Raw genomic sequence first — 144,179 nt, 5'->3', positions numbered from 1 at the left:
GGAAGGTCGAATTTATGCAAATGTAATGGCTGACCGGAAGGAATACAGACAGGAGAGCCGAAGAAAGGTTGTTTGTTTTTTTGTTTTTTGTTTTTGCAACGTGTTATAATGAGAGACTATGGACTTGTTGGTATAATTGGAAAGAACATTGATGTCATCACGCTGGAACGAAGCGTCGTGTTTTGTTTAAATATGGAAAGAGTTGTAGCTCCTTTCAAAACTGTCCACTGAAGGCTTTAAGGAAAGCTTGCTTTGTTGATGCTTTCCTTTGCGGAGAAAGATACAGAAGAACGCATCTGAATTCACTGCAGATTAGAAGCAATATGTTTGAACAGTTACATTTAATGTCAGAGCAATGTATACAACATATATCTTGAAATTCTTCGCAAACATCAAGGAAAATAGAAAAGTGCCCCAAAGAATGTTAATGTTAGAACTTGGAAGTACCCCTCTCCCTAGCCCCGCTCTCCCATTCAACAGCAAAGTAACCACCCCAACTGACAAAAAAAGCATCGTCACCCACCACCAGGCACTCAGGCCTGCAGCAAAGCATCAAGAAAGACACAACCTTGCAGTACCCCTAACACAACTAGTTCACCCACTATTCAACATACCAGAAAAGTGTCTTGCGTCGCTTCTTCCGAGAACTGTGTCCAAAGGACTTGGGTCTGTGGGCACGCAGTCTGCAGCCAGCTCGCTACGTATGATCTTGCGTCTCCAACGACCCATCAGGCGGCGGCGGCACCTGCCTTTCATCGGCTCAGCTCCAGGGCCAGGAAAGTCCGGAACTCTGAATGTACGCTACTCTTACAGGCCACATCTCTTGGTTATCGAAAAGTGGCCGGTCGTGAGGCCACGAGGGTGGATCCCAGTTCCGCCAAGAACCGAAGTCAGCTTGTAACTCCAGGTCAGGGTCCTCAAAAGAACCTTGAAATGGGAAAAAGGGAGACTTAAAAAATAGAAATAAAGCTGTTTACGAAAATGCAGCAAAACATTCTCCGTTGGGGCCAATGGTCTTCCTTAGATTCAGCCATGGATGTGAGCTGAAACCGCGAGCGGTCCGGTGTTGATGTTTGACGAATTTCACACTTGATCAATGCCCCGCAAGGAGATGTAGTCAGGACATTTGGTCCGTTATCCAGCAAGCTATGGAACCTGAGTCATTGTGCTAAATGTCTGTTACGCTCTTACCGAATTGTGGAGAGTTCTGCTTGTGCGTGTGAGGGGCGAATAGCGGAATGAGCTCGGGTTTCTAAATTTTCTTCTGCTTCTCATCCTTTGGCGTACGATTCTGTTACCGTGGTTGTCTGCGAAGAACAAGAATTTGATGCTCATTTCCTTTCGATTTTGCTAGTTGATTTTTTTCCTGTTACATTAAACTCAGAATAATCACTCGATGCAATACATAGATTGTGCAATTAATCACCTTCTTTCGATGTCACTCCTCTTGTCTCAGTAACAATCGGAATTCCTGATAGAATGCTGCAAGCTGTAACAGAGTCATGAAATGGAACCATACACATACCAAAGACACGACGACCTGGTGTGAATTACATTTTTCATGGTCAATGTCAGAATAATCCTGCATGGAGACATTATCATGGTATTTGGCTCTTCTCTGAATTTAATGTGGGTAAACGCCGATGTAACGAAGTTTACAAAGGAAATGATGTGCGTGAGCATGTTTCCGATTTGTTCAATAATATCTGCGGGGGAATAACGGTCGAGCTCTGAATTCCTGGGGAAGAAGGGATAACATGTTTCTCAGATGCTTTCAGATTAAGTAACATGACGGTGCCCGATAGAGTGAAGAGTAATATTATGTATTGTTTTCTGCTCACAATGTCCAGGTCACGGGAAGCCACATTCCGGTAATTCCGCAATTCTTTTTTGCGATGTTCTGGCCTAAACTTCATCCTTTACAAGGAAATATTAAAACAAATGCACAAACATACCAAAGATAACTTTTAGACGCGTAAACGCGGCAAATTCTGTTCAGTATATGAAACCCAGATTAATTTCAAAACCCCATGAAATATTCCAAATTATTGACAGAGTTTGAAATACATCAGAGAAGGAATGTTCTCCAAGGATATCAACGTCTGACTTTCTGTTGTAAGGATCGTCACATTTCTTGCTGTGGTAAGTAAAAGATTAATGAGCCTTTAGTAATCAATGTCTTCTTTCGTACAGGATCTTGAATCAATTATTCATGAATAAGTTCTAACGGACCCATCTCAACCACAATCTTTGTTCACTCATCAGACCAATCCGCATCAACCAGTGTTTTTCGGCTTTTGCATACGTTTTCCTTGTTGCAAAAGGCTTTTAATTCCACTTGTCCGTTTTGCTGTGGCTTCCGGTGTTATACTGTTGTATTATTTTGTGATCTGTTATGGAAGTTATTGTTCCCCGCTGAATTCCCCGCTCCGCTGCTGTGATTTTGGTTCAGGCCTCCTCTACATTTCCTGACAGATTAAACGGCAATCATGTTAAATAGAGAAGACATCTTTCTGTTTATATTACAGCCACTCTTGAAATGACGTTCATTATATTCCATGAAATGACAAGAAATTTTAACCCTTGATTTGAACAGTAGCGGAGCCAAATCTGTAAGGATAAATGCTCCTGATATTAGATATTTTTGAATGACACACAAAACATCACAAAACATGTATGAAAGCGTATCATGACAGATGTGATCACGCCGAGGAAAATTGTAATTAAAGGAAGACCGCTATATGTCGTTTTTTTTTCCTATTACGATCTTTTAAAGGAAAGAGGAAATTTGTCAAAAATCACATTCGTGTTTACCTGTTATGTCTAAAAATGGGTAACAAAAGCTTGTGGCAGGAACACATACTGGCGTTAGCATAAATTTAGCTGTTGCGTTTAGCTGTTGGCAAGAGATTCCCCACCAGTATTCAATTGGTCAGATCACGGAATGGCCGATAGGTATTCTTTAAAATCTATCTTTCCCTGATTTACCTTCTGTGGATAATGAGTAAATTGCATGCCATCCTGATAAATTTGCAATTTACGGAGTTCAACACTTCCGCGTTGAGTTAATTCATGCAGCTGTTGAATCACAAATCACTCTCTCAACTAGATGGGGTCAGTTGTGCTGTAAGGATTACATTCCTTGACTTCTCTAGTGCCTTTAACACCATTCAGCCCAAGATCTTAAGGCACAAACTAACGGAGATGGGAGTAGACTCTCACATGGTGGATTGGATAGTGGACTACTTGACAGATAGACCTCAGTATGTGCGGTTGGGAGACTGTAGGTCTGACACGGTGGTCAGCAGCACAGGAGCGCCGCAGGGAACCGTACTCTCTCCGGTCCTGTTCACCCTGTATACATCAGACTTCCAATATAACTCGGAGTCCTGCCATGTGCAGAAGTTCGCTGATGACACGGCCATAGTGGGGTGTGTCAGGAATGGACAGGAGGAGGAGTATAGGAAACTGATACAGGACTTTGTGATATGGTGCAACTCAAACTACCTGCGTCTCAATATCACCAAGACCAAGGAGATGGTGGTGGACTTTAGGAGATCTAGGCCTCATATGGAGCCAGTGATCATTAATGGAGAATGTGTGGAGCAGGTTAAGACCTACAAGTATCTGGGAGTACAGTTAGACGAGAAGCTAGACTGGACTGCCAACACAGATGCCTTGTGCAGGAAGGCACAGAGTCGACTGCACTTCCTTAGAAGGTTGGCGTCATTCAATGTCTGTAGTGAGATGCTGAAGATGTTCTATAGGTCAGTTGTGGAGAGCGCCCTCTTCTTTGTGGTGGAGTGTTGGGGAGGAAGCATTAAGAAGAGGGACGCCTCACGTCTTAATAAGCTGGTAAGGAAGGCGGGCTCTGTCGTGGGCAAAGTACTGGAGAGTTTAACATCGGTAGCTGAGCGAAGGGCGCTGAGTAGGCTACGGTCAATCATGGAAAACTCTGAACATCCTCTACATAGCACCATCCAGAGACAGAGAAGCAGTTTCAGCGACAGGTTACTATCGATGCAATGCTCCTCAGACAGGATGAAGAGGTCAATACTCCCCAATGCCATTAGGCTTTACAATTCTACCGCCAGGACTTAAGAACTTTTTAAAAGCTATTATTAATGCTTTTTGAGATAGTGATTTAGATGCATATCATATTTTTTACTGAGTTAAGTATTGTATGTAATTAGTTTTGCTACAACAAGTGTATGGGACATTGGAAAAAAAGTTGAATTTCCCCATGGGGATGAATAATGTATCTATCTATCTATATATCTATCTATCTATCATATACGCTGAGCCGTTAGTTGGAGTTGATGATATTTAATAAATATTTGCGATTTTTAGTGGAACAGTACAAATAAAGCATTTTCAAGTTGAGAATGGCAGGAGAGACGCCATCTGGAATATTGTAGCTTGGTTGGCAGAACTACACTTTCTGTCAAGTAAATAGACCTGTGTCCTTAGACAACTCCAATTGAACATCCAAATCTACCATCCTCACAAGCTTGAAATTTCGTGCAGTTTCCTGCATTCTCAGTGAATTAAGATAGTAATTATCATTATTTTGCCGTTTTCATTGTTTGATTTTGCAACCATTTGCCTCTCCTTTGATCGACTAAACGATATTATCACCCTGAAATAATTATCATCGGATGAATATTTCTTGATATCAATGTCTCACTTTCTGGAGAATTTACCTTCCTCCAGCGTCATAGAAACATAGAAAACCTACAGGACAATACAAAGTCTTCGTCCTACAATGCTGTGCCGAAAATGTCCTTACCTTGGAAATTGCCTGGAGTTACTTATAACTCTATATTTTTCTAAGCTCCACGTACCTGTCCAGGAATCTCTGAAAACACCCTGCCGTATCTGCCTCCACCACCGTTGCCGGCAGCCCATTCCATGCAATCGCCATCACGGTGGAAAAGGAAAACTTACCGCTGACATCTCCTCTGTACCTACTGCCAAGCACCTTAAAACTGGGCCCTCTCGTGCTAGCCAATTCAGTCCTGGGAAAAAGCATCTGGCTATCCACATGATCACTATTCCATACACCTCGATCAGATCACCGCTATTCCGCAGCCGCTCCACAGAAAAAAGACCGCGTTCATTCAACCTGTTCTCTTCAGGCATGCTCCCTAATCCAGGTAACATCTTTGTAAATCTCTTCTGCACATTTTCTATGGTTTCCACATCCTTCTTATAGCTGGAGGAAAAAAAAAAATGCATGTTGTTACCGAACACACCTTCAGCACTCCTCCTTCGCAACTTCCTCCGTCTCCAACGGGATATAACTCCCTGCAAGGCCCCCAGCCCGTTCTGCAGGTTCTGCGGGTATCACGTCACTCCCTTGTCCACTATTCTTCCCGACTAATCTCTTCCCTGGCACATATCGGTGCGTTACATGTACCGTACCTGCATCTACACGTTCTCCCTCATTCCAGATTGTTTAGACCCAATATACAGTAGATTCCGGTTCAGCATTGTGGAGCACTATCGCTTCACATTCACCCTCTAAAATCCATGCTTATTGACATTGGCGAATGAATGTGTAAACATTCCCCAGGGGTCCTATCCAGACGGATCTGCGGCTCGTCTATAAGAATGGAGGCCGGTGAATCCCAGGTAGATTGGCAAAATGAGTTTCAAACTGCCTTGCAGCAGGATTAATAGATTAACATTGGAGTGTTGCTCTGTGACTCGCCTTCTAACATGTCCTACTTTGAGTCCACGGATGACACGGAACAAGAGTATGATGGAATATTCCACACTTAAATCTTCAGCCAATCAATAGGAATGTTGATGCCATCCAGTCAATAGGAATGTTGACGCACCTCCAGCGTCTGAGCATTGACCACATTTGCCGGGAAACATCACCACCTCAGAGTCCCCGTGAGAGTCAGAAACCTGCTTTGCCAAGAAATACATCTTGGTCCGTCACTGTTCTTCACCCCGTCTTCCCATTCGCTACTTGAAAGGCTGCAATCCTAAAAACCATTGCCATCGGAGGCACAACTGGAGACGGATAACAAATGACGCCTTGGGAAGAACACAAATATCGCAGAAATCAACAAATCAAAACGTGATACGAGCGTTGATGTATTTATGAATGAAACGGATGTATTGATTACTGGCGCAGTTGACAATGAAATGGCGGATTTGGAATTGAAGTGAATTGCTGTCGCAACAAATGGCAGCTGTTTCCGAACTACTGATAAAAAAACAATTTAAAAGAAAAGGTGAATCACACGGTGAGGATAGCGCAGTCAGCGCAATCGTATTCAAAGTGTGAAAGTGGAAAAGCTTTTGATCAGCGCTCAGATCGTTTAAAATAAGCCGAGAGCCACACATCAGTACGAGTTCCACAATGGATACAGAGTGGTGAGTCAGCCCACGGTGATAATAACAGTCCCGCACATCGCACATCAATACCAGTTCCACAATGGGTACAGAGTGGTGAGTCAGCCCACGGTGATAATAACAGTCCCGCACATCGCACATCAATACCAGTTCCACGATAGATACAGAGAGGCGAGTCATCCTCCAGTGAGCCGTGGGCCGCACATAGACACCAGTCACACGATCGATACACACGTGAGGCTTTCTCCAGGCAACCGAGGGCTACACATTGGTACAAGTTCCACACTGGATGCAGAATGGTGAGACTTTGTTCTTCCAATAAGCCGCGGACGCCCATCGGTCCGAGTTCCACAAATGACACGGAGAGGTTTGTTCCACAAAAGCAGAAGAAAATTAGTTGAAAGGTGAGTTTGAACACACTTCTGTTCTGCACATACGAAATTGGTGTCGAGGTGCAGAATGAGAAGGAACAGAGATAGTCATGGTCACCGATTATTACTGCAGAGAAATAGGCTCTTCTGTGCATCTAGCTCATCCCTCTATGATCTTCCGCTGTGCCCTATTTATCTGCATCCTCCGCTCTCTCTCATCCACGTACCGACACAACCTGATCTGAAATGAAACAATTGAATCCGAATCTACCAGTTAGGCTTGCAGTTCCTTCCACACGCGCTCGACCCTCGGAGTGAGTAACTACATAGACTTCTTGCATATTTTAACGTTCTCCCCAGGCCCATGAGCTCTAGTTGTTGATTCACTCAGAGGATAGAATAGGGCACATAGAAATTTACAGCATATTAACGGCCCTACGGCAATTCTGTGCCGTATATGTAACCCACTCTAGAATCTCCCTAGACTTTCCAGAGCGCCTCTCTCTCTATTTTTGTAAGCTCCTTGTACCTGTTTAAAAGGCTTTTTAAAGACCCAATTTTATCCGTTTTCAGCACCTCCGCCGGCAGAACATTCCTTGCACACACCACTCTCTTTGTGAAAAACTTACCCTTGGTAGGGTCTCTGTACGTAAGTCCAAGCACCTTAAAACTCTACCCCCTTGTGTTAGCCATTTCAGCCCTGACGAAATAAAAAGAATGTCTGCTTATGCACATGATCAATGTCTCTCATCATCCTATACACCTTTTTCAGGTCACCTCTCATCCTCCGTTACTACATGGAGAAAAGGCCAAGTATACACAGCCTGTTCAGCTAACGTACGCCCTCCACTCCAGGAAACATCCTTGTAAATCTCCTCTGCACTGTATATCTAGTATCCACACACCCTCTCTATAGTGTTTGTATTATTGACCTTGGATGGGGAAAATCTGCCTGCATTCACCATATTTATCTCCCGAACTCTTCCTTGCAAATTGTTGAAGCTTGTTGATATTTCAAAACTGTTAGTAGGTGGCCAGAGAAGCCCACGATATTCTGTCTGTGGCCTCACCACAGGATGAAGAGGTCAATACTCCCCAATGCCATTAAGCTTTACAATTCAACCGCCAGGAGTAAGATATGTTAAAGTGCCGGGGTTGATTGTAGTTAATGTATTTAAGTAAACTACTTAAGAACTTTTTAAAAGCTATTATTAATGCTTTTTGAGAGAGTGATTTAGATGCATATCATATTTTTACTGAGTTAAGCATTGTATGTAATTAGTTTTGCTACAACTGCCCGTGACGCCGATTTGCTACAATTATCGATCTCTACCGCCAGGTCTCTTTTTTAAATGCAGCGCACTACAGTCTACATATTCAATATGTGCTTCGAAATCTGTTGTACCTTTCTGCACAACGCAGATCATCTCACACTTTTGTGCGTTAAATGCCACCTGCTTTTTTCTGCCCATTTCCTAGTCAGACACATCAAGCTACAATCTTGGATAGAGTTCCTGGCTGGAACAATGCTCCCAACCTAGGAGTTGTCATAAAATTATTCTGATTCTGATATCTACATCGACATCTCAGTCATTAGCATACATGATAAATAACAACTGGCCTAACACCAATCCGTGCTGCAGACTTGTCAGAATCAAAGGATCAACCATCGACTCTCTGCTATTCCAGAAAAGAACCTTCATCAAACCGTCATGAAGCCGTATTTAAATTCGCGTGGGTGTATAACTTCTTCTTAGAAAGGGCCCTGGAATATTACTCTCGATCTCTTTGATGATTGTTACAGGATGATTGTCTACGTTAGAACCAACACTTATCAGAAAATCTCCCATTTCAGCAGCTGACGTCAGATGTCTTGAAAAGTACATTGGCAACGTTCATATTATCTTTTGTTTAAAAGTTAACAACTTGTAACATCCCTTGAGGATACGAATTCATGTCAGGGTAATAGAGTCAGAAAAACACTTTTATTAACTGTTTTTCTAGCTGCTTGTCCCTCATGCGACAGATATCATAACCACACTAATTGCCTCAGTGGGATTGCTCTCACTTGTATATAACTCTGTAACACCAGTGAGCAGTTGGGTCGTTCCGTACAACTGAACGTTGCCTCTAACGGAATATGGGATATCCAGCGATTTACTACATCGCCAGCGTTTTCTATCCTGCAATTGTAGCGATCGGTATCCCTGGTAAGGTTCTGGAGCTGGTCACTCAGCTGGTCAATATGTTCTCGTCGTCATTTTGCTTTTGTTCCGCTGCACCGTTTGGACTTTTACTGAGCAGAGGTGCTATTTTCGTCTGAAATTTGTTTCCAGAATTGAAGACTCAAGTACATGATAGTTTCTTATTCAGATTCCATATCTTTTCTGCTTTATGCTTATTATTTCGTTTTGTCAATTGTGTTGGTGCTGATATTGCCATAGTTCTATAGTTTCACTTGCTCGGCTTTCTGAGCTGACAGGGGTCGCTTTTCCTGATCCAAAGTTGTTTCAAATGACCGGCCCGTCGATTAAACATAGCCACTAAATTTTAAATTATGCATTAAATCTCATGATTTAACTACAATTATTCCCATCAGTTACTTCACCTCAAATAATGGAAATGGTGTTGCATATGGAACGATCCACCTTCACTGGTACGTGAGACGTGAAAATCAGAAGCCCGGCTCCAATCTATCGGAAAGTCGCCAACCCACTGCCAATTCTGTCTATTATTGTCCAGCCAGAGTGCGCGGGCACAATCCGCACAAATTAGATTTCTTGTTTTCACTGCCAAAAATAAAACATACCATTGGAAAAAAATGGTGGGACTTTAGACAAATGCGCTAACGATAATTCTGTATTGTTATTTTTATCATTCTCCAAATTTCTTGCAGTTAATTTAATAGCGATTGTGATCCTACCACGGGGAAAATGCGGACTGTCCAAATGCATCACCCGTTACCTGGTTGGAATGGCAACAGCGGATCTGATGGTGATTATCGTTCATGCTTTACTGGAACAGAGCAACAATATCTACATTTATTCCAGATCTCTGCTCATCACTCCTGTATGCGCCCTGATACTTACATTATTTGCTATCACGAGGGACTGGTCTGTTTGGTTTACGGTCAGTTTTACCTTCGATCGTTTCATCGCAATATCTTGTCGAAAGCTCGGGGAACGATACTGCACTGAGAGAACAGCAACGGTGGTTATGGTGACCGTGGTTATACTGAGTTGCGGAAAATGTATCCCGTATTACTTTGCCCTTGAACCTTACGTCATTATTGACAACATAGGCTGGCGTTGCGCCTTCTCACAAGAATACGCTACTTTACCCGTGTGGAAAGGATACGAAATGTTGGATAGCATTGTTACACCTGTGCTACCAATCGGCATAATTCTTGTCTTCAATGGGTTAACAGTCAGACATATAATTGCGGCAAATAGAGTCCGCAGAGGGCTTCGGAAGAGCAGCAATAGTACGAAAGATACCGAGGTAGAAAACCGCAGAAAATCGATGATGTTATTGTTTGTAATTTCTACTAATTTCATATTACTTTGGATGCCCTATGTAGTCCATTCTCTGAAATGGCAAGCAAAAAATTACTTTTACCAGGACAGATATTTGAGTTCCCCGGTATATGTGCTACAGCAATGTGGGTTCATGTTGCAAACTCTCAGTGTGTGCACCAACACTTGTATCTATACACTGACCCAGAGGAAATTCAGACAAGAGCTGAGGAATGGAATGAAGTTTGTGTTCACGTTAAATGGCCATCTGTGTAGAAAATTGTGTCATAATTGTTATTCAGCGGAGTTTTAGATTACATCAGTAGGTTTGGCAAAATGTCATAAAATCAAACAATCATTTATCTGGTCATCCTGAAATGAATGATTTCCAAACTATCGCAGAGACTTCACAATCATCCTGGAAACGGTACCGCAGAATAAAAGGCAGGACCAGCAGGCTGCAGGACAACTCCATCAACCAGGCTACCAAACTGATTAACTCACGCTGATTTGTGTGTTTTTTTTCTATGTTACATTGACTGTTATATTTATTATAAATTATTATAAATTACTGTGAGAGTAAATTACACATTTAGACGGCGACATAACCTAAAGGTTTTTATTCCTCATGTATGCGAAGAATGTAGGATATTAAGTCAATTTAATTACAAGGGGCGGAATGACCTCCGGACATCTCGGGCTTCCGATGTTTCAAAATGCTCATAGTCCGGTAAAAGAGAATAAAGGGAAAACGTTTTAAATACAGAGACAGTGCGATAGTATCACAACTGCAGAAAGGGAGGACATTGTGATGGGATTGTATGTTAATAGACTGTGAGCAGAACTCAGAAATAGGAAGTGAACTGTTACGTTCCCCAGTAACCGGGTGGTTTTCCAGCAAAGATAGATGGATGTACCGAAGTCTGATGCTACTATTTTCAAACGTCTTTATTTATAAAGGGGCACAAATGTATGGTTAATACAAAACATTCAGATCATATACGTCGTCAGCACTCAATCTAAAGCACAGGTATAGTAATAATCAATCAGAAATAAGCTCTACAGTTGTCTAGGGGTAATGGAGATATATATTGTTTACTGGATATTTGCGGTCTTTTTGCGGTCACTGCAGTTCCACCAGCCGCCGTCGGTTGTGGTGTCGCGTTGGTGCACTTTTGTTAGAAAGAGAGAGAGAGCATGAAGCATTTACCCGACAGGTTTTCCAACCTGTAGGAGGTAGTCGGAAGTCTCGTTGGGGGAATGGACTCTCATCTGTGGCTTCCCCTGTAGCTAGGCCGTCTTCCGTGGTGAAGTCGCCAATCCCAGGCAAGGGAAGGATGCACACGAACCCCACCACCGGCTGTCACTCTCCAAAACGCAGTCGCAGCAATTCTCGCGTATCTTCTGGTGCGTCTGAGGCCCCGCCTCGGCAGCCCACCTTTTTATCTGGACTGGCAGGGTTGTAGATGTCCATCAGGGTAGGGGGGCGAGGCAATCCTTCCCCCATCACCCATCTCACATTGCCCTGAGATTTTGCACGTAGGCCAATTCCTTATCCCACAAAGGTGTCTCCCAAGACAATGGCTATGTCCGAGGCTTTTGTCTTGTTGAGCGGCCAAACCACATTCCAGACCGTAAGGCTCTCTCTCTCTGGCGATTCTCCCAAAGGAGGGGGCTGAGGACATAACAGAACAAAGACTCGTTTGAGAGTATTCTGTACAGAGATCTCATCACAAAACGAAAACAACACACAGAGACAGTGACAGATCGGGAGATAGATTTTGCACAGATGTAACACGGCTGTTGTCACAGGCAACCTCAGGGGAACTTCCTCTGGTTAATAGATTTAGACGTGACAAAGTTTGTCAGTTGTGTCCAGGAAGGAGTCCTGGCACAATAAACGGGCAGGCGGTCGAGCGAACAATCCATCCTAGAACTATTACTGGAAAGTGAAATGTGTCCGTTAACAGATCTCTCCGCGGGTCAGTATTTCAGAACGATAGAGCACAGCTATTCCACATTTACTAATACCTTCCACAAGGATAGTATATTTCCCAGTGAGTGCAACATTGATGAAAGTGGATACAGCGAGAGAGGGCAGTTGCACTGGGACATGCAGACGCTTAGAATTAAGAGCTGCATATTGGGATATATTTGATTTGTGCTTAATGTGCTCCTACAGAACTACAAATAAAGGAGCCCTTCGACACATCAGACCGTTTGAAGGGCTTCGGACGACTTTACAGATATATTATATTAGTCCCATACCGCCCACTCAAGGAGGTTACAGATATACTCTGGTACTAATAGATACTCTTACGAAGTTTCCCTGGTTTCCCAGTTACCACAAACACAGCAAAGCCCTCTGCAAAAATACATTTAGTAAAGTAATTGCTCTTGCTGGGGACTATCCCGGAGTATCAATTCCACTTGCTGGGGTCTATCCCGGAGTATCAATTCCACTTGCTGGGGACTATCCTAGTGTATCGATTCCACTTGCTGGGGACTATCCCGGAGTATCAATTCCACTTGCTGGGGTCTATCCCGGAGAATCAATTCCACTTGCTGGGGACTAGACCGGAGTATCAATTCCACTTGCTGGGGTCTATCCCGGAGTATCAATTCCACTTGCTGGGGACTATCCCGGAGTATCAATTCCACCTGCTGGGGTCTATCCCGGAGTATCAATTCCACTTGCTGGGGACTATCCCGGAGTATCAATTCCACTTGCTGGGGACTATCCCGGAGTATCAATTCCACTTGCTGGGGTCTATCTCGGAGTATCAATTCCACTTGCTGGGGACTAGACCGAAGCAACGAAACGGATTAAGGCACATATATCACAACTCACATAATGGAGGATGTCATGGTTCTTTTAGGGATCTAACAGAGATTTCATAAACACTGTTAACCACAGTCAAGAGAAAGTGTGGAAGGATGAACCAAACATTGAAAAAATATGATTGCAAAAGTGGTGGAACATCATGGAACAACGTGGCTTGTAGCTTTGCCTTTTGCCTTGATGATAATATGGAATACATTAGCCTATTCAACAGGTTACTCACCTTATAAACTTATGACTGAAAGGGACATAAAATGTTTGTGGATTAAATTTGTTAGACAGGAAATCGATGGGATTTTGTCAGGAAAGTGGTTACAAAAATGAGAGAAATTGTGAAAGAGGCCAATTATGTGGCAATTTGTCCTAAATTCTTCAGGACAAAGTGTGATGATTAGAATACAGCAACCTTCTCTTTTTTTAAATCGAAGCTTTTGCGGGGTCTAGGAAATTATAGGCAAAACAAGTACATCAGTGGAGAAAGTACAAACCGTGGGTGGTACCATATCAACGAGCTGAAATTTCTGGTGGAGATGTACATGATAGCACTGATCTGGGTGAGTTGAGGATGGGAAAAGTGTTCCAAGAAGACTGGGGCAGGTCCTATCAATGGCGTAATTGTCAGTTCCCTCGCCCTGAGAGCAGGGCCGTTCGTCAAAAAAACGAAGGGAAAGGAAATTATCCGAGAGCCTGTTCCCCCTTTTCCGAAACAGAATTGGGTGAGTAGAAAAGAATGCCTTGAGTCCAAAGTGAGTCCGTATTCGATGGTCTAGAAAGAAAAATAGAAATAATTTAAGATTTTCACTGAAAATAAGAACAGATATCACCCTTGTATTTTACTGGTTTCATTCAATATGATGAGAATGTTGTATTTTGTTGTGATGTCATTAACCATGATTGGGCCAGAGTCAGTTTGTTCTAGGAATAGTATGGCGGACATTTATGTTAATAGTGATAACATTGTTTGGAAAACACTCAGTAAACCCAAAAGAAATCCTCACAACAGACACGGGTGATACGAATTAACAAAAGAGAAACAGAGGATTGAAATATGTTTTATACAAATGTAATGTAGGAGAACTTCGACACCCAACGCACTGATACCGATGAATACCTGTGGGAATATGTGGCCACCAATCCCTCACTTGGTGCAGACTGGACACCTGTTGTGGAGTCGGCCACAGAAATAATCCATCACTGGACGGAACACACTAAACTAATAAATACACATTTGCTTTCTGGTAAAGCGAACAAAGTGTTCAGCTGCCCAGGGTTTTAAGGTACGTTTAGTAATTGTAGGACAGATGCTCAAAAGTATCCGTGGATAAGAACAGTAACACACGCTGTTGTAATACTATTTTATGTACCGTCATAGATGATTGCTCAATGCATATCAAACGAGAAGATGGAAGGCAGAATTAATGGAAAATAAAAGCGGATAATTATTTCAGGAAATACAGAGAATGCGGTCAGTATAAATTCAGTGAATTTAGTTCGTAAACGTTAATATTTCATACAGAATGTAACCACTCCACACCTACTGGGGTTCCGTAGGAGTCCTCTGGGCATCCAACCGCATGAATGGGGGATAGTGATTCCAAGATAAATATCTTTGGATGAAGAAGAGGCAGATGTTGGCCAGATGAAACTACAGTGTAATCAAGGACGGAGGAAGCAAACAAACAGGTTGTCTTTGCTTTCCAAAGATTTGGTTGTCTCTGAATTGATTCTTGCTCTGGGATTATGCAAATTGAGCAATTTAACGTGGACACAAGAAGCTTCGTATAATGACTTGCTAATCCCAAGACCATTCTCAGACAAGTAGTTATTTAATCAAAGCAACTGCGTGAGTTCACAAGGAATTTAAGTTAATGTCTGCTAAATCTGAGACCGTTCTCACAGGAATAGCTGCTTACTATGTAAACTGCCAGACCTACTAAAGAGGCAACCTGTAATCTCATTAGACTCTGTCTGTTGCCCCCACTTAGCTGGTTTAGACCAGTCAGAGTTAAACCAATTATAAATTGGAAAGGCAGGAGTGGGCAGAGTCATGACACAGTGTTGGCTTTAGCCCTGTACAATGACCAGTGAGAAGCTGATCTAAATAGCTCAGGTGACCGGGAGTCAATGGGCTGGAGATCCACATGATGAGAAACACTATAAGAGCCAGGAACTCCAAATACACCTGGACGATAACCCTTCAGCAACGAGAGTCCAAACATCTCCGAAGCGGAGAAGCCCACGGACACTTGGAGATTGGGAGCACAAGGAATGTCTGGCCAGCGTAGAGTGCTTTTCCCAGTAGGGAAAACTGCTGGGGACTCGGTTCAATCCTTCTGTAACCCCACTGGTTATGCCTTCTGACATTGAAAAGGGCCCATTAATTCCGTCTCTCTGCCTTTAACCAGCTAATTAGTTTTGACTCCACAAAAGTGCATTACCCACAATCCAATGTGCTTATCAGAAAATATTTTACATATCACCCACACCACATTCATCTTCCCAATTTTCCATCTGTTTATCCTTTACAGAACCTAGCTTATTCTGCCAACGCTATTGTTGCTGCTCATCCAGCCCCGTGGGTGGGGATGTGGGGTCTGGGTCTGTGTGTCTGCCTGTAGCACCCTGTGTACAGAAAGCAATGAACGATTCACTGTCTGTCTTTCAGTGTATTGAAAATGTGTGTCTGCATCTTGGGCTCAGTGTGGGACAGAATAAGTCTGCTGTCTGTGAGTATGGAAATGATGAGCTGCCGGTCATCTTCTGCTCTGTGACACAACTTGTGTGTGAGAGAGCAGCGGCTGCCCTCAACCTTGTCCCTTGACAGGAGGGGAAATCGGATTTGAATGAACTCTTTCTCTGTGGGTAGGAGAGAAAAACTGGGTCGATGAGGGAGAGGTAAAATTCAGATGGCCGGTACGCGCGCGCTCGCACTCACACACACACACACAGAGTCACATATCGATAGTCACTTATCTGTCAGTGCGTCTGACGCTTGTCATTCATTTCCAGCCATTCTACATGTATTCATATTACAATTTATAGTACTGTTTTTATTACTCTCCGGTCTGCAATTCGATCGTGGACTGAAACATTTATTCTCTATTTTAATGTGACCTCTGGCAGATTGGAAATGCTGAAAATATTGCAGGATTTCAGTAGAGATTTTCCAGCACGATCTATGTGTAGCTTGGATTTCCAGTATCTGCAGAGTTTTTTTTTGTGTGTGTGTGTGTGTGTGTGTGTGTGTGTGTGTGTGTGTGTGTGTGTGTGTGTGTGTGTGTGTGTGTGTGTGTGTGTGTGTGTGTGTGTGTGTGTGTGTGTGTTCCCCACATGGGCTCGTGTGTGGCCAGGAGGGAGTTGAAGTACAGAAGGACAGTTAAAATGGGAAACCGCGGGGCAGATATGTAGGATCGGTCTGTCGGTGTTGGTGAACACTGTTTATAGCTGTATAATTAGTGAACAAACAAACTGAAATATGTAAATGCGGCCGCTCCTTGACAAAGCTTTGTCTTTGTGTTTGGAGCCCTGCCGTTATTTCCAGCAGATGAATCACTGCTGCTTCGTGCCCAAGCATTGTGATGCATTTGCCTTTAATCAGCCCAATATTTACATCGGAGCTAATAGTGCTGAACTAAAGTGCTTGGTCAAGTAACTGTAACCAAGCAAATTATTCAGAGGTGCAACCATATCTCTGGAACTTTTGAATAAATCAAAGACGGTTGATTGCATCAGCTGAGAGTGTCTGCTGGATCTGTGAATTCAGGAGTAACAAAATTCATATATTCTCACTGTAATGGCATATCCGGTCATATTGCTAATACAGGAAGTTTGCTATTCTTTTATTTTAGTCTTTGGAATTCTCGGTTAAGCCACAGTGTCAGCTGCCCTTGGTGGGAATTTATGTTAAACCAATGTTGTGATAGCTTCTGTTGCTGATTTCCACTGTTACCTGTCCAGCCCCCACCGGGGATGTTGATTCAGGGATCTGCATCGAAATCAAACTGATGCAGTAATTTAGCGAAACAACCTGGGCCTGCGTGTTGGTCTGTCCGTCTGCGTGTGCCTGTGTGTTAGTGTTCGCGAACATGTGTGCATGGTTGTGTGTGGCCAGCAGTGGTTTAAGGCCTGAAGGAGAGTTCAAAATGGGAAACCGCAGGTGCAGAATGTCAGATAAGTTGGTGCCGGTGATGTTGGTTTAGAGATGAATAATTAGTCAACAAAAATCTGGAATCTGTAAATATGGCTGCTCCGTGACAAAGCTCATTCGCTGTCATTAGAGCTCCGGCATTGTTTGCACCAGATGAGTTACTGCTGTGGTAATGTCCAAGAATTTTGATGCATTTGTCTTCAGTCGGCCCAATATGTACATCGGAGGCAATGGTGTCGAACTAAAGCGCTTTTTCAACTAACTGTAGCTTTGTCAGGCGTACAATCACGTCTCTGGAGACTTATCCTCTGTATAACTCAAGGTCATTTTGAACGCATCAGCTTAGAGTGTCTGCCGGAGCTGTGAATTCAGGAGGCACAGAAGTTACAGATTCTCACTGAAATGAAGTATTCAGTCATTTAGTGGATACAAAAAGTTTACTATCCTTTTATTTCAGGCTTTATAATTCCTTGTAAGCCACGGTGTCAGCTGCCCCTGATGGGAATTGAAATTTAGTTCCAATGTTGTGATTGCTTCTGCCGCTGCTATCCACTGTCACCTGGTCAGTCCCAGTGTTCTGCATTTCAGGAATGGAATGGAAACACCATTCAAAGTGGATTATGGTATCTGTATCGGAAACAAACTGCTGCAGGAATTTAGCGATTCGGCTAACCTCTGTGGAATTCAGTGGTTTAGGCAGCGTTCCTCCAGATGTTTGTGATCAATCATGGGATGTTCGGGGATCCGTGCTTTTGGTCCTGTAGCAGCTGCACTATATTTATGATTATTCTGTTAGCACAGCTCGCCGAGTTTGTACCAATTGTTTGTCTGTGTTTGTATGTCAGCGGTTCTCTGAGTTGGGTGTCACAATGAAACCATCGATTGGTAGTAACAAGTTAGCAAATGTGAGCAGTTCCATGTTTTAGCATGAAATTTGTGGATTTCAATGGAAGTGTCTGTTGTGACTAAATGTGAACCAGTTGATGGGCAGCACAATGAAGCTGTTGCAGAGCCACGTGCTGCTTCATATTTATCAATACTGGGAATTGCATTATGTTACATCTACATCTGACACGGTTACAGACATCTGACTACCGAGCTTGCTGCTGGCGGTAGAATTCCTCTCCTCTGCTTTCCTGAAATGAATTCAGTGGCAGGCGTCATGTCTGTCTTATGGTTCTACATTTTGCAGGTGTTACCAGTATAGCTGGTAGTGCGCGCAGTAAGGCTGAATTTGTACTAGTCTGTTCCATTTCCTGCGCCCGCTCTCTGCAAAGTCCTTCCCATGTGTGCCGCTGCTGCAGAGAATGGCAGTTCACACTGAAGGCGTTATGTTGACGGGACATATGTAAACCGTTGGAATAACCTGTGCCTATAGAATCGATAAATGGATGAAAATACAAATAGTCTGTCGTTAGAGAAACAAGATTTATTCCAGTTTGACCCTCTCTCCTAATTTAATTCACATTACTGCCGATCCAGTTGCCCTTACAGCCGCTTGCTGTCACTGTCCGGTGCGTTACCTTCCAAAGCTTCCCAAAGAATGCATCTCTTCAACTGTTTTTAAATAATGTTATTGCACCTGCCTACACCTTTCCTGACTGTCCATTCCCTATGAATGCCATTTTTATTGAATGATATATAAATCTAGGGGGAAAAAAACTGTGTGCATTCTCCGCGTTATTTTAGACAGATCCATATGTTGACCGTTCATTCAGCTCCGCTTCAAACAATAATATTCTTGCTGTCCAACTTCTCTCACACTGGAATTACTTATCCCCTAGTAACATGTTAATAGATCACTCCTGCACTGCATTCAGTGTAATACCATTTTATTCTATGGCTGGCCGGGTATTACTGAACACACCAGTCCAAGTACAGCCTTACTTGATGTTGCACCGCCGCTTTTAGGGAACAATAGACTTTTACTTCCTCTGTTCTACTGCAATCGCCAGTTTATAGTGGATATTCCTCATTGATTGACTCTCCCAACTGCATCTCCACCTCATCCGAATTGAGCCGCATTCCACACTCCTCGGCCCACTTACAGAGCCGATCCACATTTCTATGGAATTCGGTATCACTATATAACCTGTCCACTATATACCCTGTATTGATAACAGCCATACCTGTAAAACGTCGAACAATGTCTTGTATTTTGTTTTCCGACCACCGATTCAGAAGACAGTAAACAATAAACCAAGTATAAATACCTGAGTCATATCATTAGTCAGTCCTTTTAGTCCGAAAAAAAAATCCTTCCATCACTTTCTCCCCTGTACCTTGAAGCCAATTATATATCAATTCAGCCAATTTGCATGCCAGCTAACTATTGAGAATAACATACCCTCTGGAAGGTCTCCACATGTATTGAACACGCCCACCGATCTGCCCTCGTTGAACGGTAGACCGCGACGACTAGTCCTGAGCAGCTCTGGTGAATTCCAACGCAGCGGCAGCGTGTCTGTATGGACTCCAGGCGTGCAACTTGTGCTCCATACTGAGCCTCTCTCTCACGCTTCAACATCAAGGCATTTGCCAGATTTCCCTGAGAGTATGGTTCGGTCAGGGCACACATACGACCTGTGCACATGAGCATCATTGATTACCGCTAATCCATCCTTTTGTATCTGATAGGCTCACGGAACAGCCCTCCGATTTCGAGTTACTCCGGCCTCTCCACCCCCGTCTCTCCCGTCACCTGGTGATCAGCCTCACTGCTCAGTTGTTGACCGACTTGCCAGACCACCGGCCCACAATCTCAGCTGAGTTCATCTGCTAAAACCTTAGAGACGAATTAAACCCTGGAGCTCAGCCAGTTCCCAGAGGAAAATCAGGACTAAGCCAATGCCTTCAGTAAATGGAAACCCAGTACCTTGCCTCCTCCCTGACAATACGCTGCGCGATGGACTGCTCAGCCAACGCGCTACTGCACAGCTTTATTCGCCCATAACTCTCAGAATGGTCCTCCCTTCATTAGACCGGATCTACGGAGTGTGTAACAGTGGATCTCCATCACAGCTTTATTCGCCCATACTACTCCGCAGCGGGCACCGGAGCGGGTGTAAAACACCTCAGAATGGTCCACCCTTCACTAGACCGGATCTACAGGCTGTGTACAATGGGTCTGCATCTGCCAGTTGATGTGTGGAAGAGGGTGACCATAACGCCGGTGGTCACTACGAATGCCTGGAGATGACCTTCCGACTTCCCAACAATCCAGCTGTTTTCAAAACCTCCATGAACGAGATGCCTCTCGCCACAGGTAGTTTCCCGTTTGATTATAATCTGCAAACCAACGGTCGGTCATTAAGAACAAATCAGCACATGAACAAGATTGTGCGCTGTTTTGCCGACGAACTAACATTAAAGTTGTACTTTCTCTGACCCGGGCTAGCTCACGGTGTACACAGCTCCTCTGCAACGGGTATGTGGCCTTTTGCTATCTTCATGGTTACCAATCCCGGCATCCCCTGCGAAGGTGTCTAAGGTGGAAGATCCGGTGGTCAAAGATCTGCTGCTCCAACTGCCTGAAGAGGGCACGGTGGACTGTCCGGACTTCCAACCGCACCTACTGCCACCATGCCAACCCTCTTCGGCGCCCAGCCAGACTACTGAAAACTGGGGAACATGTATGAATGTCCACAGCTGAATTTTGTTCATACATGGTAATTTCAAAATATGGATGTCTTAGGAATATATTTCAATGAATGGCGAAGCTAGCCGGGACGTCATCACTTTGATCGGTTGAAGCTGTAGAAGCAAGAATATTATCACTATGGTTAACGATAGTCAGTAGGATTAGTAATGGTGCTATTCGACTGGGTAACGGTGATATCATTTAGCTCAGTGATAGTTTAAGGGAAGTAGTGAAAACATCAACGTGGTCAGTGACATTTTAGTAAAGCACTGACAACTCTGCTTATAGAACGGAAGTGTCTCTACGAACTATACAACAATTGTGTAATCGTTCTGAAGTTTCAGCATTACAGTCAATGTGTCTGCTATCGTACAATCCAATTCTGGGCAGTGTCTCTCCTGTAGCTCAGACAGATGACCGTGTGTGCGCGGAATGGAACATTCGTGCACATTCAATCGGCTGTGTTTCACATTACTGCCCATCTAAGTTTGTATAAAGACCTCTTTATTCTGTTCCTTGCAATGTTTTGTCTCATTCTAGCAAAATGCAGACTTTATTTCAAATATTTTTTTTGGAAACAGAAGCTCCTCATGTTATTTTGCATACATTTATAATTGAAAATATCCCGTAGTTCTGAAACTGCCGAAATATAACGGGTTAACTGCATCTCATTTTGACAGTAATTAATCAGATCAGTGAAGTGCAATAATTATCCCTTGTTTTTATCACACAGTCCAAATGAAAGTAAAAAAAAACGCCGGCACATTTATTTGCAGCATTCAGCACATTTTATATTCAAGAGTTATGTATGTTAAACGTAGGTTTACGTGTGCACAGGGTATTTTAACAGTTATATTCATTATTTTATTCCTGGCATGAGATATCAGAGGGAAAAAAAGCACATGGCAGTTCTGTAAAGCTGTAAATAATGATGGATCTCCTTTCTTATGTTCCCCGATGGGTTCCATTATCTGAACCTAGGGAACACAAGCTGCATCTATTTTCGCCATTAAGGTTCTTATCCTGATCCACTGAACGATGTCTGGATTTATTTTCGTGCAAATGGCTAAATAAAAGAGTGTATAAACACAGGCATATAAGTATCGCCGAAATTCATTTAGATGTACGAAAATAAAAATCTGCCCGTGCCTCGAAATATAAACACGACCCAATGTGATGATAAAAGATGGGTTTATATTTCTCCTTAACCAGTGGGTCACTTCTGACATCAATGTGAAATCATCAATAATAGCCGAGGTTCCACTCGTCTCTCTTCCACTGCTGTTTCGGTCAGTCGCTCGTACATTGTCCGATAATCTGAGACTTTCTCTGCTGTATGCTTTTCTCCAAAAGCATACATCCTCACATTTGCCTGTGTTCTATTCAATCAGGCATTTCTGAACGCGTTGCCCAAGCAATAACCTATCTGGCTGTATAGGACGCCCCCATTTTTGAAGCCGCCCGGATATTTTTTTCTGATCCAGCTGTCTACATTGACAACCAATCACTGTTATAGATTATAAATAACAACGGGACTGAACCTAGTCCCTCCGGCACACTAGTCACAGTCAAAAAATCCATCATCCTCTCTCTGCTAATCCGGTGTTGGATCCAAATCAGCAGCTTTGGATTTTCAACACACAGTTTTCGTCCTGTACCGTGGCAACCAGAACAGCGAACAATAACCTAAGTGTGACATAACCAATGATATGCAAAATTGCGATATAACATCCCAGCTCTTAAATTCTATGGAGTCTCTCCAATGACAAAACATTGTTAATGAGATATGGGGCCCAGAACTGTTGACAATACTCCCAGTGTGGCCTGACTTGTGTCTTATTGAAGTCTCAGCATTATCTCCTTGTTTTTCTATTCCATTTCCCTTGAAATAAATGCCATCATTGCATTTGCCTTCTGTACCACAGACTCTATCTGTAAAGTAACCTTTTGGGAGTGTCATACAAGGATTCTCTGCACCTCTAATGTATGAACCTTCTCCTCATTTAGATAATTGTCTGCACTATTGTTCCTTTTGTCAAAATGCATTATCCTACACTTCCCAATATTGTATTCCATCTGCCACCTTTTTGCCCATTCTTCCAATTTGTCTAAGTCCTGCTGCAATCGCATTGCTTCCTCAGCACTACCCACCCCTCCACCTATTTTCGTAACATCAGGAAATTTTGTCACAAAACAATAAATTCCATTATCTAAATTATTGACAAACAATGTGAAAAGTACTGACCCCTGAGGAACACCACTAGTCACCGATAGCCAACAAGAAAAGCTCCCTTTTATTTCCACTCGATGCCTTCTGCCTGTCAGCCATTCAGCTATCCATGCTCCATGCCAGTATCCTTCCATGGGATTTTGTCTTCTTTAGCATCCTCATGTAAGACACCTTATCAAATGCCTTCTGAAATCGTTCTAAACATCAAATCATCGAGCTGACTCGAAGAAGAAGAATAAAATCTTCAGTAGGATATTGATTGTGTGAACAACCGATGACAGAAATGCTGGGAAGATCTAAATTGGGAGAACACAGAAACAGGGCCTGACGGGTGAGTGTGCGGAGAGCAGAGCCAAATCATAATAATTCTCATGCCAGTGGAAATGCAGTAGACATTCATGCCAATGGAAGTGCAGTAGAATAATCGTTTATTCTGTAAACACATTCTAAGCACGGGAGTCGGGAATGTGCAAGATTTGTGTTGTTCACGTACGAGGCTGGAAAAACGTGACACTTCCTGCATTGGGAGTAAGAACAGTTAATTTATAGAAATTTTTATAAAAACATCCAGGATAATTTAGATAAAATTAGCAAGGCGTTTATCGGATTCTCACATGACCGGTCAGTGAGAAAAGTTCAGAGGCTTGGCATTTTGGATGAGGTGGCAAATTGCCATCGATATCTTATTCGCGGGATAAACCAGCAAGTTGTATAAGATGGATTGACCCTCTGACTGGAGATCAGTGACTAGCGGGGGTGCAGGGTGCATTGTTGCCTATTACCAATATCAATATTTGGGTAATTGTTAATCAAATAGTTAATCAATATATTGTTTTGTTTCATCAACAGGTTATTTACAAATGCTTTGGTCTGTAGTCATTAAATTGGGTTAGTAACTCTGAAGTCAGAGGCTTTCGGCTGAACACACTGCGCAAACTTGGCCACTCAGCCAATCGACCTTCATGGATTCATGGCTCTTGCTCTGCAATGCCGCCTGCCGCTTTCTGTAACTAGTCACACCTCAGCCTCCCTCTGTTCGTTACTGAAAACATCAAAGTATGTGTTTCTACACGACAATTAGGAGATCAGTTCGAAAAGCCCACAATGAACCCTGTCAGAAAGAGAAAACAACTTGCATTCCTGGGCAATAACAGGTTGTGGAGACAGAACACATGTTGGATCAACAGCTGGTTGCACCGGTGCTTTAAAACCGTAACCACTGGTTAGAGATCATTTTTTAATCTTGACATAAATTGTGGAAAATTTCAATCGTGCGGGAAGGAAACTATGGAAACACAAACGCCTCCACCACCAGAAGTGGGTTTCAAAAGAGTGAATTACATCTTAATCACTGATCCGAAACACATACCATAGATTGATTGGAAATAAATGCCCGAAATACTGTAAATATCTGATGCTGAACAGTTATCCTGTTATCACTTTAATTCACCAAGAATGCTTTATCTCCGTGTGGATATATTTTCAAGCGTTTATTAATTCCAAACGGCAGCGTGGGATATTCAGTAGATATGAGGGAGGGGGCAGTTTCGCTGTTCTCTGAGACTCACAGAACACTATCTGTGTGCAAGCTGCTGCCTGTCGGCAGGGCCGATTCCGACGTGCAGACATTCCTCAGAGCGGCGAGCAGCTTCTCTGCTGAAGACAAATCCAAACAGCTCGACATTCCGCGCTCAACTTCAACCGTGAAAGAAGCTTGCTTAATATTGCATCTAAATAGTTCCTTTACAGAAAAAAATGACACACAGAAATCACGAAGATATAAACATAAAGTTGTCCGCGTCTGCAATCCCGGTGTCCACGTTTGACAAGTGTTATCAGACTCTGCGAGTTTCCAGTATTTTATTTTGCATCGAACAACCTCATCTGAAGTCTTAATATATATTTATTTGGGATTTAATTAAATAATTCGAACAGCGGAATTCTCAACTGTGACGTTATGAACACTAAAATATCACAGTCATTCTGTCTTTTGAGTGGTCAGTTATTGTGTGTTTGTGTGTGTGTGTGTGTGTGTGTGTGTGTGTGTGTGTGTGTGTGTGTGTGTGTGTGTGTGTGTGTGTGTGTGTGTGTGTGTGTGAGAGAGAGAGAGAGAGAGAGAGAGAGAGAGAGAGAGAGAGAGAGAGAGAGAGAGAGAGAGGGGGGGGGAGAAGACGAGAGAGAGAGAGAGAGAGAGAGAGGGGGGGGGAGAAGACGAGAGAGAGATCGGAGAGATTCCCTTCCGACATTTCCGATATCACTATTATTGTGAAAGGTTCTTCAGCACGGACTTGGTAGATAGAAACAACAGAATGTCTGTGATTGAAGTTAACGAATTCGTGTTGTTTAAAATCCATTTGTCAATAATTAATATGTTAACGAACATTTCAGAGCTCTTTTAACCCATGGACTCTCCTCCCAATTGCCCCAACCCCCACCAAATAAGAGTCGAACCCCGCTGTATACGTTCACTATTCTGGAGAATTAGAGACAACACCTGACTCGGATGTTGAACCGGACCAAATGACCGGTTTGCTCCTTCCACTCAGAGATAACTGCCTGAGCTGCGGCTCTCAAGACTATTCGGTGATAAACTCTCCGTCACTCATTCGAGATACAGTAGTCCGAATGAGCCGTGTAAATATAGATGGCCGCAGTTCATGACTAATAAACTCTCACCGGAACATGTCTGGCAGCAAAAGGAGAGTGGACTAGGGTAAGTAAATGAAGGAAACACAAACAGGAACATCAACTCTGCGTTAACCTTCCCTCGAGGTTCCAAGTAGGTTATGTCTGGATTTCCGTGTAGACCTCACAATTTTCCCTTCTCGCTCTTCCATCACAAACCAAGGATGTTCTCCTTTTAATTCAGCGAATCACCGTCTGCTGATTTAATCCAGCTTGGGTTCTGGAAGTTTCTGGGCTCCACACTGTGTCGGAACGGGGTCCTCCGGCACAGCACGATTTTCAGCTGAAGCATCGCGCCCCTGTCCCAGTTCAGGGAGTCCTTTTTCTACTGAAATCTAAGCAAACACGTTCACAATTTACCCCCACAGCAGCATTAAGAGGTTATTGACATTCCCTCTGGGCAGCTGTTGACACAAGAAGCCCCCGACGGCTGTGGTTAACAGTGGGCTTCATGTTACAAGCAGCTTTTCTTGATACACACCCCACCGGAAAAAGTCGTCTATTCCATTTTGCCAGAAGTTTTCGCGAGGGGATTGGTGGCCTGATTGAAAATTGGCACCATTGATGGACAGACGCAAGTACTTAAGGTGTTAGAGTGGCTCTAAGTGAACGAGAGATGAACTGACTGAAAATTGTCACTGAAATGAAATTGGCCGACAGGGCGGTAATGACGTTCCGTTTGATATTGATCACTAGGGCGTAAGTAGGATGCTGATAAAAAATGGGAGCCGGGGATGGATTGATTTCCCGTTTCAAATTGATCACCAAAGAGAGAGCGTCAAATTGATTGAAAATTGTTATCAGGGAGGGAGTGTCACCTTATTGGAAATGGACAGCCGGTATGAAATGATGTACTCACTAAAATGAATGATTATCCACAACGTTTTGATCTATCGGACTCCTCATGGTCCTATAGTTCACGGTGTAAGACCTACCGAAGAGCAACAGCTTGACCTGTCTGATATTAAATTCCACCACGTATTCTCAGCCCACCTTTCCAGCTGGTCCAGATCCCACTGCAATCTCTGAAAGTCCTCTTCTCTTTCCTCTACACGCTTTAAGTTCGTGTAATCCGCAAGAGTGGCGATCCAGTCAACCTGGTCTCGTATCCAATTCACTGTCTCACTTTAAATGCCAAGCGACTGAACTTCCTTGACCGACTTCCCATGGGACAAAATCTCATCCAGAATCTTGTGGATTGTCCGCTGTCTTGCCATCAAACTTTCTGAATAACATTGTAGAATTATTCTGTAAGAATGGTTAAACACGACCTGCCCCGCTCAAAGCTATGCGACTATTCCTGATCAATCGTTCACTATACAAATACTATATATCCGGCCTCTCAGAATACCTTGCAATGAAGTTCATTGCAATTATTTTTGTTAATTTCAGGTTCGCTGGCCTATCGCTTCCTGGTTTATTTTGAAAGATCATCTTACACACCAGACCAACATATTTCAAATTGTCTGATGGGATATGGTTTGTTGAAAGTTTTGTGTAAAGTTGTCTTAATTAGTACATAGATGTTCCAACGAGAGAATGTGCAGTACTTGGTCTGCCATTAGGAAAAGAGACAGAGCAGGTAACAGAAGTTTGTGCAAAGGAAAACTGTGGTAACAGTGCCTTTAGTTTCAAAAGAAATACGTATGCATAAATTTAGGTCTGCTCCGCGGTTTTGAATTCTAAATTGGAGGAAGTCCGATGCCGTTGGTATCAGAAAAGAACATGCAAGTAGGAATTGTGACAGCCTGTTTTCTGGCAAAAGTCTATTTGGCAGCTGGCAGGCCTTCAAAAGTAAAATTCGGAGAGTACAAAGATCATAGGTGCCTGCCAGAATATGAGGTAATGTTAACCGGTGTAAGGCACTTTGTTCTTAAGAGATATTGAGACCTATGCGAAGAAGCAAAAGGAGATGCTGAGCAGATCCAAACAAGAAGGACCAAATGAGGTATTTATGGACCATGGGAAATTCAGGAGAATACTTAAAACATAAATCAGGCTGCTAAAAGAAGTCATGAGGTTACCTTAGAAAACGTGGTTTAAAAAAAATCCGAAGGTATTCTACGGATATAATAAGAGCAAGAGGTCAGCCCGGGAAAAAATTGGTTCTTTGGAATATTAGATGGCATTACCTGTGGGAAACTGAATGGAATGAGGAAGAACTCATTCTATACATTACATGCTGTGTGAGCCCTGGCTGGGTGGGGACCTGTTTTGTTTTCTCCCTCCCTCCTCTCAATTCTGATGTTCTGCCGACACCAAACGCAGAGCTGAGCCAGCAGTGTGCGTGAGAACAGCACCTTCCCTCCCTCTGCATTGTTCCTGATGCGATAAACATAGTGGCCTCCAGGTATTTTCTTTATAAAATGTATAAGTATATATAAATATATAAATATAAATATATATATAAATATATAAATATATAAAAGGTATAAATGTATAAATCTATACATTTAGATTCTGTAATTACGCAGGAGACAGGCACGGATTATTAAAGTGAGGCAAAGCGACATCAACCTCGTGGACTGTGTACCTCATATTCTGGAGGAGATGTAGGCAGCCTGAAGCAAAATAGTGTGCATTGCGATTGACAGCCTGTTACTATGGACCTGAAGGAAGGAGGCGTCCCAGCAGCGATATTTACATCATCCTTAGTGACAGATCAGGTAGGAGAGGATTGGAGGACAGCCGATGTTGCTCTTGTGTTCAACCAAGGCTCTAAAAATACCTGGGATATTATAGGCCAGTGAGCCTGATATCAGTAGTGCGAAATCTTTGAGTGTATTATGAGCGACCCGACATGTAACGATTTCATTAGTCATAGACAGATTACGGATCCAGGCATGGTCAACTGAGTAGTAGGACATGTCCTATTAATCAGTCCTGCGCCTGCAGTTATTTGTCATCTATATGACCGACCTGGTTCACAATGTGGTCAACTGGATCAGCAGAGTTGCGGATATCTCCAATACGGGGTGTAGTAGATAATGAGGAAGACTATCATGATTGCAATGGGATCTGGATCGAGGAGAGCAAACGGTTAAAAAAGGTAGATGAAATTTAGTGCAGATATGTGCGAGGTGGTGCACATAGTTAGGACCAAGCTATATCTTAAACAATGAACTGTTGGGAGTGTATTAGAACAAATGGAAATAGAGTTCCGGAATTCATGGTAGGGAGTCGTCACAAGAAGATGAGAATGCATTTGGCACATTGACCTTCATAAGACATGCTAGTGAATAGAGATGGAATATTATGTTTAGGTTCTGTAGATATTGGTACGATACTGGTGAGGCGTAATTTGGAGTTTCGTGCACAATTTTCTTCACCTACCTACCTGGGATAGATGAAAATAACACTGAGCGATTAAAGATAAAATTTGCAAGGATGTTGCCGGGCCTGAAGGATCAGAGTTATAAAGGAATTTGGAACAGATGAAGACTTTATTCCTTGAAAGGGCGAGCACTGAGGGGATCTGATCGTGGTATACCAAATTATTAGCTCAAATGCAAACAGTGTTCCAGGAATGTAGGGGGGAACTACAAAAAGCGGTCATGGGTTAAGGCTGAAAGGTAAGTAGTTTAAGTGAATGACGAAGGTAAATATCTTTACTTAGAGGGTTGTGAGCGTGTGGTACGAGTTGCTAGCACAGCTGATGCAACCTTTAAGAGAATGTTGTATGGCCTAATGGATGGTTGGGATATAGAGAGCAATGGTGCCGTTCCAGTTCGATGGAGAAGTCATTGTAAATGGTTCGGCACGGACTGCATGGGCCGCTCAATCTGTTCCTGTGTCGTACTTTTCTATATCTCTGACTCTGTGAATCTATTTGCTATCCTCCAATCTTCAGATGCATCATCTATCGCAAAGCACTTAATTTTCTCTGCTAAGGACCGCAGAAATTCTGCATTTGCCATCCACAGAGTCCATGGGATATCTTGCCAGGAACTGGACATTTATCCACCCTCAGAAATGGCCTACTTCTCTGTAAACTAGAAGGACTTATGGATTCACTTCTGCATTTTCCCACTTTAAATTTTATGACCGCCTCCCGTGATCTTCCCCATTTCTTTTGTGTCCACATATAGATTACTACTCGGAACTTCCACAGGACCAATCTTGTAACTTGAAGCCCTTTTACCCTGATCATATTTATAGAATCCCCGTGGAATATCCTTTATACTGTCTGCTAGGAAAATAATATATTTATTTTTCTGCTCTCTAGATACATTGCTCTTGAATAACTTAAACTACATAAGTACCTCAACTGCTCCTTCCTCCCTTCCTTCCCATACAACTTTTGTTCCTTAAACAGTGCTTTAATATTTCTTGAGAATGAAGGCTCGCTAAATCTCATACAATTTCCTTTTATTCTGTCAGTGACATACTGGCTTTGCACTCTCTATATTTCTCTTTTGAAGACCTCCCACTTTCCAAGTATACCTTTGCCAGAAAACAATCTGTTCAAATCCACACTTGCCGGTTCTTTTGTTCATTATACAAATTGCCTTTTCTGCAGTTCAGAATATCATCCTGGGGGCCACAATGTCTTTTCCCATAGATACTGTGAAATTAAAATGAATTATGTACAGTGGATCCAAAGTATTGCGCTAAAGAAATTTATTTCACCAAACCTGTCTTACTCCCTAATAGGAGATCTAGTATAACACAGTCTCTGGATGGGACTTCTCTGCACTGACGAAGGAAATCTTCCTGAACGCAGTCGACTAACTGTATGCCTTTTGTGGTCTGGGAGTCCCAGTCAATATATAGAGATTAAATTACCAACTATAACCTCATGTGTCTCACAACATGCTCCGATTTTTCTTCAAATGCGTTCCATCTAAACCTCATGGACTTCTCTATACAGCCTCTCCCACCTCTCCCATTTCTATCCCTCCTCTCTCTATCTCCACACCCCCTTCGGTCCCAGCTTTTTCCCCCTTTCTCCACCTCTATCGCACCGTCTGCGACCTTTTGTCTCATACTCTCTCTTCTCTTCTCTCTTCGCTCTACCTCGTCGACTTTGCCTATGTCTACACCTCTCTCACTGTCCTCCATCCCTTACAAACTCTCCCTCCCTCTTCCTCTCCATAATCTTACCGTCTCGCTCTCCATTCCTCACCCTCCACCCTCAATGTTCAACTTCTTCTGATACACAGCACTCCAACGCATTCCCTACCCACCACTACCCTGGACCCTCGCCATCACCATCACTTTCCAGCTCGACCACTCCCTCACACTCAAAGTCACATGCATCCTCGTGCGTCCGTATACCCATCATCTCTTCCCCAGTTCACACTGACTCTCAATCATATTGGTCCTTCTGCATTGCACTACAGCACACTCTCACCGTGTCAGTCAGCCTCCCCCTCCCAGCCACTTCCATGCCCTCAGACTCGTTTTACATTCGACCTCCACATCCTCGTGCGCCCTCTTCCCCTCACTCTCCCCTTTCACATCTCCTCGCCATCAACCTCACTCTCCACTTTCCCTAAACCTCAACTTCAGAATTTCTCTCACCCTCATTCTCTCCATCATCCCTCACACTGACGCTCCCTTATATCAACAACATTTTAAAGGTAAATGGCGATTGTATCTGGGAAAAGTTGGAGCTTGAATACCATGAGCAATCTTATTTATTTTGAGAAGTGTCTTTGCTGAGAAGGCAATGAGCTGGTTTATTTAGAAGAGTCGGGAAAATTCTCTTTAAAGCCCCTCCAGATGTTTCGAGTCTGATTTAAATATAAATTGACCCTTGGTTATGTTCTTCATTACAGGTTCAAGTGGTCATTGCTGCAGCAGAAATGGTTAAATACAAGATTAAAGCGACTATGTTCACATCTGAACGTCAGTGTTTTCTCGAACCGATTAGACTTGACTTTTTACAGGACGGCCGCTCCCTGTTCTGTGGAATTTGTCGGGGCAGGCAGCCAGTTACACACAAACCCTGAGCTCCGACTATCACAGAAAAACAACAACCCGCAGCTTCGAAATCAGTCAACAATCTGGCAGCTTCACCCTTCATTTCCAGCCCATGAAAGCTATCGGCCTCCAACATCGGCTGTTCATTTTCCATGAACGAATGCAGCCTGATCAAATGAATTCTTGCAGCTTTTTGTGTATTTTCATGTTTATGAAATGTTCGAGAAGGCGCGTATGAGGCAGTGAGTGGGCAAAGAAACGACTTGACCACATCGACAATGTCAGAAATTTGTGGGGGATTGAGATGAGAATAACTCAGCTACTGATACTTATTTCATATCTTTGTTTCAAAGCACCCAATATCACTGTTTTGTCTCAGTGATCAATAAGTTGTCAACAAATAGGTTTCAATGGGTACATTTACTGTCAGAGATTTGTTTACAATATACTTCCTGAATTTATATTTTTTCTTCGCAAACATTCACCGACACAGATTACTGTCTCAAAGAATGACAGTAAAATGTTAGAAACCAGCTCCCCACTCCCACGCATAAGCGGCAGCAATCCTCACGAGCAAAAACGCATCTGCAACTTCTACCGAGCATTCAAGCGTTTAGCAAATTATTAATAAAGCTACATACTTGCAGTATCCCGAAAACTACTCGTTCGCAGAGTATTTCTATATAACACAGGAAGGATGGAACGCTGTTTCGCAGCGGGAGGGGAAACGTAGCAAAACAACTCGTCGATTGATGGTGTTAAAATCTGTTGCGTCGTGAAATAAGTATATATATAAAATTCTGTGAGTATTTGCAATTTCTCACAATGGCCAACTGAAGCAAATGTTCCATTACGTTCAAGGACCATTTGCTGATTGCAATTGGGGTGAAGAGCTATAAGGAGATAGACGTGCCGAATGCGGGATGAAAGCGCACATATTTCAAGCTAAGTTTAAATCAGCTTATTGTATGGAGTAGCAGGTATGAGGGGCCGAGTGGCTTATTACGCAGTAACATGTTCAGAAATGTCCAGGACAATTGAATTAATGTAAATCGATCAGATGAACGCTCGCGAAGGCACACGAGTATCTTTCTTTGATTGAACGTAGCAGGCTCTGGGTGCAAACATTTCCTTCATCTTCCCCATTAAACTGTTTCTCCCGCTTTACAAATACAAATAAATTGTCCTGAATCGTGAAGCTCTTGGAAAATCTTTGAACAAAGTTTTTCACATGTGCTGTGGGGGTAAATTGCGTGACGTGTTTGTTTTGATTTCAGCAGAAAGACGAATTTGAGGTGGATCTCTTCCAGCGCCGGGAAGTCCCGTTCCCACACCGGGCGGAGCTTAGAACCTGCAGAACCAATCAAATCAGCAACCTGGGATCCGCTGAGCCAGAGTCCCCGCCCTGTTGGTTCTGTTTGATCAGCAAGGAGGAAAAGTGTGAGATCGACACGGAAATACAGACAGACACTACGCGAACGCGGGGGAAGGTTAACGCAGCTGCTGACATTCCTGTCTGTGATTCCTCCATTTACTCCAGTTCCCTCTCCTTCCGCTGTCGGTGAGGGTGTGTTGTACCTGAATTGACACGGGTCCGCACTGCACTCCGACCTGCTTCAACAACGTGGTAAGTGTTGTCTCCGATTCTCCCTAATCAGATGACCGTTTACAGCTTATTCCACGATCGGGAGAATTCAATAAAGACGGGAGCTCTGAACTGTTCATTACCGAATTTATTATTGATCAAATAGACTGAAAGAAACGACGTCCTTACCTTCACTCGCACTCTGCAGTTGGTTTCTACAGTCAGTGAAGAAGAACTTCCCTAAACCATAGTAATATTCGAAATGTCCCATGTTTTACGGTCCGGTCTCCCATTTCTCTCTCTCTCTCTCTCTCTCTCTCTCTCTCTCTCTCTCTCTCTCTCTCTCTCTCTCTCTCTCATCCCCTTTCTCTCTCTCTCTTTAATTCTCTCTCTTGTCTCAATCACTCATTCTCGCGCACACACAGTCGCATGAATTGACTTCAAACTGACTACAAACTGACCACAGAATTACAGCGACCATGATATTTTACTGTTGGAACTTCGCAGTTGAAAGTGCCGTCGATTGAGTTTTTTTTTAACTAAACCCCAATACATGGATAGAGAGATTCAGATTGCACATATCGTGTTTTTTGTATGTAACAGTGATATTTAATACAATACTAAACTAGCTTTGTTCACGGTTGAAGGTGAGTGCGGAATCTCGAACCATTTGGATTTCCTTTCAGCAGAGAAGCTGCTCGCTGCTCCGAGGAATGTCTGCATGTCGGGATCCGCCTTGCAGATAGGCAGCAGTTTGCACAGAGATAGTGTTCTGTGAGTCTGACAAAACAGCGGAACTGCCCGCTCCCTCATATCTATTAAATATCCCTCGCCTGTTTGTATGGTAGGAATTTAGTTTAAACGCTTGAAAATATATCCACACGTTGGTAATACATTCTTGGTGAATTAAGGTGATAATAGGTCTGGTATTTATAGCATTTCGGGTCTTTATTTCCGATAACCCCCATGGTATGTATTTCGGGTCAGTAATCAAGAAGTCATTGCTCTCCTGTTACCCACTTCGGGCGGTGCTGGCCGTTGCTTTACTGTAGTTTCCTACCTGCACGGTCAATAGTTTCCACAATGTATGTCAGGATTAAAAACAATCTTCCAACCACTGGTTACGGTTTAAAGCCATCGTGCGACAAGCTGTGCAGCCAACATGTGTTCCGTCTCCGAAACTTGTCATTGCCCAGGAATGCATGTTGTTTGCTCTTTGTGCCAGTGTTTATTGCGGGTGTTTCGAACTGATCTCCTCAATGTCTTGTAGAATACTGGGATTCTGTTCAGGATCTCAATACACAACAAACAGCGATGGTGGGATTGACCAGTTACAGAAAGTGGTAGGCGGCATTGCAGAGCGAATCCACTTTCTTGGCAATATATAAACACGAAAGACTTTGACTACAGAGCACCTGTAAACCAATTTAATGAGTCCAGATCAAAGCATTTGTCAATAACCTGTCGATGACAAAAAGTATTGTACTAAGCAAATCATCCTGATTTGTTGATATAGGTTATAAGCAACAATGGACCTTACACTGACCCCGCTCTGCTCTCCTTGTCCACCCCCATCCACGCACTGTTGTCTGTATGTTCCTAATTTACGTTTTCTCTTCGTTTCCCTCACTGGCTGTTCACAAAATCGAAATACAACTTATGATTTTTATTCTTCTTCTGAGTATCAGCTGGATGTTTTGCAGAAATTTGTCCAAGTTCTTCCAGCTTTCCATATGGAAGCTTCAATTTTCTTTTCTTTATTCCGGATGAAACATATTTGAGTCTTCCCGAATAGCGGTTACGGAAGCGAGAATGCAAAATGACAGGATGCATGGGCACAGAAGAGGAAGAGTCCATCATGAAACGAACACCTAAGATCCGACTTCCCTCTATAGTGGGGACTATGGGTTCAGAAGCACTAGCCAGATGCTGGGAAGTGACGGTGGGTCAACGATTTCCGGGGACGGGGGTAAGAGGTAATATAGGTTAGATGTTCACCCTTATTTTTCCCGGTTATTCTTAGACGTTGCAGTGAAGGTCATCTCTGGACGTTTTCCGTCTGTCAGGACATAAATCTGTAGGAAGGTTGTAACATCTTAAATTATATGCAAAAATATTTGAAAACAAATGTATAGACAACCATGAAAGGATTTTATTTGCACTGCCGTAGGCTGAAACTGACCATGAAAGTTATGAAAGGGGAAGGAAATAGTGGAGTTGTGCTGTTGGCCAGTGGCAATTGACTGAGCTCAGAGGCTCATGTCTCCGGGACATGAGCAGCGTCTCAAGGAGAGCAGAGCGGGATCAGTACAGGGTCCATTTTTGCTTGTAACCTATATCAACAATCAGGATGATTTGCGGTTATCTGCAGCAGCGTCCGCAATTCAAGTGTCCTTTCCGAGCAGTAGGAGCGAGTATGCTTCGAAAAGCCTGAGATGTCATTTTGAACAGATCCCCAAACCGGCAGTGTCCTGATCCGGCTGTGTGCAGAGTGAAATGAAGGAGATGTCTTACCATCACTGACGAGCGGAGCAGTGCCTCCCGGTGGCATTCTTCTCTAAATCTGTCTGGGCGATGGGGATGCGGTCTTTGTCATTGGGGAAAACAGAAGAACAAAACCATATCGTCTTTATCCCACCCAAACGACGACAGGATCAGGCAGAGTACTATATTGGACATCTTGATGAGGTTAAACGCTGAGACTCGGTTGACAATCACACAACAAACAGTGCGGTTAAGTTAATCTCTGGTGGGTTGGCAGACTACGTGTGGTCGTAAGTCACGCCCAGTTGTGCTCAGGTCGCAGAGGGTCGTCGTAATGTGGTCACATGTAAAATTTCCGAGATTTCTGCTCACACTAACAACAAGGTGTAGCTGTGAGTGAGTGGTTGAAAACATGAAAGATGTATAACTGTTAGCATGTCTACTTTGGTGCCGAATGCAGAATCATTGCTAACTGAAGAGAGATCTGCGGATGGTGATGTCCAGATTGCGGAGCTGTGCCACCACACCAGAGACTGAAGACCATCCTGGGGTGACAAATCACGAACTCACTGCCAAAATGTTTTTTTTTTTATTCCCAGGCAGCCTGATTACTGAAGTGAGAAAGGTTCGTTCCAATTTGGCTCGGCGTTTTTTTTTTGCCGATACAACCGGAACCTTATATACAGTATGAGGTGAAGTGTGTGTTTTTGTGGCAGCAGTTCAGAACAAAGACAGAAGAATCGCAATGAATAAAAAGCGATGGGTGGGTGGATACACGAGGAAATCTGCAGATGCTGGAAATTCAAACAACACACACAAAATGCTGGTGGAACACAGCAGGACAGGCAGCTTCTCCTTATAAATGCTGCCTGGTCTGCTGTGTTCCACTAGCATTTTGTGTGTGTAGGGTGGGTGGATAGATTGATTGATAGATAGAAGGATAGATGTATAGATAGATGCATACATACATAGATGAATGGATAGATAGATAGATGGAAAGATGTATAGATAGATGCATACATACATAGATGAATGGATAGGTAGATAGATGGATAGATGTATAGATAGATGCATACATACATAGATGAATGGATAGGTAGATAGATGGATAGATGTATAGATAGATGCATACATACATAGATGAATGGATAGATAGATAGATGGAAAGTACTCCAGTTGCCAGGGACACAGCAGGCTGGACAAAGTGTTTCAGATCATGCTTCTGCTCTGTCATCTGGAGGTGATGTTGTCCAGCTGACTCCGGGTGAGCTATATTACCACTGACATCTCAAGCAACGCGGTTTGCTTTGTTGCAACGGTATTGTGTGAAGACAGGAACTCTGTAAATTGGAATAAATAAATATTTCGGCCAGACTCCAGATGTGTAAAGAGGAAGTGGTGACATTTTCATTCCAGTAACCTTCACTGGTCCTGAGGCAAGATGGAAAAATAATTAGTTCGGGCACTGTAGAATGTGGGTCAACATTGTAGGAAGATACTGAATTTCTCTTTTCAGGTCAAAGTCGATTACCGCATTGTTTTATCTCATATACAGTGATTTTGTGAAAAGCGTGTTATGAACACCACACAAAGACTCTCTCCCTCCCGCAATTTTCTCCCCTCCCGTTTCCTCGCCCATCCTTTTCCTCTTCTTCTAGGCCTTCTCTCTCGCCGTTCTTCCTTCGCTTTCCCCACTGAACAGTTTGGATTTATTTTCCTAGTACGGAGGAGATTGTATAAGGTATTCTACCTGATGGAGAGAATGGATAACGCAGACAGAGGGAATCGATTGCGATGTATCAGATTTTTCAATAGAACACACTATAGATTTAAGGTGGGGAGTGAGAGTTTCAGCAGAATTGTGGAGTGTTCATCTTCAACCAGTTGTGTTGCTGGAAGAAGGGCTGACGGCTGCACAACTCTGTAAATGGTCCTAAGCCACCGGCAAGTGCTAAATAGTGACTGATCCTGTTTCCTGCAGGGTGAAGATGCTGCCTGTCTACTTACTGATTGCCTCGCTTGTCATTGGGGCTGACTCGAGTGAAAGGTAAGGACTGAGCGAAGTTCCATTTGATCCGCAACCCTACATCCGTCAGTCTGTCCCAATAACCTGCCCAGCTCCACTTCCTATCGCAGCTGTACCTAGACCCGCATCTTATCCTTGCCCTGCTTTGCTCTCCAACACGGCATCGGTCATCAAACCAGCCTCCTTGCAAACAACCTGCCCCCCATATACCAGGTTCACCCCACTGTATCCCTGTTACACTTGTGTTTTATTTTTTGTTCACCGAGACCATGACCTGCGCTGCCTCACTTCTGATGATCCACGGTACACTGAAGTGTGAGGGATGTCTGATTCAGGTGTTGGAACTGAGCTGTTTATTTCTCTCAATGTGTTTCTGCTTTCAGTCATTGTCTGGGGTCTGATGTCCTGCGTACCACTGCGGATTATCAGGTAATGAGATCACGAATATCACTGCCCCCCCCCCTCCTACAGACAGAGCCACCCTCTCTCCATCAGTCGCATCAGTTCGTCTATCCCATAACCCGTTTCCAGTCGTGCATCACAACTCAGCGTCTTCATTTGTGCCTCCAATTACCAGTCAGTGCCTGGCACAAATCACAGTCTTCAGGAACAGCCATGAGCAGCTTCCTTCTCGTCACGCAGCATCAGGAACTAGGGTGAATAGCATCGATCCTTTGCCACTGGGTCTGAACCCAAATGCACCTTACCCCTCATACTGGGGTTTCAGCAGCAACTGAAGGACTACAGGCAATTATCTCCAACATTAGCCTGGGAGGGAAGGTGTGAAGAGCAAAGTAAAAAGTATAGGTAGTTTGTCCAGTCTTTGGAAAGGGTACAGAGGAGCTATAGTAGAATGTTCTCTGGATAACATGAGAATAGGAGGATATATAAGTTGTTTAGTGAGTGGGACTTAATTCACTTCCCAATTAATAACGGATTAACCTTGTTCCACCCTCTCCGCCCGGCTCTGAGCCTCACATCACCGTCCCCCTCTTCCAACTCAGCAGAATAACAACACCATCGTCTATCAACAGCTCCGTCGTTACAAAGAATCGGTCTGGGTTGGAACACACGTGGATGTCAGCATCAGCCCCAAGGTTGACACTTTCATGCAGCCCCTAATCAGCTACACAAGAGGGGAAAACTCTGCAGGTAGGTGGGGAGCGGGCGTGGGGTGGGATATCAAGAAAGAAGCGGTGAGTGTCACGGCCCTATTGTAGGGGAGCTGCCCGTTCTGCGACTTCAACATTTCAGAGCCACACAGTCTGTGTCTCTGCATGCGCCTTCCCCTCGCGAAGAGCCCAGCCGGTCCTGTCGAAATGCAGATGAACAGAATGGTTACAGACAGTTCATCAATCAGTTGAAAACAGCGGCGGGATTACCAGAAGGAACAGAGTGTTTGCAGTCCAGAGGGCTGATCCACAAACCCTGGTGAATTCAGGTTTAGTAGTAGCATCACATTCCAAGGTAGGGTTTGTGAATGTGGAAAGCATATGGGAATCGGATAATTAGACTGGATCGAAAACACAGCCGAGCGTAGCTGTCAGTTTAATGAAGAGAAAATTACAGTATCGTCAACCTGAAAAATACAGAAAGGTACAGACCCTCCGGCGCACGACGTTGTGCCGAAATTTTAACGACACTGAGATCAATGTAATCCTTTCCTCCTACACAGCCCTTCATTTAAGCTGTCGTCCCTCTGCCCATCCCGGAGTTTGTTCAATGTCCCTAAAGAATCTGACACTTTCTACGCCATAGGACGCGCGTTCCACGTACCCACCACCCTCTGTATGTAACTCTGCATCCAAAGTATGTGTTCCTCCAATCTCACTCCAGTTCTGCTTCCTTGTGTTGGTCCTTTCTAAGATGGATAAAAGTTCAAGTGTCTTTCTTCTTCTTGAGCCCACTGTCCCATTCTGGGACACAGGCAACTGACAGGAGCACGGAGAGTTCATTATCCTTGAGTAGACATTCAAACTGTCCCGATGAGAGGGATGATTTATTATACATGCCTAACTCATTCTCCTGCTTTTACCACACTGACTATTCAAAAATCTACCAACCTCCGCTTTCAATATACTCAATGACTTGGATTCCTAGTACGGGAAACATAATCGTTTCGTCCACTCTATCAAGTCCTTTCAATATTCGATATCGTTCAATGAGATAACCCCTTATTCTTCTGAACTCCAACGAGTACAGGAGTAGATCAATCAGATTCTGGTCATTCGTTAAGCCCTTCATTCCCTGTGTCATTATAGTGAAGCTCTCCTGTATCGACTCCAATACCAGCACACCATTCCCGAGATAACTGGCTCCGCACTGCTCACAGTACCCCAGGTGAGGCCAGACCAATGTCTTCTCCTGCCTGGAACACTGTTTTCTCGTCCCGTCGAAATGAATGCTCTAGGACACTACCTATTGGGGACGTTCTCCCCTCTCTGAATTTTGAAAATGCACCGTTTTTTGAAAATATACTTTGGATTTATTCTTTCTTCTAAAGTGCATGTACACGCATTCCCTATGCAACATTCCAAATGTCAATTGTTTACTCATTTTCCCAAACTGCATCAGTCCTCCGGTCGTTCAGCTTTTGAGTAGCTTCTTGCAATAGCAACTGTACTCATTTATTTTCTCCCAAAGTCATTCTTCACCCAGAAAAAAATTCAGTGATCCATGAACCTGAAGCCCCTGCACCAGCTTCTCAGCCACACAAATATCTGCCAAATCGTCTTTCATCGATCCGCACTGGCGCTTTAGACAGATGGCAATACAGAAATTGCTATCCTGCGTCCCAGCATTCTGCCTAGCTCTCTAAATTCTCTCTTCAGCACCTCTTTGCTTTGCCTTCTACGTCATTGGCATATATAAGTGCCAAGGTAGTTCGCTGCTCTCCTTCCTTCTCCAAAATAACACCGAAGCGATCCCATACTTCTCTTACCCTTGTACCCGAGAGGCAACGATCCATTCGGGTGTCTCGTTCACGTCCAGTGAATCTCCTGACTGTCCCTCCGACTATTGAATCCTGATCCACAGCCTTTTCTCCATCTTTCCCTTCTGCACACGGACACATGCTTAGTGCCAGTAACCACGTGTCCGTGCATTCTCCTGGGAGGTAATCTCCCATAAGGTGCGATGCGTCACTATAACTCAAAATTAATAGGGATGAAAAGGGAAATGCGCCATAAGTTCAATAATCCAATTCAGTGGAGTATAACGCAAAAAGAAACGATCATAACATAGTTCTAACTGGAACACCACCAGGTATCGGTAGCCAACAAGAAATGGCTCCCTTTATTCCCTTTCATTTCGCCTTAGCAAACAGTCACTGTTTTATCCATGCTAGAATCATTCCTGTAATACTACGGGATCGAAGCTTGAAAACCAGCCTTGTGAGTGGCAACTTGATAAAGAGCTTCCGAAAATCCAGGTACACTGGATCATCAGATTCACTTTTTTCTATCCAGGTTATTATCTTTTTAATTATTTATGCAAATTAACATAGTGTCAAGAATAATAGATGGTTAAATTCGTAGCTCAAGGATTAGAGTGGAAGAAGTGGTTTGAAATCATGGGAAATTATCACAACAATTGGGAATGGAAGTAGCCATAGCAGTGGGAGGGGCTGAACCTGGACCGGAGTGAATCACATAACAGGATGTGGACAGGACCTTAAATTAATTTGTAGAGAAGTGATTCGAGAAATGTGGATAAAGTAAAAAGAAAAAGGACCTTCGTGACAAAACACATTGATGAAGTCAGAGCAGTAGATGTAGTGTATACGGATCTCAGCAAGGCATTTGACAAGATACCTCATGCAAAGCTTATTGTGAAAATAAGGAGGCATGGGATACAAGGGGACATTGCCTTCTGTATCCAGAACTGGCTTGCCCATAGAAAGCAAAGTGTGGTTGTAGACTGGTCATATTCTACATAGAGATCGGTGACCAGTGGTGTCCCTCAGGGCTCTGCTCTGCGACCCCTACTCTTCGTTCTTTTTATAAATGAATTGGAAGAGGAAGGGGAGGGATAGCTTAGACAACTTGCTGATGACACAGACGTTAATGGTGTGGGATAGTGTGGAGGGTTGTCAGAGGTTATAGCGGGACACTGATAGGATGCAAAACTTGGCTGAAAAGTGGCAGATTGAGTTCAACCCATAGGACATTCAAAGCTACTACGAAGATTAAATCTGGTTAATAAAGCATACGATGCATTGGCATTCATCAATCGTGGGCAGAGCGGTAATCTTGCACACGGATGATAAATTAAACGTAGGGCTGTGTAGGATGAAAGGGTTAAATGGATCTCAGTGTCGGTAAAATGTCGGCACAACATCTTGCGCCGGAGTGTCAGTACCGTTCTGTACTTTTCAGGTCGACGATAGTGTAACTTTCCCTTCAGGAAACTTATATCGAGCCCTGTCGATAGAGGAGAACAGATGGGCATTATTTTCCATGCGTTGCAGAAGGCGTTTGATAAGGTGCATCATAAAAATTATACATGTGAGAGGGGTGCACATAGTTGGGTGTGATATATTAGGAAGGATAGAGGATTGGTTAACTCAGAGAAAGCAGAGTCATGATACATAGGTGTTATATAGGCGAGATTCTCCTTTGTGTATCCTGCTTAATAATTTTTTAAAATACTTATGCAAATTGGCAGACCGTCAAGAACATTAGAGAGTAAAATACGTAGGTCAATTTTCAGTGTGGGAGTAGTAGGGTTGAATTCATGGGAATTTGACAACAGTTCTTGGGAAGTAGGGAGCTGTACCTGAACCGTGATCGGCCCTGAATCCTAGGGGATCACATAACTAGGGCTGTAGAAATGGTTTTAAAATAAATTGTAGGAGAATGGTTTCGTTAGTTTGAATAAGCATGGATAAAGTGAAAAAATGTGGATAAAAATAATGACATGTAAATGATATAAAACAGAAATTTAAGAGTTGAGTGAGGAAAAGCCAAGCACAGAAGTGTAAAAGTTTGCAAGATTATAAAAGCACAATGAGCGTAAGGGCATTTCATTTGAATGTGGCTATAGGTTCATCGAAATTTCTGCAGAACTCACCACGTTTGGTAAGAACGTCTGTGGTGTGTTGGTCTTCCTTGTCTGGCGTTGTCGCAGAAACAACAGGAATTTTTTTGTGAAATTATTGGAAAAGACACCTGAATGGTATATAATGCGGTGGTCTACGTGGGAGTGGATAGTTCGGTTGATCTTAAAGTAGGTCATAATTTCATCAGAACATGGTAGGATGGAGTTCCTCCTCCGTTTTATATTGAAACTCCTGTTTCTGTTTCCCGTGAGAAGTATAAATCTTTTCAACTTTCTTGATCACCCCCAGGATTGTGGATCAAAAGCAATGGACAATTTCTCATTTCATTCACCGGAGATGCAGAGATGACAATGTATTTGTTGGTTCCCGAAGAACTTTGGGGAAACCCTCCAACACCAACAAGCCCACAAGTGAGTACCAGCTGGAACCTGAGCGGTCATTATATTTTGACTGACCCGCAGGCCGAGGGCGAAATGCGGTCGGGAACCAGTTGGGGAGGCCTGCTCAATGGGGTGATGGTTACATTTTTGTCTGCCTTTCAGCTATTGAAGCTGGAGACATGCTCAGGAGAGAGGAATGCTGGCTTCGGCCAAAATGTGGGATATTTAGGACCAGAGTATGTCGATGTTTTTCAGGAAGTGGGAAACACTGTTCCTCGTGATGCTTTTGATGTTCATTATTAAGGGAGAGGGTTTTGGTCTACTTAAATGCAAACAATAAAGTACGTGGAATTCAGCACATTTTCCTCAAGGGGAAATTACAACCTACAAATTAGTTGGGATTCCTTGAGGACACAACAGACAGGATTGACAAAGGTGAGTCAGTCGTTGATAAATAAATGTATCTGAATCAGAACCTGAGACCGCACTAGGGTCAGTGGATGTGGCCAATCAGAAAGTCGGATGTCCGGGATAAAGGTGAAAGCAAGTTTCATTTGGGATGTCTCGGGATCAAGAAGGGAATGCAAGGGAACGTGTCGCCAATCAGGAGAGTAAGGTGAATGCAAGCAAAACCGGGAGGTCATCTCAGATAGACCTTACACCTGAGTGAATAGTCGGACAGGACCGATAAATGGTCGTGAATCGTATTTTTCCTGTTTCAGTTTCTACGGTGTTTGTTTCCTGCAGGCGTTTATAACTCGTTTCCCGTCAATGGACGTGCTCTCCTGGAGGATTCTTTGGAATGCCATGACCCAGGCAAATGACTTCAATCGCACGCTCACTGAGCAGAATGCCAAATTCAACAACTCCTTCTTCTTCATGTCTTTCTGCAAAGGGTAGGTAACACACCGAGGCGTGTAGTTGAGTCTGCTGTGCAGCCAGTGCCTACCGGGGCATAGAAATGTCTCTCCTCGCCGTTTGCCAGGAGGGAGAGTACCTGCATTCTGGTCGCAGCCTACGACTCTGATGGCGAATCCTTGTGGATTTGTTATAGTCATGGAGAATTGAATTCCATCCTTCTGCTTCTGACATTTTCCTTGCAGACTTCTGAAAAAAAGTGTGCTGACTTCAATCCTTTTTATTCGATGCGTCAAAATAATTCTAAATGTCAGCCTCAGAAAGATTTTGCCAGCAACTTAGTTAGACGAAATGACACTGAAATATTGTTCATAAAACGAGATGATAAAGGAGGTTTTGGGCCAAGTGGCCCATCAGGTCTGTCGACAGTTAATAATGTCTGATTCATTATCTCCCTCAACCCCATTCCACTGTCTTCGCCTTGTAGACTTTGATACCTTTGCTAATCGAGATCGTATCAACATTCAGTTTAAATGTCCACAAGAACATGGAGTCCACGTCCATGTATAGCAGTGTATTCCTTGGATTCACCATCCTCTGGCTGAAGGAATGTTTCATCATCTCGATACTAGTGGAATGTCCCTCTATTCTTAAGTTTGCACTCTGGTCCACTCTATGTCGGCAGTTCAGCAGATCCCTGCTCATTGTTCTAACCTCCTGCGATTACAGGGGCAGTCCCATCCAACGCTCCTCTGAGGATAACGCTTGCATTTCCGATAGCATTCTTGTGATTGTCCTCCTGAACATCGCCAACGCCAACGCTCACTATGCTGTGTAAGGAGTCTACCGCTGCTAGCAGTACACTGAATGTATTGTGATCAGTGATACATAAATCTTCAGCATTACCTCTTTGCGTTGGCATTTTAATCCTCTCGAATTGAATGCTGACACTGCATTTGCCATTGACACTGAAATTTGTTGGTGTCGGATCGCAAGTGATGACATTTGTTGAATGCCTATGAGAGGGCTTCTTAGGGCGGCTTGTTCTCTAGGCAATTAGGCGAAGGCTATCTCAGATTGGATGTTGTGTTTTAACGAACATCTTATTCGACAGCTTAACGTATAGGAATCCTTATGTGATCAGAACATGATTGAATTCGGACTGAAATTTGAAAGGGAGAAGCATAACTCACATGTATCAGTATCGCAAAGGAATAAAGCGAGTTACGGAGGCATGATGCACAAGCTTGCTCAGGTGGATCGGAGGGGCATACGGGAGGTGATGACGGTAGAGCAGAGATAGCTGAAGTTTCTTGGAGTAATGTATAAGGAACAGGATAGTCATGTTCCACAGAGGAAGATGGTCACAAGTGGCAGAGGAAGGCAATCTCTTATTGTCACCGTATCTTAAAACTTTTCTTCCAATTTCCATTTCTTGCCCGTCTTAATCGCACAAAGTGCATTGCTGAGATCTCAGGTGATCGTTCACTGCTCGGTCTTTAATCCAGTCCATGTGCTCAGCATTTTTCCATGTTTCATCGCTCACCCGAGATCTGGCCCCGCTCTGAACTCCCCTCTCTGACCCCTCCCATCGCAGTTCTGCGTCGCTCAGCATCCCGCTTTGCTGGCAGGTCCACTACTTCTTTGTTACCTTCCCATTCTTCAAACTCTTCCCTTTTCAAGCTGAACCGATTTAACGTTCTGACAACGAGTCAGAACAGAGGGACGCTGTGTCAGGATCGGGAAATGGTTCAAAGGATAGAATAATGGGCCGGGTAGCAGATGTGTTACAGATAACGGAGATATAATTATTTATACTTTTCCCCACAGGATGGTCAGACGCAGCGTGCGTGCACCTGAAAAGGGGTAAGTGAGTCTGTGCGCGGGGTGATAAGTTAACCAAAAGTGTTGCTGTACGCGTTGGGTGCTCAATCTGACGAACAGGTCGGATGCGTTCAGTTAACACCATGTGACCGTAGCTCGTTAAACTGCCTCATGTGCGGCGCCGTTCTGAAAATCTAAGGACTCAGCAACAATTGATTTTACTTTCCTTCAGCTGAGGATGAGCCGGCGTTTTCACAGGTAGATGATGTGTGTGAAAAATGCCTCTAAGGGATCATAGATCAATGATTGAGAACAAATACAGACAGAGCATAAAGGGAAATTCTACTGCAAAATTCAAAGTGGCGAAGAATACAATGCTAAAGAAGTTGTATTTAAATGCGCGCAGCATTCTGAATAAGGTGGACGAACTCCTGTTGCTATGACGTCATGGGAAGCCCAACTCTTACGTCAGAATGCTGTTCATTGACTTTAGTTTGGCTTTCAATGCTGTGATCCCCTCGAAGCTGATCGCCAAATATCGTCAGCTAGTATCAGCTCCTCCCTCTGCATTTGGACCTTGGACTTTCTGAATAACAGACCCCAATCTGTTAAGTTAGACTACCTCTCCTCCTCCATTCTCATCCTGAATACTGGCTTTCCTTAAGGCTGTGTGCTGAGCCATCTTCTGTACGCCCTATTCACCTATGCCTGCGTTCCTGTACGTTGCTATGATTCCATAATCAAGTTCTCAGACGTCACCACGGTGGTTGTCTTGAGCACAAGGGATGACCAGATGACCAACAGGGACGAGGTCCAACACCTGGCTACGTGCTGTGGCGACAGCAACCTGTCCCTTAACACAGAGAAGACCAAGGAGATCCTTGTGGTCTTCAGGCATGCTAGGAGCCACACTCATGTCCCCATCTGCATTAACGGAGCTGTAGTGGAGTGTGTATCAAGCTTCAAATTCCTTGGTGTCCACATTTCCGATGATCTTACCTGGTCCCTGAACTCCTCCATCCTGATCAAAAAGGAGCAACAACTTCTTTATTTCCTGAGGAGCAACAAAAATTTCACCTCTGTCCCAGGATACGGACTAACTTTTACCGCTGTACTATTGAGAGCACCAACTGCATCTCAGTGTGGTATGGCAGTTGTCCCGTATCGGATTGCAAAGCACTCCAGCGTGTGGTTAAAACAGCCCACCTGATCAACGGCACCAAATTGCCCACCATTGAGAACATCTACATTCAACGCTGCCTGGTCAGGGCATAAATATTTATTAAGGATGCATCTCACAATAACCATGGACTTTTTACTTTCCTCCCACCCGGTAGGCGCTACAGGACCCTCCACTCCCCAACCAGCAGGTTCAGGAAGCGCTTCTTCCCTGAGGCTGTGACACTGCTGAACCTCACATCACAGCGCTAAACAGTTTTGCATCCATATTGTCCTATCTCAATACTTTTATATTTTTGTGCTGTAGTACTTACTTTTTATTCACAGTTGTTCTTTTTTTTTTAATAACTGTAGTGTGGCTTTGCTGGCAACAGATGGAATAACATCTTCAGAAAGAGGCGACAACAAAGGTGGAATCTTTGTTGGTGTAGTTAGGAAATTGTAAGAGAAAAATACACATTGTGGGAACCATATATAGGCCTCAAAATAGTAGACAAGATGTGTGGTTTAGATTGCAAAGGGAGCTAGAAGAGGCATATAGGAAGGAAAATGACACAATCTAACGGGAAGTTAAATCTACAAGGCTATTAGGAAAATCTGTTCGCCAACGCATTGCAAGTGAGGAATTTGGTGAATCGCTGTAAGATGGCTTTTTAGAGCAGCTTGTTCTCGAGCCCATTCGTGGAAAAACATTTTAGACTGTTTGTTCTGTAATAATTCAGGAAGGGTGACGTATATGAGCTCTTAGGAGTCGGTGATCATAATCTGATTCAATTCATACTGCACTTTGATCGGAAGAAGAAGTATAATTCACATCTAATAGTATTGCAATGGAATAAAGGGAATTACAAGGGCTTGTGTGATGTGCTTGCCCAGGTGGAGTGATGAAGAATATCGGGGAGGATGATGGCAGACCAGAGATGACGGAAAATTCTGGGAATAACTCAGAAGGAACAGGATAGATATGTAACACAGGAGAAGAATTTGACAAGTGAACGGGGTACGCAGCCGTGTCAGCTAATGGACGATAAGGACTGCATATACACCATAGAAATTGATTTTGATTCAGCAAAAGTGAGTAGGAAGCTTTTCAATTAGAAAAAAAGGGCATCCAAAATGGTATAAGAGTAGAAAAGATGACATATGAGAGCAGACTAGCGAATACGATAAACCCAGGACACAAGAAGTTGTTTTTCTTTTAAGTTATATAAAGCGAAAAAAGGAATTGAGAGTTGATATTGAAACATTGGAAAATGATGCTGATGCAGTGGTATTGGGGGCAAGAAATCGCCAATGAACAACAGATACGTTGCATCTGCCTTCACCGTTGAACACTCTAGCGTTGCACCAGAGGGTCGTGAATATCAGGAAGCAGGTATGAGTGCCGTTGCTATCAGAAAGGAACAGGTGCCAGGCAACTCTGGCCATTTCTACAACCATAAGACCATAAGACAAAGGAGCAGAAGACGGCCATTCGGCCCATCGAGTCTGCTCCGCCATTTCATCATGAGCTGATTCAATCTCCCTTTTAGCCTGGGATACTCAATGTCATTGCCTGTACACATGCAATTGAATTTTCCGCCTTATCTGACGACTCCCTCTCTGTAGATTGGTTGCCGCACACCTCATCGCCCTTGAATGTTGGCCAAATTACTGGTGTCTTCCGCAGTGATGGTCAATGTAAATACTAATGGCGCTCATCCACCATGTCCATGAATCCTATTCAAACCGATCCAGCATCATGTTCAATTTCTAATTATTCCTTCTAGACTATTGCTAATAGTTGTTCAATTTATATTTGTTCCTTCTAGACTCTTGCATATTGTTTCCTTATCTAAAAATCTGTTCTTCGAGGATCCTTGTGTTGTCCGTCTTAATTGTACAAAGTGCGCTCATGACGTCTCACGTCGTTATCCACGGCCAGATCTTCAACTCATTTCAGGTGCTCGGCCTTATGCCCTGTTTAATAATTCACCCGAGCTTTGGCCCAGCTCTCGGCTCCCCTCGCTACTCGCTGACCGTCACAGTTCCGCATCGCTAGGCATTCCGCTTTGCTGGCAGGTCCTCTAAACCTCTGTTTACTTCAGATTCTTCAAACAGATCCTTTTTCAAACTAACCTGCTCGAATGTCTTGACAGCGAATGAGAAATGTGGTACGCTCTGACAGGACTGGGAAATGGACCAAAGGGTGGTTTAAGAAGCCGGGAGGTGATTACGTGTTACTGAGAAAGATTTTTCTAATTTTTTCCCCACAGGAAACGCAGATGCAGAACATCTTCATCTCAGCGACGTTGTAAAAAGCCCTTGTAAGTAGAACTCGAATACTAGGTCTGTGCACGGGGCGATTAAAGTGTTGACGTATCGGGTGGCTGCTCCATCTGACGGACGGGTCGGGAACGCTTCGGTAACACTATGCTTTCCTAGCTTGTTAACCAGCTTCGTGCGGCACGTTATGTTCCTTAATAAGTTCCCTCATAAGCTGCAGGTCGGTGCACCTGGTGCAGATTTGTTTATCCGAGAGGGTGGACGACGTCTAGACCTCCCGCATTGCAAAAACACCGCCGCTGTACCAATTCTCGCTAACAGTCGAGAAATGGAGAAATAAGATCAAGTGATAAAGTTGCCAATATTTTTCCACCGCCTACGCTTGAAGATCTTGGACTGGCGCACTCTAAAGCCTAACACACAAAAGTGCATTGCCGCGACGCACGCGCTTGAATTTTCCGCTTTCCCATTGAATCCCTCTCTGTCTATGGGTGTCCGCACAACACGTTTCCCTTGAGATGTTGATCAGATCACTGGTGTCTTCCACAGTGAAGATAGATTCAAATAACCTGTTGGGCTTATCCATCATTTCCCTGAGTCTCATTCAAACCTCTCCAGCGTCACGTTCAATTTGTAACTGTGCCTTAAACCTATCGCTTATTCTTTCCATATCTTCAAATGTGTTTTTCCAGGGCCCCTTTGTTGTCCACCATAATTGTACAAAGTGCGCCGTTGAGATCTCACGTGATCATCTATTGCCAGCTCTTCAACCCACTTCATGTGCTCAGCCTTTAACCCTGTCTAGTATCTCAGCCGAGATGTGGTCCAGCCTTGAGCTCCCTCTCTGCACCGGGGCGGTCGTAGTTCTGCGTCGCTATACATCCAACTATGCTGACAGGCCCAGTCATTCGTTGTTCTCATCACATTCTTCAAACTCATTCCTTTTCGAAATGACCTGTTGGAACGTTCTGATTAAAGTTAAAAACAGTGCACAGTGAGAGGACCGGGAACAAGTTCAAAGGTTGGGTTAATGAGCCGCGAAGCAGATAGGCTCCAGATTACATAGAGATAATTGTTTCTATTTTGCTCACAGGTTTCACCACGGCAGTCCACTTGCAGGGGTGGCAATTTTTCAACTTGAGGGGTAAGTGGAAATTGAAGACTGACTGTTTTGCTGTATCGAGTGGGTGTTCAAACTAATGGTAGGGTCGGGTGTGCTCCGTTAACACTATGTCATCTTAGCTTGTTAAGCCGCCGCTTCTGTGGAACTTTGTGAAAGCCTTTCAGAAAATCTGATAAAACAATAATTGATTTTTCTATGCGTCCGATTTACTAGAGCAGTCGGGCGTGGTTAATATAATATCGCAGAGATAGGGATCCAATATGATACATTTGATGAAGAGCCAGCAAGTTTATAAGTAGATGATGTGAGTAAGATGCCTGTAGCGAAGGACAAGGGCAGACAGAGCAAAGAGATCAGTTCTACCGCAGAGGTGAATTTCAAATGGTGAGGAATGCAGGACTGACCCTGCCGCATTTAGATGCGTGCAGCATTTAGAATGGAATGGACCAACAATTAGACACTGACGCCATGGGCATCACTGAGTACCGGCTGAAAGACGGTCGAATGTGGGAGCTTAACATCTGAGGATATCCTTTTTTGTCAACAGCACATGCAGGAAGGCACATGCGTTGGGATGACTCTGTTGGTAACAGATGATATAACAGCTGTAGAAAGATGTTAGGGTCAGAGAATGTGGAATCTTTGTAGGTGGAGTGGGAAATTCTACGAATAAATACACATGTGAATAATATATAGAAGTCAGAATAATAGAGAACATGTGTATATTACTTTGCAAAGGGAGCTCAGAAAGGGCATGTAGGAAGGAAATCGTGAGTTAAATAGGAGGTCAGATTCAGGCAGAAAAGGGAGGCTGCCAAGCGGAGCAGTCATCAAAGGAGCGTTCATCGACCGAAGTGATCTCAGGCAGAACGGTGGGGCATTGGTTCATCCGGGATTCGTGGACAACGGGTCCAAGTGAGGTATGTAAAGTCTGAGGAAGAGAAACAGGATATATGTCTGTGAGGCTGGTGTTCTGTACTGGGTGTGAGATGTGGGAAATCCGGGAGACACCCAGCCTGCTGGACGACTACATGCACATCAGGTGCGTCGAGCTGCTGCTCTTTAGGGACGAATTAGGGTACTAGACAGGTAGCTCGGTGACCTTCGTCCTGTCAAGAAAGGTGAGGAGGTGTAGTCAGGAATTATAGGCAAACCAGGATATGACTAGCTCCCTACAGCTCTTATCTATCACCTCCTCATTCTCCCTTATGAGTTGAAGATAATCAACTGCTTCTCCAGATCGTTCAAACGTTCTCACAGAAGCGGCAGCACGGTGCAGCAGGTGCAGATTTGATTCTCCATAAAGGTGGACGCCATGTAGACCTCCCGCATCGCAAACTCAGTAGAAAACACTGCCTCCGGAGCAATTGGCACTGCCAGATGAGAAATGGAGAAGTACGAACACAATGATAAAGTTGTTACCTCCCTTAAGTCTGAGGATCTGAGACAGGCGCACTCTAAAACTTAGCACACTAAAAGGCACTGCCGCGAAGCTGCACCTGAACTATCCGCCTTTTCTGCTGAATCCCTCTCCGTTGACTGGACCCGTCACGACAAGCATGCCTCTGCATGTTGGTCAAATTACTGGTATCTTCCACAATGAAGACAGATGCAAACTACCTATTCCGCTCATCCATCTATCAATCATTTCCCTGAACTCCATTCAAAGCTCGCCAGCACAATTTGCAATAGCCCAAGGTTTTTGTATACATATTTTCAATTCTGTTCTTTTGATGTCCGGCTGAATCGCACAAAGTGCGCTGCTGAGATCTCACGTGACCTCCACATCCAGCTCTTCAACCCAGTTCAGGTGCTCAGCCTTTCGGCCCGTTTAATAACTCACACGAGATCGGCCCCCGCTCTGATCTCCCCTCCCTGCACCGTGCCCGTCCCAGTTCAGCGTCGCTCAGCATCCCGCTTTGCTGGCACGTCCGCTGATTCTTTGCCTTTTGTTCACATTGTTCAAAGTCATTCACTTTGGCACTAACGTTCTGACGTCAGAACAATGTGACGCTCTCTTAGGATCGTGAAATGGTTCAAATTGTGGTTTAATGAGACGGGAAGCAGATGAGTTCTGGATTACGGAGATATAAGTATTTATATTTTACCCACAGGGCCGACGAAAATAACACAACTGCAGCTCCGGTGCCTACTCGCCTTGACAGGTAAATGGAAATCGAAGACAGTGACTATGCGCGGGACGAAAAATGAACCAGAAGTGCTGCTGTATCGCGCGGGTGCTCAAACTGACGGTAGTGTCAGGAGCGCTCTCGTAATACCATGTAATTTAGCTCGTTAAGCAATCACATATGTGTCAACTTGTTAAAGGGTTTCCGAAAGCCGAACAAAACAACAATTGACTTTTATTTTTGGTCAGAATTACTGGAGCTGTTGGGGGTGGTTAAATGAATATGGCAGGTCTCAGGGATTGAGTATGATACGATTGATGTCGAGCCCTCATATTTACAAGTAGAGGATGTGTGCAATGTGCATGTAAGGGAGGACAAGTCAATGATTGATTACAAATGCCGACAAAGCTCAGAGTTAAATTCTACCACTGAGACAAAGTTCAATGGGCGAAGAATTCAGGATTGAAGATTCCCCATGTAGATCCAGGCAGCCTTCAGAATGAAGAAGAGGAACTCGTCGTGCAACCAGAATCTGGTCGCTATAACGTCGTGGGCGTCTTTGAGTAGCGGCTGAAAGAAGGCCACAGTAGAGAGCTCAGCATCTGTGGATATACTTTGTATTTAAAGGACAGACGGGAAGGCGTATGCAGTGGCGTGGCCCTGTTGATATCAGAGGACATTAATTCTTTAGAAAGAGGTGAGAGAGAAAGTGGATACTTTGTAGGTGGAGTTAGGAATCTGTAAGATAAAAAATATATTTGTGCTCGAGCTTACTCAGGGAAAGTTATCTTGGACTGGATTTTCTGTAATAACTCAGGTTTTACTCGAAAGCATAAGAAAAATGAACCCCCAGGAGACAGTGATTGTAATATGATTGTATTATACTTCAATTTCAGAGGGAAATGTATAACTCACATGTAGCAGTATTGCAATGGAATAAAGGGATGTCGAGGGGCATGAGAGAGGTGCTTGCCCAGGTGGATTGGAGGGGAATATCGGAGCGGTTAATGGCAGACCTGAAATTAATAAAAATTATAGTAGTATCTCAGAAGACGCAGGATACATCTGAACCACAAAAGGAGAGATTCACAAGTGGCCAGGATCGCAGCTAATGGACGATAAGGGCTGCATGAAAGCTAAAGAAAGGGCTGTTAAGGTAGCAAAAGTGAGAAGACAGTTGGAGGATTAGGATGCTATTAAAATGATTTTTTTAAAACATCCAAAATGCTATGTGAAGGGATATGTTGACATATAAGAGTAAACTAGCAAATACGATATAGCCAGGATAGTAAAAGTCGTTTTTATTTTTTTTAAAGTTATATAAAGAAAAAATGGAATTTAGAGTTGATATTGGTACACTGGAAAATGATGCGGGTGCGGAAGTATAGGGACAAGGAAATCGCCGACGTCCAAAAGGTATACTGCATCTTTCTTTATCGTGGACAATTCCTATACATTGTACAAGGCATTGGTAAGGACGAATTTGGAGTACTGTGTATAGTTCTGGTCACCGAATTATCGGAAAGATGTCAACAAAATAGAGAGAGTACAGAGAAGATTTACTAGAATGTTACCTTGGTTTCAGCACCTAAGTTACAGAGAAAGGTTGACAAGTTAGGACTTTATTCTTTGAAGAATGGAAGGTTGAGAGGGACGTGGATAGTTTTTTTTTCCCCATTGAGTGTAGAGGAAATTCAAAGAAAGCTTTGAGTTGAGAGTTGGGGGACAAAAGTTTAGGGGTAACACGAGGGGGAATTTCTTTACTCAGTGAGTGGCAGCTGTATGGAACGAGCTCCTGGCGGAAGTGGTAGAGGCTGGTTCCATTTTGACATTTAAAAAAATGGATTAGTATATGGACAGGAAAGGATTGGAGGGTTATGGGCTGAGTGCAGGTAAATGGGACGAGGTGACTGTAATCGTTCGGCACGGAATAGGAGGGCCGAGATGGCCTGTTTACGTGCTGTAAATGTTATATGGTTATATTATTATATGGTGGGCTTCAGGATTGGGTAGACTCGGAGCGAGGGACCGAAGGATAGTGACGATTGGTGGTGGTCGATTTTGAACGGTTGTCCTATGAGCGAGCTGTAACTTGGCTCACAGGCTGTTTAATAAGATTGGGCTTTTTTTCCCCTTTTATTTCGTTTCTCTACTAACCAGATAATCGAAGGAAGATTTATAAAAAATTAATTTTTTAGACGCATATTGTGTATTGTTTGTTATTTCGGGGTACTGATTGGTAACAGGGGACAGATCCCGCAGCATCCACCCAAAGGAGAGTTCTTAAGTTTGTGAAGGCCGGGGGTTATCAGCCCCTCTATTAAACCGCTAGGCGAAGCGAGATTTACAAGTGTGGGGGCTCGTCTTGGATTGAATTCGTTGGATGCGTGTGATTATCCTGAGCAATGAACGAGTGGCGCAGGTATTTGTACTCCGGATGAATTGTTAACTCCACTGTTAATACCCTTAAGGTTGCGATTCTGAGTAGAGGTTTGATGAAAAGGCGGGCGCAGGTCTTGTTTTAATGCAGACCAGCGCTGAGGCAGCTGGGGGCGGGTTCCATCATTTCTGAGGAGTGCGGGGAAAGAGTGGTCGGATTTGAAATGTCTATATAGACCACGTCCCACGTGAAGAGTAAGAATTACTGGTAATATCCGCTCTTAATTCTCTGAAGAATAACTGGAGAAATCAGATTCAAAGTCCCAGCAATGGCAGGCTCCGCCTCTGCACTGGAATAACTAAAGGAGCGGAGGAGTATGAGATGAGGGCGGAAGGGACTCTCAGTTGTTAGATGAGTGGCAGTGCAGAATGATGAATGGTTGAATGATTGAATGGGAGGGACGCTGACGTTGTGAGAGCCGTCAGGTTAAATTATGCCGTAGTGACAGCTGTCAATTGTCTGCAAGCACTGGACAATGATTTTAGTCCGACTGGAGCCCCAGTGGAGCTCATGGTGTGGTTTCAAAACGTGTCAGGAGAAGGGAGAGAAGCTAAATTTTATGTTTTTAGATTTTATTTTTCGTCTAGAGAGGCGGCTAAATTGCTAGCAGCGCAGAGGGGACATTCGGGAGGCTGAGTGCGATGAGTTAAGGATGGACCAGATAACCAGGGCACCCAGCCCCATGACCTGATTTTGTGGGGTCTCCGAAAGTATCAAAAGTCGCGCCCCCTCCATCTTTTGTTGAGCTGATCTGAGAGGTACGGAAAGAGGAAAACGCGGCGGAGGCGCGGGAGGACTCAGTCAGCAGGGAACAGTCCTCGGTAGTAGTCCCCTGCGGTGAAGTGGCTACAGATACCCTATCCCGGGAAGCCGTTGAGGTGATTGTGGGAGAGTTGAGGACAGAAAGGTCGGCTGTAATCAGCAGGTGTGACCCCGCCCTCATATGATGGAGCTGACGGGGGGTGGGGGGAGGTATCCCCAAGGGGACGAACAATGCAGGTGTTACGCCAGAAGGAGAGTGAGCCCACGGGTACCTCAGCAGGGAGAGTCGTTTGAAAAACTTAGAGGAGACACTGAGAGGGAACGGCCTGATGTCTTTTGGGGAACACCTTCCCGGAAAAGTATCAAGAACTCCCGGAAGCAAAAGACCCTATTCCTGAAGGCTTAGTGGTTCCATGCTCCAGTGTGTCACTGTGGACAGAGGGTAATTACGATAAAGCCATACTCGACACAATGTCGCAGGTCACGTTACTGCACCGTTCGATTTACAACCGGTATCTGACGCATTTACCCTTGACACCATTGGACGCACTGGAGATTTGAGGACTCAGGTGCTGGTGATTATCCATACGACGGTTATTTGTCAGTGAAACTGGAGTTCTCGGAGGCTGATGTGGGAGCGTCTGGGGTTCTTGATACAGTGGTGCTGTTTTGTCCGGAACCTGCTGAGAAGGGCGGCGTTTCAATACTTGTATGGTCCTCTGGTGGACCCAGTGTTTCGAGCTGCTTTTGAGGAAGTGTGTGGCAGCATTGGTCTGGATACCTAATTTAAGCAAGGGACTGTGTGGTTCAGCCAGTCGAAGCTAATAGTTGTACCGCTCGGGGAAGTACGGAGGGTGATGGGGACCCCCAAATTTCCCGGAGTGCCTGAGAGCGAAACCCTCTTTGTGGATGTTCCGGAAGATCACGAGGGGAAGTCCAGATTTCCTGCTTGGGCACTGGTGAGGTCCGAACTACAGAAGCCCTCGTTTGTACAGGCAAGCAGGATGGCAGTGATTTTCAGGAACACTACGAATAGGGAGGTCAGCTTTCAGCTGGTGATGTCCCTGGCTCATTTTATTCCCGGTGACGGTAATGTCTAGTGTCACTGTCAGGCACGCCGGGGAGGGTCTATTGGAAAAGGGGTGGGGGGAGCTGATCGCTGAGTCAATCAACTCGGGGGAATGCCCGGTACCGCCGGGTTAAGGAAAGGAGTCTGGTAGAGAAGATGTTGAAGATGAAAGGTTTCTTTTCCATTGGCGAGTGTGATGTGGGTCGTTCCAAGAGCATTGCACACACTCTCCGGGTGACCGAGGACACCCCGTTTAGAGAGAGGTCGCGGCGACTGGACCCTGCAGACGTGGAAGACGTGCGGCAGCATTTGTGTAAGCTGAAGGAAGCTGGGATCATCACTGATTCCCGAATCCCCAAGGCGCCCCAGTAGCAGTGGCCCGGAAGATGAACGGGAAGGTACGCATGTGTGTGAACTATAGGACTCTGAACACCGCACCGTCCGTGACCAGTATACAGTCCCGAGTGTCGAAGACGCGCTGGCCTGTCTGAGAGGTGCGAAGTGGTTTACTGTGCTGGATTTGAGTAGTGGATATTACCAGATCCCGATGACTGATGACGTCATTTATATGTCCCCTGGGATTCTTCCAGTTCGAAATGATGCCCCAGGGCATATTGGAGCACTTGTATACTTCCAGCGGTTCATGGAGAAGACTGCGGGGGACCTGAACTGGCTTGAGGTGTTGCTGTATTTGGATGACCTCATAGTATTTGGATTCAGCTTGGAAGAACATGAAGCGAGGCTACTGAAGGTGCTCGGCCGCCTGAAAGCTGAAGGGTTAAAACTTTACCTGGACAAGTGCCGGTTCTGCTAAACGTCTGGTAACTATGTCTGAAACAACCTCACGGAATGGAGCAGCGACAGACCCGGCAAAGATAGAAGCGGTGACCATTTGGGCAAGGGCTCAGACTGTGAACGTTCTGCGCTCGTTCTTCGGGTTCTGTGGAAAAATATCGGAGATTCGTGATGGGAGACGCCAAAGTGAGTCACACATTGACTCAGCTTCTGTGTGGTTACCCTCCCGTGGGGAGAGCGAAAAATTGAAAGCAGCCCTTTGCACAGAGGTGGGATGTAAACTGTGAGGAGCCCTTTCTGTCGCTGAAGGAGCTGCTGACACAGGCGCCGGTGCTGGCTTTTGCGGAACCCCGATTGCCGTATGTACTGCACACATATGATGGTCAAGAGGTTTTTTTAGGGTGCATGAGGGAGTGGACAGTGACGGAGAGTGGGCGAGCATTCCTGACCCTGGGGTGAAGGCCGCGTGTCAGTTTGCCATCACCATGAAGGCAGAGGGAACAGAAAGACAGGATCGTGCGGTGAATCATCTGGCAGCTTCTGATAACGCCATTCCCCAGGTTTACTGTAATCTGACTGCTCTGAAGACAAATCAGCTGCCGGAATTGAGTTCTGCTGAGCGAAATGTACCGGGCATTTGCACTATTTGGTCAGTGGTCGAAAAGAGAGACATGGCTCAGGCAGTGAAGACGAAACACGCTTCGGTGCCTCCATGACTGAAAGAACGCCCTCATTTGGAGTTGAAGAAAACATACCAGTTCAGGTCATCCCCGGGCCGACTGAATGAAATCAAGCCGTGCATTCGCAGCAGACGAATTTTTCTTTACGTCCGATTTACTAAAGCAGTCGGGCGTGGTTAAGATAAAATGGCAGAGATAAGAGATCCAGTATGATACAGTTGATGAAGAGCCAGCAAGTTTAGAAGCAGATGATGTGGGTAAGATGCCTGTAGCGAAGGACAAGGGCAGACAGAGCAAAGAGATCAGTTCTACCGCAGAGGTGAATTTCAAATGGCGAGGATTGCAGGACTGACCCTGCCGCATTTAGATGCGTGCAGCATTTAGAATGGAATGGACCGACAATTAGACGCTGACGTCATGGGCGTCACTGTGTACCGGCTGAAAGACGGCCGAATGTGCGAGCTTAACATCTAAGGATATCCTTTTTTGTCAACAGCACATGCAGGAAGGCACATGCGTTGGGATGGCTCTGCTGGTAACAGATGATATAACATTTGTAGAAATATGTTAGGGTCAGAGAATGTGGAATCTTTGTAGGTGGAGTGGGAAATTCTACGAATAAATACACATGTGAATAATATATAGAAGTCAGAATAATAGAGAACATGTGTATATTACTTTGCAAAGGGAGCTCAGAAAGGGCATGTAGGAAGGAAATCGTGAGTTAAATAGGAGGTCAGATTCAGGCAGAAAAGGGAGGCTGCCAAGCGGAGCAGTCATCAAAGGAGCGTTCATCGACCGAAGTGATCTCAGGCAGAACGGTGGGGCATTGGTTCATCCGGGATTCGTGGACAACGGGTCCAAGTGAGGTATGTAAAGTCTGAGGAAGAGAAACAGGATATATGTCTGTGAGGCTGGTGTTCTGTACTGGGTGTGAGATGTGGGAAATCCGGGAGGCACCCAGCCTGCTGGACGACTACATGCACATCAGGTGCGTCGAGCTGCTGCTCTTTAGGGACGAATTAGGGTACTAGACAGGTAGCTCGGTGACCTTCGTCCTGTCAAGAAAGGTGAGGAGGTGTAGTCAGGAATTATAGGCAAACCAGGATATGACTAGCTCCCTACAGCTCTTATCTATCACCTCCTCATTCTCCCTTATGAGTTGAAGATAATCAACTGCTTCTCCAGATCGTTCAAACGTTCTCACAGAAGCGGCAGCACGGTGCAGCAGGTGCAGATTTGATTCTCCATAAAGGTGGACGCCATGTAGACCTCCCGCATCGCAAACTCAGTAGAAAACACTGCCTCCGGAGCAATTGGCACTGCCAGATGAGAAATGGAGAAGTACGAACACAATGATAAAGTTGTTACCTCCCTTAAGTCTGAGGATCTGAGACAGGCGCACTCTAAAACTTAGCACACTAAAAGGCACTGCCGCGAAGCTGCACCTGAACTATCCGCCTTTTCTGCTGAATCCCTCTCCGTTGACTGGACCCGTCACGACAAGCATGCCTCTGCATGTTGGTCAAATTACTGGTATCTTCCACAATGAAGACAGATGCAAACTACCTATTCCGCTCATCCATCTATCAATCATTTCCCTGAACTCCATTCAAAGCTCGCCAGCACAATTTGCAATAGCCCAAGGTTTTTGTATACATATTTTCAATTCTGTTCTTTTGATGTCCGGCTGAATCGCACAAAGTGCGCTGCTGAGATCTCACGTGACCTCCACATCCAGCTCTTCAACCCAGTTCAGGTGCTCAGCCTTTCGGCCCGTTTAATAACTCACACGAGATCGGCCCCCGCTCTGATCTCCCCTCCCTGCACCGTGCCCGTCCCAGTTCAGCGTCGCTCAGCATCCCGCTTTGCTGGCACGTCCGCTGATTCTTTGCCTTTTGTTCACATTGTTCAAAGTCATTCACTTTGGCACTAACGTTCTGACGTCAGAACAATGTGACGCTCTCTTAGGATCGTGAAATGGTTCAAATTGTGGTTTAATGAGACGGGAAGCAGATGAGTTCTGGATTACGGAGATATAAGTATTTATATTTTACCCACAGGGCCGACGAAAATAACACAACTGCAGCTCCGGTGCCTACTCGCCTTGACAGGTAAATGGAAATCGAAGACAGTGACTATGCGCGGGACGAAAAATGAACCAGAAGTGCTGCTGTATCGCGCGGGTGCTCAAACTGACGGTAGTGTCAGGAGCGCTCTCGTAATACCATGTAATTTAGCTCGTTAAGCAATCACATATGTGTCAACTTGTTAAAGGGTTTCCGAAAGCCGAACAAAACAACAATTGACTTTTATTTTTGGTCAGAATTACTGGAGCTGTTGGGGGTGGTTAAATGAATATGGCAGGTCTCAGGGATTGAGTATGATACGATTGATGTCGAGCCCTCATATTTACAAGTAGAGGATGTGTGCAATGTGCATGTAAGGGAGGACAAGTCAATGATTGATTACAAATGCCGACAAAGCTCAGAGTTAAATTCTACCACTGAGACAAAGTTCAATGGGCGAAGAATTCAGGATTGAAGATTCCCCATGTAGATCCAGGCAGCCTTCAGAATGAAGAAGAGGAACTCGTCGTGCAACCAGAATCTGGTCGCTATAACGTCGTGGGCGTCTTTGAGTAGCGGCTGAAAGAAGGCCACAGTAGAGAGCTCAGCATCTGTGGATATACTTTGTATTTAAAGGACAGACGGGAAGGCGTATGCAGTGGCGTGGCCCTGTTGATATCAGAGGACATTAATTCTTTAGAAAGAGGTGAGAGAGAAAGTGGATACTTTGTAGGTGGAGTTAGGAATCTGTAAGATAAAAAATATATTTGTGCTCGAGCTTACTCAGGGAAAGTTATCTTGGACTGGATTTTCTGTAATAACTCAGGTTTTACTCGAAAGCATAAGAAAAATGAACCCCCAGGAGACAGTGATTGTAATATGATTGTATTATACTTCAATTTCAGAGGGAAATGTATAACTCACATGTAGCAGTATTGCAATGGAATAAAGGGATGTCGAGGGGCATGAGAGAGGTGCTTGCCCAGGTGGATTGGAGGGGAATATCGGAGCGGTTAATGGCAGACCTGAAATTAATAAAAATTATAGTAGTATCTCAGAAGACGCAGGATACATCTGAACCACAAAAGGAGAGATTCACAAGTGGCCAGGATCGCAGCTAATGGACGATAAGGGCTGCATGAAAGCTAAAGAAAGGGCTGTTAAGGTAGCAAAAGTGAGAAGACAGTTGGAGGATTAGGATGCTATTAAAATGATTTTTTTAAAACATCCAAAATGCTATGTGAAGGGATATGTTGACATATAAGAGTAAACTAGCAAATACGATATAGCCAGGATAGTAAAAGTCGTTTTTATTTTTTTTAAAGTTATATAAAGAAAAAATGGAATTTAGAGTTGATATTGGTACACTGGAAAATGATGCGGGTGCGGAAGTATAGGGACAAGGAAATCGCCGACGTCCAAAAGGTATACTGCATCTTTCTTTATCGTGGACAATTCCTATACATTGTACAAGGCATTGGTAAGGACGAATTTGGAGTACTGTGTATAGTTCTGGTCACCGAATTATCGGAAAGATGTCAACAAAATAGAGAGAGTACAGAGAAGATTTACTAGAATATTACCTTGGTTTCAGCACCTAAGTTACAGAGAAAGGTTGACAAGTTAGGACTTTATTCTTTGAAGAATGGAAGGTTGAGAGGGACGTGGATAGTTTTTTTTTCCCCATTGAGTGTAGAGGAAATTCAAAGAAAGCTTTGAGTTGAGAGTTAGGGGACAAAAGTTTAGGGGTAACACGAGGGGGAATTTCTTTACTCAGTGAGTGGCAGCTGTATGGAACGAGCTCCTGGCGGAAGTGGTAGAGGCTGGTTCCATTTTGACATTTAAAAAAATGGATTAGTATATGGACAGGAAAGGATTGGAGGGTTATGGGCTGAGTGCAGGTAAATGGGACGAGGTGACTGTAATCGTTCGGCACGGAATAGGAGGGCCGAGATGGCCTGTTTACGTGCTGTAAATGTTATATGGTTATATTATTATATGGTGGGCTTCAGGATTGGGTAGACTCGGAGCGAGGGACCGAAGGATAGTGACGATTGGTGGTGGTCGATTTTGAACGGTTGTCCTATGAGCGAGCTGTAACTTGGCTCACAGGCTGTTTAATAAGATTGGGCTTTTTTTCCCCTTTTATTTCGTTTCTCTACTAACCAGATAATCGAAGGAAGATTTATAAAAAATTAATTTTTTAGACGCATATTGTGTATTGTTTGTTATTTCGGGGTACTGATTGGTAACAGGGGACAGATCCCGCAGCATCCACCCAAAGGAGAGTTCTTAAGTTTGTGAAGGCCGGGGGTTATCAGCCCCTCTATTAAACCGCTAGGCGAAGCGAGATTTACAAGTGTGGGGGCTCGTCTTGGATTGAATTCGTTGGATGCGTGTGATTATCCTGAGCAATGAACGAGTGGCGCAGGTATTTGTACTCCGGATGAATTGTTAATTCCACTGTTAATACCCTTAAGGTTGCGATTCTGAGTAGAGGTTTGATGAAAAGGCGGGCGCAGGTCTTGTTTTAATGCAGACCAGCGCTGAGGCAGCTGGGGGCGGGTTCCATCATTTCTGAGGAGTGCGGGGAAAGAGTGGTCGGATTTGAAATGTCTATATAGACCACGTCCCACGTGAAGAGTAAGAATTACTGGTAATATCCGCTCTTAATTCTCTGAAGAATAACTGGAGAAATCAGATTCAAAGTCCCAGCAATGGCAGGCTCCGCCTCTGCACTGGAATAACTAAAGGAGCGGAGGAGTATGAGATGAGGGCGGAAGGGACTCTCAGTTGTTAGATGAGTGGCAGTGCAGAATGATGAATGGTTGAATGATTGAATGGGAGGGACGCTGACGTTGTGAGAGCCGTCAGGTTAAATTATGCCGTAGTGACAGCTGTCAATTGTCTGCAAGCACTGGACAATGATTTTAGTCCGACTGGAGCCCCAGTGGAGCTCATGGTGTGGTTTCAAAACGTGTCAGGAGAAGGGAGAGAAGCTAAATTTTATGTTTTTAGATTTTATTTTTCGTCTAGAGAGGCGGCTAAATTGCTAGCAGCGCAGAGGGGACATTCGGGAGGCTGAGTGCGATGAGTTAAGGATGGACCAGATAACCAGGGCACCCAGCCCCATGACCTGATTTTGTGGGGTCTCCGAAAGTATCAAAAGTCGCGCCCCCTCCATCTTTTGTTGAGCTGATCTGAGAGGTACGGAAAGAGGAAAACGCGGCGGAGGCGCGGGAGGACTCAGTCAGCAGGGAACAGTCCTCGGTAGTAGTCCCCTGCGGTGAAGTGGCTACAGATACCCTATCCCGGGAAGCCGTTGAGGTGATTGTGGGAGAGTTGAGGACAGAAAGGTCGGCTGTAATCAGCAGGTGTGACCCCGCCCTCATATGATGGAGCTGACGGGGGGTGGGGGGAGGTATCCCCAAGGGGACGAACAATGCAGGTGTTACGCCAGAAGGAGAGTGAGCCCACGGGTACCTCAGCAGGGAGAGTCGTTTGAAAAACTTAGAGGAGACACTGAGAGGGAACGGCCTGATGTCTTTTGGGGAACACCTTCCCGGAAAAGTATCAAGAACTCCCGGAAGCAAAAGACCCTATTCCTGAAGGCTTAGTGGTTCCATGCTCCAGTGTGTCACTGTGGACAGAGGGTAATTACGATAAAGCCATACTCGACACAATGTCGCAGGTCACGTTACTGCACCGTTCGATTTACAACCGGTATCTGACGCATTTACCCTTGACACCATTGGACGCACTGGAGATTTGAGGACTCAGGTGCTGGTGATTATCCATACGACGGTTATTTGTCAGTGAAACTGGAGTTCTCGGAGGCTGATGTGGGAGCGTCTGGGGTTCTTGATACAGTGGTGCTGTTTTGTCCGGAACCTGCTGAGAAGGGCGGCGTTTCAATACTTGTATGGTCCTCTGGTGGACCCAGTGTTTCGAGCTGCTTTTGAGGAAGTGTGTGGCAGCATTGGTCTGGATACCTAATTTAAGCAAGGGACTGTGTGGTTCAGCCAGTCGAAGCTAATAGTTGTACCGCTCGGGGAAGTACGGAGGGTGATGGGGACCCCCAAATTTCCCGGAGTGCCTGAGAGCGAAACCCTCTTTGTGGATGTTCCGGAAGATCACGAGGGGAAGTCCAGATTTCCTGCTTGGGCACTGGTGAGGTCCGAACTACAGAAGCCCTCGTTTGTACAGGCAAGCAGGATGGCAGTGATTTTCAGGAACACTACGAATAGGGAGGTCAGCTTTCAGCTGGTGATGTCCCTGGCTCATTTTATTCCCGGTGACGGTAATGTCTAGTGTCACTGTCAGGCACGCCGGGGAGGGTCTATTGGAAAAGGGGTGGGGGGAGCTGATCGCTGAGTCAATCAACTCGGGGGAATGCCCGGTACCGCCGGGTTAAGGAAAGGAGTCTGGTAGAGAAGATGTTGAAGATGAAAGGTTTCTTTTCCATTGGCGAGTGTGATGTGGGTCGTTCCAAGAGCATTGCACACACTCTCCGGGTGACCGAGGACACCCCGTTTAGAGAGAGGTCGCGGCGACTGGACCCTGCAGACGTGGAAGACGTGCGGCAGCATTTGTGTAAGCTGAAGGAAGCTGGGATCATCACTGATTCCCGAATCCCCAAGGCGCCCCAGTAGCAGTGGCCCGGAAGATGAACGGGAAGGTACGCATGTGTGTGAACTATAGGACTCTGAACACCGCACCGTCCGTGACCAGTATACAGTCCCGAGTGTCGAAGACGCGCTGGCCTGTCTGAGAGGTGCGAAGTGGTTTACTGTGCTGGATTTGAGTAGTGGATATTACCAGATCCCGATGACTGATGACGTCATTTATATGTCCCCTGGGATTCTTCCAGTTCGAAATGATGCCCCAGGGCATATTGGAGCACTTGTATACTTCCAGCGGTTCATGGAGAAGACTGCGGGGGACCTGAACTGGCTTGAGGTGTTGCTGTATTTGGATGACCTCATAGTATTTGGATTCAGCTTGGAAGAACATGAAGCGAGGCTACTGAAGGTGCTCGGCCGCCTGAAAGCTGAAGGGTTAAAACTTTACCTGGACAAGTGCCGGTTCTGCTAAACGTCTGGTAACTATGTCTGAAACAACCTCACGGAATGGAGCAGCGACAGACCCGGCAAAGATAGAAGCGGTGACCATTTGGGCAAGGGCTCAGACTGTGAACGCTCTGCGCTCGTTCTTCGGGTTCTGTGGAAAAATATCGGAGATTCGTGATGGGAGACGCCAAAGTGAGTCACACATTGACTCAGCTTCTGTGTGGTTACCCTCCCGTGGGGAGAGCGAAAAATTGAAAGCAGCCCTTTGCACAGAGGTGGGATGTAAACTGTGAGGAGCCCTTTCTGTCGTTGAAGGAGCTGCTGACACAGGCGCCGGTGCTGGCTTTTGCGGAACCCCGATTGCCGTATGTACTGCACACATATGATGGTCAAGAGGTTTTTTTAGGGTGCATGAGGGAGTGGACAGTGACGGAGAGTGGGCGAGCATTCCTGACCCTGGGGTGAAGGCCGCGTGTCAGTTTGCCATCACCATGAAGGCAGAGGGAACAGAAAGACAGGATCGTGCGGTGAATCATCTGGCAGCTTCTGATAACGCCATTCCCCAGGTTTACTGTAATCTGACTGCTCTGAAGACAAATCAGCTGCCGGAATTGAGTTCTGCTGAGCGAAATGTACCGGGCATTTGCACTATTTGGTCAGTGGTCGAAAAGAGAGACATGGCTCAGGCAGTGAAGACGAAACACGCTTCGGTGCCTCCATGACTGAAAGAACGCCCTCATTTGGAGTTGAAGAAAACATACCAGTTCAGGTCATCCCCGGGCCGACTGAATGAAATCAAGCCGTGCATTCGCAGCAGACGAATTTTTCTTTACGTCCGATTTACTAAAGCAGTCGGGCGTGGTTAAGATAAAATGGCAGAGATAAGAGATCCAGTATGATACAGTTGATGAAGAGCCAGCAAGTTTAGAAGCAGATGATGTGGGTAAGATGCCTGTAGCGAAGGACAAGGGCAGACAGAGCAAAGAGATCAGTTCTACCGCAGAGGTGAATTTCAAATGGCGAGGATTGCAGGACTGACCCTGCCGCATTTAGATGCGTGCAGCATTTAGAATGGAATGGACCGACAATTAGACGCTGACGTCATGGGCGTCACTGTGTACCGGCTGAAAGACGGCCGAATGTGCGAGCTTAACATCTAAGGATATCCTTTTTTGTCAACAGCACATGCAGGAAGGCACATGCGTTGGGATGGCTCTGCTGGTAACAGATGATATAACATTTGTAGAAATATGTTAGGGTCAGAGAATGTGGAATCTTTGTAGGTGGAGTGGGAAATTCTACGAATAAATACACATGTGAATAATATATAGAAGTCAGAATAATAGAGAACATGTGTATATTACTTTGCAAAGGGAGCTCAGAAAGCGCATGTAGGAAGGAAATCGTGAGTTAAATAGGAGGGCAGATTCAGGCAGATAAGGGAGACTGCCAAGCGGAACAGTCATCAATGGAGAGTTCATCGGTCGAAGTGATCTCAGGCAGAACGGTAGGGCATTGGTTCATTCGGGATTCGTGGACAACGGGTCCAAGTGAGGTATGTAAAGTCTGAGGAAGAGAAACAGGATATATGTCTGTGAGGCTGGTGTTCTGTACTGGGTGTGAGATGTGGGAAATCCGGGAGACACCCAGCCTGCTGGACGACTACATGCACATCAGGTGCGTCGAGCTGCTGCTCTTTAGGGACGAATTCGGGTACTAGACAGGTAGCTCGATGACCTTCGTCCTGTCAAGGAAAGTGAGAAGTTGTAGACAGGAATTATAGTCAAGCCAGGATATGATTGGCTCCCTACAGCTCTTATCTATCACCTCCTCATTCTCCCTTATGAGTTGAAGATCATCAACTGCTTGTCCAGATCGTTCAAACGTTCTCAGAGAAGCGGCAGCACGGTGCAGCAGGTGCAGATTTGATTCTCCATAAAGATGGACGCCATGTAGACATCCCGCATCGCAAACTCAGTAGAAAACACTGCCTCCTGAGCAATTGGCACTGCCAGATGAGAAATGGGGAAGTACGAACACAATGATAAAGTTGTTACCTCCCTTAAGTCTGAGGAACTGAGACAGGCACACTCTGAAACTTAGCACAATAAAAGGCACTGCCGCGAAGCTGCACTTGAACTTTCCGCCATTTCTGTTGAATCCCTCTCCGTTGACTGGACACGTCACGACACGCATGTCTCTGCCTGTTGGTCAAATTACTGGTATCTTCCACAGTGAAGACAGATGCAAACTACCTATTCCGCTCATCCATCCATCCATCATTTCCCTGAACTCCATTCAAAGCTCTCCAGCACAATTTGCAATAGCCCATGGTTTTTGTCTCCGTATTTTCAATTTTGTTCTTTTGATGTCCACCTTAATCTCACAAAGTGCTCTCCTGAGATCAAACGTGACCTCCACATCCAGATCTTCAACCCAGTTCACGTGCTCAGCCTTTCGCCCCGTTTCATAACTCACCCGAGATCGGCCCCCGCTCTGATCCCCCCTCCCTGCACCGAGCCCGTCCCAGTTCTGCGTCGCTCAGCATCCCGCTTTGCTGGCACGTCCACTGATTCTTTGCCTTTTGTACACATTGTCCAAAGACATTCACTTTGGCACTAACGTTCTGACGTCAGAACAATGAGACGCTCTCTTAGGATCGGGAAATGGTTCAAATTGTGGTTTAATGAGACGGGAAGCAGATGGGTTCTGGTGTACGGAGATATAAGTTTTCCATTTTGCCCACAGGGCCGACGAAAATACCACAACTGCACCTCCGGTGCCTACTCGCCTTGACAGGTAAATGGAAATCGAAGATAGTGACTATGCGCGGGACGGAAAATGAACCAGAAGTGCTGCTGCATCGCGCGGGTGCTCAAACTGACGGCAGTGTCCGGAGCGCTCTCGTAATACTATGTAATTTAGCTCGTTAAGCAATCACATATGTGTCAACTTGTTAAAGGGTTTCCGAAAGCCGAAGAAAACAACAATTGACTTTTCTTTTTGGTCAGAATTACTGGAGCTGTTGGGGGTGGTTAAATAAATATGGCAGGTGTCAGGGATTGAGTATGATACGATTGATGTCGAGCCCGCAGTAGATGTGTTTCGATATGCTTGTGAGGGAGGACAAGTCAATGATTGATTACAAATGCCGACAGAGCAAAGAGTTAAATTCTACCACAGAAACAAAGTTCAATGGGCGAAGAATTCAGGATTGAAGATTCCCCATGTAGATCCAGGCAGCCTTCAGCACTCGTGGTGCAATCAGAATTTGGTCGCTATAACTTCGTGGGCGTCATTGAGTAGCGGCTGAAAGACCAGCTGGAAAAATGGGCTGAAAAAATAGCAGATAGAGATTAATACAGACAAGTGTGAGGTATTGCACTTTGGAAAGACAAACCAAGGTAGAACATACAATGGTAGGGCACTAAGGAGTACAGTAGAACAGAGGGATCTGGGAATGCAGGTACAAAATTCCCTAAAAGTGGCGTCACGGGTAGATAAGGTCGTAAAGAGAGCTTTTGGTCCGTTGGCCTTTATAAATCAAAGTACTGAGTATAAGAGTTGGAATGTTACGGTGAGGTTGTTTAAGGCATTGGTGAGGCCGAATTTAGATAGATAGATAGATAGATAGATAGATAGATAGATAGATAGATAGATAGATAGATAGATAGATAGATAGATAGATAGATAGATAGATAGATAGATAGATAGATAGATAGATAGATAGATAGATAGATACTTTATTCATCTCCATGGGGAAATTCAACTTTTTTCCAATGTCCCATACACTTGTTGTAGCAAAAACTAATTACATACAATACTTAACTCAGTAAAAAATATGATATGCATCTAAATCACTATCTCAAAAAGCATTAATAATAGCTTTTAAAAAGTTCTTAAGTCCTGGCGGTAGAATTGTAAAGCCTAATGGCATTGGGGAGTATTGACCTCTTCATCCTGTCTGAGGAGCATTGCATCGATAGTAACCTGTCGCTGAAACTGCTTCTCTGTCTCTGGATGGTGCTATGTAGAGGATGTTCAGAGTTATCCATAATTGACCGTAGCCTACTCAGCGCCCTTCGCTCAGCTACCGATGTTAAACTCTCCAGTACTTTGCCCACGACAGAGCCCGCCTTCCTTACCAGCTTATTAAGACGTGAGGCGTCCCTCCTCTTAATGCTTCCTCCCCAACACGCCACCACAAAGAAGAGGGCGCTCTCCACAACTGACCTATAGAACATCTTCAGCATCTCACTACAGACATTGAGTGACGCCAACCTTCTAAGGAAGTACAGTCGACTCTGTGCCTTCCTGCTCAAGGCATCTGTGTTGGCAGTCCAGTCTAGCTTCTCGTCTAACTGTACTCCCAGATACTTGTAGGTCTTAACCTGCTCCACACATTCTCCATTAATGATCACTGGCTCCATATGAGGCCTAGATCTCCTAAAGTCCACCACCATCTCCTTGGTCTTGGTGATATTGAGACGCAGGTAGTTTGAGTTGCACCATATCACAAAGTCCTGTATCAGTTTCCTATACTCCTCCTCCTGTCCATTCCTGACACACCCCACTATGGCCGTGTCATCAGCGAACTTCTGCACATGGCAGGACTCCGAGTTATATTGGAAGTCTGATGTGTACAGGGTGAACAGGACCGGAGAGAGTACGGTTCCCTGCGGCGCTCCTGTGCTGCTGACCACCGTGTCAGATTTACAGTCTCCCAACCGCACATACTGAGGTCTATCAGTCAAGTAGTCCACTATCCAATCCACCATGTGAGAGTCTACTCCCATCTCCGTTAGTTTGTGCCTTAAGATCTTGGGCTGGATGGTGTTAAAGGCACTAGAGAAGTCAAGGAATGTAATCCTCACAGCACAACTGACCCCCTCTAGGTGAGAGAGTGATTTGTGCAGCAAATACGTGATAGCATCCTCCACTCCCTCCTTCTCCATACGCAAACTGAAGAGGATCCTGGACGTGCCTGGTTTGTGGCCTCAGATTCTGTATTATCAGCTGTTTTATTTGGAGTATTGTGTGCAGTTCTGGTCACCAAATCACAGGAAGGATATCAATTAGTTTGAAAGTGTGCAGAGAAGGTTTACAAGGATGTTGCCGGGATTTGAGAAACTGAGTTACAAAGAAAGTTTGAATAGGTTAGGGCTTTATTCCCTGGAGCGTAGAAGAATGAGGGGAGATTTGATAGAGGTATATGAAATTATGGTGGGTATAGATAGAGTGAATGCAAAGAGGCTTTTTCCACTGAGGCTAGGGGAGAAAAAAAACAGTGGACATGGGTTAAGGGTGAAGGGGGAAAAGTTTATAGGTAACATGGGGGGGAGCTTCTTCACACAGAGAGTGGTGAGTGTGTGGAATGAGCTGTCAGTTGAAGTGGTGAATGCAGGCTCACTTTTAACAATTAAGAAAAACTTGGTCAGGTACTTGGATGAGAGGTGTATGGAGGGATATAGGCCAGGTGCAGGTCGGCGGGACTAGGCTGAAAAATGGTTCGGCACAGCCAAGAAGCTCCAAAATACATGTTTTTGTGCTGTAGTGTTCTATGGTTCTATGACTGTTGTATGCATTCTAGCCAATCGGAACTTTGTCGCCCTGTCTTTTGAAGCTGGTAGGAGTTGATTTTGCGGGCTTTTGCCGGAGAGGGGGGGACATGAGGAGAGAAGGAGTGAATGGAGAAATTTGGTAGACCGCCGGACGGGGTGGACTCGGAGCAAGGGTCCCGAGGGTAGCGACGATCAGAGGAGGTCGATGTTGAAAGATCGGCCTGTGACTCTGACTGTTTAATAAGATTTTTTATTTTTCTTTTATTTCGTTTCTCGACTAACCAGATAGTCAAACTAACAGCTATAACGATAAATCGTTTAATCGCATATTGTGCACTGTTTGCTATTTCGGGATACTGCTCTGTAACAGGGGACACATCGCGCAGCATCCACCCAAACGTGATTCCTTCCGTTTGCCCGGGCCGGGGTTTATCACCCATTATATTAGGCCGCTAGGCGAAGCGAGGGTTGCATAAAAAAACAGCTCTTTTAACGCACCACGATGTTGAATGCCCAATTCGAAGAAAACTTGCTCAGAACTCTGCTTATTGTTTTAATCCTACGTGCGTCCCTGCCTGAAAGGTATTTCTGTTTACGTATACTTGCTTATTGATCGGTCGCCCCATGAATTTAGAAAATCTACCGCGAATCTCTATATTCACGATATCGAAAATCCTGCTCATGGACTAGCTCTTTTCACGCACCCCTGGTTTGGATTGTCCACGAGGTACAGCAATCGAGAGGATACTGTCTTGTAGGTTCAGTTTGTCAACTTTCTATCGAGCGCCCTTAATCTCTCTCTGCAGGACCTCGTGTTTTTCGCTTTTTATGCTATAGAAACATAAAACGATACAACACTTTGCAGGTCCATCGGCCCACAATATTGTGCCGACGTTTAAACCATGCCTCTCATATAACCCTCCACCTTAAATTCCTCCATCTACCTGTCTACTAGTCTCTTAAACTTCACCAGTGTATCTGCCTCCACCACTGACTCGAGCAATGCATTCCACGCACCAACCACTCTCTGAGTAAAATACCTTCCTCTAATATCCCCCTTGAACTTCCCTCCCCTTACCTTAAAGACATGACCTCTTATATTGAGCAGTGGTGCCCTGGGGAAAAGGCGCTGGCTGACCACTCTATCCATTAAACTTTATAAGCCATTTGTGCTTATATATTCCAAGACATTGTTTATCTCCCTTGCCGTTGGTCATCACTTGGACCCGATCTGAGACATCCCTTACCCTGCCAATGGATAGGTAACATATCATCCGGGTATCGCAATGGTGCCCACAGAGTCTCGACTCTATTCTATCACACTGCAGTCATCTTCACCATTCTGCTCTTCTGAGCCACAGCACCACTCTCAGTGCCAGAGACCCGGTGACCGTGTGTCTGTCGTATTTGGCCGTCCTCTTCTTCTTATTGTGTTACAGTTCTGGTCACCGAATTATAGGAAAGATATCAACAAAATTGAGAGAGGACAGAGGAGATTTACTAGCATGTTACCTGGGTTTCAGCACCTAAGTTACAGGGAAAGGATGAACAAGTTAGTTCTTTATTCCTTGGAGCGTAGAAGGTTGAGGGGGGACTTGATAGAGGTATTTAAAATTATGAGGGGGATAGATAGTGTTGACGTGGATAGGATTTTTCCATTGAGAGTAGGGGAGATTCAAACAGGAGGACATGAGTTGAAAGTTATTGGGCAAAAGTTTAAGGGTAACACGAGGGGGAATTTCTTTACTCAGAGAGTGGTAGCTGTGTGGAATGAGCTTCCAGTAGAAGTGGTAGATGCAAGTTCGTTATCGTCATTTAAAGTAAAATTGGATGGGTATATGGATAGGAAAGGAATGGATGGTTATGGGCTGAGTGTGGGCCAGTAGATCTAGGTGAGTGTAAGCGTCGGCATGGACTGGAAGGGCAGAGATGGCCTGTTTCCGTGCTGTAATTGTTATACTGTTATACTGTGTGGAAACTGTCACAGGTGAACTCTGTCCTTGCTGTGCATTCCCGTTAAATTACTTGACAATCACACAGCTACTGTCTGCTGCGAACAAAGTACGCTCCTGAGGTCTTGCATGGCCATCCACAGACAGCCCTTCAACCCAGCTCATGTACTCAGCCTTCCGCCCTGCTTAATAACTTACCCGGGCTCTGGCCCGGCTCTTGGCTCCTCCTCTGCTCACTGTCCTTCGCAGTTGTGCCTCGCTGAGCATCACGTCCGGTTGGCAAGTCCTCTAATCCTTTGTTTACTTCACACGCTTCAAACGGATCCCTTCTCAGGCTGACGTGCTTGAAAATTTTGGCAGCGAATCAGAAATGCAGGTCGCCGTGGGTAACCTGACCGGGAAATGGCCAAAAGGATGGTTTGATGACAGGGGAAGCGGATTACGGATTCCAGATCACGGAGATATATTCATTTCTATGTTTCCCCACAGGCTCAGCAAACGTAGCATACGCACATCTGCGGGGGCCTTTACCAGTGGCGGGTAAGTTGAAATCGGACTCTGCGACTATGATCAATGAAGCTACAGTTCCGCCATATCGGAAGGCTGCTCAAACTGACGGAAAAGGTCGGGTGCGCGTCGGTAACACCATGCGTACTTTGCTCGCTGAGCTTCTTCATGGGCGGCAACTTGTTGAAGCATTTCTGAGAATCTAAGAAAACAATTGACTTTCTCAGATTTACCAGAGCCGTTGGAAGTTGTGTAAACTAATATGGCAGTGGAACGGGAAACGGGATGTATTGCTGAGCATGCGCCCACGGGTTTACATGTAGATGCTGTTTGCAGCATTAACGTAAGGGAGGAGATGTCAATGGTTGCGTACAAATGCAGACAAAACAAAGAGATAAATTCAGGCACAGAGGCAAAGTTCCAAAGGGCGAAGAATGCAGAATGAAAGGTGCTGCATTTAAATGCGCGTGGCATTCAGAATAACGTGAATGAACTCGCGGCGCAATTTGGGATGTGTCGTGGCTGAAAGAACACCACAGCTGGGAGCTTAACATCAAAAGATATACTCTGTATTGAAAGGAAAACCAGGGAGTTTTAGGCGTTGTTATGGATCTGTTGGTATCAGTTGGAAATGCATCTTTAGAAAGAGGTTGCAAAGAGTCCTGGAACGTTGAATCTTTGTAGGCGGAGTTATGAAACCGAAAGGTTATAAACAAAAGCTATTTGGGATGCATATACGGAACTCAAAATAGTAGCCGTGTTTTTGAGATTGCAAAATCAGCTAGAAAATGAGTATTATAAGTGTAAACTCTCATTTATAATGAAGGTCTTAAATATGTAAGGTGATTGATGGAAAAGGTTGGTGTGGGATAACAACACAGGGTATTTGTCGATCGCCTAAGAGATGGCTTTTTTAAGCAGCTGTAAGTTACTCAGGGAGAGGCAATATTAGATTAGTTGTTGTGTAATAAACCAGGCCTTATGAGGGAGATTAAGGTAGGACAAAAAAAAACCTTCAGGAGAGAGTGCTCATAATATGATTGAATTTATACTACAATTTGAGAGGGAGCAGCGTAACTCACATGAATCAGTATCGCAATGAATTAAAGGGATATAGAGGCCCATGGGAAAGGAGCTTCCCGAGGTGGATTGGAGGAAGATACTGGCTGACTTGACGGGAAATCAGAGATGATGTTTCTGGTTTTAATTTTCCAAGGCACAGGACAGATGTGTACCGCAGAGGAAAATGTTATCAAGTCGCACGGCTAGTCAACCGTGGCTGACAAAGGGCGGTAAGGATTGCATTACAAAAAGGAAAGGACATATGAGGTAGCAAAAGTCAGCGGTAAATTGGATGCTTCCGCTGTTTTTAAAATATCCAGCAAAAGGCAACTAAAAGTGATAAAAAGGGAAGAGATGAAATTTGGTGGCATACTAGCCAATAATATAATGCACGATACCAAAAGCTATTTTCTTCCCGGTTACGTTAAGAGGTATTCACACGGACATTTGAGACGGAGAAGCTAGAGTCATATGTATCATCATTACCACGGCGGAAATGGAATTGCAGTGGCATGAGAGAGGAGTTGGCTAAAATTGAATGGAAAGCTGCACCGGCAGCTTTGAAGGCAGAGCAGCAATTGGCTGGCATTTCGGAAAGAAATTAGGAAGGCGCGGGTTATATACACCCTTCAGAGGAAGAAGCATTGTAAAGTAAATGAGTGACATCCATTTCTGTCAAGAGGCGTCAAAAGCAACACAAAAGACAAAACGAGGTCTTATAGTAGAGCAAACATTAATGGGAAGTTAGAGGCCTGGGAAAATGTAAAAACCAGCAGAAGAGAAATAAATATTAATTGAAAAGAGAAATTTGGAACGCGAAGACGAACTACCCAATAATATTAAATACGATGTCAAAGGTTTATTCAGATGCATACTGTGTACAAGAGTGACGGGGGTGGATATCGGACTTTTGGAAACAAAGCTGCAGAGTTGGTAATGGGGGACAGGGAAAAGGCGGACGAACTGAACAAGTATTTTGCATCACACGTTACTGTGGAAAACTTCAGGGGATAGAGAGTCACAGCGGGCAGAAGTGTGAGAAGGTGCCATTTCAAAGAAGAGAATTCTAGGAAAGGGGTAATGTGGATGTCACCTGTTCGGGATGGCATACATTCTAGGTTTCTCAAGAATAACTGAAAAGATTCTGGAGGCATTAATTGTCCTGGTTCCGAAATAAATCCTCAGACATGGTTGCGGAGGAATGGCAAATTGCAAATGACACGTAACTCCTCAAGAAGGGAGAGGCGTACATTTAAAGAAATTATAGACAGGTTAACCCGACATCAGCGGTTGGTAAGGATGTGTTTCGGCGAACTTTCAGGCCCATGATAAAATAGCCCCTGATCAGCAAGATATCCTCAAGGGAACCTCCTGTTTGAAAATCTGTTGTTGTTTTTTTTTGAGAAAATAAGAAGCAACATAGCCAGAGGGGGATGATATATACATAGACTTTCAGAATGCCCTCAAAAAGGTAGCGCTCGTGAGTTTGCTTAACAACGTAAGAGCCGATGGTATTACAGAAAATATACTATCATGGATAGGCAGAAGGCAAATTGTGCGAAAAAAGGCAACCTTTTTTGGTTGTCTGCAGGTGACTATGGTTGCTCCTCAGGAATCAGTGTTTGGAGAGCTTCTTTTAAAGTTTCGTGTCATGAATTGGATAATAAACTGATACCTTTGTGGCGAAGTTTGCAGATGATACGGAATATGTAGACTTTCAGACAGTTTAGAGGAGATAAGTAGGCTAGGTAAAGATTTAGACAGTTGAAACGAATGCACAAACAAGTGGCAGATAGAATACTTGTCAAGAAGTTGATGGTTATGTAACTTGGCAGAGGAAATAAATGGGTACGTTACTTTCCAACGCAGAAACAAAATCAAAGATTTGAGGTGCAAAGGATTTCGGGTGTCCTTGAGCAAGAATATAAAGTCAAGTTTCCTTGCCGAATCGCAGTTGCGGAAGGCAAGTACAATGTCAGCAATTATTTCAAGAGAAGTAGCATAGAAGAAAGCAAGAACGTAATATTGAGCTTTATAAAGCATTGAAGAGGACTCACTTGGAATTGTTACGTAGTTTCGTGCCTCTCTTCTAAGGAAGGATGTGTTGACATTTTCGAGGATTCAAAGGACGTTCAGGAAAATTTGTCTGGGATTGGAAGGACTGTCATGTAAAAAACAAACAGGAGGAAATCTGCAGATGCTGGAAATTCAAATAACACACACAAAATGCTGGTGGAACACAGCAGGCCAGGCAGCATCTAACAGGAGAAGCACGATCCACGTTTCGGGCCGAGACCCTTCGTCAGGACTAGCTGAAAGGAAATTTACTAAGAGATTTGAAAACGGTGGCGGTAGAGGGAAATGCGAAATGATAGGAAAAGACCGGAGTGGGTGGGGTAAAGCTGAGAGCTGGAAAGGTGATTGGCGAAAGTGATACAGAGCTGGAGAAGGAAAAGGACCATGGAACGGGAGGCCTCGGGAGAAAATAAGAAAGAAAGAAAGGAAGGAAGGAGGAGGGGAGCACCAGAGGGAGATGGAGAACAAGCAGAGTGATGGGCAGTGAGAGACAGAAAGAGAGAGAAAAAGAAACAATTAAATATGCCAGGGATGGGGTAAGAAGGGGAGGAGGGGCATTAATGGAAGTTAGAGAAGTCAATGGTCATGCCATTATGTTGGAGGCTACTCAGCCAGTATATAAGGTGTTGTTCCTCCAACCTGAGTGTGGCTTCATCTTGACAGTAGAGGAGGCCATGAATAGACATATCAGAATGAGAATGGGACGTGGAATTAAAATGTGTGGTCACTGGGAAACATCTGATTGCTCTTGGCCTCTCCTCATTAGAGTTCAGAAGAACGAGGGTGTCCGAATTCAAACCCTTGGAATGTTGAAAGTTTTTCGATAGAGATAATTTGAAGGTTTACGTCCAATTGTGCCGGAGTCTCAGACAAGAGGAAACAGCAGAATAGAGGGGTGTCCTTTAGAAGTAAATCTGTGGACTTAGTTGCCACAGGCAGTTGTTGTGCCGAGTTATTTAGTATATTACAGACACAGCTACACTGAATGCTGATTAGTCAGGACCTGAAGGGATACGTGTAAAGACAGGAGATAGTGGCCGAAAGGGAACACAAAATGTATCAGCTGTGATAAAATGATGCAACAGACTCAATGGACCAAATGGGCGCATTCTGCGCCTGTACCTTACGGCCCTGTGCTCTTCTAATGTTCTCGTAATGTTACAGCCAACAGACAGATAAGCGACCACTGAACCGAATGAACAACAAGTGGAAAGCCAAAATGTAAAATAAGAAATCGTAATAATAACAGCTGAGGAAGTAATAAATGTCGATATGGAGATTATCAGATACAGAGTCATTGGGAGTGTGCATAGATTGTGAGAACAGTTTAGCAATGGGCGAGTGAATTGAGTGAAGTCATCTCTTCTGGTTCGAGAACCTAATTTTCAGGAGTAATCGTTGTCCCTGAACCAGACTATGTGGTTTGTAAGGTGCCTGTTCCTTCTTAAATATGACAGCAGCGAGAATACAGCCTGAGCAGACTTGTAGGGATCCTCGATGATGGATGCTGATTTTCTGCCTCAGCCTCCATCCAGAAGTTTTCAGCGGTTGAAGGCGGGGTAATATTCGTGATCGACTGGGTGGTGTCCACTACGTTTTCAAGGATATTCCCTTCAAGGGCATCGGTCTATACACAGCAAGGTGTAATGCAGCCAGTTGAGATACTCTAAATACACACCTATAGAAGTTTGTCAAAATTTTCAGATGTCCTGCCGAGTCTTCGTGGGCACTATCCTGCAATCAACCTTGTACCATTATCAAATTTCCTAACTCACCGTTGCACCTGCTGATCTAAATCATTTATAAATATCACATGGAGTAGGGCTCCAAACACAGATCCCTGCGGAACGCCAGTGATCACCAAACCACCCGCAGCTTTCTGTGGGCAACCAGCGCAGCGCTCTCACTTTCTGTACGAGTTCACCATGGGGATACAGTAATTTTCCAAGCTCTTGGAAGGACTCTCAAACAGCTCAGCGTAGCCAAGGTCGGATAACTGCCCACGAAGCAGCTGCCGTCTTCCCCGCTCCCCTGGTCAAAAGCGCAGTGTCACATTCACCATTTATAATCTTCTGATACTTTTCCTAACAATGCCTCGACGATGTATTCCGCTGTGCCTTTCTGAAGCCTGACGTGAAGTCAATCTAACCCAGGTGATTTACTCACTTCCACACTGTTCAATCCTCCCACCAACTGTTTTTTTTTGTGATGGCCGTAATACTCGCTCTGATTCCGATATCTCGTGCATTTCGAGCATATTACTGGGGTCTTATTGAATGAAAGCAGCTGCTCAGTACACAATTCATCCCACAGTAATTTTCCCTGTTCTCCGTTCCAAACTCTTCACCGTCAATTTCAATCTGTCAAATATTCCTTAGGGCCCAACGTTTGTTTTCTTACGTAAAGGTATATATCTTGTGGCCCCTCTGGACTGCACACTTTCCACAGCTGTGTTCTCCCCTAATCATTCGAGCCAATGCTTCCACTCCCTGTAGATGCAACACGGGAATTGTGCTCACACTTTTGTCCTTTTCTATGAGAACCAGAAGATCTGACCCAGGGTAACACTACCATTCTCTGCCCACAACACTGATGCCTTCCTATCCAATGTTGTTATACTTACCAACTCTAGAAAATAATCAAAATGAAATACAAAGGTGTGCAGATAACTTGTCTACTTAGTTTTCTATTAACTAATGACGTTATTGGCATACTAATAACGTATGCCATTCATGTACCTCCCACACATAGCCCATAATGAATTATGTAAATAAAGAATGCGTATTAATAATATATGTACAGTTTTACGAAAATATTTGCAACGCGCTCGGTCTCAGAAATCCTGCGTTCCCTCAGCCTCTCTTTACTTCTGAGTCTCCATAACATATGGACCCTCTGTATCGTCACATTTAAAGGGAGCACCTCAACCCGCACCGTGCACTGAGAGAAGGCTGAGTGAACACTGCACCGTGTCTCTGAGCGTTTTTCACTGAACCATTTTTGTTAACTTCTTCACGTCCTTCAAATAGGAGATCCTTCTGGGGAACAGAAGTCTCTATGGGCGGGTAAGTGGAATTCGAAAGCTGTGTCTGTGAGGAGGCGTTAAATGAACCAAAGGCATCGCGACATCGGGTGTGGTTCCATGCTGCTGGAAGGGTGGCAGAGACAGAACATAGAACACAGGAGAGTACAGTATTGCAACAGGCCCCTCGGCAAACAATATGGTGCCGAACTGAAGAGTAAATAAAACCTCTCCTAAACCAAATCCCTCCAACATACGCAATGTCCATAATCTTCCACGTTACTCACAATCATGGAGCTTCATATCTAAGCGTCACTTATAACCTCTTATTTATTTGCCTCTACTATCTCACCAGACCGTACAGTCCAAACATTCACCAATCTCTGGGTTAAAAAAAAGTTACCCCTCACATCACCCTCGAACCTACCCCCTCTCAACCTACAACCTCTAATATTAGATATTTCTGCCTTGGGAAAAAGATACTGTGTATTCCATCTATGCGTCTCATAATTTCTACTCAGCCCCTCCGCTCCAAAGAAAACAACACAAGTTGTTGTATCTCTCAAGTTAGCACATGGCCTCTGAACCAGGCAGGATGCTGGTAATCCTCTTCTGCACCCTGCCCAAAGCCTCAACATCCTTCCCATGGTGGCATGACTAAAACTGTATTCAATACTCTAGATGCGGCCGAACCAGATGTTTATAAACTTGCAATATAACCTACTCGCAATTATACTAATTCCTCAACTAATAAAAGCGAACATTGCTTAAACCTCCTTAGTCGCTTTATCGAACTTTATACCTGTTACTGACGAGCTCTCAACTTGGACCCCAAATTCTCCCTAAACTCAACACAGTTATTGGTCTTTCCTTTTGGAGTGTACTTTCTCCTAGCATTTTCCCTACCAAGGTGCAACATCCCACATTTATGTGGGTTGAACTGCTTCTACCATTTTTCTGTCTATATCTGCAACTGATCTATGTTGCGCTGTACGTTTTGCAAGTCCTTCTACACAATCCACAAATCCATCAATTCTGGATATCATTCACAAACCTACTAACACACCTGTCGATATCTGCATCCCGGTTATTTATTCACACCACAAACAGAAGAGGTCGCAGCCCAGATCCTTGCTGTGCTTCACTAATTAAAACTCCAGGTTCAATAAGGCCATTCAATAATTAATATCTCACTGGAATGGAACTAACCTGAGCCTCAATGGTAAATAGTTTCCAGGAATTCCCTTTTTTCGCTTTTCATGAAGATGTAAAACTTTAGCCATTCGCCTGTCCTCTGGCATCTCGCATGTGGCTAGAGAGGATATTTTTCCAAGGATCGTGCAATCCCGTCTCTTGCTTCCCTCACTAACCTATGGAACTCCCATCATGTCCTGGAGACTTATTCACCTGAAAAATCATTCCGAGGCCCGAGGTGTTTCTCCTAATTTTGCTCTAAACACCTAACATATTTATAAACAGAACACCAATCTGCTGCTCCTCCATGTCTTTTACCCAGATAAATACGGAAATAAAATACTCAGTGAATACGTCACTCACATTTTCCGCATTAAAGCAAACCTAGCCTCCCGCCACTCCGAAAAAATTCAATAATCATACACTGTCCATAGTCATTCGTTTGTTCCTGACATTTGTATGGAATGTTGCTTAATTAAATTCATCCTAATCCTGCTTGCCAAGGACTCTTGGTTCTCCTCATTCTTTTTTTCCCTACATTACTGGCTTCGTTATACTCCTGATTTGCTCCGTTTGATCCGAATTTACGGAGCTTTACTTATGTTAGCTTTTTCAGGTCGGCACCTCCTCTCGTTGGACGGTGCACATATTCATTTAATAAAGCATCCAGTTAATAAATTCTCCCCATCTAATCGCCTTGCATTGAGAATGTACATTTTTGTATTGGGGAAGTTGAAATTTCCAATGAGATCAAAACTTTAATTTTACACAGGTTGTTGCGTTCATTACCTGGCTGTTCATTAATGTTCTAGCAGCTAATGCAGACCCTGTACTGCAAACCAATCAGTGTGATCGCACGCTACCTATTCCAGAAGCATCTCTCTTCACATTGCTCCTCCGAAGAGTGAAACGGTGTAAATGCTGCATCGTGTGTGTATGTGAGAAGGGAGGTAAGCTGGGGCAGCGCCCACAGTGAACTGCAGCAGGGTTCTCTGGTTTGGAGTAAACTAAGGAAAGGAGTTTGGTTGAAGAGTTGAACTTGATGTTAAATCCGGAGGTCCAACGTGTCCCGGTGCTGCCTCTGAGCACATCAGGAAGGGATCAGTGTTGAGTGTGAGTGAGATGTGGATTGTGGATTGTTAACTTCAAGATGTCGGGCCATTAATTACTTTTTCTTATTTTTCCACCATCTCCATCAGGGTATCGTATGACTTCAGCTCGATGCCGGCAGGGTAAGTGGCATTGGAATGTTGTGTCTGTGATTGCGCTAGTTGATGAACCAGAGACGTTACAGTACCAGGCTTGTGCTCATGCACGGTGGGGGTGAGGAGAGCGGGGTGTGGGGAGCGCTACGGTGGCGAGAAAGAGAAAAAAAATCTCCTCACTCTGCTCCTTCGAGGGAAGGAACGGTTTTGAACAGCTTCCTTTCGCTGTTTAGTGAGTCCACGAAACTGGTGTGGTCAGTGACCCCTGTCCCTACCTTGTGCTCCTGAAACGTTGCCCAGGCATGATCTTCCCTATTATAAACTGTGCGGACCATCCTAGTTCATCACGTACGTAGATAAGAAAACATTGAACAGGACAGCTTTTTGTTGGCCCTTTGGTCCTTGATGTTTTACCGACTCTAAACTTGTTCTCCTCCAGCGCCTTCTATTTCTCCATTATCCGTGTGCTAAGAGAGTCTCTGAAATGACCCTAATGTGTGTGTCTATACCACCACCATTGATATTGCGTTTCACACACTCACTACTATAGGTAATAACGCACCGCTGGCTGCCCCTATACATACCCCCAAATCGCTTTAAAATTCCCTCCCCTTGTCAAACTTATCCACTCTACGGTGTAGTACAAAATTCCAAATGTGGTTTAACCAGAGTTTTATAAAGCTGCAACAGTACCTTGCGGCTACCGAACTTGCTCCCCCGCCGAATTATCCCAAATCATTCATACACATCCTTAACTACCCTATTAAATGGCGCGGAAACTTTAAAGATTAATTGACGTCAAGGCTGAAAGATCTTCTTCTCCTCAATATTTTCAATTACCCTGTCATAATCCATGGATTCTGCATTCTAATTCGACCTTTCTAAGTGCAATTCTTCTCTCTTCCCCATACTCAACTTGACTCGCCATTTCTCAAACCAGTTCTGCATCCATCAATGCCCATTTGTAACCCTCGACAACCCACCACATTATCCATTAACATCCATATTTTGCCTGTTATCTATGTCTATTCATTTCCTCATCAAAATCATTTGTGAAATTCAAAAAGACCAGGAGTCTCAGATCAGATCTCTACGGAACACAGAATCTCACTGAACTCCAGGTGGAATAATCTCCAACTGCTAGCACACTCTGTCTTCGGTAAGCCAGTTCCCTACCTACACGGACAAGATTCTCTGCAATCCCTATCACATGACTTTCTGAATGGGCCAACAATGAGGAATCTTATCAAACCTCCTGATAAAATATATGTATACACCATCATCGTACAAGCCTGCAACGTGGTTTGCAGCACCCGGACGAATTTAATCGCATTCTTGAGACACGACCTGCACTTGGCAAGACCATGCTGACTACCTCTATTCAGACTATATTTCTTGAAGTGCCTACATATCTACTGCAGCAGTTCGCACACAACGGCATAACCTTTAGAACCTTAGAACCATAGAAAACTATAGCACAGTACAGGCACTTCAGCCCTCCATGCTGTGCCGACCGACATAATCCTTAAAAAATGTACTAAACCCACACTTCCCCATAACTCTTTATTTTTCTTTATTCCATGTGCCTGTCCAAAAGGCTCTTAAATACCTCTAATGTTTTAGACTCCACCACCATCCCTGGCGAGTCATTGCAGGCACTCACAACCCTCTATGTAGAAAACTTACCCCCGATGTCTCCCCTAAACTTCCCTCCCTTAATTTTGTACCTATGCCCTCTGGTGTTTGCTATTGGTGCCCTGGGAAACAGGTACTGACTATCCACCCTATCTATGCCTCTTTTAACCTTGTAGACCTCTATCAAGAGCCCGCTCATTCTTCTATGCTCCAAAGTGAAAAGTCCCATCTCTGATAACCTTGCTTCATGTGACTTGTTCTCCAAACCAGACAAAATCCTGACAAATCTCCTCTGCACCCTCTCCATAGTTTCCACATCCTTCCTATTATGAGGTGACCAGAACTGAACACAATACTCTAAGTGTCTCAACAGAGATTTGTTGAGTTGCAACATGACCTCTCTACTTTTGAAATCAATCCCCTTGTTAATGAAGCCAAGCATCCCATAGGCCTTCTAAACTACCCTATCAACCTGTGCAGCGACCTTGAAGGATGTATGGATTTGAACCCCAAAGTCCCTTTGTTCATCCACGCTCTTAAGTAACTGACCATTAATCCTGTACTCAGTCTTCTGGTTAGTCCTTCCAAATTGCATCACCTCACACTTATCCGGATTGAACTCCATATGCTATTTTTCTGCCCAACTCTGCAGCTTGTCTATATCCTCTGTTAACATTCGACAACATTCAGCTCCATCCACAACTGCTCCAATCCTCGTGTCATCCGCAAACTTACTCACCCATTCTTCCGCCTCTACATCAAGCTCATTTATAAAAATTACAAATAGCAGGGGTTCCAGGGCAGATCCCTCCGGCACTCCAATAGTCACCGAACTCCAGGCAGAATACTTTCTTTCCACAACTACCTTCTACTTTCATCCTTTAAGCCATTTTATTTTATCCAAGCAGCCAAGGTTCCACTTATCCCATGCCTCATAACTTTCTGGATAAGTCTCTCGTGAGGAACTTTACTGCTCTATCATTCCCATCGTTTTCAATATTAGATTCTTTGAAAAAACGGAAAACATTTGCAGCTTACAATCCCCCGGTACGACTGAAGAGGGTAATAGGAATGCAAAGTCCATCGCCAAAAGCGCGCAATATCCTTCGGGTGCTTCCCGTAGAAAACTGGAGTATATCTCCTCCGGCACCAGGGATTAACTGTCCTCAAGTTTTTGAAAGGATTCAGCTCATAAAACCAGAATATATAATAGAGATCCGGGACATCGAGCCTGCTACGCCATTCAATCATAGGCTGATCCAGTTCTTCCAGTCATCCCCTCTCCCCTGCTTTACCCCATCCCCTTTGATGTCTTGGCAAATTCAGAATCTATCTATCTCTGCCTTAAATGCACCCAATGACTTGGCCTCCACAGCCGCTTGTGGCAACAAATTGCACAGATTTACCACCTTCTGAGTGAAGTAATTTGACGTCATGTTAGTTCCAAAAGGAGGTCTTCAATCCTGAAATTATGCCCTATTTTCCTAGATGCCCTTACCATGGTAAATAACTTGCCATATCTGATCTTTTCGCGCCTTATAATGTTCGAAATGTTTCTATGAGATCCCACCTCATTCTCCTGAACTCTAGGGAATACAGCCCAGAGCTGCCAGATGTTCCTCATACATTAACATTTTCATTGCTGGATTCATTCTTGCGAATCTTCTCTGCACCTTCTCCAATGTCAGTATATCCTTTGTAAAATAATGAGTCCAAAACTGCAGACAATACTCCAAATAAGTTCTCACGTATTCCTTATAGAGCCTCAAAATCACATCCCTGCTCTGATATTCTATGTGAGGTGAGGTGCGATAATAGCAGGGGTGTTGTGGTGAGAGATTTTAGTTTCCCAAATATTGATTGGCATCTCCCTAGAGTGAGGGATTTAGAAGGGATGCAGTCTGCTAGGTGTGTTGAGGAAGGGTTCGTGACACATTATGCAGATAAAACTACAAGAGGAGAGGCTGTACGTGATCTGATATTGGGATATGAATCTGGTCAGTTGCCAGTTATCTCTGTGCGAGAGCATTTTGGAGATAGTGATCACAATTCTATCTCCTTTACCATAGCATTGTAGAAGGACAGGAACAGACAAGTTAGGGAAACGTCTAATTGAAGTAAGGGGAAATACGAGGCTGTCAGGCAGGAAAATGGAAGCATAATTTGGAAACAGATGTTCTCAGGGAAATGTACGGAAGAATTCTGAACCCCAGGCTACTCTGAGAAGCGAACGAAGAGATCGATGCGCCTGTTGGGATGAACTTCGCATTATCAATGGAGACGGGAGAGGTTCCGGACGATTGGAGGTTTGCGGATGTTGTTCCTTTATTCAAGAAAGGGAGTAGAGACAGCCCAGGAAATTATAGACCAGTGAGTCTTACCTCAGAGGTTGGTAGGTTGATGGAGAAGATCCAGAGAGGCAGGATTTATAAATATTTGGAGAGGTGTAATATGATTAGGAGTAGTCCGCATGGCTTTGTCAAGGGCAGGTAGTGTCTCACGAGCTGATTGAATTTTTTGAGTATGTGACTAAACACATTGGAGCAGTGGATGTAGTGTACATGGATTTCAACAAGACATTTGATAAGATACCCCATGCAAGGCTTACTGAGAAAATAAGCATGCATGGGATCCAGGACTGGCTTACTCACAGAAGACTAAGTGTTGTTGTAGTGGGGTCATACCCTGCATGGAGGTCGGTGAACAGTGGTGTGCTTTAGGGATCTGTTCTGGGACCCCTACTCTTCCTGATTTGTATAAATGACCTGGATGAGGAAGTGGAGGAATGGGTTAGTAAATTTGCTAATGGTACGAAGGCTTGGGGCGTTGTGGATAGTATGGAGGGCTTTCAGAGTTTACACCGGGATATTGATAGGATGCAATTCTGGGCTGAGAATTGGGAGATGGAGTTCAACCCAGATAAGTGTGAGGTTTCGCAGATGTTAATTTTGGTAAGTCAAATATAATGGCAGATTATAGCATTAACGGTAAGACTCTTGTCAGTGTGGGGGATTAGAGGGATCTTAGGGTCCAAGTCCAGATGACACTCAAAGCTGCTACGCAGGTTCACTGTGATTAAGAAGACATACAGTGTATTGGCCGTCATCAGCCGTAGCATTGAGTTTAAGAGCAGAGAGGTAATGTTGCAACTATATAGGAACATGTTCAGACCCCACTTGGAGTATTGTGCTCAATTCCAGTCGCCTCACTACAGGAAGGACGTGGAAACCATAGAAAGGGCACTGAGCAGATTTACAAGGATGTTCCCTTCATTGGGGGTACGCCTTATGAGGATCGATTGAGTGAACTCGGCGTTTTCTCCTTGCAGCGAAAGAAGATGAGAGATGGCCAGTTAAGTGTGTACAGGATAATGAAAGAAATTGATCATGTGGATAGTCAGAGAATTATTCCCAGGGGTGAAACGGGTAGTACGATAGGGCATAGTTTTAAGGTGCTTGTAAGTAGCTACAGAGGAGATGTCAGGGGTAGGTTTTCATGCAGAGAGTGGTGAATGTGTGGAATAGGCTGCCGGCGGCGGTGGTGGAGAGGGAAACGATAGGGTTTTTTAAGAAACTCCTGGGTAGGTGCATGGAGCTTCGAAAACTAGGCTATGGGTAAGCCACGAGAAATGAATGTCAACACAACATTCTCCTTGTTTAAAAACCGACTCAACCTGGAGGTTAACCTTTAGGGTATCCTGCACAAGGACTCCCACTTCCCTTGCATGTCTGCATTTTGAATTCTCTCCCGATCTAATTAATAGTCTGCCCATTAATTTCTGCCATCTAAGTGCAAGACCATAAACTTACCAACATGGTATTTCTTTTGACAACTCTTTGCCCATTCCCCCAAATTACGCACGTCTCTCTGCAGGCTCTCTGTTTCCTTAACACTACCCGCTCCTCTGCTTAACTTTGCATCATCGGCAAATTTAGCCACAAATCCATTTGTACCTTAGTTCAAGTCATTGACATGCATCGTCCATATGGCCGGTTCCAACAACGACACCTCTGGAACTCAACTGGTAACCGGCAGCCAGCCAGAATAGGATCCCTTTATACCCAATCTCTGTTTTCTGTCGATCAGCTAATTCTCCACCCTGTAACTTCCCTGAAATTCCATGGGCTCTTATCTTGCTAAGCAGACTCATGTGCGGCACCTTGTCAAAGTCCTTCTGAAAATCCAAGTAAAGCACGTCTACTGTATCACCGTTGTCTACTCGGCTTGTAATTTTCACAAAGAATTGTGCTAGGTTTGACAGGCAGGATTTTCCTTTCAGGAAACCGTGCTGGTTTTACCCTATCTTGTCATGTGCTCCAGGTACTCCGTAATCTAACCTCTAACAATCAATTCCAACAACTTCCCAAGCACTGATGTCTGACAAACAGGTCTGTAGTTTCCTTTCTGCTGCCTCCCACACTTACTATATAACGGAGTAACATTTGAAATTTTCCAGTCATCCGCTACCATACCAGAATCTATTGATTCTTGAAAGATCATCGTTAACGCCTCCACATTCTCTCCAGCTTCTTCCTTCAGAACATCAAGGGTACATTTCATCATTCCAGGAGATTTATCCACCCTCAGATCATTAAAAGTCCTGAGTACCTTCTCAGTCGTAATTTTCACTGCACATTCTTCACTTCCCTCTCATTGTTGAATGTCCGGTAAACTGCAGACGTCTTCCACTGTGAACACTGATGCAAAACACGCATTCACTTCCTCTGTCATCTCTGCATCTCTCATTGCAATATCTCCCGCGTCATTTTCTATTAATCCTATATCTACCCTCGACTCTCTTTTACCCTTAATGTACTTAAAAAATCTATTAGTATCTTCACTGATATTAGTCAATAGCATCCTCTTGTAATTCATCTTTTCGTTCCAAATGAACTTCTTTTTTTACTTCCGCAAGTTCTTACAAGCTCCTCAATGTTCTATCTTCCCACGAGCTGTGGCTTCCGTTTATGGCTTCCGTTTATGCCCCGTCTTTTGCTTTTCCTTCGGCTCTGACTTCACTTGTCAGCCACGGTAGTGTCCTTCTCCCCTTTGCAAATATATCATTATTTTTATTTCCTGCAAGTGTCCCTTTCCAATCAACTTTGGCCAGTTTCCCTCCCCATGCCATTGTAATTTCCTTTATTCCAGTGACATACCGACACGTTGGATTTTATTTTTCCCTCTCAAATATCAATACGGAATTGATAATAATGTGATCTCTGTTTCCTCAGTGTTCCTTAACCTTGAGCTCTCTCACCACTTCCAATCATTGTACAACAGCCAAACCAGTACAACCGATCCGCTAGTGGGCTCAACAACAAGCCGTTCTAAAGAAAATCAGCCCTTAAACTTCTACAAATTCTCTCTCTTGAGTCCATCAGTACTGACCTGGTTTTCTCAATACGCTTCCATGTTGATATTCCCAATGATTATCATGACATTGCCTTTCTGACACGGATCTTCTGTTTCCTGCTGTAATTTGTAAACCGACACCCCGGCTGCTGTTTGGAGGCCTGTATATAACTGCCATTAGGGTCCTTTTACCCTTGCCATTTCTTAACTCAAACCGTGGTGACTCTACACCTTCCAATCCTATGTCACCTCTTTACAATTATTTAATATTATTTCTTATACACAGAGCCACAGCACCCCTTCTGCCTACTAACCTATCTTTCCGATACACCGTATATCCTTGGACGTTCAGCTCCCGATGGCAGCCATTCTTTAGCCGTGTTTCAGAGATGGCCACATCCTCATATTTGCCAATCTGTAGCTGAATTTTCAGATCGTCCATTTTATTCCTTATGCTGCGCGCACTCATGCTACTTAACATCGACCTGTTCAGGCATATCAGCCTGTTCTAGTTGTGCTCACATTTGTCAAGGTCTTTCTGAATCGTGAATACTGAGAGAAAGTATTCATTAAGGAACTTTCCTACCTCTCCGATACCAGGCCCATGTTTCCTCTGTTATTCCTGATCGGTCCTGTCGTGACTCACGTAATCCTTCAGTTCCCAACATCCGTGGAAAACACCTGGGTATTTAATCTCCTTCCTAGCGATATTTTAACTCTGTCTGATCGTAGATTCCATGCTCTCTAACTGTAGGAATGCGTTGCCCAGCGCATCTGTGCCGCCGGCTCTCCACGCTCACCCGGCCAAGCAGTGCCGCTTTCTGAGATCGGTTCTCTGCTGACCAATACAATCCCGTCAATAAAGGGACAGTGGTTGCACTGAGAAACTCTCCCCTCACCTCTCTCTGTTTCACCTTTCAGTAACGAGGTCTGGTTCGTTGCCACTGGCGAAATGGATTGCCCACACATATGAGGACGAACCCTGTATCGCCCGCCTTGCTTCCTATCAATCACCGCTTTCGGCCCGCTCTCCACTAACAACGTGTTCCCATACCGCTATTCAGTATTCACTGCACTGGCCTGTTCACCCAGCCTGGCCTCGGCACCCGGTAACCAACACGTGACGGATCATCACCCACTCTCACAGTAACCGCAATGTGGCTAGATTAGGAGACCTTTTCGAGGACTTCCGGCCACCATGGTCCTCCACTGACCCAGGAATATCGGACCGCGTTGATAAGGGAAGCAGCCCTGAGAAAACTGTGCCCATGTCGGGAACAGACAGATTTGTCCTGTCCCGGGGTCCTTTGCATCCCTGGTGCAAGAGTGAGATCCGGAATACATTAAAAACACCGAGTCACGCAGGTTGACGCTTGGGGTTTTAAGGGATGTTTGGGTTTCCTCGGGGAACGCACTGGAGAAGATGGGGGCCACAGGACACTTCTGTCTCACCGCCCTGGTGTCGGCACTGGAGAGGTGCACACACTGGGCAGAACGGGCAGCGGGTGTTCGATGTGATATGCCTCTGTCTGTATGTAGCTACAATAATTCTCCTGTGCTCTGATGATGGGAAAGGGTTACAGTTTTCCGGTGTTCACATTCTCTGGTATCGGTACTGACGATACACTATCCCGCTGATCGCTGCCCCGCCGTAGTATAACCGTTACTCCATCCAGCTGCATAACTCAATAAAGCTGACGCTGTTTGCATTAAACTGGTCTCGGTCTCTTGACCGAACCTTGCTGTATTCGGTACCGGCGAACCTTTGGGAAGGCCTGTCAATCTCTACCGAGCGCATTGAGCAGCCTGCTCCCAGAGCAGACAATGCAGTGGCCTGAAACAGCCCATCCCACTTCCCTCCCAAAGCCTAGTCACTCTGAGGCAGCTTCCAGCTGCTGGTGAAGCCGCTTGGGGAGTGGGAGTGTGGGAATGCATAGACACACCGACGCAGAGAATGTCACCAGTGGGATTTCTCTCAAGGGCCCGATGGGCTAAACAAACTCCTGCTATGATGATGTCACCTACCGTGGAAGTATTCTGGTCTGAAGTTATGGCTGAGGTGGGCAGAGTTTAGCTGAATATTAGTCGGTTGACAGACAGGGTCTCCCCCATTCCGGGGCAGAAGGCTTTCTCACACTCCTCCCCCTCCAGTCCCACGCATTCAAATCACCACGGGGTCAATCACCAAACCCGTCTTACTGGGAGACAGTAACACCAGGGACGGAGGACGGGGCCGGTGGGTGTGTGGGACTCAGGGTCATTAATGTTAACTGTGTAGAGAGGAGCATTCACTGCGGGACAAGGAGAAGAAGGCTGAGAGTGAGGGCGGGAGGCGGAGATATATGACTGCTCGGGAAGAGAAAAGGGTTGGGTCCAATGTAAGGGTGAATGCTCGGAAATGTGATTAGTAAAGGTTATGTGATGAGGGGGTGATAGAGGTGACTATGGAGTGATTGGGGGGTATGGGGGGCTTTTGAGAGACGGTTGGCGAGCGTCTAGGGAGGAAGTGGCGTGAGGTTGTCGGTAGGATGGATGGAGGTGGGTATGGCGGTGATGGCGTTCGGAGAGACCGATCAGCCAAGGGTCAGGGGGAGAGTGGCGTGGGGTTGACGATGGGTAGTGGAGGGGAGTTGTAGGTGGGTATTGCGGAGAGTGGCATGCGTCTGAATGTGCGGAGATCAGAATCAGAACTAGGCTTAATATTGCAGTCCTATGTCTGGAATTTATTTTTTTCTGGCAGCAGTTCAGTAAAATAATTCCTGAAATGTTTTCCTAAAATAATTGTTTTAAGGTAAATATGTAGTTCTTAAACAGAGGGTAAATAGTGAGGTAGTGCAGAGGGGTTCATTCTCCAGTTAGAAATCTGGTGCTGGAGAGAAAGAAACTGTCCCTGAAACTGGGGATGTGGGTCTTCAGAATCTGTCACTTCCTCATTGACGGTGGCAATGAGAAGAGGGAATGTTCAGGATTGAATATCCTTAATGATAGATGTCCCGTTTCTAATAATCAATTTTCGAAGATACCTTCGATGCCGGAGATGATGTTTCCCGTGATGCACTCGGCTGAAATTTCTGCAACTGTTTTTATTATTTTACTGGAAGTGATGGAAGTTCGGCCGGGTGATCATTGAAGGTTCAGGGCGGAGTTGCGGATTTGGGAGTTTCACCGCCCGTTAGCACAGTGAGGAGCGCGGAAGTCAGACATAGACTGTGACCCTCAGTACACCGAAATCTCGGCCCGGCCTGTTCTCCCAGAGCTCACAGTAGGTCTCAGCGGAGGATGCCACTCGAACCCTCCAAGCAGCCCCGCCATTCTCTGTGACGATGGGTATTCAAACCTGAGCAAAGCTCCTCGTCTGCACAGCTGACTTCGGCAATAAATTCAACAGTTTCATCAGACTCTGGCAGAATAAATTCCACAGTTTCATCATACTCTGGCAGAATAAATTCCACAGTTTCATCACACTCTGGCAGAATAAATTCCACAGTTTCATCATACTCTGGCAGAATAAATTCCGCAGTTTCATCATACTCTGGCAGAATAAATTCCACAGTTTCATCATACTCTGGCAGAATGAATTCCACAGTTTCATCACACTCTGGCAGAATAAATTCCTTTTCGTCTCCTTCCTTCTATTTTGAGGCTGTGTTCTCCCAAGAAGTGGTCCCACTGACCAGTAATCTGAATCCGTGCGCCCTGCAGAAGTTCCTCAGCCACGTATTTACATGCCAAGTTATTCTCTTCTCATTCTCCGTACGGTTCAGGAAGGTTTCCAGAGGTAACAATCGTTGATGTCCTGTTCTGCCTTTTTTCACTTAGCATCCTACAGTCTCTCTTCAGACCTCCTTACTTTGATTATAGGTGGTGACATGTAGCAAGATATCTGACTGCCTACACTTCCACGTCAATGCCCTAGACCCTACCTGAGTAAACTTGACCTTTGCATCTGGGAGGGAACACACCATCCGGGTGTTTCTAAGCACCCACGGAATCTCGACTCTGCTGCTCCGGTGTTTTAATCTCCTTTCAACACCGCAGTCCTATTCACCACTCTTCCTAAAAATAAATGAGTTAAATGAGTGTTCACGGAGAGAACGGGTCAAGTAAGGGTGAAAGCTCGGAAACTTGTTCAGTAAAGTCGGAGAGGTGGGAGTTTGGAGGTGACTATGGCGGTGATTGGGGTCACAGGAATTAGAAAAGTCCGATCTGCGGGGGTCCAGGGAAGAGGCGGCGTGTGGTTTCCGGTGGAAGGAGGCCTTGGAGCTGACGGTGGTTGTGATCGCTGGTGGTGGGGGGTGTGCGTGTGGCTGACGTTGGGTAGGGGGTGTGGTGGGGATTGTGAAGGTGATTATGCGGGTTGGTGTGGTTCGTAGAGATCGGTCGGAGTGGTTCAAGGGAGGGAGTGAAGTTTGGATGACGGTGGGAAGATCAGAATCAGAACCAGGTTTAATATCACCGGCTCATGTTGGACAATCTGTTGTTTTACGACAGCAAGTTATTAAAATACATAGTTAGGTCTGAATATAAAATAAGTATTTCAATTAAATATTTAGTTCTTACAAAGATGATAAATAGTGAGGTAGTGTATATGGGTTCGTTGTCACTCAGAAGATTGATGTTGGAGGGAAATAAACTGAGCCCGAAACTTGGAATGTGGGTCTCCAGGCTCCGTTTACTCCTCCTTGACTGTAGTTTCCAAAGTAGAAAATCATTCATGGTGGATGCCGCCTTTCTGATCATCGCGTTTGGCAGATGCCTTCTGTGCTGGAGATGCTGGTGCCCGTTATGGAGTTGGCTGATATTTCTGCAGTTGTTATGTCTTCCCCGAGGAAGTGATGGAAATTCGGCAGTGTGATCATTCAATGTGCAGGGAGGGTTTTTGCGGTTTTGGGAGATTCATTGCTCATCCTGCCCATTAATGCAGTGAGGGACGTGGAGGCGACCGGCAGCTTGTGATTCCCTGTACCCTGACACTGAGTCCCTGCACGGTTCTCCCAAATCTTGCAGTAGATCACAGCAGAGGATACCACTCGAACCCTGAACGCTGCCCTGGATAATCAAACCTGATCAACGCTCCTTGTGTATTCCTGGACCCCACTGACATCAGTTCCCCATCAGTTAAATATTTAGCTGTCTCCACTTTAACTCTTCCCCATAGACCGTTACGATTACCACCATAGCCACTAGATCAGGGTTTAGAATATTCTGCAGATAAGACCATAAGATACAGGAGCAGAACTAAGCCAATTGACCCAGCGTGTCTGTTTCGCCTTTTCATCATGGCTAATTCATGTTCCCTCTCAGCCGCAGTCTCATGTCTTCCCCAGTTTCCCTTCACGTCCTACAATCTATCAAAGTCAGACTTAAATATACTCAATTAGCTGGCCTCCATTGTTGATTATGACAATGTATTTCACAATTTCACCAAGTTCTGGCTAAAACGAAATTCTTCTCCTCTCCATCCCTCTATTCTGCGGCTGTATCCTCCCAAGAAGAGATGTCACTGACCTATAAATCTGAAACCCTGTCTCCTGCAGCAGTAACTCAGCCACACATTCATCTGCCAAATTATCCTATTCTTATGCTCTCTGCCGTGTGGCACAGGAAGGACTCCAAAGATGACTACCATGGATGTCCTGTTTTACCGCTTTCATACAAACACATATATAAAACATAGAAACATAGACCTACAGCACAATCCAGACCCGTCGACACACAAAGTGCTGCCGAACATGCTCCTACCTTAGAAATTACTAGGCTTAAACATAGCCATCTATTATTCCTAAGCTCTATGTACCAATCCAAAAGTCTCTTAAAAGACCCTATTATATCCGCCTCCACCACCGTTGTCGGCAGCCCATTCCACGCACTCACACACTCTGAATAGAAAAAAACAACTTAACTCTGACATCTCCTCTGTACCTACTCCACGGGACGTTAAAACTTTGTCCTCTTCTGGCAACCTCCAGCCCTGGGGAGAAAAAAAAAACAAAAGCAAGCCTCTGACTATCCAGACGATCAATGTCTCGAGCAACCCAAATTCATCCAGCAACCTAAAATCTCTCCTCTTTAATCTAAAATCAGTACCTCTTTATCTTTTAAATCGATGTCATTCGTACTGATAGGTACGAAGACATCCGGCTGCCGACGCTTCCACTTCAGAACTCCATGGACCCGAACTGAGACAGCTCTGATCCGGGCACCTGAGACGCAACAGACCATCCGGGAGTCTCTATCGCGCCTGCAGAATCTCCAATCTGCTCCCCGGACGTTTTAATTTCCTCTCAACCCTGTAGTCCCCTACAACACTCTTCGTGCCTAAGCGGCAGCACTAGATTCAGTGCCAGAAATCCGGTCTCTGCGACCCACGTTCCTCCCTTGTAGGCAGTCATCAACGGTATCCACAGTGTATTATCACAGAGGGGAACGGGCACAGATTACTCTGCTCTGGCTCCCATTTCATTTCTTTCTACTGACAATATTGTCATTCTACTAACAATAAGTCTGACAATAATTCAGGGAAGCTACAGCTAGTTGCTTTTGATGGTAATGTGGTTATCTGTGAGACCATATCTGACGCACGGAACAAAACACTACCACCGGAGACATTCTCTCCGCACTATTGTGCTTACATGGACGAGGCATGAAGAATTATGAAGAAAAATAGAAACACACCTGATAATTAGCTCACCTAATTGCAGAATAGGGAGCAAGAAGACAGCCGAATTGTAAATCTTTATGTCATTCATTTCTGACGTTTCATGAGCTTCAACACAGGATTCAACGGGAATCTCACCGCATTCTTTAGTTCCTCCCGGAATTTGCTTTGGGTCAGGACGTAAATGCACGTATTAGAACAGGAGCTGAGAATCTGCAGCATTCAGGATGTCGTTTCTGTGATGTAACGGGGATCAGAAACAGAATAAGCAAAACTCTTTGAAATCATTTGAAAGATATAAAATATCACTTTTGTTACCCACAACAATATGAAAATACCGGTAATGCTGAAGAGCAAAACGATGGATTTTCGTCGGTTCTCCATCTCCCGGTCCTTCTCATTCTCTGCACTCTTTTGTCCCCGGAGCCCCCTGCGGGCTCGACTGGCCACTAGAATTCGTCTGACACTCAAAATGTTGAACAACTAAATCAAAAAGAATGGGACATAAGGTGTACAAATGCGGTGAAATATCGCAAATGCAGCCCATGAGAGAGGGATTTTGTAGCTCGGTGTAAGAACACAATACCAGGGAACACCGTCAATTATTACCTTATGCTCTGATGCAAAGACCCAGGGGACATTCTACAATCAGGTCAGCACACTCACTGTCCCGATGACCACAGCGGCCGTTCTCTCGGTGCAATATTTTGTTTCCAGCTTCTCACAGCAAATAGCCACAAATCGATCGACGGTGAAAGCGACAGTCAGCCAGACAGAAGTCGCAGTTCTCGCAAAAATCAACCCGAAATGGAGTTTACCCACGGGACTGATGATCAGGAATGATTGGGGAAAATAATACCAAGCAGTCCACCTCAGCAGCGGATCGGAAATAACGACTAGGATATCGGCCAGGGCCATTCCCACCAGGTAGCGAGTGACACATTTGGAGAAACCGCACATTCCCCGATACAGGCTTGCAATCGTCATCAAGTTCGCTGGAACAGAGGCAGAGAAAAGCAAGAACAGAAAATACAGAGCAGAAACTAATTCAGCAGTTTGAGGGGATCCTGCAATATTTCCAGTTCATTGTCGCATTTAGTGAAATTGCCAAGAGAGAGCGCATGTCTTCCAGAGACAGAAGAGAATTTTACACTGTAGAATGAAGATAAAATGATGCCTATACCAATTCCGAAATCTGAAGTGACAGAGGAAAACTAAAGCCCGGTTTTCAACCTCCTCAAAGTCATTTTTTTTTTACAGCTGCCTTCGCGTCACGTTGGATGAAATTAGTAAATCCGGACGCTGAAGGCGGGATTCATAACTGCCATGGCGCCCCTTGTCAGCGGCAGAACAGGCGGCGTGCGGAACAATGGCGGGCAATGTTCCAACCGGAACAGAATATTTGGAAAAACATTTAAATTGTCTCTTCTCAGAAACACACAGACACACAGACAGACAGACACACACACACACACACACACACACACACACACACACACACACACACACACACACACACACACACACATACACACACACACACACACACACACAGATAGGAAAGAGAGAACAAGGTCGGGTGACAACGGTCAAATGACGATGTTACTGTTGCACAAACTGAAGAAAATGTACAGAAATGGGAGGTCCAAGGCAACACACAGTGAAAAAAGGAACATATCTGCTGAGAATTGTGTGTGTGATGTTGCTGATGTAAAAGCTGCCTGAGGTCAGACGAAAGTTGTGAAGAAAAATTTCAGGCTGTCAAGTAATGGGCAGTCTGGTTAAATAATTCATCCTGTACCTGTCTGTCTTTTCTACAGTGTGAGAACGTAAGGTTCATACACTTTTACAAACTTCGTCCATAAATCTGGCACTGAATCATCATTTGTGATTATCTTCATGTTTTCTTCAATTTACATTTTACAAAACTATATTAATCAGTACACCCATGCACACACCCCAAACATGTTATCCCCAAGTGCGTGAGCATCCCATATCCACGTTTTTGTGGGTGTATCTGGGTGTTCAGGCGGATTTGGCGTGATCTTGATATGTCTGCGGATGTGGCGGTCTCCTCATGGATTTTGAGATGCCTGGGGTTTTTGCTGTCAAGGCAGCCATCTCGTGTTTGAAACCATCCTGTGCCTGGATCATCCAATATGTGGTTTGAGGTGTACATGAATTTTGGGGTCAGCTCTTATTTAGAGATCGGCGAAGATTTGGGGGTTCACACGGGTTTCCGTGATCTGTGCATATTCAGGTGTGTACTGTTGAGTATGGGAGTACACAGGGGTTTGTGGTGAGAAGCAAATTTCATTGTGTCTGTCAATCTGTAAACATTTTTCGGGCATTTGTAAGGATTTTTTAATGTCGAGACAGCCATTTTCTGAACTGGTTGAAATGATTCCTGCTCTGAAATAATCCATTATGCATTTGGAAGTGTCAGCGTGTTTTCGGTGCGCATTGATTTGGGGATTGCGCAGATTTATAGGGATGTTTTCGGAATTCTGAGATCTCACAGAGTTTTGGTGTCTGCGGATTTGGAGTTGTGACTTGTCTAAATTTTGAATCATTTACAGATACTTCCATAATAAATTTAGGACGTTACCTACAAATTTGCGAAGCACAATAATTTATCATGTGCACTACTCGAAATGATTATTTTCTGGGATTATGTAAAACGCATTTGAGGTTCCCCGCGGGTTTGATGCACACGTGGTTTTTCGATGTGCTCTTTTTGAACGATGTGTGCGTATTTGGGGTGCACATGAGTTTGAGATGCGAACTCAAATGGAAGTTGCGCAGACTGAAGGGTTTCTTCTCCGATAAAGGGATGAAAACTGATTGGGGGTTTGTACATCCACACTCCATCCGCCGAACAGGCGGTATCTCCAAGTGGTCACCCATTGTAATTCCACTTCCCATTCCCATTGCGATATGTCCATTCATGAGTTCCTCCACTGTCACGATAAGATCACACTTAGGTGCGAGGAACAACAGCTTATAATCCGTTTGGTTAGCTTCCAACCTGATGGCATGAACATTGCTTTCTCAAACCTCTCCTTCACCATTTCCACTCCTTTGTCCCTCTCACTTAATATTTCCTTGCCCGCCATCGCCTCCCTATGGTCCTGCTCCCCTTACCCCATTTTTCTTTCTTTCCACCATAACCTTCTGTCTCTGTCAGCAATCAGCTTCCTAGCGCTTTGGGTCATCCATCCACCTCCAAGTTTCACCTGTCGTCTGGGGTTTCTCTTTCCCCTCACACCATCTTTCAAATCTACTCCTCTGCTTTTTCTCCCCCCAGTCCTGCTGAAGAGCTTCGGCCCGAAACGTCGACTGTGTTCTTTTCCATAGATGCTGCCTGGCCTGAGAAGTTTCTCCAGCATTTGGACTAATCCCGCCCACCACCCGACCTCCGTGTTGTTAGGAATTCAGTTATATGGGGCAGTAATGTACAGCATACACGACTGCATATACTGGTGCCTTCGATCCAGCTAATCGCATTCAGCCGACTCAAGGAGTTAAGTAAATCTCCAGTTGAATTCCATGGACAGGGGAGGAAGTCTTACGAATGCATTCCTGTGAATGACCGGGACACGCTGTTACATTATCACACCGGTCAGTGTTAAGGCTCCAGGGACAACAACATTATCATCATGGTCAACGATGGTCAAATTCATGTGCACCCTCATACTCAGCAGCAGTATGCACGTATCTCGAAAATGCGTGCGAATCCCAAAATCTGCGCACTTCTCCAAGTAAGGACGCACATTCGATGACCCAGACGAAGAATCATTTCAAACTCAAAATGGCTGCCATGTCACTAAAAGCCCCACGCATCCCAAAGGTCGTGAGCACATCACCAAATACGCCGACACACACAGATCAACTCAAATCCTTATGATCTCCCAGATACACCCACAGAAACGTGGCGACTCCATATTCGCCGACAAACCCCCAAATATGCTATCCCTAAATACGAGCGTATCCTCATATTCAAGAATAAACCCCAAAATCCGTGTGCATCCGTGTGCACCCCGAGACCCTGTACAACGCGTTTTCGCTGACACGCCTAATTTCTGCTCAATACCCAATGCAGCGCGCACCCTAAACCCGCTGACACCCCCACATGCCCATGAGATTTTTCCGAGCAAGATACATTCGAAACAGTTGATAAATTAGCAGCTTCGACGTTAACAATCCGCACTCAACACATTCGGGTGCAAAGCCTGATCCGCCAACACACCCAAATCTATGTGTATCCCCAAATACGTGTGCACGGCCATGTCTCAGACTAAATTTCGAGTGAAGTCTAAGTTCTTCCTGAGATGTCACTGGCGGTTCTCTTCTCGCATTCCCTTCAAACTTGCAGCAATTTCTAAAAGCACAGCGCAATACCTTTAAATGCAAATTTAAAGTATGTTACATATTGATAAAGAATTAGACCAATAGTCTGTAAGGTTGCCCAGTGCTCCGGATTATCGGAGCTTACTTTAGCAGAGGCTTTGCATTGCTAAAACAAAACTGCCCGCCATGAATCCACAAAACCTGTGCACGTCACCAAATCAGTGCGCACTCGAAACACGCCGAGCCGACACACCACATATATTATAGATTATTCCAAGGCAGAATTCATGTCCAACATTTCAGAAAATGGCTGTTTCGACATTTAAAATTCGCACGCACCCCAAAATACGATCGCAACTGTCGATCGGTCGAGAAATAACTCCCGGAATATACGAACATCATAACATCTAATTACGCCCCCGTAATTGACTACAAAACCCAAAATTTGCGCGTATCCGCAAATCCTTGTGAATATTTGCCGCCAACCCCTAAATCTACGAACACCCGAAATCAGTGCTCACCCCCATATTTGAAGATTGAACTTTAAATCCGTGCGCATTCTCAAATCCAAGTTCACACCACAGCAGTGTGCACCCCTTATTCTCAGACACTGCCCAATATCTGCGCGGCCCAATTCAGGGCGCACCCCAAAACCGCTAACATCCTGACTTGCAGTTTAGAATCCTTTCAAGAATTCAGAAAATGGATGCCTCAACATGAAAACGCGCACACAGCCCAAATTCCACGTGCAACTTCTGATCCGCCAACAAGCCCAAATCTTTATCTCACCCCATATCCGTGTTTACATGTACACAATCCCAAATCCATATACACCTGAAATATGTGCACCACCACTAGGTGCGCACCCTAAAATTCATGCGAATATCATACCCGCGGAGAAACCCACTTGTACTTTAGATTATCACAGAAGAAGTATCATTTAACATACTTCATGTCAAATTTCAAATTACATTCATTATTCACGTGATCTAAATGAGACAACTTTGAGATTCGGCACACCTCCAAACTGCAGACACCCCATATACGTGAGAAATCCATGTGCATCTCCAAATGCAAATACATCCCCACAACTTCAAAACCGTGGACACACACACGCTAATTAAATTATCTCAAAATAATAATTCCAGACATACACAAGATGACAAAATCTGTGTACAACGAGCCCCACAAATGAATGTGGGGGTTTCAGCGTGTTTGGGCTGTGCGTGGATTTGGTGATGCGCACCAATTTGAGGAAGCACATGGATTTGGTGATGTTCGCTGATTTGGGTTGCCTTTTCAATCATGAGTTTGACGGATCAAAACTTGCGTGCGGATTATTAACGTCGAGGCTGCCATTTTCTCAATTGCTTTTATTGATTGTTACTCAGGGAAAATCTGATGTACAAGTGGCGGAGTCCGTGGGTTTCGGGTTCGCACTGAATTGGCGATTGCGCAATTTTATTTTTTGTCGTCTAATACGGGTTCTACACGGTCTTGTGGTTCATATGGATCTGGGGTTGTGCATGGATTTAGGAGCGTTCTCTAATAAAGGGTTGCAAACTGATTTAGGGGAGTGCTCCGATATAAGGGTGCGCACCTTTTTAGGGATAGCAAATTTACGGTAGTTAGTGAATATGTGAGTCTCCACGTTTTTGTGAGCGCATATCGATTTGTTGACTTACGTAGGGACTCTGGGATACTTGGTGGTTTTTACTGTTAAGACAGTCGTTTTGTGTTTGCAATGATTATCCGTCTGGGTCATCTAATATGATTATCCGTCTGGGTGCTCTCGTATTTGAGGATGTGCGCAGATTTGGGGGTGAGGACGGATTTTAGTGATCAGTGTCCAGTTCGGGGTGTAGTCTTGAATATGGGGCTACACACGGATTTGGGTTGACATGCAGATTTGGGTGTGTCTCCGATCTGCAAAAGGATTTTGGCGCACATATGGCTTTCTAACCTCGAGACAGTCATTTTCTGAATTGATTGAAATGTTGCCTGTTAGGATAATCCATTATACATCTCGGGTGTCAGCGGGATTTTGGGTTTGCGCAGATTTAGGGCTGCTTCGGCAAATATGGGTGGCAAATGATTTGCGATGCGAAAAGATTAACTGAAAACAGCGGATTTGGGGGTACATGCAGATTTGGTCTCTTTAGGAGAGTTTCGGCGAGGACGTGTGCACAGTGATGGGTGGATTTGGAACCACATACGTATTCGATGGTGCTTTCTGATTGGGAGGTTGCACAAGCTTAGGAATGTATCAACCAATATGGGTGCACAGGACGTCAGTATGGATTTGGGGTGCACACGGGTGCCTGACGATTGGGGATGAGATCAGGTTTAAGTGTGTGTCGGAGCATATAGGTGCACATGAATTTGTTGGTGTCGGTCGATTTAGGGTTGTGGTAAATCTCAAAGTCATTTCATTTATAGTGTTTTCAATAATAGCTGCACTATGTTCTCGCGATTTCTTTAATGTGAATGCTGTCACTCTAAAGTGACTCTTCCTTTGGGAAAATCAAATGTGTATACGTGGGTGTCAGCAGGTTTGGTGGTGTACACGATCTTAGATGCTCCCGGATTTGGGGGTGTCTTTGGATTTAGGGTCCTGACAAATCTCGCGTTTGTTTCATTGATAGGTTCTTTATTAATAAATACACTTTCAGTTTTCTACTCTGCTCTTGCTGTGACTTTTAAGTTGGAGGTTGTTACTTTGTGAACTATTTGAAATTATTTCTCCTCTCTGATGACCTAATCTGAAAGTGGGAGGTGTTGACGAGTTCGGAGTGCGCACCCATTTGGGTGTGCATACGGATTTGGGAGTACACGTGGATTTTTGGATGTCGCAGGAATTGGGTATAATGCCAAAATTCAAATTGTTTCTTTTACAGATACTCGGATACACATTGGACTTTAACGTTGAGTTTTGTTCTTGCTGCTTTTAATGTGAATTAAGCTCTCTTGTGAAATGTTTGTAATGATTTTTGATCTAGGATAAATAATTGTACATGTAGGGGCGGACTCGGATTTGGGGGTTCTCAGAGATTTTAACAAGTGCGCGGCGAGTTTGGGTACACACGGATTTGGGTGGCGGTGGATTGGGGGGCGTGACGAATCACAAGGTTGTTTCACTTATAGATACTTTAATAATAGAACTTGGAACTTTGTTCTAGAGTTTTGAACGTGCAGCTGTTTTGTGAACTGTTTGACCTGACTCGTGATTTCAGATAATCCAGCGTGCATGTGGGTTTGTCGTCAGGATTGGGGTGCATATGGATTTTGGGTGAGCTCTTATTTGGTCATGCGCACAGATTTATGGTTGAATACGGATTTGGGAATGTGCGCAGATTTAGGCGTCTGTTGTCTAATATGGAGCTGCACAGGTTACATCCAGATTTGTGCGTGTCAAACGATCTGGAGTTGCAGATGCATTTCGGGATGCGTGCTGATTTTAATGTCGAAACAGTCATTTTCTTATCGATTTGAAATGATTTCTGCTCTGAGACAATCTATTATGCATGTTGGGGAGTCAGCGTGTATGGAGTGAGCACTGATTTTTGGGATTACGCAGATTTAGGGCGGTGTCGGCAAATATGCCCTCACACACCAGTCTGGGGATGCGAACAGATTTAGTGATGCGTACGACAATATAGAGGTGCGCACTTATTTGTAACGCTTATTGATCTAGAAGCATGCAGGCCAGTATGCGGATGTTTACAGATTTCAGCAAATATGTCATCACACACTAATCTGAGGATGCGAACAGATTTAGTGATTCGGAATTATTAAATATCTGAAGGTTGTTTCATTCATAGATAATGTCAGAATCAATGCACCTTGAACTTTCAGCATTATTCTTGTAATTTTATGCTGGAGGCAGGCATTTTGTGAACTGTTCGAAATGATCCTTGCCCTCTGATACTGTACGGTGCATGTACGGGTGTCAGCGGGTTTGTGATGCCCATTGAATTGAAGATTACACAGAGTTAAGGCAAAATAGTCAAATATGTAGTGCATACAGTTTTGGCACTGCGCCTGGACTTGGGCATGCGTCCAACTTGACTAACTTGACATAACTTGGTTATGCAGGGTACAGTTTCAGGGCATATTTGTGTGGAGTGCTGCAATGGTACGTTCCAGTGAGACAGGGTGGTTATGCAGGGTACAGGTTCAGGGCATATTTGAGTGGAGTTCGGCATTGGTGCGTTCCAGTGAGACAGGGAGGGTATGGACGGGTACAGTTTCAGGGCATATTTATGTGGAGTTCTGCATTGGTACGTTCCAGTGAGACAGGGTGGTTATGGAGGGGTACAGGTTCAGGGCATATTTGTGTGGAGTTCTGCATTGGTATGTTCCAGTGAGACAGGGAGGTTATGGAGGGGTACAGGTTCAGGGCATATTTGTGTGGAGTTCTGCATTGGTACGTTCCAGTGAGACAAGGAGGTTATGGAGGGGTACAGGTTCAGGGCATATTTGTGTGTAGTTCTGCATTGGTACGTTCCAGTGAGACAGGGAGAATATGGACGGGTACATGTTCAGGGCATATTTGTGTGGAGTTCTGCATTGGTACGTTCCAGTGAGACAGGGAGGATATGCTGGGTACAGGTTCAGGGCATATTTGTTTGGTGTTCTGCATTGGTACATTCCATGAGACAGGGAGGTTATGGAAGGTACAGGTTCAATGCATATTTGTGTGGAGTTCTGCAGTGGGACATTCCACTGAGACAGGGAGAATATGGATGGGTACATGTTCAGGGCATATTTGTGTGGAGTTCTGCATTGGTACGTTCCAGTGAGACAGAGCGGTTTTGGAGGGGTACAGGTTCAGGGCATATTTGTGTGGTGTTCTGCAGTGGTACGTCTCAGTGAGACAGGGAGGTTATGGAGGGGTACAGGTTCAGGGCATATTTGTGTGGAGCTCTGCATTGGTACGTTCCAGTGAGACAAGGAGGTTATGGAGGGGTACAGGTTCAGGGCAAATCTGTGTGTAGTTCTGCATTGGTACATTGCAGTGAGACAGGGAGGTTATGGAGGGTACAGCATCAGGGCATATTTGCGTTGAGTTCTGCAGTGGTACGTTCCAGTGAGACAGGGAGGTAATGGACGGGTACAGGTTCAGGGCATATTTGTTTGGAGTTCTGCATTGGTACTTTCCAGTGAGACAGGGAGGTTATGGAGGGTACAGGTTCAATGCATATTGGTGTGGGGTTCTGCAGTGGGACGTTCTGCTGAGACAGGGAGAATATGGAGGGGTACATGTTCAGGGCATATTTGTGTGGAGTTCTGCATTGGTACGTTCCAGTGAGACAGAGCGGTTATGGAGGGGTACAGGTTCAGGGCATATTTGTGTGGTGTTCTGCAGTGGTACTTTCCAGTGAGACAGGGAGGTTATGCAGGGTACAGGTTCAGGGCATATTTGTGTGGAGTTCTGCAGTGGTACGTTCCATTGAGACAAGCAGGTTATGGAGGGGTACAGGTTCAGGGCATATTTGTGAGGTGTTCTGCAATGGTACGTTCCAGTGAGACAGGGAGGTTATGCAGGGTACAGGTTCAGGGCATGTTTGTGTGGAGTTCTGCATTGGTATGTTCCAGTGAGACAGGGAGGTTATGGAGGGGTACAGGTTCAGGGCATATTTGTGTGGAGTTCTGCATTGGTACGTTCCAGTGAGACAAGGAGGTTATGGAGGGGTACAGGTCCAGGGCATATTTGTGTGTAGTTCTGCATTGGTACGTTCCAGTGAGACAGGGAGGATATGCTGGGTACAGGTTCAGGGCATATTTGTGTGGAGTTCTGCAGTGGTACGTTCCAGTGAGACACGGAGGTTATGGACGGGTACAGTTTCAGGGCATATTTGTGTGGAGTTCTGCATTGGTACGTTCCAGTGAGACAGGGTGGTTATGGAGGGGTACAGGTTCAGGGCATATTTGTGTGGTGCTCTGCAATGGAATGTTCCAGTCAGACATGGAGGTTATGGAGGGGTACAGGTTCAGGGCATATTTGTGTGGAGCTCTGCATTGGAACGTTCCAGTGAGACAGGGAGTTTATGGAGGGGTACAGGTTCAGGGCTTATTTGTGTGGAGTTCTGCATTGGTACGTTCCAGTGAGACAACGAGGTTATGGAGGGGTACAGGTTCAGGGCATATATGTCTGTAGTTCTGCATTGGTACATTCCAGTGTGACAGGGAGGTTATGGAGGGTACAGCATCAGGGCATATTTGTGTTGAGTTCTGTAGTGATACGTTCCAGTGAGACAGGGAGGTAATGGACGGGTACAGGTTCAGGGCATATTTGTTTGGAGTTCTGCATTGGTACTTTCCAGTGAGACAGGGAGGTTATGGAGGGTACAGGTTCTATGCATATTTTTGTGGAGTTCTGCAGTGGGACGTTCCACTGAGACAGGGAGAATATGGACGGGTACATGTTCAGGGCATATTTGTGTGGAGTTCTGCATTGGTACGTTCCAGTGAGACAGGGAGGATATCCTGGGTACAGGTTCAGGGCATATTTGTGTGGAGTTCTGCAGTGGTACGTTCCAGTGAGACACGGAGGTTATGGACGGGTACAGTTTCAGGGCATATTTGTGTGGAGTTCTGCATTGATACGTTCCAGTGAGAAAGGGTGGTTATGGAGGGGTACAGGTTCAGGGCATATTTGTGTGGTGTTCTGCAATGGTATGTTCCAGTCAGACAGGGAGGTTATGGAGGGGTATAGTTTAAGGGCATATTTGTGTGTAGTTCTGCATTGGTAGATTCCAGTGAGACAGGGATGTTATGGATGGTACAGCATCAGGGCATATTTGTGTTGAGTTCTGCAGTGGTACGTTCCAGTGAGACAGGGAAGTAATGGACGGGTACAGGTTCAGGGCATATTTGTTTGGTGTTCTGCATTGGTACATTCCATGAGACAGGGAGGTTATGGAAGGTACAGGTTCAATGCATATTTGTGTGGAGTTCTGCAGTGGGACGTTCCACTGAGACAGGGAGAATATGGATGGGTACATGTTCAGGGCATATTTGTGTGGAGTTCTGCATTGGTACGTTCCAGTGAGACAGAGCGGTTATGGAGGGGTACAGGTTCAGGGCATATTTGTGTGGTGTTCTGCAGTGGTACGTTTCAGTGAGACAGGGAGGTTATGGAGGGGTACAGGTTCAGGGCATATTTGTGTGGAGTTCTGCATTGGTACGTTCCAGTGAGACAAGGAGGTTATGGAGGGGTACAGGTTCAGGGCAAATTTGTGTGTAGTTCTGCATTGGTACATTGCAGTGAGACAGGGAGGTTATGGAGGGTACAGCATCAGGGCATATTTGCGTTGAGTTCTGCACTGGTACGTTCCAGTGAGACAGGGAGGTAATGGACGGGTACAGGTTCAGGGCATATTTGTTTGGAGTTCTGCATTGGTACTTTCCAGTGAGACAGGGAGGTTATGGAGGGTACAGGTTCAATGCATATTGGTGTGGGGTTCTGCAGTGGGACGTTCCACTGAGACAGGGATAATATGGAGGGGTACATGTTCAGGGCATATTTGTGTGGAGTTCTGCATTGGTACGATCCAGTGAGACAGAGCGGTTATGGAGGGGTACAGGTTCAGGGCATATTTGTGTGGTGTTCTGCAGTGGTACTTTCCAGTGAGACAGGGAGGTTATGCAGGGTACAGGTTCAGGGCATTTTTGTGTGGAGTTCTGCAGTGGTATGTTCCAGTGAGACAGGGAGGTTATGGAGGGTACAGCATCAGGGCATATTTGTGTTGAGTTCTGCAGTGGTACGTTCCAGTGAGACAGGGAGGTAATGGACGGGTACAGGTTCAGGGCATATTTGTGTTGTGTTCTGCAATGGTACGTTCCAGTGAGACAGGGAGGTTATGCAGTGTACAGGTTCAGGGCATATTTGACTGGAGTTCGGCATTGGTGCGTTCCAGTGAGACAGGGAGGTTATGGACGGGTAGAGATTCAGGGCATATTTGTGTGGAGTTCTGCATTGGTACGTTCCAGTGAGACAGGGTGGTTATGGAGGGGTACAGGTTCAGGGCATATTTGTGTGGAGTTCTGCATTGGTACGTTCCAAGCAGACAGGGTGGTTATGGAGGGTATAGGTTCATAGCAAATTTGTGTGGAGTTCTGCAGTGGGACGTTCCAGTGAGACAGGGATGTTATGGACGGATACAGGTTCAGGGCATATTTGTGTGGAGTTCTGCATTGGTACGTTCCAGTGAGACAGGGAAGTTATGGAGGGGTACAGGTTCAGGGCATATTTGTGTGGAGCTCTGCATTGGAACGTTCCAGTGAGACAAGGAGGTTATGGACGGGTACAGGTTCAGGGCATATATGTCTGTAGTTCTGCATTGGTACATTCCAGTGTGACAGGGAGGTTATGGAGGGTACAGCATCAGGGCATATTTGTGTTGAGTTCTTTAGTGATACGTTCCAGTGAGACAGGGAGGTAATGGACGGGTACAGGTTCAGGGCATATATGTTTGGAGTTCTGCATTGGTACTTTCCAGTGAGACAGGGAGGTTATGGAGGGTACAGGTTCTATGCATATTTGTGTGGAGTTCTGCAGTGGGACGTTCCACTGAGACAGGGAGAATATGGACGGGAACAGTTTCAGGGCATATTTGTGTGGAGTTCTGCATTGGTACGTTCCAGTGAGACAGGGTGGTTATGGAGGGGTACAGGTTCAGGGCATATTTGTTTGGAGTTCTGCATTGGTACGTTCCAGTGAGACAGGGTGGTTATGGAGGGGTACAGGTTCAGGGCATATTTGTGTGATGTTCTGCAATGGTACGTTCCAGTGAGACAGGTAGGTTATGCAGGGTACAGGTTCAGGGCATATTTGTGTGGAGTTCTGCAGTGGTACGTTCCAGTGAGACAGGGAGGTTATGGACGGGTACAGTTTCAGGGCATATTTGTGTGGAGTTCTGCATTGGTACTTTCCAGTCAGAAAAGGAGGTTATGGAGGGGTACAGGTTCAGGGCATATATGTCTGTAGTTCTGCATTGGTACATTCCAGTGTGACAGGGAGGTTATGGAGGGTACAGCATCAGGGCATATTTGTGTTGAGTTCTGTAGTGATACGTTCCAGTGAGACGGGGAGGTAATGGACGGGTACAGGTTCAGGGCATATTTGTTTGGAGTTCTGCATTGGTACTTTCCAGTGAGACAGGGAGGTTATGGAGCGTACAGGTTCTATGCATATTTGTGTGGAGTTCTGCAGTGGGACGTTCCACTGAGACAGGGAGAATATGGACGGGTACATGTTCAGGGCATATTTGTGTGGAGTTCTGCATTGGTACGTTCCAGTGAGACAGGGAGGATATGCTGGGTACAGGTTCAGGGCATATTTGTTTGGAGTTCTGCAGTGGTACGTTCCAGTGAGACACGGGGGTTATGGACGGGTACAGTTTCTGGGCATATTTGTGTGGAGTTCTGCATTGGTACGTTCCAGTGAGACAGGGTGGTTATGGAGGGGTACAGGCTCAGGGCATATTTGTGTGGTGTTCTGCAATGGTATGTTCCAGTCAGACAGGGAGGTTATGGAGGGGTACAGTTTAAGGGCATATTTGTGTGTAGTTCTGCATTGGTAGATTCCAGTGAGACAGGGAGGTTATGGAGGGTACAGCATCAGGGCATATTTGTGTTGAGTTCTGCAGTGGTACGTTCCAGTGAGACAGGGAAGTAATGGACGGGTACAGGTTCAGGGCATATTTGTTTGGTGTTCTGCATTGGTACTTTCCATGAGACAGGGAGGTTATGGAGGGTACAGGTTCAATGCATATTTGTGTGGAGTTCTGCAGTGGGACGTTCCACTGAGACAGGGAGAATATGGATGGGTACATGTTCAGGGCGTATTTGTGTGGAGTTCTGCATTGGTACGTTCCAGTGAGACAGAGCGGTTATGGAGGGGTACAGGTTCAGGGCATATTTGTGTGGTGTTCTGCAGTGGTACGTTTCAGTGAGACAGGGAGGTTATGGAGGGGTACAGGTTCAGGGCATATTTGTGTGGAGTTCTGCATTGGTACATTCCAGTGAGACAAGGAGGTTATGGAGGGGTACAGGTTCAGGGCAAATTTGTGTGTAGTTCTGCATTGGTACATTGCAGTGAGACAGGGAGGTTATGGAGGGTACAGCATCAGGGCATATTTGCGTTGAGTTCTGCAGTGGTACGTTCCAGTGAGACAGGAAGGTAATGGACGGGTACAGGTTCAGGGCATATTTGTTTGGAGTCCTGCATTGGTACTTTCCAGTGAGACAGGGAGGTTATGGAGGGTACAGGTTCAATGCATATTGGTGTGGGGTTCTGCAGTGGGACTTTCCACTGAGACAGGGAGAATATGGAGGGGTACATGTTCAGGGCATATTTGTGTGGAGTTCTGCATTGGTACGTTCCAGTGAGACAGAGCGGTTATGGAGGGGTACAGGTTCAGGGCATATTTGTGTGGTGTTCTGCAGTGGTACTTTCCAGTGAGACAGGGAGGTTATGCAGGGTACAGGTTCAGGGCATATTTGTGTGGAGTTCTGCAGTGGTACGTTCCATTGAGACAAGGAGGTTATGGAGGGGTACAGGTTCAGGGCATATTTGTGTGGAGTTCTGCAGTGGTACGTTCCAGTGAGACAGGGAGGTTATGGAGGGTAGAGCATCAGGGCTTATTTGTGTTGAGTTCTGCAGTGGTACGTTCCAGTGAGACAGGGAGGTAATGGACGGGTACAGGTTCAGGGCATATTTGTGTTGTGTTCTGCAATGGTACGTTCCAGTGAGACAGGGAGGTGATGCAGTGTACAGGTTCAGGGCATATTTGAGTGGAGTTCGGCATTGGTGCGTTCCAGTGAGACAGGGTGATTATGGAGGGGTACAGGTTCAGGGCATATTTCTGTGGAGTTCTGCATTGGTACGTTCCAAGCAGACAGGGTTGTTATGGAGGGTATAGGTTCATAGCAAATTTGTGTGGAGTTCTGCAGTGGGACGTGCCAGTGAGACAGGGATGTTATGGACGGATACAGGTTCAGGGCATATTTGTGTGGAGTTCTGCATTGGTACGTTCCAGTGAGACAGGGAAGTTATGGAGGGGTACAGGTTCAGGGCATATTTGTGTGGAGCTCTGCATTTGGAACGTTCCAGTGAGACAGGGAGTTTATGGAGGGGTACAGGTTCAGGGCATATTTGTGTGGAGTTCTGCATTGGTACGTTCCAGTGAGACAAGGAGGTCATGGAGGGGTACAGGTTCAGGGCATATATGTCTGTAGTTCTGCGTTGGTACATTCCAGTGTGACAGGGAGGTTATGGAGGGTACAGCATCAGGGCATATTTGTGTTGAGTTCTGTAGTGATACGTTCCAGTGAGACAGGGAGGTAATGGACGGGTACAGGTTCTGGGCATATTTGTTTGGAGTTCTGCATTGGTACTTTCCAGTGAGACAGGGAGGTTATGGAGGGTACAGGTTCTATGCATATTTGTGTGGAGTTCTGCAGTGGGACGTTCCACTGAGACAGGGAGAATATGGACGGGAACAGTTTCAGGGCATATTTGTGTGGAGTTCTGCATTGGTACGTTCCAGTGAGACAGGGTGGTTATGGAGGGGTACAGGTTCAGGGCATATTTGTTTGGAGTTCTGCATTGGTAGGTTCCAGTGAGACAGGGTGGTTATGGAGGGGTACAGGTTCAGGGCATATTTGTGTAGTGTTCTGCAATGGTACGTTCCAGTGAGACAGGGAGGTTATGGACGGGTACAGGTTCAATGCATATTTGTGTGGAATTCTGCAGTGGGACGTTCCACTTAGACAGGGAGAATATGGACAGGTACATGTTCAGGGCATATTTGTGGGGAGTTCTGCATTGGTACGTTTCAGTGAGACAGGGTGGTTATGGAGGGGTACAGGTTCAGGGCATATTTGTGTGGAGTTCTGCATTGGTATGTTCCAGTGAGACAGAGCGGTTATGGAGGGGTACAGGTTCAGGGCATATTTGTGTGGTGTTCTGCAGTGGTACGTTCCAGTGAGACAGGGAGGTTATGCAATGTACAGGTTCAGGGCATATTTGTGTGGAGTTCTGCAGTGGTACGTTCCAGTGAGACAGGGAGGTTATGGAGGGGTACAGTTTCAGGGCATATTTGTGTGGAGTTCTGCATTGGTACGTTCCAGTGAGACAGGGTTGTTATGGAGGGGTACAGGTTCAGGGCATATTTGTGTGGTGTTCTGCAATGGTACGTTCCAGTGAGACAGGGTGGTTATGCAGGGTACAGGTTCAGGGCATATTTGAGTGGATTTCGGCATTGGTGCGTTCCAGTGAGACAGGGAGTTTATGGACGGGTACAGTTTCAGGTCATATTATTGTGGAGTTCTGCATTGGTACGTTCCAGTGAGACAGGGTGGTTATGGAGGGGTACAGGTTCAGGTCATATTTGTGTGGAGTTCTGCATTGGTATGTTCCAGTGAGACAGAGAGGTAATGGACGGGTACAGGTTCAGGGCATATTTGTGTTGTGTTCTGCAATGGTACGTTCCAGTGAGACAGGGAGGTTATGCAGTGTACAGGTTCAGGGCATATTTGAGTGGAGTTCGGCATTGCTGCGTTCCAGTGAGACAGGGAGGTTATGGACGGGTACAGTTTCAGGGCATATTTGTGTGGAGTTCTGCATTGGTACGTTCCAGTGAGACAGGGTGGTTATGGAGGGGTACAGGTTCAGGGCATATTTGTGTGGAGTTCTGCATTGGTACGTTCCAATCAGACAGGGTGTTTATGGAGGGTACAGGTTCATAGCAAATTTGTGTGGAGTTCTGCAGTGGGACGTTCCAGTGAGACAGGGATGTTATGGACGGATACAGGTTCAGGGCATATTTGTGTGGAGTTCTGCATTGGTACGTTCCAGTGAGACAGGGAAGTTATGGAGGGGTACAGGTTCAGGGCATATTTGTGTGGAGTTCTGCATTGGAACGTTCCAGTGAGACCGGGAGTTTATGGAGGGGTACAGGTTCAGGGCATATTTGTGTGGAGTTCTGCATTGGTACGTTCCAGTGAGACAAGGAGGTTATGGAGGGGTACAGGTTCAGGGCATATATGTCTGTAGTTCTGCATTGGTACATTCCAGTGTGACAGGGAGGTTATGGAGGGTACAGCATCAGGGCATATTTGTGTTGAGTTCTGTAGTGATACGTTCCAGTGAGACAGGGAGGTAATGGACGGGTACAGGTTCAGGGCATATTTGTTTGGAGTTCTGCATTGGTACTTTCCAGTGAGACAGGGAGGTTATGGAGGGTACAGGTTCTATGCATATTTGTGTGGAGTTCTGCATTGGTACGTTCCAGTGAGACAGGGTGGTTATGGAGGGATACAGGTTCAGGGCATATTTGTGTGGTGTTCTGCAATGGTACGTTCCAGTGAGACAGGTAGGTTATGCAGGGTACAGGTTCAGGGCATATTTGTGTGGAGTTCTGCAGTGGTACTTTCCAGTCAGACAAGGAGGTTATGGAGTGGTACAGGTTCAGGGCATATATGTCTGTAGTTCTGCATTGGTACATTCCAGTGTGACAGGGAGGTTATGGAGGGTACAGCATCAGGGCATATTTGTGTTGAGTTCTGTAGTGATACGTTCCAGTGAGACAGGGAGGTAATGGACGGGTACAGGTTCAGGGCATATTTGTTTGGAGTTCTGCATTGGTACTTTCCAGTGAGACAGGGAGGTTATGGAGGGTACAGGTTCAGGGCATATTTGTGTGGTGTTCTGCAATGGTATGTTCCAGTCAGACAGGGAGGTTATGGAGGGGTATAGTTTAAGGGCATATTTGTGTGTAGTTCTGCATTGGTAGATTTCAGTGAGACAGGGAGGTTATGGAGGGTACAGCATCAGGGCATATTTGTGTTGAGTTCTGCAGTGGTACGTTCCAGTGAGACAGGGAAGTAATGGACGGGTACAGGTTCAGGGCATATTTGTTTGGTGTTCTGCATTGGTACTTTCCATGAGGCAGGGAGGTTATGGAGGGTACAGGTTCAATGCATATTTGTGTGGAGTTCTGCAGTGGGACGTTCCACTGAGACAGGGAGAATATGGATGGGTACATGTTCAGGGCATATTTGTGTGGAGTTCTGCATTGGTACGTTCCAGTGAGACAGAGCGGTTATGGAGGGGTACAGGTTCAGGGCATATTTGTGTGGTGTTCTGCAGTGGTACGTTTCAGTGAGACAGGGAGGTTATGGAGGGGTACAGGTTCAGGGCATATTTGTGTGGAGTTCTGCATTGGTATGTTCCAGTGAGACAAGGAGGTTATGGAGGGGTACAGGTTCAGGGCAAATTTGTGTGTAGTTCTGCATTGGTACATTGCAGTGAGACAGGGAGGTTATGGAGGGTACAGCATCAGGGCATATTTGCGTTGAGTTCTGCAGTGGTACGTTCCAGTGAGACAGGGAGGTAATGGACGGGTACAGGTTCAGGGCATATTTGTTTGGAGTTCTGCATTGGTACTTTCCAGTGAGACAGGGAGGTTATGGAGGGTACAGGTTCAATGCATATTGGTGTGGGGTTCTGCAGTGGGACGTTCCACTGAGACAGGGAGAATATGGAGGGGTACATGTTCAGGGCATATTTGTGTGGAGTTCTGCATTGGTACGTTCCAAGCAGACAGGGTGGTTATGCAGGGTATAGGTTCATAGCAAATTTGTGTGGAGTTCTGCAGTGGGACGTTCCAGTGAGACAGGGATGTTATGGACGGATACAGGTTCAGGGCATATTTGTGTGGAGTTCTGCATTGGTACGTTCCAGTGAGACAGGGAAGTTATGGAGGGGTACAGGTTCAGGGCATATTTGTGTGCAGCTCTGCATTGGAACGTTCCAGTGAGACAGGGAGTTTATGGAGGGGTACAGGTTCAGGGCATATTTGTGTGGAGTTCTGCATTGGTACGTTCCAGTGAGACAAGGAGGTTATGGAGGGGTACAGGTTCAGGGCATATATGTCTGTAGTTCTGCGTTGGTACATTCCAGTGTGACAGGGAGGTTATGGAGGGTACAGCATCAGGGCATATTTGTGTTGAGTTCTGTAGTGATACTTTCCTGTGAGACAGGGAGGTAATGGACGGGTACAGGTTCAGGGCATATTTGTTTGGAGTTCTGCATTGGTACTTTCCAGTGAGACAGGGAGGTTATGGAGGGTACAGGTTCTATGCATATTTGTGTGGAGTTCTGCAGTGGGACGTTCCACTGAGACAGGGAGAATATGGACGGGAACAGTTTCAGGGCATATTTGTGTGGAGTTCTGCATTGGTACGTTCCAGTGAGACAGGGTGGTTATGGAGGGGTACAGGTTCAGGGCATATTTGTTTGGAGTTCTGCATTGGTACGTTCCAGTGAGACAGGGTGGTTATGGAGGGGTACAGGTTCAGGGCATATTTGTGTAGTGTTCTGCATTGGTACTTTCCAGTCAGACAGGGAGGTTATGGAGGGTACAGGATCTTAGCAAATTTGTGTGGAGTTCTGCCGTGGGACGTTCCAGTGAGACAGGGTGGTTATGGACGGGTACATGTTCAGGGCATATTTGTGGGGAGTTCTGCATTGGTACGTTCCAGTGAGACAGGGAGGATATGCTGGGTACAGGTTCAGGGCATATTTGTGTGGAGTTCTGCAGTGGTACGTTCCAGTGAGACACGGAGGTTATGGACGGGTACAGTTTCAGGGCATATTTGTGTGGAGTTCTGCATTGGTACGTTCCAGTGAGACAGGGAAGTAATGGACGGGTACAGGTTCAGGGCATATTTGTTTGGTGTTCTGCATTGGTACTTTCCATGAGACAGGGAGGTTATGGAGGGTACAGGTTCAATGCATATTTGTGTGGAGTTCTGCAGTGGGACGTTCCACTGAGACAGGGAGAATATGGATGGGTACATGTTCAGGGCATATTTGTGTGGAGTTCTGCATTGGTACGTTCCAGTGAGACAGAGCGGTTATGGAGGGGTACAGGTTCAGGGCATATTTGTGTGGTGTTCTGCAGTGGTACGTTTCAGTGAGACAGGGAGGTTATGGAGCGGTACAGGTTCAGGGCATATTTGTGTGGAGTTCTGCATTGGTACGTTCCAGTGAGACAAGGAGGTCATGTAGGGGTACAGGTTCAGGGCATATTTGTGTGGTGTTCTGCAGTTGTACTTTCCAGTGAGACAGGGAGGTTATGCAGGGTACAGGTTCAGGGCATATTTGTGTGGAGTTCTGCAGTGGTACGTTCCATTGAGACAAGGAGGTTATGGAGGGGTACAGGTTCAGGGCATATTTGTGAGGTGTTCTGCAATGGTACGTTCCAGTGAGACAGGGAGGTTATGCAGGGTACAGGTTCAGGGCATGTTTGTGTGGAGTTCTGCAGTGGTATGTTCCAGTGAGACAGGGAGGATATGCTGGGTACAGGTTCAGGGCATATTTGTGTGGAGTTCTGCAGTGGTACGTTCCAGTGAGACACGGAGGTTATGGACGGGTACAGTTTCAGGGCATATTTGTGTGGAGTTCTGCATTGGTACGTTCCAGTGAGAAAGGGTGGTTATGGAGGGGTACAGGTTCAGGGCATATTTGTGTGGTGTTCTGCAATGGTATGTTCCAGTCAGACAGGGAGGTTATGGAGGGGTATAGTTTAAGGGCATATTTGTGTTGAGTTCTGCAGTGGTACGTTCCAGTGAGACAGGGAAGTAATGGACGGGTACAGGTTCAGGGCATATTTGTTTGGTGTTCTGCATTGGTACTTTCCATGAGACAGGGAGGTTATGGAGGGTACAGGTTCAATGCATATTTGTGTGGAGTTCTGCAGTGGGACGTTCCACTGAGACAGGGAGAATATGGATGGGTACATGTTCAGGGCATATTTGTGTGGAGTTCTGCATTGGTACGTTCCAGTGAGACAGAGCGGTTATGGAGGGGTACAGGTTCAGGGCATATTTGTGTGGTGTTCTGCAGTGGTACGTTTCAGTGAGACAGGGAGGTTATGGAGGGGTACAGGTTCAGGGCATATTTGTGTGGAGTTCTGCATTGGTACGTTCCAGTGAGACAAGGAGGTTATGGAGGGGTACAGGTTCAGGGCAAATTTGTGTGTAGTTCTGCATTGGTACATTGCAGTGAGACAGGGAGGTTATGGAGGGTACAGCATCAGGGCATATTTGCGTTGAGTTCTGCAGTGGTACGTTCCAGTGAGACTGGGAGGTAATGGACGGGTACAGGTTCAGGGCATATTTGTGTGGTGTTCTGCAGTGGTACTTTCCAGTGAGACAGGGAGGTTATGCAGGGTACAGGTTCAGGGCATATTTGTGTGGAGTTCTGCAGTGGTACGTTCCATTGAGACAAGGAGGTTATGGAGGGGTACAGGTTCAGGGCATATTTGTGAGGTGTTCTGCAATGGTACGTTCCAGTGAGACAGGGAGGTTATGCAGGGTACAGGTTCAGGGCATGTTTGTGTGGAGTTCTGCAGTGGTATGTTCCAGTGAGACAGGGAGGATATGCTGGGTACAGGTTCAGGGCATATTTGTGTGGAGTTCCGCAGAGGTACGTTCCAGTGAGACACGGAGGTTATGGACGGGTACAGTTTCAGGGCATATTTGTGTGGAGTTCTGCATTGGTACGTTCCAGTGAGAAAGGGTGGTTATGGAGGGGTACAGGTTCAGGGCATATTTGTGTGGTGTTCTGCAATGGTATGTTCCAGTCAGACAGGGAGGTTATGGAGGGGTATAGTTTAAGGGCATATTTGTGTTGAGTTCTGCAGTGGTACGTTCCAGTGAGACAGGGAAGTAATGGACGGGTACAGGTTCAGGGCATATTTGTTTGGTGTTCTGCATTGGTACTTTCCATGAGACAGGGAGGTTATGGAGGGTACAGGTTCAATGCATATTTGTGTGGAGTTCTGCAGTGGGACGTTCCACTGAGACAGGGAGAATATGGATGGGTACATGTTCAGGGCATATTTGTGTGGAGTTCTGCATTGGTACGTTCCAGTGAGACAGAGCGGTTATGGAGGGGTACAGGTTCAGGGCATATTTGTGTGGTGTTCTGCAGTGGTACGTTTCAGTGAGACAGGGAGGTTATGGAGGGGTACAGGTTCAGGGCATATTTGTGTGGAGTTCTGCATTGGTACGTTCCAGTGAGACAAGGAGGTTATGGAGGGGTACAGGTTCAGGGCAAATTTGTGTGTAGTTCTGCATTGGTACATTGCAGTGAGACAGGGAGGTTATGGAGGGTACAGCATCAGGGCATATTTGCGTTGAGTTCTGCAGTGGTACGTTCCAGTGAGACAGGGAGGTAATGGACGGGTACAGGTTCAGGGCATATTTGTGTGGTGTTCTGCAGTGGTACTTTCCAGTGAGACAGGGAGGTTATGCAGGGTACAGGTTCAGGGCATATTTGTGTGGAGTTCTGCAGTGGTACGTTCCATTGAGACAAGGAGGTTATGGAGGGGTACAGGTTCAGGGCATATTTGTGAGGTGTTCTGCAATGGTACGTTCCAGTGAGACAGGGAGGTTATGCAGGGTACAGGTTCAGGGCATGGTTGTGTGGAGTTCTGCAGTGGTATGTTCCAGTGAGACAGGGAGGTTATGGAGGGTACAGCATCAGGGCATATTTGTGTTGAGTTCTGCAGTGGTACGTTCCAGTGAGACAGGAAGGTAATGGACGGGTACAGGTTCAGGGCATATTTGTGTTGTGTTCTGCAATGGTACGTTCCAGTGAGACAGGGAGGTTATGCAGTGTACAGGTTCAGGGCATATTTGACTGGAGTTCGGCATTGGTGCGTTCCAGTGAGACAGGGAGGTTATGGACGGGTACAGATTCAGGGCATATTTGTGTGGAGTTCTGCATTGGTACGTTCCAGTGAGACAGGGTGGTTATGGAGGGGTACAGGTTCAGGGCATATTTGTGTGGAGTTCTGCATTGGTACGTTCCAAGCAGACAGGGTGGTTATGGAGGGTATAGGTTCATAGCAAATTTGTGTGGAGTTCTGCAGTGGGACGTTCCACTGAGACAGGGAGAATATGGACGGGAACAGTTTCAGGGCATATTTGTGTGGAGTTCTGCATTGGTACGTTCCAGTGAAACAGGGAAGTTATGGAGGGGTACAGGTTCAGGGCATATTTGTGTGGAGCTCTGCATTGGAACGTTCCAGTGAGACAGGGAGTTTATGGAGGGGTACAGGTTCAGGGCATATTTGTGTGGAGTTCTGCACTGGTACGTTCCAGTGAGACAAGGAGGTTATGGAGGGGTACAGGTTCAGGGCATATATGTCTGTAGTTCTGCATTGGTACATTCCAGTGTGACAGGGTGGTTATGGAGGGTACAGCATCAGGGCATATTTGTGTTGAGTTCTTTAGTGATACGTTCCAGTGAGACAGCGAGGTAATGGACGGGTACAGGTTCAGGGCATATTTGTTTGGAGTTCTGCATTGGTACTTTCCAGTGAGACAGGGAGGTTATGGAGGGTACAGGTTCTATGCATATTTGTGTGGAGTTCTGCAGTGTGACGTTCCACTGAGACAGGGAGAATATGGACGGGAACAGTTTCAGGGCATATTTGTGTGGAGTTCTGCATTGGTACGTTCCAGTGAGACAGGGTGGTTATGGAGGGGTACAGGTTCAGGGCATTTTTGTTTGGAGTTCTGCATTGGTACGTTCCAGTGAGACAGGGTGGTTATGGAGGGGTACAGGTTCAGGGCATATTTGTGTGGTGTTCTGCATTGGTACGTTCCAGTGAGAAAGGGTGGTTATGGAGGGGTACAGGTTCAGGGCATATTTGTGTGGTGTTCTGCAATGGTATGTTCCAGTCAGACAGGGAGGTTATGGAGGGGTATAGTTTAAGGGCATATTTGTGTTGAGTTCTGCAGTGGTACGTTCCAGTGAGACAGGGAAGTAATGGACGGGTACAGGTTCAGGGCATATTTGTTTGGTGTTCTGCATTGGTACTTTCCATGAGACAGGGAGGTTATGGACGGGTACAGTTTCAGGGCATATTTGTGTGGAGTTCTGCATTGGTACTTTCCAGTCAGAAAAGGAGGTTATGGAGGGGTACAGGTTCAGGGCATATATGTCTGTAGTTCTGCATTGGTACATTCCAGTGTGACAGGGAGGTTATGGAGGGTACAGCATCAGGGCATATTTGTGTTGAGTTCTGTAGTGATACGTTCCAGTGAGACGGGGAGGTAATGGACGGGTACAGGTTCAGGGCATATTTGTTTGGAGTTCTGCATTGGTACTTTCCAGTGAGACAGGGAGGTTATGGAGGGTACAGGTTCTATGCATATTTGTGTGGAGTTCTGCAGTGGGACGTTCCACTGAGACAGGGAGAATATGGATGGGTACATGTTCAGGGCATATTTGTGTGGAGTTCTGCATTGGTACGTTCCAGTGAGACAGAGCGGTTATGGAGGGGTACAGGTTCAGGGCATATTTGTGTGGTGTTCTGCAGTGGTACGTTTCAGTGAGACAGGGAGGTTATGGAGGGGTACAGGTTCAGGGCATATTTGTGTGGAGTTCTGCATTGGTACGTTCCAGTGAGACAAGGAGGTTATGGAGGGGTACAGGTTCAGGGCAAATTTGTGTGTAGTTCTGCATTGGTACATTGCAGTGAGACAGGGAGGTTATGGAGGGTACAGCATCAGGGCATATTTGCGTTGAGTTCTGCAGTGGTACGTTCCAGTGAGACAGGGAGGTAATGGACGGGTACAGGTTCAGGGCATATTTGTGTGGTGTTCTGCAGTGGTACTTTCCAGTGAGACAGGGAGGTTATGCAGGGTACAGGTTCAGGGCATATTTGTGTGGAGTTCTGCAGTGGTACGTTCCATTGAGACAAGGAGGTTATGGAGGGGTACAGGTTCAGGGCATATTTGTGAGGTGTTCTGCAATGGTACGTTCCAGTGAGACAGGGAGGTTATGCAGGGTACAGGTTCAGGGCATGTTTGTGTGGAGTTCTGCAGTGGTATGTTCCAGTGAGACAGGGAGGATATGCTGGGTACAGGTTCAGGGCATATTTGTGTGGAGTTCTGCAGTGGTACGTTCCAGTGAGACACGGAGGTTATGGACGGGTACAGTTTCAGGGCATATTTGTGTGGAGTTCTGCATTGGTACGTTCCAGTGAGAAAGGGTGGTTATGGAGGGGTACAGGTTCAGGGCATATTTGTGTGGTGTTCTGCAATGGTATGTTCCAGTGAGACACGGAGGTTATGGACGGGTACAGTTTCAGGGCATATTTGTGTTGAGTTCTGCAGTGGTACGTTCCAGTGAGACAGGGAAGTAATGGACGGGTACAGGTTCAGGGCATATTTGTTTGGTGTTCTGCATTGGTACTTTCCATGAGACAGGGAGGTTATGGAGGGTACAGGTTCAATGCATATTTGTGTGGAGTTCTGCAGTGGTACGTTTCAGTGAGACAGGGAGGTTATGGAGGGGTATAGTTTAAGGGCATATTTGTGTTGAGTTCTGCAGTGGTACGTTCCAGTGAGACAGGGAAGTAATGGACGGGTACAGGTTCAGGGCATATTTGTTTGGTGTTCTGCATTGGTACTTTCCATGAGACAGGGAGGTTATGGAGGGTACAGGTTCAGGGCATATTTGTGTTGTGTTCTGCAATGGTACGTTCCAGTGAGACAGGGAGGTTATGCAGTGTACAGGTTCAGGGCATATTTGACTGGAGTTCGGCATTGGTGCGTTCCAGTGAGACAGGGAGGTTATGGACGGGTACAGATTCAGGGCATATTTGTGTGGAGTTCTGCATTGGTACGTTCCAGTGAGACAGGGTGGTTATGGAGGGGTACAGGTTCAGGGCATATTTGTGTGGAGTTCTGCATTGGTACGTTCCAAGCAGACAGGGTGGTTATGGAGGGTATAGGTTCATAGCAAATTTGTGTGGAGTTCTGCAGTGGGACGTTCCACTGAGACAGGGAGAATATGGACGGGAACAGTTTCAGGGCATATTTGTGTGGAGTTCTGCATTGGTACGTTCCAGTGAGACAGGGAAGTTATGGAGGGGTACAGGTTCAGGGCATATTTGTGTGGAGCTCTGCATTGGAACGTTCCAGTGAGACAGGGAGTTTATGGAGGGGTACAGGTTCAGGGCATATTTGTGTGGAGTTCTGCACTGGTACGTTCCAGTGAGACAAGGAGGTTATGGAGGGGTACAGGTTCAGGGCATATATGTCTGTAGTTCTGCATTGGTACATTCCAGTGTGACAGGGTGGTTATGGAGGGTACAGCATCTGGGCATATTTGTGTTGAGTTCTTTAGTGATACGTTCCAGTGAGACAGCGAGGTAATGGACGGGTACAGGTTCAGGGCATATTTGTTTGGAGTTCTGCATTGGTACTTTCCAGTGAGACAGGGAGGTTATGGAGGGTACAGGTTCTATGCATATTTGTGTGGAGTTCTGCAGTGGGACGTTCCACTGAGACAGGGAGAATATGGACGGGAACAGTTTCAGGGCATATTTGTGTGGAGTTCTGCATTGGTACGTTCCAGTGAGACAGGGTGGTTATGGAGGGGTACAGGTTCAGGGCATTTTTGTTTGGAGTTCTGCATTGGTACGTTCCAGTGAGACAGGGTGGTTATGGAGGGGTACAGGTTCAGGGCATATTTGTGTGGTGTTCTGCAATGGTACGTTCCAGTGAGACAGGTAGGTTATGCAGGGTACAGGTTCAGGGCATATTTGTGTGGAGTTCTGCATTGGTACTTTCCAGTCAGAAAAGGAGGTTATGGAGGGGTACAGGTTCAGGGCATATATGTCTGTAGTTCTGCATTGGTACATTCCAGTGTGACAGGGAGGTTATGGAGGGTACAGCATCAGGGCATATTTGTGTTGAGTTCTGTAGTGATACGTTCCAGTGAGACGGGGAGGTAATGGACGGGTACAGGTTCAGGGCATATTTGTTTGGAGTTCTGCATTGGTACTTTCCAGTGAGACAGGGAGGTTATGGAGGGTACAGGTTCTATGCATATTTGTGTGGAGTTCTGCAGTGGGACGTTCCACTGAGACAGGGAGAATATGGACGGGTACATGTTCAGGGCATATTTGTGTGGAGTTCTGCATTGGTACGTTCCAGTGAGAAAGGGTGGTTATGGAGGGGTACAGGTTCAGGGCATATTTGTGTGGTGTTCTGCAATGGTATGTTCCAGTCAGACAGGGAGGTTATGGAGGGGTATAGTTTAAGGGCATATTTGTGTTGAGTTCTGCAGTGGTACGTTCCAGTGAGACAGGGAAGTAATGGACGGGTACAGGTTCAGGGCATATTTGTTTGGTGTTCTGCATTGGTACTTTCCATGAGACAGGGAGGTTATGGAGGGTACAGGTTCAATGCATATTTGTGTGGAGTTCTGCAGTGGGACGTTCCACTGAGACAGGGAGAATATGGATGGGTACATGTTCAGGGCATATTTGTGTGGAGTTCTGCATTGGTACGTTCCAGTGAGACAGAGCGGTTATGGAGGGGTACAGGTTCAGGGCATATTTGTGTGGTGTTCTGCAGTGGTACGTTTCAGTGAGACAGGGAGGTTATGGAGGGGTACAGGTTCAGGGCATATTTGTGTGGAGTTCTGCATTGGTACGTTCCAGTGAGACAAGGAGGTTATGGAGGCGTACAGGTTCAGGGCAAATTTGTGTGTAGTTCTGCATTGGTACATTGCAGTGAGACAGGGAGGTTATGGAGGGTACAGCATCAGGGCATATTTGCGTTGAGTTCTGCAGTGGTACGTTCCAGTGAGACAGGGAGGTAATGGACGGGTACAGGTTCAGGGCATATTTGTGTGGTGTTCTGCAGTGGTACTTTCCAGTGAGACAGGGAGGTTATGCAGGGTACAGGTTCAGGGCATATTTGTGTGGAGTTCTGCAGTGGTACGTTCCATTGAGACAAGGAGGTTATGGAGGGGTACAGGTTCAGGGCATATTTGTGAGGTGTTCTGCAATGGTACGTTCCAGTGAGACAGGGAGTTTATGCAGGGTACAGGTTCAGGGCATGTTTGTGTGGAGTTCTGCAGTGGTATGTTCCAGTGAGACAGGGAGGTTATGGAGGGTACAGCATCAGGGCATATTTGTGTTGAGTTCTGCAGTGGTACGTTCCAGTGAGACAGGGAGGTAATGGACGGGTACAGGTTCAGGGCATATTTGTGTTGTGTTCTGCAATGGTACGTTCCAGTGAGACAGGGAGGTTATGCAGTGTACAGGTTCAGGGCATATTTGACTGGAGTTCGGCATTGGTGCGTTCCAGTGAGACAGGGAGGTTATGGACGGGTACAGATTCAGGGCATATTTGTGTGGAGTTCTGCATTGGTACGTTCCAGTGAGACAGGGTGGTTATGGAGGGGTACAGGTTCAGGGCATATTTGTGTGGAGTTCTGCATTGGTACGTTCCAAGCAGACAGGGTGGTTATGGAGGGTATAGGTTCATAGCAAATTTGTGTGGAGTTCTGCAGTGGGACGTTCCACTGAGACAGGGAGAATATGGACGGGAACAGTTTCAGGGCATATTTGTGTGGAGTTCTGCATTGGTACGTTCCAGTGAGACAGGGAAGTTATGGAGGGGTACAGGTTCAGGGCATATTTGTGTGGAGCTCTGCATTGGAACGTTCCAGTGAGACAGGGAGTTTATGGAGGGGTACAGGTTCAGGGCATATTTGTGTGGAGTTCTGCACTGGTACGTTCCAGTGAGACAAGGAGGTTATGGAGGGGTACAGGTTCAGGGCATATATGTCTGTAGTTCTGCATTGGTACATTCCAGTGTGACAGGGTGGTTATGGAGGGTACAGCATCAGGGCATATTTGTGTTGAGTTCTTTAGTGATACGTTCCAGTGAGACAGCGAGGTAACGGACGGGTACAGGTTCAGGGCATATTTGTTTGGAGTTCTGCATTGGTACTTTCCAGTGAGACAGGGAGGTTATGGAGGGTACAGGTTCTATGCATATTTGTGTGGAATTCTGCAGTGGGACGTTCCACTGAGACAGGGAGAATATGGACGGGAACAGTTTCAGGGCATATTTGTGTGGAGTTCTGCATTGGTACGTTCCAGTGAGACAGGGTGGTTATGGAGGGGTACAGGTTCAGGGCATTTTTGTTTGGAGTTCTGCATTGGTACGTTCCAGTGAGACAGTGTGGTTATGGAGGGGTACAGGTTCAGGGCATATTTGTGTGGTGTTCTGCAATGGTACGTTCCAGTGAGACAGGTAGGTTATGCAGGGTACAGGTTCAGGGCATATTTGTGTGGAGTTCTGCAGTGGTACGTTCCAGTGAGACAGGGAGGTTATGGACGGGTACAGTTTCAGGGCATATTTGTGTGGAGTTCTGCATTGGTACTTTCCAGTCAGAAAAGGAGGTTATGGAGGGGTACAGGTTCAGGGCATATATGTCTGTAGTTCTGCATTGGTACATTCCAGTGTGACAGGGAGGTTATGGAGGGTACAGCATCAGGGCATATTTGTGTTGAGTTCTGTAGTGATACGTTCCAGTGAGACAGGGAAGTTATGGAGGGGTACAGGTTCAGGGCATATTTGTGTGGAGCTCTGCATTGGAACGTTCCAGTGAGACAGGGAGTTTATGGAGGGGTACAGGTTCAGGGCATATTTGTGTGGAGTTCTGCACTGGTACGTTCCAGTGAGACAAGGAGGTTATGGAGGGGTACAGGTTCAGGGCATATATGTCTGTAGTTCTGCATTGGTACATTCCAGTGTGACAGGGTGGTTATGGAGGGTACAGCATCAGGGCATATTTGTGTTGAGTTCTTTAGTGATACGTTCCAGTGAGACAGCGAGGTAATGGACGGGTACAGGTTCAGGGCATATTTGTTTGGAGTTCTGCATTGGTACTTTCCAGTGAGACAGGGAGGTTATGGAGGGTACAGGTTCTATGCATATTTGTGTGGAGTTCTGCAGTGGGACGTTCCACTGAGACAGGGAGAATATGGACGGGAACAGTTTCAGGGCATATTTGTGTGGAGTTCTGCATTGGTACGTTCCAGTGAGACAGGGTGGTTATGGAGGGGTACAGGTTCAGGGCATTTTTGTTTGGAGTTCTGCATTGGTACGTTCCAGTGAGACAGGGTGGTTATGGAGGGGTACAGGTTCAGGGCATATTTGTGTGGTGTTCTGCAATGGTACGTTCCAGTGAGACAGGTAGGTTATGCAGGGTACAGGTTCAGGGCATATTTGTGTGGAGTTCTGCAGTGGTACGTTCCAGTGAGACAGGGAGGTTATGGACGGGTACAGTTTCAGGGCATATTTGTGTGGAGTTCTGCATTGGTACTTTCCAGTCAGAAAAGGAGGTTATGGAGGGGTACAGGTTCAGGGCATATATGTCTGTAGTTCTGCATTGGTACATTCCAGTGTGACAGGGAGGTTATGGAGGGTACAGCATCAGGGCATATTTGTGTTGAGTTCTGTAGTGATACGTTCCAGTGAGACGGGGAGGTAATGGACGGGTACAGGTTCAGGGCATATTTGTTTGGAGTTCTGCATTGGTACTTTCCAGTGAGACAGGGAGGTTATGGAGGGTACAGGTTCTATGCATATTTGTGTGGAGTTCTGCAGTGGGACGTTCCACTGAGACAGGGAGAATATGGACGGGTACATGTTCAGGGCATATTTGTGTGGAGTTCTGCATTGGTACGTTCCAGTGAGACAGGGAGGATATGCTGGGTACAGGTACAGGGCATATTTGTGTGGAGTTCTGCAGTGGTACGTTCCAGTGAGACACGGAGGTTATGGACGGGTACAGTTTCAGGGCATATTTGTGTGGAGTTCTGCATTGCTACGTTCCAGTGAGACAGGGTGGTTATGGAGGGGTACAGGTTCAGGGCATATTTGTGTGGAGTTCTGCATTGGTACGTTCCAAGCAGACAGGGTGGTTATGGAGTGTATAGGTTCATAGCAAATTTGTTTGGAGTTCTGCAGTGGGACGTTCCAGTGAGACAGGGATGTTATGGACGGATACAGGTTCAGGGCATATTTGTGTGGAGTTCTGCATTGGTACGTTCCAGTGAGACAGGGAAGTTATGGAGGGGTACAGGTTCAGGGCATATTTCTGTGGAGCTCTGCATTGGAACGTTCCAGTGAGACAGGGAGTTTATGGAGGGGTACAGGTTCAGGGCATATTTGTGTGGAGTTCTGCATTGGTACGTTCCAGTGAGACAAGGAGGTTATGGAGGGGTACAGTTTCAGGGCATATATGTCTGTAGTTCTGCGTTGGTACATTCCAGTGTGACAGGGAGGTTATGGAGGGTACAGCATCAGGGCATATTTGTGTTGAGTTCTGTAGTGATACGTTCCTGTGAGACAGCGAGGTAATGGACGGGTACAGGTTCAGGGCATATTTGTTTGGAGTTCTGCATTGGTACTTTCCAGTGAGACAGGGAGGTTATGGAGGGTACAGGTTCTATGCATATTTGTGTGGAGTTCTGCAGTGGGACGTTCCACTGAGACAGGGAGAATATGGACGGGAACAGTTTCAGGGCATACTTGTGTGGAGTTCTGCATTGGTACGTTCCAGTGAGACAGGGTGGTTATGGAGGGGTACAGGTTCTGGGCATATTTGTTTGGAGTTCTGCATTGGTACGTTCCAGTGAGACAGGGTGGTTATGGAGGGGTACAGGTTCAGGGCATATTTGTGTAGTGTTCTGCATTGGTACTTTCCAGTCAGACAGGGAGGTTATGGAGGGTACAGGTTCTTAGCAAATTTGTGTGGAGTTCTGCAGTGGGACGTTCCAGTGAGACAGGGTGGTTATGGACGGGTACAGGTTCAATGCATATTTGTGTGGAATTCTGCAGTGGGACGTTCCACTTAGACAGGGAGAATATGGACAGGTACATGTTCAGGGCATATTTGTGGGGAGTTCTGCATTGGTACGTTTCAGTGAGACAGGGTGGTTATGGAGGGGTACAGGTTCAGGGCATATTTGTGTGGAGTTCTGCATTGGTATGTTCCAGTGAGACAGAGCGGTTATGGAGCGGTACAGGTTCAGGGCATATTTGTGTGGTGTTCTGCAGTGGTACGTTCCGGTGAGACAGGGAGGTTATGCAATGTACAGGTTCAGGGCATATTTGTGTGGAGTTCTGCAGTGGTACGTTCCAGTGAGACAGGGAGGTTTGTGGAGGGGTACAGTTTCAGGGCATATTTGTGTGGAGTTCTGCATTGGTACGTTCCAGTGAGACAGGGTTGTTATGGAGGGGTACAGGTTCAGGGCATATTTGTGTGGTGTTCTGCAATGGTACGTTCCAGTGAGACAGGGTGGTTATGCAGGGTACAGGTTCAGGGCATATTTGTGTGGAGTTCTGCAGTGGTACGTTCCAGTGAGACAGGGAGGTTATGGACGGGTACAGTTTCAGGGCATATTTGTGTGGAGTTCTGCATTGGTACTTTCCAGTCAGAAAAGGAGGTTATGGAGGGGTACAGGTTCAGGGCATATATGTCTGTAGTTCTGCATTGGTACATTCCAGTGTGACAGGGAGGTTATGGAGGGTACAGCATCAGGGCATATTTGTGTTGAGTTCTGTAGTGATACGTTCCAGTGAGACAGGGAAGTTATGGAGGGGTACAGGTTCAGGGCATATTTGTGTGGAGCTCTGCATTGGAACGTTCCAGTGAGACAGGGAGTTTATGGAGGGGTACAGGTTCAGGGCATATTTGTGTGGAGTTCTGCACTGGTACGTTCCAGTGAGACAAGGAGGTTATGGAGGGGTACAGGTTCAGGGCATATATGTCTGTAGTTCTGCATTGGTACATTCCAGTGTGACAGGGTGGTTATGGAGGGTACAGCATCAGGGCATATTTGTGTTGAGTTCTTTAGTGATACGTTCCAGTGAGACAGCGAGGTAATGGACGGGTACAGGTTCAGGGCATATTTGTTTGGAGTTCTGCATTGGTACTTTCCAGTGAGACAGGGAGGTTATGGAGGGTACAGGTTCTATGCATATTTGTGTGGAGTTCTGCAGTGGGACGTTCCACTGAGACAGGGAGAATATGGACGGGAACAGTTTCAGGGCATATTTGTGTGGAGTTCTGCATTGGTACGTTCCAGTGAGACAGGGTGGTTATGGAGGGGTACAGGTTCAGGGCATTTTTGTTTGGAGTTCTGCATTGGTACGTTCCAGTGAGACAGGGTGGTTATGGAGGGGTACAGGTTCAGGGCATATTTGTGTGGTGTTCTGCAATGGTACGTTCCAGTGAGACAGGTAGGTTATGCAGGGTACAGGTTCAGGGCATATTTGTGTGGAGTTCTGCAGTGGTACGTTCCAGTGAGACAGGGAGGTTATGGAGGGTACAACATCAGGGCATATTTGTGTTGAGTTCTGTAGTGATACGTTCCTGTGAGACAGGGAGGTAATGGACGGGTACAGGTTCAGGGCATATTTGTTTGGAGTTCTGCATTGGTACTTTCCAGTGAGACAGGGAGGTTATGGAGGGTACAGGTTCTATGCATATTTGTGTGGAGTTCTGCAGTGGGACGTTCCACTGAGACAGGGAGAATATGGACGGGTACATGTTCAGGGCATATTTGTGTGGAGTTCTGCATTGGTACGTTCCAGTGAGACAGGGAGGATATGCTGGGTACAGGTTCAGGGCATATTTGTGTGGAGTTCTGCAGTGGTACGTACCAGTGAGACACGGAGGTTATGGACGGGTACAGTTTCAGGGCATATTTGTGTGGAGTTCTGCATTGCTACGTTCCAGTGAGACAGGGTGGTTATGGAGGGGTACAGGTTCAGGGCATATTTGTGTGGAGTTCTGCATTGGTACGTTCCAAGCAGACAGGGTGGTTATGGAGTGTATAGGTTCATAGCAAATTTGTGTGGAGTTCAGCAGTGGGACGTTCCAGTGAGACAGGGATGTTATGGACGGATACAGGTTCAGGGCATATTTGTGTGGAGTTCTGCATTGGTACGTTCCAGTGAGACAGGGAAGTTATGGAGGGGTACAGGTTCAGGGCATATTTGTGTGGAGCTCTGCATTGGAACGTTCCAGTGAGACAGGGAGTTTATGGAGGGGTACAGGTTCAGGGCATATTTGTGTGGAGTTCTGCATTGGTACGTTCCAGTGAGACAAGGAGGTTATGGAGGGGTACAGGTTCAGGGCATATATGTCTGTAGTTCTGCGTTGGTACATTCCAGTGTGACAGGGAGGTTATGGAGGGTACAGCATCAGGGCATATTTGTGTTGAGTTCTGTAGTGATACGTTCCTGTGAGACAGCGAGATAATGGACGGGTACAGGTTCAGGGCATATTTGTTTGGAGTTCTGCATTGGTACTTTCCAGTGAGACAGGGAGGTTATGGAGGGTACAGGTTCTATGCATATTTGTGTGGAGTTCTGCAGTGGGACGTTCCACTGAGACAGGGAGAATATGGACGGGAACAGTTTCAGGGCATATTTGTGTGGAGTTCTGCATTGGTACGTTCCAGTGAGACAGGGTGGTTATGGAGGGGTACAGGTTCTGGGCATATTTGTTTGGAGTTCTGCATTGGTACGTTCCAGTGAGACAGGGTGGTTATGGAGGGGTACAGGTTCAGGGCATATTTGTGTAGTGTTCTGCATTGGTACTTTCCAGTCAGACAGGGAGGTTATGGAGGGTACAGGTTCTTAGCAAATTTGTGTGGAGTTCTGCAGTGGGACGTTCCAGTGAGACAGGGTGGTTATGGACGGGTACAGGTTCAATGCATATTTGTGTGGAATTCTGCAGTGGGACGTTCCACTTAGACAGGGAGAATATGGACAGGTACATGTTCAGGGCATATTTGTGGGGAGTTCTGCATTGGTACGTTTCAGTGAGACAGGGTGGTTATGGAGGGGTACAGGTTCAGGGCATATTTGTGTGGAGTTCTGCATTGGTATGTTCCAGTGAGACAGAGCGGTAATGGAGCGGTACAGGTTCAGGGCATATTTGTGTGGTGTTCTGCAGTGGTACGTTCCGGTGAGACAGGGAGGTTATGCAATGTACAGGTTCAGGGCATATTTGTGTGGAGTTCTGCAGTGGTACGTTCCAGTGAGACAGGGAGGTTTGTGGAGGGGTACAGTTTCAGGGCATATTTGTGTGGAGTTCTGCATTGGTACGTTCCAGTGAGACAGGGTTGTTATGGAGGGGTACAGGTTCAGGGCATATTTGTGTGGTGTTCTGCAATGGTACGTTCCAGTGAGACAGGGTGGTTATGCAGGGTACAGGTTCAGGGCATATTTGAGTGGATTTCGGCATTGGTGCGTTCCAGTGAGACAGGGAGTTTATGGACGGGTACAGTTTCAGGTCATATTATTGTGGAGTTCTGCATTGGTACGTTCCAGTGAGACAGGGTGCTTATGGAGGGGTACAGGTTCAGGGCATATTTGTGTGGAGTTCTGCATTGGTATGTTCCAGTGCGACAGAGAGGTAATGGACGGGTAGAGGTTCAGGGCATATTTGTGTTGTGTTCTGCAATGGTACGTTCCAGTGAGACAGGGAGGTTATGCAGTGTACAGGTTCAGGGCATATTTGAGTGGAGTTCGGCATTGGTGCGTTCCAGTGAGACAGGGAGGTTATGGACGGGTACAGTTTCAGGGCATATTTGTGTGGAGTTCTGCATTGGTACGTTCCAGTGAGACAGGGTGGTTATGGAGGGGTACAGGTTCAGGGCATATTTGTGTGGAGTTCTGCATTGGTACGTTCCAATCAGACAGGGTGGTTATGGAGGGTACAGGTTCATAGCAAATTTGTGTGGAGTTCTGCAGTGGGACGTTCCAGTGAGACAGGGATGTTATGGACGGATACAGGTTCAGGGCATATTTGTGTGGAGTTCTGCATTGGTACGTTCCAGTGAGACAGGGAATTTATGGAGGGGTACAGGTTCAGGGCATATTTGTGTGGAGCTCTGCATTGGAACGTTCCAGTGAGACAGGGAGTTTATGGAGGGGTACAGGTTCAGGGCATATTTGTGTGAAGTTCTGCATTGGTACGTTCCAGTGAGACAAGGAGGTTATGGAGGGGTACAGGTTCAGGGCATATATGTCTGTAGTTCTGCATTGGTACATTCCAGTGTGACAGGGAGGTTATGGAGGGTACAGCATCAGGGCATATTTGTGCTGAGTTCTGCATTGGTACTTTCCAGTGAGACAGGGAGGTTATGGAGGGTACAGGTTCTATGCATATTTGTGTGGAGTTCTGCAGTGGGACGTTCCAGTGAGACAGGGTGGTTATGGACGGGTACAGGTTCAATGCATATTTGTGTGGAATTCTGCAGTGGGACGTTCCACTTAGACAGGGAGAATATGGACAGGTACATGTTCAGGGCATATTTGTGGGGAGTTCTGCATTGGTACGTTTCAGTGAGACAGGGTGGTTATGGAGGGGTACAGGTTCAGGGCATATTTGTGTGGAGTTCTGCATTGGTATGTTCCAGTGAGACAGAGCGGTTATGGAGCGGTACAGGTTCAGGGCATATTTGTGTGGTGTTCTGCAGTGGTACGTTCCGGTGAGACAGGGAGGTTATGCAATGTACAGGTTCAGGGCATATTTGTGTGGAGTTCTGCAGTGGTACGTTCCAGTGAGACAGGGAGGTTTGTGGAGGGGTACAGTTTCAGGGCATATTTGTGTGGAGTTCTGCATTGGTACGTTCCAGTGAGACAGGGTTGTTATGGAGGGGTACAGGTTCAGGGCATATTTGTGTGGTGTTCTGCAATGGTACGTTCCAGTGAGACAGGGTGGTTATGCAGGGTACAGGTTCAGGGCATATTTGTGTGGAGTTCTGCAGTGGTACGTTCCAGTGAGACAGGGAGGTTATGGACGGGTACAGTTTCAGGGCATATTTGTGTGGAGTTCTGCATTGGTACTTTCCAGTCAGAAAAGGAGGTTATGGAGGGGTACAGGTTCAGGGCATATATGTCTGTAGTTCTGCATTGGTACATTCCAGTGTGACAGGGAGGTTATGGAGGGTACAGCATCAGGGCATATTTGTGTTGAGTTCTGTAGTGATACGTTCCAGTGAGACAGGGAAGTTATGGAGGGGTACAGGTTCAGGGCATATTTGTGTGGAGCTCTGCATTGGAACGTTCCAGTGAGACAGGGAGTTTATGGAGGGGTACAGGTTCAGGGCATATTTGTGTGGAGTTCTGCACTGGTACGTTCCAGTGAGACAAGGAGGTTATGGAGGGGTACAGGTTCAGGGCATATATGTCTGTAGTTCTGCATTGGTACATTCCAGTGTGACAGGGTGGTTATGGAGGGTACAGCATCAGGGCATATTTGTGTTGAGTTCTTTAGTGATACGTTCCAGTGAGACAGCGAGGTAATGGACGGGTACAGGTTCAGGGCATATTTGTTTGGAGTTCTGCATTGGTACTTTCCAGTGAGACAGGGAGGTTATGGAGGGTACAGGTTCTATGCATATTTGTGTGGAGTTCTGCAGTGGGACGTTCCACTGAGACAGGGAGAATATGGACGGGAACAGTTTCAGGGCATATTTGTGTGGAGTTCTGCATTGGTACGTTCCAGTGAGACAGGGTGGTTATGGAGGGGTACAGGTTCAGGGCATTTTTGTTTGGAGTTCTGCATTGGTACGTTCCAGTGAGACAGGGTGGTTATGGAGGGGTACAGGTTCAGGGCATATTTGTGTGGTGTTCTGCAATGGTACGTTCCAGTGAGACAGGTAGGTTATGCAGGGTACAGGTTCAGGGCATATTTGTGTGGAGTTCTGCAGTGGTACGTTCCAGTGAGACAGGGAGGTTATGGAGGGTACAGCATCAGGGCATATTTGTGTTGAGTTCTGTAGTGATACGTTCCTGTGAGACAGGGAGGTAATGGACGGGTACAGGTTCAGGGCATATTTGTTTGGAGTTCTGCATTGGTACTTTCCAGTGAGACAGGGAGGTTATGGAGGGTACAGGTTCTATGCATATTTGTGTGGAGTTCTGCAGTGGGACGTTCCACTGAGACAGGGAGAATATGGACGGGTACATGTTCAGGGCATATTTGTGTGGAGTTCTGCATTGGTACGTTCCAGTGAGACAGGGAGGATATGCTGGGTACAGGTTCAGGGCATATTTGTGTGGAGTTCTGCAGTGGTACGTTCCAGTGAGACACGGAGGTTATGGACGGGTACAGTTTCAGGGCATATTTGTGTGGAGTTCTGCATTGCTACGTTCCAGTGAGACAGGGTGGTTATGGAGGGGTACAGGTTCAGGGCATATTTGTGTGGAGTTCTGCATTGGTACGTTCCAAGCAGACAGGGTGGTTATGGAGTGTATAGGTTCATAGCAAATTTGTGTGGAGTTCAGCAGTGGGACGTTCCAGTGAGACAGGGATGTTATGGACGGATACACGTTCAGGGCATATTTGTGTGGAGTTCTGCATTGGTACGTTCCAGTGAGACAGGGAAGTTATGGAGGGGTACAGGTTCAGGGCATATTTGTGTGGAGCTCTGCATTGGAACGTTCCAGTGAGACAGGGAGTTTATGGAGGGGTACAGGTTCAGGGCATATTTGTGTGGAGTTCTGCATTGGTACGTTCCAGTGAGACAAGGAGGTTATGGAGGGGTACAGGTTCAGGGCATATATGTCTGTAGTTCTGCGTTGGTACATTCCAGTGTGACAGGGAGGTTATGGAGGGTACAGCATCAGGGCATATTTGTGTTGAGTTCTGTAGTGATACGTTCCTGTGAGACAGGGAGGTAATGGACGGGTACAGGTTCAGGGCATATTTGTTTGGAGTTCTGCATTGGTACTTTCCAGTGAGACAGGGAGGTTATGGAGGGTACAGGTTCTATGCATATTTGTGTGGAGTTCTGCAGTGGGACGTTCCACTGAGACAGGGAGAATATGGACGGGAACAGTTTCAGGGCATATTTGTGTGGAGTTCTGCATTGGTACGTTCCAGTGAGACAGGGTGGTTATGGAGGGGTACAGGTTCTGGGCATATTTGTTTGGAGTTCTGCATTGGTACGTTCCAGTGAGACAGGGTGGTTATGGAGGGGTACAGGTTCAGGGCATATTTGTGTAGTGTTCTGCATTGGTACTTTCCAGTCAGACAGGGAGGTTATGGAGGGTACAGGTTCTTAGCAAATTTGTGTGGAGTTCTGCAGTGGGACGTTCCAGTGAGACAGGGTGGTTATGGACGGGTACAGGTTCAATGCATATTTGTGTGGAATTCTGCAGTGGGACGTTCCACTTAGACAGGGAGAATATGGACAGGTACATGTTCAGGGCATATTTGTGGGGAGTTCTGCATTGGTACGTTTCAGTGAGACAGGGTGGTTATGGAGGGGTACAGGTTCAGGGCATATTTGTGTGGAGTTCTGCATTGGTATGTTCCAGTGAGACAGAGCGGTTATGGAGCGGTACAGGTTCAGGGCATATTTGTGTGGTGTTCTGCAGTGGTACGTTCCGGTGAGACAGGGAGGTTATGCAATGTACAGGTTCAGGGCATATTTGTGTGGAGTTCTGCAGTGGTACGTTCCAGTGAGACAGGGAGGTTTGTGGAGGGGTACAGTTTCAGGGCATATTTGTGTGGAGTTCTGCATTGGTACGTTCCAGTGAGACAGGGTTGTTATGGAGGGGTACAGGTTCAGGGCATATTTGTGTGGTGTTCTGCAATGGTACGTTCCAGTGAGACAGGGTGGTTATGCAGGGTACAGGTTCAGGGCATATTTGAGTGGATTTCGGCATTGGTGCGTTCCAGTGAGACAGGGAGTTTATGGACGGGTACAGTTTCAGGTCATATTATTGTGGAGTTCTGCATTGGTACGTTCCAGTGAGACAGGGTGGTTATGGAGGGGTACAGGTTCAGGGCATATTTGTGTGGAGTTCTGCATTGGTATGTTCCAGTGAGACAGAGAGGTAATGGACGGGTAGAGGTTCAGGGCATATTTGTGTTGTGTTCTGCAATGGTACGTTCCAGTGAGACAGGGAGGTTATGCAGTGTACAGGTTCAGGGCATATTTGAGTGGAGTTCGGCATTGGTGCGTTCCAGTAAGACAGGGAGGTTATGGACGGGTACAGTTTCAGGGCATATTTGTGTGGAGTTCTGCATTGGTACGTTCCAGTGAGACAAGGAGGTTATGGAGGGGTACAGGTTCAGGGCATATATGTCTGTAGTTCTGCATTGGTACATTCCAGTGTGACAGGGAGGTTATGGAGGGTACAGCATCAGGGCATATTTGTGCTGAGTTCTGCATTGGTACTTTCCAGTGAGACAGGGAGGTTATGGAGGGTACAGGTTCTATGCATATTTGTGTGGAGTTCTGCAGTGGGACGTTCCAGTGAGACAGGGTGGTTATGGACGGGTACAGGTTCAATGCATATTTGTGTGGAATTCTGCAGTGGGACGTTCCACTTAGACAGGGAGAATATGGACAGGTACATGTTCAGGGCATATTTGTGGGGAGTTCTGCATTGGTACGTTTCAGTGAGACAGGGTGGTTATGGAGGGGTACAGGTTCAGGGCATATTTGTGTGGAGTTCTGCATTGGTATGTTCCAGTGAGACAGAGCGGTTATGGAGCGGTACAGGTTCAGGGCATATTTGTGTGGTGTTCTGCAGTGGTACGTTCCGGTGAGACAGGGAGGTTATGCAATGTACAGGTTCAGGGCATATTTGTGTGGAGTTCTGCAGTGGTACGTTCCAGTGAGACAGGGAGGTTTGTGGAGGGGTACAGTTTCAGGGCATATTTGTGTGGAGTTCTGCATTGGTACGTTCCAGTGAGACAGGGTTGTTATGGAGGGGTACAGGTTCAGGGCATATTTGTGTGGTGTTCTGCAATGGTACGTTCCAGTGAGACAGGGTGGTTATGCAGGGTACAGGTTCAGGGCATATTTGTGTGGAGTTCTGCAGTGGTACGTTCCAGTGAGACAGGGAGGTTATGGACGGGTACAGTTTCAGGGCATATTTGTGTGGAGTTCTGCATTGGTACTTTCCAGTCAGAAAAGGAGGTTATGGAGGGGTACAGGTTCAGGGCATATATGTCTGTAGTTCTGCATTGGTACATTCCAGTGTGACAGGGAGGTTATGGAGGGTACAGCATCAGGGCATATTTGTGTTGAGTTCTGTAGTGATACGTTCCAGTGAGACAGGGAAGTTATGGAGGGGTACAGGTTCAGGGCATATTTGTGTGGAGCTCTGCATTGGAACGTTCCAGTGAGACAGGGAGTTTATGGAGGGGTACAGGTTCAGGGCATATTTGTGTGGAGTTCTGCACTGGTACGTTCCAGTGAGACAAGGAGGTTATGGAGGGGTACAGGTTCAGGGCATATATGTCTGTAGTTCTGCATTGGTACATTCCAGTGTGACAGGGTGGTTATGGAGGGTACAGCATCAGGGCATATTTGTGTTGAGTTCTTTAGTGATACGTTCCAGTGAGACAGCGAGGTAATGGACGGGTACAGGTTCAGGGCATATTTGTTTGGAGTTCTGCATTGGTACTTTCCAGTGAGACAGGGAGGTTATGGAGGGTACAGGTTCTATGCATATTTGTGTGGAGTTCTGCAGTGGGACGTTCCACTGAGACAGGGAGAATATGGACGGGAACAGTTTCAGGGCATATTTGTGTGGAGTTCTGCATTGGTACGTTCCAGTGAGACAGGGTGGTTATGGAGGGGTACAGGTTCAGGGCATTTTTGTTTGGAGTTCTGCATTGGTACGTTCCAGTGAGACAGGGTGGTTATGGAGGGGTACAGGTTCAGGGCATATTTGTGTGGTGTTCTGCAATGGTACGTTCCAGTGAGACAGGTAGGTTATGCAGGGTACAGGTTCAGGGCATATTTGTGTGGAGTTCTGCAGTGGTACGTTCCAGTGAGACAGGGAGGTTATGGAGGGTACAGCATCAGGGCATATTTGTGTTGAGTTCTGTAGTGATACGTTCCTGTGAGACAGGGAGGTAATGGACGGGTACAGGTTCAGGGCATATTTGTTTGGAGTTCTGCATTGGTACTTTCCAGTGAGACAGGGAGGTTATGGAGGGTACAGGTTCTATGCATATTTGTGTGGAGTTCTGCAGTGGGACGTTCCACTGAGACAGGGAGAATATGGACGGGTACATGTTCAGGGCATATTTGTGTGGAGTTCTGCATTGGTACGTTCCAGTGAGACAGGGAGGATATGCTGGGTACAGGTTCAGGGCATATTTGTGTGGAGTTCTGCAGTGGTACGTTCCAGTGAGACACGGAGGTTATGGACGGGTACAGTTTCAGGGCATATTTGTGTGGAGTTCTGCATTGCTACGTTCCAGTGAGACAGGGTGGTTATGGAGGGGTACAGGTTCAGGGCATATTTGTGTGGAGTTCTGCATTGGTACGTTCCAAGCAGACAGGGTGGTTATGGAGTGTATAGGTTCATAGCAAATTTGTGTGGAGTTCAGCAGTGGGACGTTCCAGTGAGACAGGGATGTTATGGACGGATACACGTTCAGGGCATATTTGTGTGGAGTTCTGCATTGGTACGTTCCAGTGAGACAGGGAAGTTATGGAGGGGTACAGGTTCAGGGCATATTTGTGTGGAGCTCTGCATTGGAACGTTCCAGTGAGACAGGGAGTTTATGGAGGGGTACAGGTTCAGGGCATATTTGTGTGGAGTTCTGCATTGGTACGTTCCAGTGAGACAAGGAGGTTATGGAGGGGTACAGGTTCAGGGCATATATGTCTGTAGTTCTGCGTTGGTACATTCCAGTGTGACAGGGAGGTTATGGAGGGTACAGCATCAGGGCATATTTGTGTTGAGTTCTGTAGTGATACGTTCCTGTGAGACAGGGAGGTAATGGACGGGTACAGGTTCAGGGCATATTTGTTTGGAGTTCTGCATTGGTACTTTCCAGTGAGACAGGGAGGTTATGGAGGGTACAGGTTCTATGCATATTTGTGTGGAGTTCTGCAGTGGGACGTTCCACTGAGACAGGGAGAATATGGACGGGAACAGTTTCAGGGCATATTTGTGTGGAGTTCTGCATTGGTACGTTCCAGTGAGACAGGGTGGTTATGGAGGGGTACAGGTTCTGGGCATATTTGTTTGGAGTTCTGCATTGGTACGTTCCAGTGAGACAGGGTGGTTATGGAGGGGTACAGGTTCAGGGCATATTTGTGTAGTGTTCTGCATTGGTACTTTCCAGTCAGACAGGGAGGTTATGGAGGGTACAGGTTCTTAGCAAATTTGTGTGGAGTTCTGCAGTGGGACGTTCCAGTGAGACAGGGTGGTTATGGACGGGTACAGGTTCAATGCATATTTGTGTGGAATTCTGCAGTGGGACGTTCCACTTAGACAGGGAGAATATGGACAGGTACATGTTCAGGGCATATTTGTGGGGAGTTCTGCATTGGTACGTTTCAGTGAGACAGGGTGGTTATGGAGGGGTACAGGTTCAGGGCATATTTGTGTGGAGTTCTGCATTGGTATGTTCCAGTGAGACAGAGCGGTTATGGAGCGGTACAGGTTCAGGGCATATTTGTGTGGTGTTCTGCAGTGGTACGTTCCGGTGAGACAGGGAGGTTATGCAATGTACAGGTTCAGGGCATATTTGTGTGGAGTTCTGCAGTGGTACGTTCCAGTGAGACAGGGAGGTTTGTGGAGGGGTACAGTTTCAGGGCATATTTGTGTGGAGTTCTGCATTGGTACGTTCCAGTGAGACAGGGTTGTTATGGAGGGGTACAGGTTCAGGGCATATTTGTGTGGTGTTCTGCAATGGTACGTTCCAGTGAGACAGGGTGGTTATGCAGGGTACAGGTTCAGGGCATATTTGAGTGGATTTCGGCATTGGTGCGTTCCAGTGAGACAGGGAGTTTATGGACGGGTACAGTTTCAGGTCATATTATTGTGGAGTTCTGCATTGGTACGTTCCAGTGAGACAGGGTGGTTATGGAGGGGTACAGGTTCAGGGCATATTTGTGTGGAGTTCTGCATTGGTATGTTCCAGTGAGACAGAGAGGTAATGGACGGGTAGAGGTTCAGGGCATATTTGTGTTGTGTTCTGCAATGGTACGTTCCAGTGAGACAGGGAGGTTATGCAGTGTACAGGTTCAGGGCATATTTGAGTGGAGTTCGGCATTGGTGCGTTCCAGTAAGACAGGGAGGTTATGGACGGGTACAGTTTCAGGGCATATTTGTGTGGAGTTCTGCATTGGTACGTTCCAGTGAGACAGGGTGGTTATGGAGGGGTACAGGTTCAGGGCATATTTGTGTGGAGTTCTGCATTGGTACGTTCCAATCAGACAGGGTGGTTATGGAGGGTACAGGTTCATAGCAAATTTGTGTGGAGTTCTGCAGTGGGACGTTCCAGTGAGACAGGGATGTTATGGACGGATACAGGTTCAGGGCATATTTGTGTGGAGTTCTGCATTGGTACGTTCCAGTGAGACAGGGAATTTATGGAGGGGTACAGGTTCAGGGCATATTTGTGTGGAGCTCTGCATTGGAACGTTCCAGTGAGACAGGGAGTTTATGGAGGGGTACAGGTTCAGGGCATATTTGTGTGAAGTTCTGCATTGGTACGTTCCAGTGAGACAAGGAGGTTATGGAGGGGTACAGGTTCAGGGCATATATGTCTGTAGTTCTGCATTGGTACATTCCAGTGTGACAGGGAGGTTATGGAGGGTACAGCATCAGGGCATATTTGTGCTGAGTTCTGCATTGGTACTTTCCAGTGAGACAGGGAGGTTATGGAGGGTACAGGTTCTATGCATATTTGTGTGGAGTTCTGCAGTGGGACGTTCCAGTGAGACAGGGATGTTATGGACGGATACAGGTTCAGGGCATATTTGTGTGGAGTTCTGCATTGGTACGTTCCAGTGAGACAGGGAAGTTATGGAGGGGTACAGGTTCAGGGCATATTTGTGTGGAGCTCTGCATTGGAACGTTCCAGTGAGACAGGGAGTTTATGGAGGGGTACAGGTTCAGGGCATATTTGTGTGGAGTTCTGCATTGGTACGTTCCAGTGAGACAAGGAGGTTATGGAGGGGTACAGGTTCAGGGCATATATGTCTGTAGTTCTGCGTTGGTACATTCCAGTGTGACAGGGAGGTTATGGAGGGTACAGCATCAGGGCATATTTGTGTTGAGTTCTGTAGTGATACGTTCCTGTGAGACAGGGAGGTAATGGACGGGTACAGGTTCAGGGCATATTTGTTTGGAGTTCTGCATTGGTACTTTCCAGTGAGACAGGGAGGTTATGGAGGGTACAGGTTCTATGCATATTTGTGTGGAGTTCTGCAGTGGGACGTTCCACTGAGACAGGGAGAATATGGACGGGAACAGTTTCAGGGCATATTTGTGTGGAGTTCTGCATTGGTACGTTCCAGTGAGACAGGGTGGTTATGGAGGGGTACAGGTTCAGGGCATATTTGTTTGGAGTTCTGCATTGGTACGTTCCAGTGAGACAGGGTGGTTATGGAGGGGTACAGGTTCAGGGCATATTTGTGTAGTGTTCTGCATTGGTACTTTCCAGTCAGACAGGGAGGTTATGGAGGGTACAGGTTCTTAGCAAATTTGTGTGGAGTTCTGCAGTGGGACGTTCCAGTGAGACAGGGTGGTTATGGACGGGTACAGGTTCAATGCATATTTGTGTGGAATTCTGCAGTGGGACGTTCCACTTAGACAGGGAGAATATGGACAGGTACATGTTCAGGGCATATTTGTGGGGAGTTCTGCATTGGTACGTTTCAGTGAGACAGGGTGGTTATGGAGGGGTACAGGTTCAGGGCATATTTGTGTGGAGTTCTGCATTGGTATGTTCCAGTGAGACAGAGCGGTTATGGAGCGGTACAGGTTCAGGGCATATTTGTGTGGTGTTCTGCAGTGGTACGTTCCGGTGAGACAGGGAGGTTATGCAATGTACAGGTTCAGGGCATATTTGTGTGGAGTTCTGCAGTGGTACGTTCCAGTGAGACAGGGAGGTTTGTGGAGGGGTACAGTTTCAGGGCATATTTGTGTGGAGTTCTGCATTGGTACGTTCCAGTGAGACATGGTTGTTATGGAGGGGCACAGGTTCAGGGCATATTTGTGTGGTGTTCTGCAATGGTACGTTTCAGTGAGACAGGGTGGTTATGCAGGGTACAGGTTCAGGGCATATTTGAGTGGATTTCGGCATTGGTGCGTTCCAGTGAGACAGGGAGTTTATGGACAGGTTCAGGTTCAGGGCATATTTGTGTGGAGTTCTGCATTGGTACGTTCCAATCAGACAGGGTGGTTATGGAGGGTACAGGTTCATAGCAAATTTGTGTGGAGTTCTGCAGTGGGACGTTCCAGTGAGACAGGGATGTTATGGACGGATACAGGTTCAGGGCTATTTGTGTGGAGTTCTGCATTGGTACGTTCCAGTGAGACAGGGAATTTATGGAGGGGTACAGGTTCAGGGCATATTTGTGTGGAGCTCTGCATTGGAACGTTCCAGTGAGACAGGGAGTTTATGGAGGGGTACAGGTTCAGGGCATATTTGTGTGAATTTCTGCATTGGTACGTTCCAGTGAGACAAGGAGGTTATGGAGGGGTACAGGTTCAGGGCATATATGTCTGTAGTTCCGCATTGGTACATTCCAGTGTGACAGGGAGGTTATGGAGGGTACAGCATCAGGGCATATTTGTGCTGAGTTCTGCATTGGTACTTTCCAGTGAGACAGGGAGGTTATGGAGGGTACAGGTTCTATGCATATTTGTGTGGAGTTCTGCAGTGGGACGTTCCACTGAGACAGGGAGAATATGGACGGGAACAGTTTCAGGGCATATTTGTGTGGAGTTCTGCATTGGTACGTTCCAGTGAGACAGGGTGTTTATAGAGGGGTACAGGTTCAGGGCATATTTGTTTGGAGTTCTGCATTGGTAGGTTCCAGTGAGACAGGGTGGTTATGGAGGGATACAGGTTCAGGGCATATTTGTGTGGTGTTCTGCAATGGTACGTTCCAGTGAGACAGGGAGGTAATGAACGGGTACAGGTTCAGGGCATATTTGTGTTGTGTTCTGCAATGGTACGTTCCAGTGAGACAGGGAGGTTATGCAGTGTACAGGTTCAGGGAATATTTGAGTGGAGTTCGGCATTGGTGCGTTCCAGTGAGACAGGGAGGTTATGGACGGGTACAGTTTCAGGGCATATTTGTGTGGAGTTCTGCATTGGTACGTTCCAGTGAGACAGGGTGGTTATGGAGGGGTACAGGTTCAGGGCATATTTGTGTGGAGTTCTGCATTGGTACGTTCCAAGCAGACAGGGTGGTTATGGAGGGTATAGGTTCATAGCAAATTTGTGTGGAGTTCTGCAGTGGGACGTTCCAGTGAGACAGGGATGTTATGGACGGGTACAGGTTCAGGGCATATTTGTGTGGAGTTCTGCATTGGTACGTTCCAGTGAGACAGGGAAGTTATGGAGGGGTACAGGTTCAGGGCATATTTGTGTGGAGCTCTGCATTGGAACGTTCCAGTGAGACAGGGAGTTTATGGAGGGGTACAGGTTCAGGATATATTTGTGTGGAGTTCTGCATTGGTACTTTCCAGTGAGACAAGGAGGTTATGGAGGGGTACAGGTTCAGGGCATATATGTCTGTAGTTCTGCATTGGTACATTCCAGTGTGACAGGGAGTTTATGGAGGGTACAGCATCAGGGCATATTTGTGTTGAGTTCTGTAGTGATACGTTCCAGTGAGACAGGGAGGTAATAGACGGGTACAGGTTCAGGGCATATTTGTTTGGAGTTCTGCATTGGTACTTTCCAGTGAGACAGGGAGGTTATGTAGGGTACAGGTTCTATGCATATTTGTGTGGAGTTCTGCAGTGGGACGTTCCACTGAGACAGGGAGAATATGCACGGGAACAGTTTCAGGGCATATTTGTGTGGAGTTCTGCATTGGTACGTTCCAGTGAGACAGGGTGGTTATGGAGGGGTACAGGTTCAGGGCATATTTGTTTGGAGTTCTGCATTGGTACGTTCCAGTGAGACAGGGTGGTTATGGAGGGGTACAGGTTCAGGGCATATTTGTGTGGTGTTCTGCAATGGTACGTTCCAGTGAGACAGGTAGGTTATGCAGGGTACAGGTTCAGGGCATATTTGTGTGGAGTTCTGCAGTGGTACGTTCCAGTGAGACAGGGAGGTTATGGACGGGTACAGTTTCAGGGCATATTTGTGTGTAGTTCTGCATTGGTATGTTCCAGTCAGACAGGGAGGTTATGGAGGGTACAGGTTCATAGCAAATT

At 45.8% G+C, this 144,179-nt stretch overlaps 1 protein-coding gene across 6 annotated transcripts; it reads left to right on the top strand.

The window, feature by feature from the left end:
• The first annotated feature begins 33,175 nt into the window (after positions 1-33,175).
• Positions 33,176-90,154, top strand: LOC140723457 (uncharacterized). 6 transcript variants are annotated; one of them, XM_073038031.1, is made up of 15 exons: positions 33,176-33,351; positions 37,775-37,840; positions 38,203-38,248; positions 38,854-38,971; positions 43,167-43,288; positions 44,006-44,154; positions 45,947-45,982; positions 49,375-49,425; positions 50,478-50,528; positions 60,446-60,496; positions 68,269-68,319; positions 73,523-73,573; positions 79,708-79,743; positions 82,094-82,126; positions 90,008-90,154. In XM_073038031.1, the coding sequence occupies exons 2-15, from the start codon at positions 37,782-37,784 to the stop codon at positions 90,057-90,059; spliced, it is 906 nt and encodes a 301-aa protein (XP_072894132.1). In that variant the 5' UTR covers positions 33,176-33,351; positions 37,775-37,781; the 3' UTR covers positions 90,060-90,154. The 6 variants fall into 6 exon arrangements, with proteins under 6 accessions (XP_072894132.1, XP_072894131.1, XP_072894133.1 ...); XM_073038030.1 differs by lacking the exon at positions 60,446-60,496 and adding an exon at positions 52,622-52,672; XM_073038032.1 differs by lacking the exon at positions 60,446-60,496.
• The last annotated feature ends 54,025 nt before the right edge of the window (positions 90,155-144,179 follow it).

Source organism: Hemitrygon akajei, unplaced genomic scaffold (genome assembly GCF_048418815.1).
Source record: "Hemitrygon akajei unplaced genomic scaffold, sHemAka1.3 Scf000114, whole genome shotgun sequence".
In the NCBI taxonomy this organism is placed as follows: Eukaryota; Metazoa; Chordata; class Chondrichthyes; order Myliobatiformes; family Dasyatidae; genus Hemitrygon; species Hemitrygon akajei.
Note: the sequence above shows the minus strand (reverse complement) of the source record. Positions and strands in the feature narration are given on the sequence as shown.

Coding starts and splice junctions, on each gene's coding strand:
- LOC140723457 (XM_073038031.1), top strand. CDS start 37,782: ATGCTGCCTGTCTACTTACTGATTGCCTCGCTTGTCATTGGGGCTGAC. Junction 45,983..49,374: donor GTGCGTGCACCTGAAAAGGG/GTAAGTGAGTCT, acceptor TTTTCCCCACAG/GAAACGCAGATGCAGAACAT. Junction 68,320..73,522: donor GTGCCTACTCGCCTTGACAG/GTAAATGGAAAT, acceptor GTTTCCCCACAG/GCTCAGCAAACGTAGCATAC.